Source organism: Eptesicus fuscus, chromosome 21 (genome assembly GCF_027574615.1).
Source record: "Eptesicus fuscus isolate TK198812 chromosome 21, DD_ASM_mEF_20220401, whole genome shotgun sequence".
NCBI lineage: Eukaryota > Metazoa > Chordata > Mammalia > Chiroptera > Vespertilionidae > Eptesicus > Eptesicus fuscus.
In genome coordinates this window covers 38418247-38542315 of record NC_072493.1, presented here as the reverse complement: position 1 = coordinate 38542315, position 124069 = coordinate 38418247, and the positions used below count along the sequence as shown (strand labels likewise).

The window sequence follows — 124069 nt, the reverse complement described above, 5'->3', positions numbered from 1 at the left end:
AGGTGGCGGCGACTGCGGCGGGCGGTGCGGGGGAGGGGGCGGGAGCGCGATCGATGGAATATAATTTTCCTCAAACTCGGAAAATAAAGTTCAGAGCTGATCAAATTTGAAAACAGATGTCGAATCGCGACTCTAAATAAGGTTCGATCCCGGGACTGAGAGAGTGGGGGTGGGGGCGGGGTGGGTGGAGAGGTGGGGAGACCCCCTTGCCTCCCTGCAGCGCCCCTCCCTCCCTCCCGAAGAGGACGCCCTTGGACACACGAGACAGGCGTGAGGTGGAGGCCAGAACCCCTGCTGGACACACACACACACACACACACACACACACACACACGGCCTGGAGAGCGGGCACCTGGCCATAAGGACACACGGATACAGGAACACAGACAGTGCACTCCCTCACACAGGGCAGCTTAGTGGGCACATGGACACACTACCCTCAGGAGCACACACAGAGAAGCATGCACACGAAGGGATGGACACACAGCCAGCACACACGGACCTACCCTGACCCACCAACTGGACACATGGGCACACAAGATCCATGGTGACAGACAGGTGCGCTCTATCCCTGGACCCCAAAAACCCTCCCTGACACATGAGCCCTGGCAGGTAGACAGACACACGGACGCTCCCCTTCAAACGCCCAGGCAATCACAGGAGCACGCGTGCACACCCGCAGCGACAGGGAGGGCCCGCTGAAATGACAAGTAGACACCCCCAGGCCACAGGCCCTCGCCCTGGAGTTTAGCTCCACGCCTGGCTCCCTGGTCCCGGCTGACCACCACCCTCCTGTGCCCTGCCCAGCGCCTTCCCTTTCCCTCTTCTCTCTCTCCCCCTCACCCCTCCCCTCCCCCACTTACTTTCCCATCCCCAACAAGTCCCACAGCCACATTCTCAGGGCCACCACCCCTAATGTCACCCGCCTCAGGAGGGGGAAGAGGCTGGGGCAAGACAACAGTCCCCAAGTGGCTACGCCATGGTCAGGACTGCTCTGCCAGGCGCCGAGGGCGTGGAGGAGACTTCAAACAGGCTCCAGCCCGACCACCGCTCCCCACTCACTCAGGTAAGTGCCTAAGCATCCCCAGCCTTAGTTTCTGCATCTGTAAAATGGAGCAACAATGAGGACTACCTCCTAAAGTTGCTGGGATGGTTAAATAGCAGGAGAAGGGCGCGCACTTGGCCCCGTTCCAAGCATCAAATCAACACGCACTCGCTCTGAGCATTGCTGCCTCGGCTTAATCATATTAAAAATACCAAACATTCTGCTGGAAAAGGAGAATTCCCTCACTGTCTCCACATGGAACAACACTCTTCCAAGGAGCCAACAAGAAGTCCCTGCACTGGGTGTCTCTACCCTTCGTTAGGGGGTGCCTGAGTCCCCGCGGGACAGCCGGCATCCTCTGGCATCCGCAGTGGCCCTGACTGCACGCAGCATCCTTGAAGGTAGCTCACCAGCTGGACAGTCTCTGACGCTCATACCCCTTGGGTGTCCGTGACACCCACCAGGCTGTGAAGAGCACTGTTCTGGCACCTTCGCCGTAAGTGGCCCTGAATGCCGAGGAGGGGGCTCTGGGGCACCCTCTGTGGGGTAGGACTCCTCACCTGCCCCCCGCCGCCGCCCTTCGGGAGAGAGAAAACACCCTGCAGGTGGCTAGGACACCCATCCAGAGAGCTGGAACATCAACCCGAATGTATCTGGTGACCATTAAGTGAGCAAAAGGACACCTGGGAAGAGAGGGAGGACACCTGAGCAGAAAGAACCCCATGGACGGTATGTAACAGCCCTCACTAAGCACCCTCTCTGGGAAATACCACTTATCGCACTGAACACAACACCTTTCCGGAAGACAGAACATCCTTGGAATGTTGGTGACACCCAGCAGACAGCCCAGCCAGAAGGGCTCCCCCACGCTTTACCTCTGAGCCCCCCCCCCCCCCCTCCGGGAGAGATGAAGCCATCCCAGCGTGTCAGAAGCACTTGTTAGACTGTGGGCGGCACCTGGGAGAGGCTGGCAGGCTTCCGGTGCCCAGCGGGCTAGGCCAGCCTCCCAGGGAGGGCTCCCGTGCCTTCTGTGGTCAGGACCTGGAAGGCTAGAGGACAGGCCAGCGGACAGGTGAAAAACACCCCAAAGGACACCTTCCTGATTCCTGTCACACCTGTTGGGCTGTGCATTTTTTGGGCCGTCTCTGTTCCCTCTCTGAGCCCCAGGGCATTGGGGAGGGGGCTCGTGAGAAGGTGAACGGCAGAGCTTGCCATGCCCTGAACACACATAGAAGGTGCTCACTAAAAGGGGGAGTTTGTGTGTGCAGCATTTCCTGAGGAGGGGGTACACGGAGGCTGTACACTCACTCATTAGCGGTGTCGCCAACACCCACTTGACTGCAGGAAGCATCTCACAGGAGGGGGCCCATTAAGCTGTAGTTAATATCCCCAGGGAGGCTGCAATAGCTGGCGACTGTAGTTAAGACCCCCCTGGGAGAGAACGCCCTCAGGCCCTCAGGATGTTTAATGCCTCCTGGGAGAGAGAGAGAGAGAGAGAGAGAGAGAGAGAGAGAGAGAGAGAGAGACACACTCACCAGCCTTTAACACCCAAGGGACTAGATTTATTACCCACAAGCAGAGAGGACACCCCTGGGTTCTGTAACCTCCATTATGGCTCTTCATAAACCCCCAGCAGGGAGAGGGTCCCTCTGGGAGGGCTAACACCTCCCTTTAGATTGCTTTTAACGCCAGAGAGTGAAACCAGGATGGTGTGAGCTGACCCCCTAACCCACTCCCTAAATGCCCTCCCGGACCGCAGGACCGCCCGAGGTGGGAGCAGGTGGGTGGGGCCGAACAGCTTCCAGGCACAACTAGAATAACCGTGACAAGGAGCATTTCAATGGTATTTGCTTGGGACCAGACACTGGCCCAAACTCTATACACAGATTAAGTCGTGTCATTCTCCGGACCACAGCCCTGCGAGGTAGGTGCTATCAGTGTTATCCCCATTTTACCCACGAGTAAACTGAGGCACAGAAGCCACTCGTCCACTGTACACAGCTGGTAGTGTTGGAAGTGGGACCGGAGCCAAGGCAGCTGGTCCTAGGGGCGGGGCTCTGTTCCTACTGCCCTGCTCTGTGCGCCCCACACACCCCTCACATTAGACTCTGGCTGCCACCGGAACCCCCCACCAAGCAGAGTCCATCCTGCCCCCAGGCTCTCTGCACCCCCTCTGGCAAATCTGACATCCTATGGGGATGGGAGGGGCTGGGGGTGGTCCCTGGCTCATGGCTCCTTGAGGGCAGGGCCTGTGTCTGGCTGGTCGGGGTCTTCACTGAGGGCAGAACGGGCCCTCTGGGGCCTGGGGAGGGACAGGAAGGGAGAGAGGGAGCGGGAGGACGGCAAAGAGAGCAGGGAGGGTGGAGGGAAGGAGCAGTAGAGAGGGGTTCAGGGCCCCAGCTTCCCAGGGACGTGGCAGGAGCTGGGCCAGGCTACACCCAGGGTATCAGGGAGCACAGAGGGAATTGGGAGGGGGGGAGCAGACAGCATTCCCACCCCTCCCCCACCCCACCCTACCATCCCCCACCCCTGGGAGGGAGCGGAAGGGGGAAGAAGGGGGAAGGTTGGCCCCTAGCGGGGAGGACAAATCGACAGCCACACGGACAGACCAAAGCTCAGGGAAGCGACCTGCCGGGCATACCCATGTGTGGGGGGCGGGGAGACAGACAGAGGGACAAGGATGGGGGTGTTGAGTAGACTGCGGGGGGGGGGGGGCATGAAAAGGATGGACAGGCTCGGGGTTGGGGCAGAGAGGACAGACGGACTGCAGGGGAGCGTGGTTATGCATGAGGGAGAACAGACCGAGGACGGTCGGGGAATTGGCGGACAGACGGACGCCGGCCGGCGGTGCAGGCGGCCCGCGAGGCCGGGGCCAGGCCGAGGGCGCGCGGCGGCGGCCGGAGCGGGAGGCGGCGGCGCTGTTTGTGGAGCTGTCGGCTGCGGTGGAATTATGAAAAATAGCAGGCATCGGAGCCGGCCTTCAGCTTCGATTAGGGGAGATGGGACATGACAGGTGCGATCAATACGCAGCCGTTCTATAAAGTGTCAAGTAATGAATCAATTTCGACTAAATTTTCCATTTTTCAGAGGCCGTTCTCCGAGAGAAGAATATCCTCTTTTGTAAAGATATTATTATCGATTTCGGCGGCAATTTGACATCAGGGGTAGTTAATTCCACTCAGAATAAAATTGAAAACACTTGAGAGAGAAAAGAGAGAGGCGAAGAGTGAGACAGAGAGGGAGAGAGGGGGGGAGGGAGGGGCTGGGAGGAGAGAGAGATGGATGGACAGAGAGACAGAGAGAGGGACAGACCGCGAGAGGGAGGGGGGCCCGGAGAGATGGGGTCAGGGGAGACAGAGATATGCAGAGCGGGGGAGACCCAGAGAGAAACTTAGGATGCTAAAGCCCAGAATTACAGAGAGGGAGGGAGACCGAGACAGAGACATTCCGAGAGACACTCAGAGATAGAGAGACAAGATGGGGCTAAGAAATCGCGACCGAGAGACAAACTGAACGCATTTCACAGAGAAACCCAGAGGTTAGAGACCTGCCAGTGGGTGCAAAGAAATGGACAAGACAAATCCAGAGGAAGAGGAGGATGGAGAAAGGGGCAGGAGAAACTCTCAGATGGAAGAGGCACTGAAAGTGAGAGACAGAGAGGGCGTCCCCGAGGGGATGGATCTGAGCAAGAGAGAGGGAATGTGGGAAGGAGAGAAGAGGCAGGGGCAGAGGGGAGGGGGAAGGGGCAGTCAAGGGCCCAGGCTTGGGGGCCCTGGGCTGAGGGCACAGACAGAGGTGGGGGCTTGGAGAGAGCCCCCAGCCCTGCCCGTGTGTGCTACCCCCAAAGGCCCTCTGAATGGGGGGAAGTGTGTGTGTCCAGGTCTAAGCTGCAGGGCTGCTGGAGGCAGGGTGTGAGTGTGTTGTGTGTTTTTGAGCCTCTCAGGGGGCAGGGAGTCTGAGCCAGTGTGATGGGCTGTGTTCAGGGTAGGGGTGTGTGTGTGTGTGTGTGTGTGTGTGGTTGCTGTTGTCTGTGTGTGCTCTTGCAGGTTGAGTCCTTGAGTCCATCTGTGTGTCCCCGTTCCTGAGTCTGCACACACCGTGGGTCCCTGGCCTCGCAGCCCCATGGGCCTCAGCAGCAGGCAGTGGTGACAGCGCTTCTGGTTAGTGCCTGTCAGTTCCCCAGCTAAAATCTCTATTCGTCCCCCAGAGCAGGCCAGTCTGCCTGGAAGAGAGGACCCGGGGCTGGAGGACAGGACCCCTGGGTTCTAAGAGAGAAAGTGGCTGGGGACCCTGAGTCCTTGGTCTGAGGAAGGAGGAGGTTGGGGGGGCTGGACTCCTAGTCTGATGGAGGAGGGCGCTGGGAGGCCTGGATGCCTGGGTCTGAGGGAGGAGGGAGCTGGTTGGCAGGGACACTCTCGAACCGGACAGTCTGCAGGCAGGCAAGAGGGCCGGCAGGGCCGGGCAGGCGGGGAAGCTCCTCAGCCTCCCCACCTGAAAGGCCTGTACGTGCTGCCCCCTGGTGGACGCGGAGATTGGGCCAGCCAAGGGACCGGGTGCAGACAAGCCCAGCGACCCAGGGAAGGGAAGGCAGAGGGACAGACCCAAATGGGAGCAGAGACAGAGATATGGACAGAGAGACAGGTGCACACACACAGGGACAGAGATGAATAGGGGACAGAGAAGTAGGCGGACAGAGGACGGAGACCCTGGTTGAAAGAGAGTGGGAGAGGACTTGGAGACGACCAAATCAGAGAGGGAGAGGGAAAGATGGGGGCGCAGAGGGAAGTCCCTGCAGACAGAGGGCAGAGAATAGGGGTGGCAGGGAGACTGTGGTAGGAGAGAGAGGGCCTGGGCTGGTGAAAAGGTAGACTGAGAGCCAGGAACCCTGTGGACAGGACAGTGTGACAGAGGGATGGCAGGCAGATCTGAAGAAGGGAGAAGGGGGAGCTGGAACGCAGAGGAAACACAGGTGGAGAGGAGGCAGGTGGGCAGAGAAACCAGGGCCCCAGAAGGCAAGTGGAGTCCCCAGGACGGGGAGACTGTGGCCTGGCGGGTCGCAGGCTGAGGGTGTGCCAGAGGCGCAGCTTAGGAGTGAAGCTGGGACACAGGCTCCCCCGACTGGGTCTCTACCCGCCACCCCCGCCGCCTGTCCCCCCCACACGGCGGGCTGCCCGGCGGAGGCGACAGATTGAGCGATGAGACGCATTACGCACTTAATCCGCCTGATTGAATGTTTTGCTTTCGCCCAAATTGAAACATTAAACAACACGGGACGAGAAGAGGCGGCCGCAAATCACTCATGAAAGATTCATCTTCTCCCAGGCAGCCGCCACCGCCCGCCCGCCTCCGCCACCCACCCCAGCCTGGAAGCCATGGGGTGGGGGTGGGGTGGGGTGGGGCCCAGCCCTCCTGGCCCAAGGAAGTTCTTCCTGCTGTCTGGCCTCCATCCCACCTGTGGAGGTGGACTCGGAAACTGGGACCCCATATTCCTGGGCCAGCCTGGGCAGCATGCCTTGGCCCTGTCCCTGCCCCTCTGAGGTGGGGATCCCTTTTTTGCCCCCCGTTGGGGTCCACCTCTCCAGCTCCCTTCCTTGGAGCCCAAGACCTCGGGGCACGGAGGGGACTGCTCAGTGGATTTGGGGTGGGGAAAATGAGGTCTGAGAGCATCCCGCCTGTGCAGGGCGGCTCCTTGGTGTCTGGATCCAGCAGTGGGGGTGGTATTTGGGGGGCGAGCCAGCGGGAGGTGGCCCATTATGTCAGGATGAGTGGAAATGGGGGGGCAGGGGGCGTGTGTTCTCTGCCACTCCAGAGCTCAGTGTGTCTCTTGCATGGATAGCTGTACTCTCTGCCTCTCCCACTCGGCCTGCGTTGTAACTGGCTTTGTGACTGTGCCTCTCTAGCTGCACCTGTGTGACCTGTGTGTGGCTGTAACTCCGTGGGCCTGCGCCTATCTGTCTGCCTGCCGGTGTGTCTGAGTGTAACTTTATGTACATCTGTGTGTGGTATTGGTGTGTCTTTCAGGGTGTGACCGTGTGACTTCCTGTGTGTTCACCTGTGTGTGCCTGTGTGCTGTCGGCCTGGGTGGCGCCCGTGTGGCTTGCTCTGGGTCTGACAGGGGTGTGCGTGTCACTGTTCCATGCCTGGGTCTGTTTGGTGCAGCCCCGTGTCTCTGTGTCTGTGTCGATCTCTCTGTCTCTGGGTGTCTATTTCTCCGTCCCTGACTGAGAGGGCACCTGCAGGGGCCAGAGACAAGTCACAGGAGAAGTGAAAGAGAGAGAGACAGGACAGTCGTGATGCCTGAGAGCAGGGGAGCAGGGAGCGTGAGCAGGAGCTGGGGTGGGGGGGGGCAGTAGTGGGCGCCACGGCCAGAGCCGGAGCGGGTGATCAATATTCGATTTAGGTTTTAATTCCGGGGCTTTCGGAGCCTGTCAGCCCTGATGTATGAGCTCACACCGGGCGGCCCAGCCAGCCACCCCACAGATGCCCATGGCCTGGTGGCCTGTCCTGGCCCCAGCTCCCTTGCCCCACAGGCAGCCCGGGACCGAGGAAGAGGAGCAAGGGGGCGCTGAGCTGAGCTGAGCTGAGCGGGGCTGGGCTGGGCTGGGCTGGGGAGGAGGCCGGCACAGGCTCCTGCTCGTGTGCAGGAGTTCCCGAGTTCACAGGGGAAGTCACACTGGGTCACTCACTCACCTGGTGTGCCCGCCCCTGCCCGAGGGAGGTGGGAAGGGGACCCAGGCCTGTCCGAAGGGCCCCTCAGAGGTCCTCCCTGTCTCAGGGACACACTGCTAGAGTCCCACAGCCTGTCTGTTGGCACTGGTCACACATCCAGATACACACATGCAGAGCTGTGTGCACACAAACCCTGACACGTGTCCACAGACATGCCCCTGGATTCAAACACATATGTGAACACACAAACTCTGACACACACACGTGTCCACACACATAACCCCGGGGGCACACAGGCAGGGATAAAGGCTGCACATTAGGGGGGGAGGGAGCAACTTGGGGAAACAGTGTTCCCGGAAGAGATAGTAAGAGGGAGACAGAGACCCACGCAGTGACGGCGATGGGAGAAACACAGAAAAACTCAGAGGAGAGATGCAGAGAGAAGCCAGGGAGGTGGCAGGGCGTCGGCCCAGCGGTGGGCCGGGATCGGCGGGGGAGGGGGAGGGGAGCCCTCCCTTCTCCAGTTGCCGCCCCCCCCCCCAAACCCTGTCTCTCTCTCTCAGGAAGATGGATCCACCGCCCTCCCTGATGACAATGCTGTCTGCGCAAACTTTAATTAACACTTTGAGTTAATTAGTTCGAGATCATTTAGGAGTAAAATGTTTTTATTAGGGAGGCTGCGAGGCTGTTGATGGATGGGGCGCGATTCGCTCTTCCGCCCGCGGGGACAGCCGTAAACAGAAATCAATCAGGGGGCTCCCAACCCAGCCCCCCCATGCCAGGCTCCCAGCCCCCTCTGCCTCCCAGACCCCAGGGTCCTGGGCCCCGATCTTCTCCGCTCTCAGGACCCAGAGTTCGGGTCCCGAGTCCACTTCTCTCTCAGACCCTGGTCTGTGGACCCCGCAGGCCCTGGAAGGCCTGGCTCGACTCCAGCGGTGGCCGGAGCCCCAACTCCCACCCGCTTCCCGGGCTCCGGGGACCCATCCCCGTTGGGGGCTCCTGGGCCTCGGCCCCCCAAATCCCTCCCAGGTCTGACTCCACGTCCCGGGACGTTCCCTGGGGTGTCGCAGCGTCTCCGACCCGCGTCTAGTCGGGCTCTGCCGTCCCGGGTCGGGCTCCCGCCGCCCCTCCCGCCCTGCTGACGGCTTCATCAGGTGTCCGGGGGCGGGGGCGGGGCGGGGCGGGCGGGGGAGGGGGCGGCCCAGGGGCGGAGGGGCGGAGGGGGAGGAGGGGGCGGGAGTTCCGGGGCCGATAAATCTTCATCAGGAGGCGGCGGGGGGGCCATTAGGCGCTAATGGGAAGATGGAGGGGCCTGTCGGCCGCGCGGGCCGGGCCTCATTTGTCCTGCTTCCCGCTCCATTGGCCGCCACCCCCGCCCCGCCCCGCCCCCGCAGCGCCCCGTTTCCGCTTCAGACCTTTGAACGGGGTTTGGGGGGCGGGGGTGTTCGGGGGCACCCGAGGAGAAGGAGTTGGGATGCAGGGGCTGAGTTGGGAAGGGAGGGGCGGCCGCGGAGGGGAGGCCGAGTTTAGAACGTGGGCGACGCGAGTGGAAAGCGGGCGGCGGGGGAGGAGCGCGCTCGGGGAGGGCGCGAACGGGGGGCAGAACTCCCGGCGGGAGGCGGGGGGAGCGCGGGCGGGGGGACGGGAGGCGGGAGGGTGCGGGCGGGGACCCGCGAGGGCGGTGCAGATGGGAATTAGGGAGAAGGGCGGCCCGGCCGGGGGCGGGGGCCGGGGAGGCGCGCGGGCGGCGTCCCTCGAGGCAGAAGCGCGGCCCCCGCCCGCCGCCGCCGCCGCCCGCTCCCGGACTCGCGCCCCCCGCGCGTCCACTCTGATTTCTCGGCCCATTTTTCTTCCTCTCCTGTCACTCCGGCGCTCGCCCTCCCGCCGCCGGCGGCCCCGCCGCGCTCTGCTTCCCGCGGGAACCCCCGCCACCGCTGGCCCCGGGGGTGCGGCCGGCTCTGCGCCCGCTCTCACCCCGCCCTGGCCCCCTCAGTCCCCACCAGAACCGCGCGTTCCAGGCCTGTGATCCCCAAATCTGTCACCACGGAATGGACTGTCGGGGCAGAGGCCACGCCTTGGGGACAGCATTGGGGCCTGATTGAGCACTTCTGGGCCCAGTCTCAGATCCCCCTAAAGAAGGCATCTCGGTACCCACCAAACAAGCATGTGAACCCCCACTTTTCCTCAGAAACTCCCAAGCCCACAGGGGAACCTAGGATCTGACCTTTACCTTGAGCTGGGTCACCCCAGACCATCAGAGTATAACCCAGACTCAGAAACATCAGGGATGTATCTGCAACCCAGCCCAAGACACCCCAAAATGAGGACTCTAGGCCCTGCCACCATTTGCCTCAAACCTCCAGCCCAAGACACTGATAGGATAAGGGAGATGGGCTCAGTCACCCCAATATAAGTGCCAGTAATTCCACAAGTCACCCCCAAATAGGCACCCCAGACTTAGTTACCCCCAAATTAGGCACCCAAACTGGACCTTCCTCATTGAACCCTAAACAAACATCAGGACCCCAATATAAATCACCTGTGACCTAGTCAAATGGGCCCTCAGCTGCTGTAACCCCACTCAGCATGTGACCTCCATTCTCAATACAAACCAGGAAATGGAACTGAAACTCAGTCACCCCTAAACTAGGCAACCCCAATCTTGATCTCCAGACCCAATCAATCTAAACTTAGGATCTGGGCCCCACCAGCTTAAGACCCCCAAACTAGACATCTGGTTCCCCAGATTCAAGTTTCCACTAAACTAAGGTCAGAACCAACACCCCCACCCCCACCCCCACCCCCGGCCAGCAGTTACTCTGACATTAGTCAACCAAGTCTTTGCCATCACCCCCAAACCTTGCATCAGGAACCCCAGCATCAGCTGCCCGTAAAATACATATCTGAGCTCCCCCCGCTCAGTCATCCCGTCATAAGAGTCACAAACTCCCCAGTAAGTGACACTGAAGCTTAATGATACCCAAACTACACTTTTGGTCCCCAAGCTTTCGTTACCCACACACTAACCATTAGGACCTCATAGGCTGTTACCCCCCTCAGAGTGGGCAAATCAAGTGAAGAGCCCCCACATCAGGCATTAGGAGCTGACCCCCAGGGTCAGTCATCCTAAGCCAAACTCTCGGAACCCCACAATCAGAGAGACTCAATCTCAGAATTTAGGGTGCCTGCCTCAAACACCCCTGTAGTGTGTTGATGGCAACCCCTAAAGTCCATGTTCTAACCCGGGACTTTATTGGGAAGGGTCTTTGCAGATGTAATGACAGGAAGGGTCTCAAGATGAGCTCCCCCTGGATGAATTGGGGAGGCCCGGAATCCAATGAGTGTCTGCAAGAGACAGGAGAGGACAGACAGCGCAGCGGTGCCGCAGCCCCCAGACGAGGAAGGGGCGAGGAGGGAGCCCCGGGAGCCTTCAGAGGGAGCTCGGCCTTGCTGTCACCTTGATTTTGGACTCTGGCCTCCAGAACTCTGAGAGAATCCATTTCTGTTCTTTTAAGCAACCCAGTTGTTACCACCCACAGGAAGCTAACAGTCTCCCACACCAAGCCTCTGTATCCTTAGACTCAGTGACCCCCCAAAACTAGGGATGTGGACCCCCACAGTCAGCTGCCCCAAACTAGCCTCTAATCCCCAGACCAGGCTTCTGGGTCTCAGCCTAGTTCCCCCACCATCACAGCATCAGACCTACAATCACCCCTAAATATTTGTTAACTAGATCCTGAGGCTCAGGCAGCCCAAAGCGTGTACGTGAAGTCACAGCCGCCATCACCACTAAATGAGCCTTGGGGTCCCCCACAGGCAGTAACCTCTAACTTCTCCATGGTCACAGCCTCAATTGACAGTTGACCTTGAGACACCTCAAAATGAGGCACTTGGGCCCCTGGTCTCAGCACCCCTAAAATAAAATAAGCATCAGAGCCCCATTAGTTGGTAAACCCCAATCTCAGCATTTGGCCCCCAAGGTTAGTCCATCACAAACTAGGTATCAGACCCCCAAATTAAATTACCCCTAATTCAGTCACCTAGGCTCCCCAAGGTCTGAGCCTCCACGCCAGTCATCCCTAACTAGGTACCTGAGTAATTGACCTCAGACACCCCCATACTAGGCAGTAACACCCCAAACTATCACCCCACGCCAGGTACAAGGAACCCCAGTGATAGTCACCTCAAACCTTGGCAACTCGGCTTTGAGGCTCAGTGAGCTCCAAATTGCATGTAAGTATTAGGAACTCTTTAACGAGCAGCGAGTTCCCCTCTCAAATGACCCCAGAACCTGGCTTCTGATACACAAGAGTGACACCCCCCCCCCCCCGGGGGACATCTGGTAACACAGTTAACCACAGGTGACCCAGGAGGTCACTGCCACCTCACACTGGCATTTGGACTCCCAGTTAGTCATCCCAACCTCAACATCTGGGCAGCCCATAGGCAGCACCCCTAAACTAGGCATCTGAGTGGCTAGTTTCCTCAGCTCCCCCAAACTAGGGATCCGGTGTCTGTCCATCCAGACACCAGGGCAAATTGCCTCTAATTTGGCATTTAGGGCCCCAGCTTTAGTCCCCAAATTAGAATGCAGGCCAGTCTCACTCACTCCTAAATTAACCTTCAGGTCCCTACAGTCAGAAAAGCCATAGGGAGTCACTCTCCAAGTAGGCATCTGAACCCCACAGCTAGTCACCCACAGGCTGGGCATCTGGCCTTCCGGAGTCAGATACCCACCAAACCAAGGTGAGGGAGACCCAGGCTCAGTGACCCCCAAACTAGTCACTAGTAGGACTCCAAAATGACTATATGGGCTGTCAAACGTGGTGACCGCTGAACCCTAAACAGTCACTCTCAACTAGATAGCTGAATCTCCAGACTCACTCACCCCATCTTTTTTTTAAATATAATTTTATTGATTTCAGAGAAGAAGGGAGAGGGAGTGAGAGATGGAAACATCAATGATGTGAGAGAATCATCGATCGGCCGCCGCTTGCAAGCCCCCCACTGGGAACCAAGCCCACAACCCAGGCATGTGCTCCTGACCAGAATTGAACCCGGGACCCTTCAGTCTGCAGACCAATGCTCCATCCACTGAGCCAAAGCGGCCAGGGCTCACTCACCCAATCTTGACAGGTCCCTTCCACTCTAGGCATCAGTAGCTCCTTCAGCCCCACAGAAGTCTGCACCGTTACAGATCTAGAGCCTGGCTTTAGGCCCCCCAAATCAAGAACACGGACTCACAAATGCCCAGACTTTGGCAGGAGGGACTTCAGTCACCCCAAATTCATTATTTGAAATGCAGGTTGGCCAGTTGCTCAGTGGTTAGAGCACCAGCCTCGGACAGAAGGTTTGCAGGTTTGATCCCTGGTCCTGGTCAGGGCCCGGGCAGGAGAAAACTAGTCGATGTGTCTCTCTCACATCAATGTTTCTCTCTCCTCCCTCTCCATCCTCATTTCCACTCTCTTCAGTGGAACTCCTTCCACCAAGTGAGAACACAGTGAGAAGTCACAGCCATGAACCAGGATGTGGGTTCTAACCAGAACGTGAGCATGCAGGCACCTTGATCTTGGACCTCCCAGCCTCCAGAACTGAGAGAAATCGAGTCCAGGCCTGGGGTTATGTTTACATGAGAGAGGAAAGCGACCAAGCCGGGTTCTAAAAGCAGAAGGACTCAGGACGAGTAGGCATCGCAGGCTGGTGTTAATGAGTGCTGCTCAAAGAATTCCACCAACGGCTTTGGACTTTGACTCCATGTAAAGCAGGTTATGTTCTACAGAAATAACCAATTCTCAGTGACAACAGAAGCAATTGGGAGGAGATACATGATTATTTGGCATCTTGAGACGATAAGCAACTTGGACACACACCAGGTATTTAGATGTGACTTTTGTCTGAACATTAGTTTCCGTATCAGAAGAAGAAGCCTCCATTCTCATGACTAGGATGGGAGCCATGTAACGGCTCAACAAGACATGAAAACTGGAAAGAATACTTGACATCTTTAGCATATAAGCAAATGGTGTCATGTGTTGATTTATGCTTCTATGTCCTTGCCAGAATAGCTGAAAAGAAAGTTGTGCAAGCGTCTAATTAAAAACATAGGATCGTGATCAAATAATCATGTCTTCTATCAAAACTGTGGCCCTGGGTGAAGGTTAAAAGTAAACCAGCAATGCTGTCTTAGATAACACCTAACAATATTTAGTTCTCCTTGTTTAGCTCATTTCCAATAAAAAAAAAAAACTAAACAAGACAGAACTATACAGATTTAATGATCTGTGTAGGAAAAGTTTTTTTCTGATGAGTTTCTTCTATAGACTTTTCTTGGCACCATTTGAAAAATTTTAAAAGTACTGATCAAATTAGATGACAAACTCATAATATTTTTCTATTTGAGCCACAAAAAAAATAAAATAAAGTTCAATGGAAAAAAATATCCTTAGGTAAGGATTAAAAATAAATAAATAAATAAATAAATAAATAAACAAACAGACAGACAGATAGATAGATAAATGAAATGAAATGCAGCCCATCTCCCCACAGTAGGCATCTGGGTTCCCAGTTTTATCATCTGCAACAGCGCATCTCCATCACCATAACCATTTGCCCCTGAAATAGACTGACTCTTGTAATCCTATTGTGTCCGATAAAGGCATCTGAGCCCCCCAACCCCTGCAGGGCCAGAAGGCCCCCCAGCTCATTTGTTGTGCCCCAGCCTCAATCCTCCCCACCTCTGGTATCTCTACCCCAGCCTCTGTCACCTCCACACTCACAGACGGAAATGCCCAGCCTCGAGAGCCATTGGTCTTCGTGTCACAGGCATCCCCAAGCTCCGCAAGTGGGTCCTGGGCCCTGGGGTCCTGTCCTGACTCCCTGCTTCGGTAACCCCCACCCCAGGCCACAATTGCTCAGAAGTCCACATTCATTCAGGTCCCCCATAGCGGGGTGTGGGAACCCCCTGACTCAGTCACGTGACAGCTGTCTCAGACTCAGCTGCATTTGGAAGGCACTGAGTCCCTGGGCTCTGCACCCCAAACTAGGGGACTGGAATGACAGCTCTGACCTCCTCAAACTAAAAAAGGCGCTCCTCAGTCACATGGCCTCCAGCTGCATAGCCACACCCCAGGCTCTGTGCCCTGAATTAGACAACTGGCCGCCATGTTGCCACACACTACAGATTCCTGGTTTAATGCCCCAAACTAAACCCTGTACCCTAATCGCTGTCATATGAAGCTAGGCTCCCACAGCCCCAGTCACATTATCCCAGACAGAGCACTGGACCCTCAGTATGAAAACATAAGCAGTCTCCACAATGTCATGTGTCATCTCACATTGAGCCACCGGACCCCCCGTTTGTGCCTCCCCAAACTAGACAACTGAGCTAGGCTGTCACCCCAAAACAGACTACCAGGACCCCAGTCTCTGAGAACCCTCCAAGGTACCCACACAGGAGACAGACCAGTCCCCATCTCATTTCCTTCAAACCCACCAGAGTCCCCAATCTTTGTTACCTCATCACCCCCAAATAGATAGAGACCCCAATTCTGTCATCCCACGCTACATGACTTGCCCCATAGTTTCTGAACTTAAACTGAATTATTGTTCAAATAAATTGGCCCTAGACCCAGAGACAAGCAGTCAGTGCCATCTGAAACTGAAAGACAGTATCCCCCACTCTGTCACCCCCAAGGCAGGGCCTTTGACATCTGATCCCAGTCTCTGTCTCCTCAAATAGGACAAAAGGGCCCAGTCATGTCACCAAAACTAGAAACAAGACCAACAGTTTCTGTCACACCATCTAGACAACTAGACTACAGCTGCCACCGCAAACATGACAATGGATGACTAAACTCTGCCACATCAAACTAGACAACCAGAACTCAAATGGTCTCCACAAGTTAGAAAGCTGAGCACCCATCCCCCACCCAGACTCTACAACCAAACCTCCAGTCTCAACCATTCTGCCCCCCCCCCCAAAAAAAAAACGTCCTGGGGCCCCAGCCTCTGTCCCACAAAACTAGACAACCAGACCCCAGTCTGTCACCTCAAATACAGCCTGGGACCCCAGTCTCTGTCCTATAAAACTAGGTAGCTAAATCTCCAATCTCTTTGCCCAAGCGCTCCTTGATACCCATAGCTTGTTACTCAACACTTAACAACCAGGCGTCAGTCTGTCACCCCCAATATGCCCAGCACCCAGTCTCTGTCCCATAATACTAGACAACCCAACCCCCAGACTCTGCTACCCAGACAAGACAATGGTACCTCTAGGCTCTGTCACTCCACATTGAGCAACAGATGCATAACGTGTCACCTCAAACTAGAGACCTGGACCCACAGCCCCATTAACCTTTATCTTCTGGTCCCATTCATGCCAAAGGAGGCAAGCAAACTCCCATTCTAAGTCGCCCAAAACTAGACCCTGGAACTCCAGTCATTTCTTCCCAAACTGGACAACCGATCCCTCATCTCTGTCATCACAAATTAGACAACTATCTCCTGGCCTCTGTCACCCCCAAACTCAACTTCCTAGTCTTTGTCATCCCAAGCCAGGTCCTGGGACCCAAGAACCCCTAGTCTCTGCCACCCCAATCTAGACAAATAAACCCCACTTTGTAAAAAATCTTCACCTGAGGAGAATATTTTTCCATTGATTTTTAGGGAGTGGAAGGGAAGGAGAGAGACACAGAGAGAGAAACATCAATGTGAGAGACACATCGATTGGTTGCCTACTGCACAAGCCCTGACTGGGGTTGGGGATTGATCCTTCAACCAAGGTATGTGCCCTTGACTGGAATCGAACCTGGGACCCTTCAGTCTGCGGGCTGACGCCCTAATCATTGAGCAAAATGGGCTAGGGCAACTCCCCACTTCTGACGTCCCAAATTAGCCATCTGGACACCCAGCTTCTGGGACTCCACACTAAACAAAGGAACCCATCATCCTCTGAGATCTCGACCACAACCACATCGGTAATCTCTGCTCCCACGCCCAACAGCAGGACTCAGTAGGTCTGTCACCTCAACTAGGAAACAGACCTGGCGTGTCAGTCACCTCAACATAACCCGGTGATCACCCACTGTCTCTCATCCCAAACCAAAGCTCTGAAACCCACTGTCATTCATCACCCCAAGCTAGATTACCAGTCCCTTGATCTCTGTAACCCCAACCAAGACAATTGGCCTTGTGTCTCTGACATCCAAAATGAGACTACAAGTCTTAGACACCCCCATAGAGCACACCAGACCCCCAATTTCTGTCACTACAAACTAATAATTGAATGCTCAGTCTGGCATCTCAACCTTAAAATGTTGGTGTCTCATCCAGCAACTAGACTACCATTCTGTCACCCCAAAAGAGACTAGGCCCCAATTCTGATATCCCTAAAGAAGCTCCAGTTTTGGTTACCCCAAACTAGATAATCAGACCCTCAGTCTGTCACCCCAAACTAAACCTTAGAATTCCATCCCCCGTCACCCCAACCTTGACAAGAACTGTAGTCTCTGACACCTCTAACAACTCCGTCGCTGTCATTCCCAACCAGAAAGAGTCCCTAATCTGTCACTTAAACTGAGAACTAGACCCACTGTGTTTTTCAGACCAAACTAGACAAGCAGATATTCCCCAAACTGAACAACACAATCCTCCCAGTCACTGTCACTTCACACTAGGCAATGAGACCCCCAATATCTGTTGTCCCAAATTATACAACAGGACCCCTGGGCTTTGTCGCCACCAACCAGACAGTGTTGGTGCCTCAAGGAAGCAACCAGATCCCACTCAGGTTGCCTCCAGCCAAGGGGACACCCTACCATGTCACCCCAAACACGGGCCTGGACTCCCGGCGTCATCACTCCCAATTTACCACCTAGACACCCAGGACTCAAGAGCCCCCTTCTCTGTCACCCCAAGCTAGATAAATGACCACCAGTCTGTCATCTCAAAGCTGGCAATAGATTCCCTATTTCTATTACCCCGAACCAGAAACTGGATTCTCAGCCCAAACAAGATGCCAGAAGGAGGTGCAGGCACTCCCTGGCTCTGACCCGCCATACCGGACAACTGGATCCCTTGTCCCTGTCACACCAAACCGGGGCCCACAGGCTCTTTAATCACGAAGTTGACAGCCAGACCCCTAATCCGTCACTCCCAATAGCCTCCATCACCAAAACTGACAGCCAGACTTCTGGTCTCAGTCTCCTTGATGAGACGCCAGGCCCCCAAAACAAACCTCTCAACCCCGACGTCATTCAGGCAGGGATGGATGGGAAATGGTCCCTAAGCCTTGACAACTCTGTATGGGATCTTCTGGTCTCAGCATCTTAATAACTCAACATCAGAATTAGGGTCCCCAGATTAACTTCTGGACTGAGTCTCAGCCTCTCACTGGCCCCTGGCCCCAGGCTGCTGACCACTTGCCTCAGTGACCTCAGCTCCAGGGCCCTGGGCCCCCAGTCACCTCCAACCAGGCACTTGACCAAACTCACTCCAGGCCCAGCAGCCTAAACTAGATGCAGTGACCTCCCACCCCCCGGGTGTGAAGACCTGATCTTCCCCAGGAACACTGGTATGTGAATCAACAGACAAAACGCTCCCTGTTACCCCCAAATGGGGTTGGGGATGCTGGTCTCGGAGTAACCCAGGTGCCTGACTCTGGCCTCAGGCACCGGGTCTCCTCTGGCAGGACGGTCCATTTCTGGCTCCCTCCTTGGAGGTCTGGACTCTGGAGGAAGCACGTTCCGCCCTCTGGTGGCTGCCACTGGAAGCGCGTCCCTGGTAGGACCAGTATGAACCCAGACACCAGGCCTCCTGGTGTTGGCATCTGGCTAGAAGCCTGAAATGTGGGGTCATCCTTGCCTGCTCCCTTCCACTCAGCTCCCAGGCAGGTCAGTCTCCAAGTCCTCACCCTGTTCTTCCTGAACCCGCCTTCCCTGACTCTCCTCTGCATCCCACGTCCCTGCCTCATCTTCCCCAGCTTGGCTCATCCTCCCTGGTCTCACTCTCTCCAGCCCATCACCCCGAAGGGGTATTTCTAATGCTCACACTTGACCCTGTCCCTTCCCTGCTCCTCAAAGCCCTTCCATGGCTTGCAAGTCCTGCGTGATCTGGCCCCAACATCGTCTCCTAAGGCTGTGTCCTCACTCCTGAGCACGGCCGACCTCAGGGCCTTTGCACTTGCTGGTCCTTCTGGCTGGAATACTCTTCCCCCAGACCCCCAAGAGGCAATCTCCTTTTCACTGCCCAGCAAGGCCCTGCCCTTGCCCTCTCGTCTCACCCAATCCCGTTTTATTGGCTTCAGACTGTGTACGAGTGAGACTTCCCTGTTGCTGGTTGTTTGGCCCGTGTGTTGCACCTTCCCACTGCCTGTGGGCTCTGGGCGAGCAGGGCCTTGTCCATCTGCCACCCTGACGGTTCCCCAGCATCTTAGCCAGCGAGTCCAATAGGAACAGAATCCGAGCCTCAAATATAGCTCTTCATATGCTACTTAATCAATTATGAAAAGTTAATGTAAAAGGAGAAAACAATTTAAATCAGTATATCTAACGTATTATTCTTCCAACACATAGCCAATATAAAAAATTGAGACATTTTACACGCTTGTCCTACTAAGTCCTTGAAATCTCTTGTTTTACCCTCACAACATGTCTCAGTTTGGACCAGCCATGTTTCAGGTGCTCAATAGCCACATGTGGCTGGTGGCTCTCATGACTGACAGGATTCCAAAATGATGCTGGGTCCTCAATGGGCACTTGATAACATTTGCTGAATCAGTGATGAACCATGAGCTTTGGTGATGAGGTACGATGTTGGAGAGGCCATGCCTCTGCTTAGGACCCTCCCCTCAGCCCTTCCTGTGGCTAGCTCGTGTCCCTCAGGGCTCACCGAAATGTCACCTCCTGAGGGCCCTCCGGGATCAGCCCCATCGGAGAGCTTTTCAGGCCCTCTCTGTCACCTCACAGTGTTGTCCTATCTGTCTAATGCTTGCCCCTTTTGTCAGTACTTCCACACGACAGTCTTCACATTACAGTGAGAAGCAATTCCTGTCCCTTTCGTCTCACGCAGAGTAAAACCAGAGCCTGCACTGAAGCCTGCAGGGCTCCCAATTTCTTTGTTTTTATATTTTTAAAATTGATTTTAGAGAGAAGGGAGAGAGAGAAACATCAATGATGAGAATCATTGATCGGCTGCCGCCTACACGCCCCCTACTGGGGGATCGAGCTGCAACCCGGCACGTGCCCTTGACCGGAATCGAACCCGGGACCCTTCAGTCGCAGGCCGACGCTGAGCCAAGCCGTCCAGGGCAAGGCTCCCAATTTCCCCAGCTCAGCTGCTCCAGCCACCGGCCTCCTCCCCATTCCTGACCTCCAGAAACACCGGCACCTCCGGGCCTCTGCACCAGCCCCCTGCTTCCTCTGCCCAGAACATCCTTCCTCCCGAGGATCTGCAGCTGCTCCCTCACTATTTGGGTCTTCACTCCAGAACGTTCTCTATGCCGTTAACACAGCAGGCCCGCGACGGCTGTCCTTAGAGCGGCCTGCCTGTGAAGCTGGCCCTTGGCTGGCATCCGGGAACTTGGTTTCAGGACAGTTCCCACCATTCCCTGATGAGGGGCTCACGTGGCTAAACTGTTTGTACAAATGCTGTTGTTTATGCGGACACCCCTTTCCTTCTGGGCGTCTGGAACGTGGGTCCATGTCAGACAGAGGCTTCTGTGACCAGCCCCAGGGGAAAGCCTGGCACTGACCCTCCCCACGTGCTGCCACAGGTCGCCGCTGGAGGACGGAGCACGCCCTGTGCCTCCGCTGGGACACTTGTGCCTGGTTTCCTCTCCACTTCGCCCCGTGTGCCTTTATCCGTTGCCCATTTTGCTTTGTATCTTTTCACAATAAATCACAGCTGTGCACCCAGTCTTCCCAATTCTTTCCTCCTCCTTCCACCTGCCACCACGGGCCATGCTCGCATATTTTACTTATTTATCTTGCCTGTTGTCTTCCCCGCGCGGCAGGCCCCCTCTGCCTCGGTCTCCGAGGTTTCCCAGCATCACCCCACACAGACCCACAAAATATCCAGGGAGAGTATGGTATGTGCTGAATGACAACTACCACAGCTTTATTTCCAAAGCTGGTCCCCTGGGCTTATGATGGGAAGGAGCTGCCGGCTGGAGGGGCAGAGCTGTGCGGGCAGGGACAGGGATGGGCAGCTGGCTCTGGAGGCTGGCAGACCCCTCACACTGGCTCCATCTGCAGCTCTTCCCCGTCCACGGCCTCGATCTGGTGGAAGGCGGCGTGGGAGCCAATGACCACAAGGGTGGCTCCTGCAGAAAAATGGACAGTTCAGGGCCTTGCTCCCTCTCCTGGTCCCCACTCCCACCCCCACTCCCCAGACCCTGTACTTACCCAGAACCCAGAAGACGGCTGAACCTGCGCCAGCCAGCCAGAAGAAGGGGAAGGAGACGGCTCCCGCCATAGCATACTGATGGGCGGGGCTCACCTCTCGGCCTGGGGGACAGACAGCATTGGGGAGCTGTTCTCTCCCAGAGTAACCCCCCAACAGTCCAGTGGGAGCCTCAGGATCACCCACACTCCTCATGCCAAGGCCCTCCAAGTCCAGGCCCGACCGCGTCTCCAGTGTCTTCGCTGTCTGCCAGAACACAGCACACCTTCCTCAGCCCCTCCCCCTGCCTCCAACCCACTTCCTCTGGGAAGCTCCCGGCTCCCACTCCCCCCAGACTAGGGCTCTCCTGCTCCAACCTGCTCTCACGCAGACCAGGAGTCTCAAACTGGTGGCCCAAGGGCCAAGTCTGACCTGTAAACGCACAACGTTCCCCAAGAATTTGACCTGAGGCTGACAGAGAAACCAAACTACTTCACGGAACAGCACAGATTTCTGGTTTATCGGCAGACTAGAACAGATGTGAAGGCCCCGGGGCGGCGGCAGCTGACACCAGGTCGAGACTGTGCTCCAGCCGCTCCCTCCATGCCCTGTGCTTGCCCACCATCCTCTCCACTGGCACCTTTGTCACGCACATAACTTGCAGACCCCTGTAGGACTACCTGCCTATCGGATCCCAGCTGCTCCCTATCCCCACTCCAAACCTTGAGCACCCCACCCAGGGACTCAGGCCCCTTTCTTCCCAATAGTGCTTGGTGCCGGTCTGGGACCACATGAGCCACAGGCCTCAGCTTCCCTCTCTGAGAAGTCTCAAGATTTTTCTGATCCCCACCCCACGAGGCAGGACCAGGATGGGGGCAGATCTAGGCAGCGCAACGTCGCCACCTGGTGTCCAGTGTGGGTATCTACAGCTGATGCTTTCCTCACAGAGGTTTAAGGGACAGCAGCTAGGTGGAGAGTGGGTTCCGGGTATCTTACCCTAGGTTTGGGGAATAAAAATGTGGGTGGCTGAGACTGAGTGGAGCATCTGGTGCGTCTGAGATTTTAGGGTTTGGGGGATCTGGTGTCGATCTAGGCGTGGGCAGACTTGGGTTTGGGTTCTAAGGCTTTTGTTCCAAGAGACCTGGATTTGAGGGTCTAGGGACCCATTTGCAGGGGATTTCTCACCGAAAAGTACAAGCTTGGACTGCAGTGTGCGCAGATAGAGGATGTAACAGGCACCAAAGAAGACGGCCAGGGCCACCAGCAGCATGGGAGATGTAACCCTGCAGGGGGGCAGGGAGGCATCGGTCAGGCAGTTGGGGCTGGCCCACCCAGGGGGGACCCGGACCTTCTACACCGGCGGATGGCGGCTATGTCCCAGAGGTCTGGCAAGTTCAGGCCACATTTGGTCAAACTGGACAGGCTGATTGGGAAGTCGGGACCAGATCTTTGGTGAAAGAGCGGCAGAGCTATCCCCTGGGGGCAGGGCCTGGCCACTGAGAAGATGGGATGGCTGGTGGGGGCGGGGCCTGGCCGGTGGGAGCGGGGCCTGGCCGGTGGGGGCGGGGCCTGGCCGGTGCGGGCGGGGCCTGGCCGGTGGGAGCGGGGCCTGGCCGGTGCGGGCGGGGCCTGGCCGGTGGGGGCGGGGCCTGGCCGGTGCGGGCGGGGCCTGGCCGGTGCGGGCGGGCCTGGCGGAGGGCACTCACACGCAGTACACGATGAGGCCCAGGAACACGAACACGTAGTTGCTCTGGTAGTACTCCACGTTTCGTACGAGGCGCTGGCACAGCTCGCCCAGGTTGCGGGGCCGCGAGAAGCACCGCTGGTCCACGAAGGCACCCCAGGGCCGGATGGCGGCGCGGTGCCGCTCCAGCCACTCACGGCCCACGCCGGAGGGGATCAGTTTCGGCAGCAGAGTCCTGGTGGGCAGGGCCAGGTCAGTGGGAGCCGGGCTGGAGGCCGGACCCCCAGCCCAAGAAGGCTGCGGAGGCCCGGACTCCGGGGTCCTGGGGGGTAAGGGTGCAAGACTCCTGGACGCTAGGGGAAGGGGGCTGAGGGCCCAGACTCCTCAGCCCTCGAAGAGGAGACCAGAGGCCCAGACTCTAGTGTCCGGGGGCCTGGATTCCTGGGACCCGAGGGAGGAGGGAGACGGAAGGCCCGGGAGGGTCTCGATCAGGGGGGCTACACCCGGCCTGCTCACGTGGCGCTCAGCCCTTCTGCCTCGGCATCCTTCTGCTGGTCCTTCTCGGCTGCCATGTCTGCGTCGTGAAGGGTAGAACCGCTGTAACGAGCCCTGGGTCCTGCGGACCCCGCCGGCCCCTCGGGATCCGGGCCCCACCCAGCAGAGCCTACGTGGCGCCGTTCGGGACTGAAGTTCTGTCGCTGAGCATTGTGGGAGTTGTAGTTCTGTTGATGTTGGGGAGGGTGGACTCCATGATGGTGGTCTGGCTCGCAAAACATCCTGGGAAATGTAGTCGCGCAAAGTGACGACGAGCGCCTCTGGGCATTGTGGGAGTTGTAGTTCCAGAAGTCGGGGGTGTGGCGTCGGGAAGATTGTCACTAGTGGCCATTAAGGGAGCTCTAAAGGCAGAAGCAGGTGTTATGTATAATGGGGACCGTGTAGCGCTGTCGTTCTGACTCTAGAGGGCATACGAAACACTTGGAGACTTCACAAAAACACTGATTCAGCAGATCTGGGGTGAGGCCCATTTATCTGATTTTTAAAAGTTCTTAGGTGATGCTGCTGTTACTGATGCATGGACCACGTTTTGAACAGTGAGACTGTAGAGAATTCATAGGAATCTTGTTACTTCCTTCCTCAAGAGGCAGAGACTAGTGAGAGGGCCATGGTTGCTGGAAGGAGTATCTGAGGTGGGGAGCAAAACTTCCCCCACAACCCTTGGGCTCCCAGAGATGAATGGTTTAGGACTAGGAATCTAGAGACACCCCTCCCCCCTCCACCACCACCACCCTCCGTGAGTAGGAAAGGGAAGTTGGGAAAGGGAAAAGGTTGAAATTTTTAAAAAGGGAGTTGTGATAACCAAAAGAGCTGAGTGAACCTCAGTGGATTCCCCTGAACAACGAGGACCCTGACAGTACCCACACTCAACGGGGTTATGATAATTCAGCTACGTGGTCCATGTGAAGTGTTTGAGTCTTGACCCTTAGTTCAATAAATGATAGTGGATGTTATTGCTACTATAGTATCATGCATGTTATGGTTATTTCCAGAGTTCAGCCTTCTCAAATTTAACAGTAAGATATTAAGGGCTGCGGGCCTCTTGGATATCCCAAAATCTGAGACTTGGGCCTTTCTTTTCCCTAGTTCCCACATCCGTGTTTCTCTCAGTCTTTGCCCCTACCCTGCCTCTGAGTGAGTTGTGGCAAAATGACTGGCATTCTAACGGGTGCACAAAACAGCCTCGAGAATGTGTGTGAAGTGTCAGAAAGCCGAGACTGAGGGCCTAATTTTTCAAGGCTGGATTCCCACGTGGGATAGCCAGGCGACTCTTAACCCCAATTCTTGTTTTCCAAGGTCCACATCCCTTTTGGGTTTGGGCTTTGAGGTGGCAAAGAGCCAGTCAGCCGGGGAATTAGACACAAACTTCACGTGATCAACTTGGCATGGTACAGGGTGATCTGGGGAGGCAAGGAAGCAACTGCCCCTAAGGGGCCTCTACCCCTGCTCTTACCCAGGAGGAGCTGGGAGAAGGGTGTTGGAGGGCACTCCCAGGAGGTGGGGGACATCCTTCTGCCAAAGGGACTAGTGGAGCAATAGGAGGGGGCCCCTGAGGAGGGTCCTAAACTGAAGCTGAAGGGGCCACACTGTGAGGACCTGATTGGCTGTTACTGTTTATCAGCCCCAGCTTTTGGTCCAGTCTCCTTCCGTTTCCCACTTGGCTTGAAGAAAGCAAAGGAAGACAGTGAGTGCACAGGTAGCCCAGGGTGTTAATGGGGCAGCACCGAGTTCAAAGTGGTGGGAGCAGCAGGGGTCACAGTGAAAGAGCCCCCTAGAGGAAGATAAATATTGGGGAGCAGAGTTGGAGGCAGAGGTCCAGAGTAGCTGCCTCCTCACATGGCCTACCTTGGGAAATTTGGATTTGACTTTTGTTATGAGAGCTGCTGGATTGCCTTCTAGGAACTCGATGAAGGTGATTTTACTCCATAGCCCACCAGTACTTGCTCTGAGCAGAGGACATAATGGGCCGAGGCCTGCAGGTGTTGAACAGCATGGGCCATGGACGGTGGTGGGTCCAGGGGCCAGGACGTTGTTGGCAAGGCCTCTAAGAAGGCATGGGAGGAACTTTGAATCAAGGGTTTGGGGAGAGGGGGCCTTGTCCCAGAGGCAGTGTGGAAGAGGAGACCCTCGAAACAGATATTGTGGGAGACGGGGCCGCAAGGCAGAGAGAGATATTGTGATATTCTCCCATCGGAGAATCCCTGAGACAAGGCGATAGTGTGAGATCGGGTCCTTGAGAGAGGGGACCTATGGCAGGGGGCCCCGATTTAGGGGGATGGTGGGAGATGAGCAGGTCGCCTGAGAAGAGTGGGAGGTGGGCCGTGGCCCCATATGCCTCTAGCCTGAGGTCTCCTTCCTGCCTCTTGGATCCTCAGAGGAAGAAGAGCTGGGAGGGTGAGAAGACCTCAGTACAGGTCATCAGCAACCTGGGTTATCTCCCTGCTGTGTGACCTCAAGGAAGTCCCTCCCCTCTCTGGGCCTATGACTGCCCTCGTCTCTGGGAGCATCTCTTACCTGGTACCTGATGGATGAAGTCGTTTCTGCAGTCTCCCTAGGAAAGGTCCGGGCTCATGCAACCCCACCCCTCAGACTCAGGCTCTCCTTCAGCATTGTTTTGTGCAGTGCACATACCCACTCACCCTTGTGAGCTCTTAGCATCCTGGCCCCAGCCCCTCCGCTGACTCACATCTCTGGGCTGTGTTGGAAAGGCTGCCTCAAGGGAAGTGGTACACCTGCCCAACCAGAATGGCTAGCCGAAACCGGTTTGGCTCAGTGGATAGAGCATCGGCCTGCGGACTGAAAGGTCCCAGGTTCGATTCCGGTCAAGGGCATGTACCTTGGTTGCGGGCACATCCCCAGTAGGAGGTGTGCAGGAGGCAGCTGATCAATGTTTCTCTCTCATCGGTGTTTCTAACTCTATCCCTCTTCCTTCCTCTCTGTAAAAAATCAATAAAATATATTTAAAAAAAAAAACAGAATGGCTAAAATTCAAAAGACTGACTATATCAAGTGTTGACAAGGATGTGGAGCAAAGGGAACTTCCAGGCACTATTGGAATGCAAAATGGCACAAGAGCTTTGGGAAAGGCCTAGCTGTTTCCATGAAAGCTCAACAGAGTCCACCCCATGACCAGTAGTCTCCCTGCTATGCAGGTACCCAATGTGTCAGTACTGGAATGTCCCTGTTCCTAGCAGCACCAATGACGATAGCCCTCAAAGTGGAAACAGCCCAAGTGTCTGTCAACAGGAGGACAGACGGACACGTTTTGTTATAGTCACGCAGCGGAATGCCACGCAGCAACGAAGAAGAGCGGGCTACCGGTGACACGCGACAATGTGGCGTAAGGGACGATGCTCCAGCCAACGGCGCCACGCCGGCCCGTTGTACAGCGTGGATGTGATTTTTTCCATTGTGGAGCTGTGCCTTTAAGATTTGTGCACTTCACTGTATGAAAGTTTACCTCAATAAAAAGAGAGAGAGCCCTGGTCAGTGTGGCGTAGTTGGTTGGAGTGTCATCCCATACACCAACAGGTGGCAGGTTCGATTCCCGATCAGGGCACATACCCAAGTTTGGGGTCCGATCTCTGGTTGGGGCACTTACGGAAAGCAACCCATTGGTGCTTCTCTCTCACATCGATTTTTTTTTTTTTTCGTTCTCTCTCTCTCTCAAATCAATTTAAAAAGAGAGAAAAAAAAATTAAAAAATAGCACAGTGACTTGGAGCTTGGATAGCCTCTACAAATCCCAGGTTTGTCTCCTCTTGGCTGTGTGACCTCGAGCAAGTCACTTTCCCTCTCTGTGCCTCATCCCTGTGAGGATTCAAAGTGTCTATATACATAGAGTGCTTAGAAGAGGGTAGAGCACAGAGTGGATGCTCAATGAGTCGCCAGCATCACGTCATCACGGTCGTCACTGTCATCACCTCCCTGGGGCCCTCTTCCAATACGCGAGGATCCAGAGTGTGACGCGCATCCTCTCCCCTGTTCTGATCCCATCATCCCATCGCCTATCGCCCGTCGCCGGTCGAAGTCAGGCTGCTTGCTTTCACTCGAACCCTGAGATTCTGTGACTCCCAAGCTGGTGCCAGTCCATATTCCTGGCATTGTGTGAGTCCCCCAGCCACGTGTGCCAGCACAGGGCACACCTTCCCGCACCCCCTTCCAGTCCGGAAAGCAAGCACAGCACACACCGTTTCTCTCTCCCCACTGATATATTTGATAATTGTCCAGAACCAGAGACGGCATCAGCCAGGGTGGGGGACGCTGAGGGGGAGTAAAAAAGAGCCCAGGGAGGGGGCTGGGAAGTAGAGGGAGCAGAGGGAGAGGAACAGAGACACAGAAAAGAGAGGAGAGAGGCGGGGACGGGGTTGGGGGGGTTTGGGGGGGGGGAGAGAAGCCAGCAGGGTGTGGGGACAGAGGGAGGGGGCCGGAGATACTTTGAGGGGGTGGGGCCAAGGTGGGGACCAAGGGGAGAGAGGGCCCCTCCCCAGAGAATACAAAATTGGGGGGACTGGAGGGGGCTCTCCTGGGCTTCGGGGGCAGGGAAGAGATGGGTGAGGTGGTGGGGTTGAGGTCAGTAGTAGGTTTCCTTCTCCACCCAACCTGGAGAGGAAAGAAACAGACACGGAGAGAGACAGGCATGGGGAGAAGCACCAAGACAGAGAAAAAGGGAGAGACACACACACAGGAAGAGACCAGGAAGGAGAGGACGACACACGTGGACGGACAGAGAGGAGGCCCAGAGAGGCAGGGAGAGGAACGAGTTGGAAAGGGAAGGGAGAGGAGGACATAGAAGGGAGGTGGGGAGACAGAGAGCGAGGTTAGCGTCAGACCGGCCGCCGGGGTGCCGCCCCGCCCCGCCCCCGCGGCGCCTGCCTGGTCCCTCAGCCACTCCTCTGCCCCGCCCTTGTGCCCCTGTAGCCCCTCACCCCCGGGGTTCCTGCGCAGGATGAGTTTGCGAATTTCGTCATAGACGAAGATGAGGAAGCTGTAGGGGAAGGCACAGAACCACCAGCTGGGCCTGCGGAGAGGGGACAACAGGAGGCGAGGCGTCAGTGTGGGGCCGAGATGGGGCAGCGGGCAGAGTCCCAGAGGACGGGAGGGGCCGCCTGAGGGGGGTTCTCCCTTGGTCCCTCCTGCCCACAAGAAGGGGTGCCTTGGCCATGGCTGCGGGCCGGGCTCTTCCGAGCACCCACTGTGAGGACACCCCACAGTGGAGGGGGCGGCTTGGTGGCATCAGAACAGGGGCTGCAGTGGGGACCCCGGGAAGGGCGTTCCGAGAGACACCAAGCGAGGGGCCTGTGAGAGAGCCCCCTGGGGAGACTCCGTAGGGCGCTCAGGCGGCAGGCAGTCCTGGGAGCTGTGCGGGCACTCACTTGAGAGGGTACATGCGAAGGGCCACGTCCATGCCGGGGCAGTAGGACAGGAAGGCAGCGAGGGCCGTCTCCTCGAACAAGCCGAAGATCAGGATCTTGTTCCTGGAGGCACAGGCAGGGCTGGACCCAGCAGCCCTAACCACCCACAGACAGAGGCACACCCAGGGCAGGCAGAGAGGCCGGCGCAGAGACACGGGGAGACGGAGAGGCAGAGGGGGATCCAGGCAGATGGCCACAGTGGAAGACAAAGACAGGAGGGCAGAAACCGCGAAGACACGCAGGCAGGCAGGGGCGTGAAAAGGTAAAGCAGATCTGGAGAGGGACCCAGGGGACCCCCCCCCCCCCCACACACACCAGAGATACAGAGATGGAAAGAGAGAGAGAGAGAGAGAGAGAGAGAGAGAGAGAGAGAGAGAGAGGGAATCCAAGACAGATGGGTCATTGGAGACAAAATCAGGAAACAGCCGGCGGGGCGGGGAGGGGAGGCAGCCGGCGCGCCCTCACTTCATGCCCTGCTGGAAGACCGAGTTCCTGCGGGTCTTGCAGATGATCAGGTCGGCCCACTGGACCACCACGATGCTCACAAAGAAGGCCGTGTGGCACGTGAACTCCACCACTTTCCTCTGCTCGTACGTCTGCAAGAGCCACGACCCGCGAGCAGGCCGGCCGTCAGTGTGGCTGCGGCCCGGCCCCCAGGCTCCCTGTCTGCACCCGGGCAACGCGGGGACTCTCCCGATGGGGTCCCCCAGGGCCTCAGAAATGTCTCCCCTCTCAGGCTCAGACCCCGTGGGACGTCAGGGATGTACTAGGAAGGAGAGGTTAACGGTGACCTCAGTCGTCCGTTGGGGACCGGGGACCATCCCTGGCATTGAGGGGAGTGGGAGGAGGGCGAGGACCCCATGGGCCTCCTGAGGGGACGGACACCACTGAACTTTTCAGGGACAGACGGCGATGGGAAGAAGGCGACGAAGGTGTCCCGCCCGGCAGGGCAGAGAGTGTGTGGCCCGCAGACGCCAGGCCCTGACAGGCTGGGCCTCGAGCACCGGAGGCCCTGCGTGTCCAACAAGGGTCTTGATCTGGACCCTGGGGCAGGAGGGCCATCGTGGGGAGCAGGACAGGGTGGGGGGACGCTGGCCGGGAGCCCCGGCCATGCTGCGGGGCCAGCCCCACTCACCCACTGCTGCCCGTAGCTGTCCTCAAGGTCATTGACGGTGCGGTCGTCCCAGTTCAACCGGATGCCCACCAGGTTGCCAGGCAAGAAGCCATTTTCTGCCAGGATCACAAAGTAGGAGAAGAAGCCTCCGAGAGCTTGGATCATTCCTGAGAGGAGGAGAGAGGGGAGATGTGGAGAGGCTCGGGTGGGGCTGACGGCCCGCCCACGGCACCTCTGGGCTTCTTGAGACCCCCGCCTGGCGGAGGGTGGGCCCCCTCAGTCCTCTTGCTGAACAGCATCCGGGGCTGGGCCCTCAGAGGCCCGTCTGGTGGCGAGCGCCTGAGATGGGTCACCTGGGACAGAAGCCTCGGGGAGAGGGCTCCCCAGACGGATAACCTGGTGGCCCGCTCCCACCTTGCGAGGCCACCTGAACACCAGGACATCCCCGAGGACCCTTGGGCTTGTGTCTTCACCATGTGCAGGAATGACCTCCCCGGCTTCTGGTCACCACCGGGAAGCCTCTGCTTCCTGGGACATCCCAGTGACGGGGAGCTCAGCGCCTCTAAGCCTCAGCACACATCACCTCTAGCAGCAGGCGGCGGAGGAGGCAGAGAGAAATGCGAAGACATTCACTCCCGCCCTCGTAGAGCTCACAGGCTGGTCTCATCCTTCCCATCACGGAGGTGGAGCAGCCGGGGGCCAATCCCGTTCTGCTACTCAGCGTCCCTTGTGCCCCCCGGGTGCGCCCCCTCCAGGCCTGTCCCCCACCGTGGTGACCACCACCCATCCGAGAGCCCCCTCTTCCAGACCTGTAGCTCCAAGTCCCACTTGTTCTCCACTCATCAGCACAAGGACCTGGGTGCCCACAGTGGCCAGGCACTGCTCTAGGTCCCGGGCCAACGGCCGAGGTCGAGGCGGGGTCCCCAGATCCTCACCAATCTGCCCGTAGGCCATGCTGATGAGCCGTTCGTTGACCAGCTTGTCCGTGCGGGGGTTCCTGGGCTGTCTCTTCATGATGTCGCTCTCTGCAGCCTCGTAGGCCAAGGAGATGGCAGGCACCTGGGCAGGAGAGGCCAGGTGAGCCGGGGAGTGAGGGACCCCGCGGCCCCCCCGGGCCCTGGGCGTGGCTGTGGGCTCACCATGTCAGTGCCCAGGTCGATGCAGAGGATGGTAATGGTGCCCAGAGGCAGTGGGATGTTGGCCATGATGAACAGTAGGAAGGGTGTGATCTCGGGGATGTTGCTGGTCAGGGTGTAGGCGATGGACTTCTTCAGGTTGTCAAAGATCAGGCGGCCTGTGGCAGGGACAGGTTCAGACCTCAGGTGCTCACGCCCTCGCACCCTATTCCCTCTGCCCCTTCCCCGCCCAATGCACGGGTCCTTTCTAACCCATCTCCTCACCTGCCCACTGTCCACACAAACGTCCAACCATGTCACCCCTGGCCAAACCGTTTTTTTTTTTTTAAAATATTTTAAATAAATATTTTATTGATTTTTTACAGAGAGGAAGAGAGAGGGATAGAGAGTTAGAAACATCGATGAGAGAGAAACATCGATCAGCTGCCTCCTGCACACCCCCTACTGGGGATGTGCCCGCAACCAAGGTACATGCCCTTGACCGGAATCGAACCTGGAACCCTTGAGTCCGCAGGCCGACGCTCTATCCACTGAGCCAAACCGGTTTCGGCCAAACCGTTCTTGAAATACAATCGCTCTGGAAGACCATATGGCAGTCTCTATTCAAGTTAAATCTTCCCCTTCCCTATGGACCCAGGAAACCTGCTTCTAGGTTTTTACCCAAGGGGAATCGGTGCTTATGTCCACCAAAAAGCAAGTGTGAATGCTCATCATAGTGTTAGTCACAATAGCAAAAACCAGAACCGACCCCCGTGTCCATTGACAGGGGAGTGGATAAATAAACTGGCCCATCCATACCGTGGAATACTACCACTCAGCAGGAAAAGGATCAAGCTGTGTCACACCCAACTCCATGGATGAGTCTCACAGAGGCTCCACTGAGTGAAAAAAGCCACACACAAAAGCTTTCATATTGCAGGATTCCATTTAGATGAGATCTGAAAGTGACTTCTAGTGCCAGAAGTCAAGCTAGTGGTTATTTCTGGGAGCAGGGATAAAGACTGGAGGGGACCTGGTGAAGCGCAGGGGCTGGTGGTTGCACGATGTGCACATGGGTAAAAGTCACTGAGCTGCCCACCTTACTGTACATGTCATAATCCAACAGCCCTGGATGGTTTGGCTCCGTGGACAGAGCATCGGCCTGTGGACTGAAGGGTCCCAGGTTCGATTCCCGTCAAAGTCACATGCGGGCTCGATCCCCAGTGTGAGGTGTGCAGGAGGCAGCCGATCAGTGATTCTCTCTCATCATTGATATTTTTATCTCTCTCCCTCTCCCTTCCTCTCTGAAATCAATGAAAATATATTTTTAAAAAATTCAATCAGTACAGTGTGTAGAAAGGACAAAGAAACTAAAGATAACTCCAGCCAGCCCCTTGCTCCACCATCTCTCATGTGCTGAGAGACAAGAGCAACAAGGCATGTTGTGAAGAAGGAACAGGAGCCCTAGCTGGTTTGGCTCAGTGGATAGAGCGTCGGCCTGCGGACCAAAGGGTCCCAGATTCGATTCCGGTCAAGGGCACGATGTGTTTCTCTCACATCGATGTTTCTGTGTTCCCTTATCTCATCCAGTCTCCCTAGAAATGAATGGAAAAATATCCTCGGGTGAGGATTAAGGAAAAAAAAAAAGAAAAAAGGAGGAGGAGGAGGAGGAGGAGGAAGAGGAGAGGAAGAAGAGGAGGAGGAAGAAAGGGACAGGAAAGCAGGCTGCAGGCAGGTATGGATGGTTTGATCACCTTCGTGTAAAAATAAGACGATTAGGTGTTCACACCTGCTATTCCCTTCCCCTCTAATGCATGCACTGCTCTCCACAAACTAGTGGTATCTCATCCTAAGACATTTATGGATGAAACAATTACTTAAATGTGCTTGAACGGGATCCAGAGTGTGCAGTGGGGGAGGGGAAATGAAACAAGATCTGCATGAGCTGTAACTGTCCGAGCTGGGTGACGGTGACAGCGGGGTTCACTGTGCCGATCACCCTGCTTTGGAGATACCAGGGACTTCCCCTTCTGGAAACTAAACTCTGTTTTTGTCACTCCAGAGAGGCCTTGTCCACCCTCTCTAAGGAGGAAGGAGCCCCATTATTATCTGTCATAGCACCCCACTTTCTTTCTCAGCACTTGTCGCAATTCGCAGTTATGCATTTATTTGTTTGTGGACTTAAAGCTGTCTCTCCCACCGAGGGACCATGTCTGCTGTGCTCACAGCGGCATCTCCAGCACCCTGCGTGATGCATAAAGTAGGATCCTAGTAAATGTCTGGAAGGCGTGAGCACACGTGTCCATGCGTGTGTGCATTGCATGCGCACAGATGCACAGGGTTAGCCATGGTGTCCTCTGGGAGGCAGGAGACAAGGGAGAGGGCGTTTAGTTGGTCACTTTAGGCTCAGCTTTCCTGTTTGAATTCTCTCGTGCATGTAATTTTTTACACGGGGGGGGCCTTTCAGGTGGGGAGGGAGAAGCTGGGAGAAAGGACACGGCAGCACGAACAGCGATCACTTCTGGGGCAGTGGTCGGCAAACGGCGGCTCGCGAGCCACATGCGGCTCTTTGGCCCCTTGAGTTTTTAGCAAAGGCCAGCTTAGGAGTACCCTATAATTAAGTTAATAACAACGTACCTACCTATATAGTTTAAGTTTAAAAAATGTGGCTCTCAAAAGAAATTTCGATCGTTGTACTGTTGATACTTGGCTCTGTTGACTAATGAGTTTGCCGACCACTGTTCTGGGGGGTGAGGCTTCGGGTAATTCCAACTTCCTTCCTCACGCTTCTCTGCATGTTACATAATCACCACGAGCTACTCTGATGATCAGAATAAAATTTAACGCGAACAAGCCCAGCCTGGCCTGTGCGGCTGTTGGCTGAGCGTCCTCCAGGCACCGCAAGGCTGCTCTTGACCCCAGGAGGGGGTGTGCCGGAGGCAGCCCATCGATGTTGCTCTCACACTGATGTTTCTCCCTCTCTCTCTCTCCCTTCCTCTCCTTATAAAAATCAATAAAAATCCTTTTTTAAAAATGAGCACAAGCCCATCGGGGAGGGGGGCCCGGGCTGTGTGGCCTGGGCTCGCAGGGCCTCACACACTCAGCTTCCTCTGCCCGCAGCTCCCTCCCTGGCACCGCCAACGAGAAAGTGCCCACATCCTGGTCCTGGGAGGCTGCCTGGACCCTGGCCCCCGGCTGGGGGAGGGCTCCTGCGGGACCCTCTGCTCCCGGGGTTGCACTTACAAGGGTTTTAAAAATGCTTCTGAGTCTCCTCACCAGCCTGGGCCTGCGCTGGGCAACGCTGGGCCCCGGAAGGAAGCCCCACCCCCGGGGGAGGAGGACTGAAAGGAGCAGCTCGGGCTCCTCGGGCACAGTGGGGTCCCGGGGTCTCTTTGCCGTGCACCCCACTGCAGCACTGGCCTAGGCCCCTCCCCCTTCCCCAGCCTCATGCAGGGACCCGTGTCCAGGGCCACCGGCCACTCACCCTCCTCCACACCCGTGACGATGGAGGCAAAGTTGTCGTCCAGCAGAATCATGTCCGCCGCCTGCTTGGACACGTCAGAGCCAGCGATGCCCATGGCCACCCCGATGTCGGCCTTCTTCAGCGCCGGGGAGTCGTTCACGCCGTCCCCGGTCACAGCCACGATTGCGCCCTGCAGGGAGAGAGGGTGAGGAGGGTGAGGGGCCGCCCCGCGTCCGGGCCTGCCCCCCCACCTCCCCAGGAGCCGGGCGCCGCCCACCTGTCTCTGACAGCCCTCCACGATGATGAGCTTCTGCTGGGGGGACGTGCGGGCGAAGACGATCTCCGTGTGGTTCTGCAGGATCTCGTCGATCTGCTCGGAGGTGAAGTCCTTGAGGTCGGTGCCGTGGATCACACAGGCCTTGGCGTCCCTGGGAAGAGCCGGGAGAGGTCAGGACGTGGGGGAGCGACCGACGGGCAGGGAGCCGGGCAGGCCCGGCCCCCGGACAGGAGAGGCAGAGGACCAGGCTCGGAGGCCGAAGGTCAGGGAGGCTGAACGACCTGGTCAGGGCCACATGGCCCGTGCGTGCGAAGCTGGGAGGCGAGACTGCTCCAGCCTGTGGGTCCTCACGCGTGGAGGAGGAACAGGACGGGGCGCCGAGGCCACAGAGGAGGCCCGGCAGGAAGGGGGACGGCGGCCCCCTGGGGAGACGGTGCTCACCGGGGGTTGACCTGGCTGACGGGAATGTTGAGCCGGGCGGCAATGTCCTCCACCGTCTCGTTGCCCTCGGAGATGATGCCCACACCCTTGGCGATGGCCTTTGCCGTGATGGGGTGATCGCCCGTGACCATGATGACCTGTGGGCAGTGTTTGGGGATGGTCCAGCCTCCGCGCTGGCCCCCGGGGCGCCGGCCCTGTCCCCCCCCCCAGCGGCCCCCGGCCACACCTTGATGCCTGCACTGCGGCACTTGCCCACTGCGTCCGGGACGGCCGCCCGGGGCGGGTCGATCATGGACATGAGGCCCACGAAGCAGAGGTTGTCTGTGGTGAAGTTCACGTCATCGCAGTCGAAGGCAAAGCCCTTGGGGAACTGCTCCTCGGGCAGGTAGTAATGGCAGAAACCTGGTGCAGAGACGGGGCGGGGCGTGAGGGCTCCACCCCGGGCCTCCGGCCTCTTGCCCCTCAGCTCCTGGCCTCCAGCCCCAGTGGAGTGGCCTCCAGTCCCCCAGGGGGCCAGACAGTCAGCCAACAGTCATTTCCTCAGCCGTCATCCCCTCTCATTCATTCATTCATTCATTCATGGTGCATTCTGGGAGGCCCTATTCTGAGCCAGCTCCGGGCAGGGTCACCCCGTCCTTACCCCCGGAGAAGACCCCGCCCCCGCTCCCGCCCCACTCAGCCCCACCCGTGGTGCGCACCCAGCACGCGCTCGCCCAGGCCCCCAAGCTCCAGGTAGGCGTTCTGGAAGGCTTCTTTCATCTCCTCATCCAGGGGCTGCTCCTTGCCCTGAAGCAAGATGGTGGCGCAGCGGTCCAGGATGCGCTCGGGGGCGCCCTTCATCACCAGCAGGTACCGGTTGTCGTTGGGGTCCTCGGTCTCGTGGATGGAGAGCTGGGGACAGAGGAGAGGCTGGGTGTGCCTGAGCCTCACAGGGACCTGGCGCTGCCCAAACCCGCAGGGAGAGGACCCCAGCCCCACCAGAGCCAGGGGTGCCGGGACGGGCAGCTCCCCCAGAGCCGCTATCTACACCGCCAGCTGCCATCATCTGTTTCTCAGGCCCTTGCTGAGCTCTGCTCTCCCCGCCAGCTCCTGTCTCTGCACCGCGGGTGTTTCTGCCCCTCTGAGTTCCTCACAGCAACACCCGCTGTCCACAGGTCACGTGCCTCTCCCCCTGCCCTTGGCCTCCCCCGACTCCTCCTTATCCCACATCTGAGCCTCCCCACATCTGGTTGGCTCGCCTGTGAAATACACCCAGATTCTGACCTCCAGGCCACCCCCACCTCTCCCATGGACCATCGCAGCAGCCTGCACACTGAACCCCCACGCAGCCTTCCCGGCCCCAGACCGTTGCTCCCCACAGCAGACAAGTCCTTTAACCATGTGAGTTCATGGCAAGTGGTGCAGCCACTTTGGAAAACAGTCTGGCAGCACCCCAAAATGAAGGGTTCCCACGTGACCCGGCCACCCCTTAGGTATACCCCAAAGAGACACGCCAACGGCTCCCCTCCAAAAACTTGTCCCGTGAATGTTCGCAGCAGCGTTATTCACAGTAGCCGAGAGGAACAAACCAGGTGTGGCCTGTCCATACAATGGAAGACTCTCCGGCCGCGAACAGGAATGAACCACTGGTCCATGCTCCACCATGGACAAACCTTGCAAACATTATGCTGAGTGAAAGAAGCCAGATACAGCCGAAACCGGTTTGGCTCAGTGGATAGAGCGTCGGCCTGCGGACTCAAGGGTCCCGGGTTCGATTCCGGTCAAGGCCATGTACCTTGGTTGCAGGCACATCCCCAGTAGGGGGTGTGCAAGAGGCAGCTGATCGATGTTCCTCTCCCATCGATGTTTCTAACTCTCTATCCCTCTCTCTTCCTCTCTGTAAAAAATCAATAAAATATATTTAAAAAAAAAAAAAAGAAGCCAGATACAAACGGCCATGTATTGTAGGATCCCATTTATGTGAAAAGTCCAGAACAGGCAAATCCATAGAGACAGGAAGTAGATTAGTGGTTGGCCTGGGGCTTGGGGAGAGGGGGGAGGTTGAGGGCAACAGGTATGGAAAGTGGGGTTTCTTTCCGAGGTGATAAAATGTGCTGAAATGGACTGTGTAGGTGACAGCGCATACCCGTGAAAATACTAGAACTATTGAGTTGCACACTTTAAATGGGTGAGCTATGGCATGTGAATTATCTCTCTCTGAAGCTGTTTAAAAATGTGAGTCAAGCCCCGGCTGGCATGGCTCAGTGGTTCAAGCATCGGACTGTGCACCAAGAGGCCGAGGGTTTGATTTCCGGTCAAGGGCAGGTACCTGGGTTGCAGGTTCTATCCCTGCCCCGGTTGGGGCTCGTGTGAGAGGCAACCAGTTGATGTGGCTCTCTCGCATCAATGTTTCTCTCTCTCTCTCTCTCTTCCCCTCTCTCTCTTCTGTTCTCTTTAAAAATCAACGGGAGCTCTAACTGGTTTGGCTCAGTGGATAGAGCGTCGGCCTGCGGACTCAAGGGTCCCAGGTTCGATTCCGGTCAAGGACATGTACCTTGGTTGTGGGCACATCCCCAGTAGGGGGTGTGCAGAAGGCAGCTGATCGATGTTTCTAACTCTCTATCCCTCTCCCTTCCTCTCTGTAAAAAGTCAATAAAATATATCTTAAAAAAAAAAAAAAGAGTTCCTTCTCTTAAAAAATAAAATAAAAATAAAAATCAACGGGAAAAAGGAAAACAATATCCTACGGTGAGGATTAACAAACAAAAAAAAAATTAAATTAAAGGACATAAGTCAGGCCCCATCTCTCCCCGGCTCAGGGCCCTTCTGTGGCTCATGTCCCCAACAGAGTCACAGCCAAGTCCTCTCCACGGCCCAGAAGGCCTGACAGGACCTGGCCCAGCATCCACTGCCCTCAGCTCCCACCACACTCCCCGGCTTACTGCTCTGCCACACTGGCTGCCGGGCTGTCGTTGAAACACGTCAACATGCTCCTGCCTCAGGGCCTTTGCACATGCTGTGCCCACTGCCTGGGACACTCCCCCCCGGCTCCCACCCTCAGCACGACGACCGGCAGAAATATTCCCTACTTCCTTGTGCCTTTGTCATTGTCTGTTTTCTAGCACTAGGGAGTACGTTCCACCCGGGGGACTCACTGCGGTACGTACCCCCAGGACCTAAACCAAGTGTGTGACACTCGGTGGCTGCTCAAAAAAAATTGGAATGAATGGAAGAGATCCCCAAAACGTAGCGTTCCCTCGCTCTGCTGCGGGCAGATCTTTACTCCTCCGCTTCCTGCTCCGGCAGAGGCCTCGCCCTCACTCAGCTCTGCTCCTCTCCCCGCCAGGCGGGTACTATCGTTCCCATTTTACAGATGGGGACACCAAGGCTCTGCGAAGACTAGTAACCTGCCCAAAGCAGGAGGGCAGCAGGGCTGAGCGCTGAGGCATCAGAGAGAAGGGGAGGCCCAGGCCGGTACCTGGTATTTGTTGGTGGAGTTAAAGGGGATCTCGGCCACTTTCTTGTTCCGTTCCCGCATCAGCTTCACGGAGCCGGAGGACAGCTCGATGCACTTGAGCAGGGCCGACTCAGAGGCATCGCCGGCCACATCCCTCTGGGGAGAGAGGGCCGTCAGGGCAGAGCAGCGGGGCTGGGCGCGGGCAGGGCCAAAGCCAGGCGGGCAGCCGGACCCACCTTGAGCACCGGGATGTTGTCCTGCCCGCCCTTGAAGACGGCCCTGTTGCAGAGTCCGGCGATGTGGGACAGGGCCACCCAGGTGTGCGAGCTCTTGTCGAACGAGGTCCCTGGAGGAGGCACGTGTCAGCCAGCGCTGGGGACACTCGGGGCCCGGCCCCCTCGGCCCCCGCCTGGGCCCCACCCTCACCTGACTGGTCCTCGGTGGTGTCGGCCTCGTGGATCTGGTTGTCAAACCACATGTGGGCCACGGTCATGCGGTTCTGGGTGAGGGTCCCTGTCTTGTCCGAGCAGATGGTGGAGGTGGAGCCCAGGGTCTCCACAGCCTCCAGGTTTTTCACGAGGCAGTTCTTCCGCGCCATGCGCTTGGCCGTCAGCGTCAGGCACACCTGCGGGCGCACAGGGACAGGCAAGGTACAGGCAGAGGCCGGCGCAGGGTGGGACCAGCCACGTGAGTGCCAGCCACCCAACGGCCTCGCCCAGGGAGAAAGGTGTCACCCAGCAATTCCACCCCAAGGCACAAACCCACAGAAAAAGGTGTCTCAAAAGACACGTACTGGGACGTTCACAGCAGCAGCCCTTACCATAGGTTCCAAGTGAAAACAACCCCAATGCCCAGCAACAGCAGGAGGGACAAGGAAATTGTGGAATAAAGGTGGAATACTATACAGCAGCGAAAAAGAGCAAGCTACTGTTGCAGGCAACTGCATGGATAAAGTTAAAAACTATGATGTTCGCCAAAACCGGTTTGGCTCAGTGGGTAGAGCGTCGGCCTGCAGACTGAAAGGTCCCAGGTTTGATTCCGGTCAAGGCCATGTACCTTGGTTGCGGGCACATCCCCAGTAGGGGGTGTGCAGGAGGCAGCTGGTCAATGTTTCTCTCTCATCAATGTTTCTAACTCTCTACCCTCTCCCTTCCTCTCTGTAAAAAATCAATAAAATATATTAAAAAAAACAAACAAACTATGATGTTCAGCCCTCGCCTTTTTGCTCAGTGTATAGAGCGTCGGCCTGCAGACTGAAGGGTCCTGGGTTCGATTCTGGTCAAGGGCATATGCCCAGGTTGCAGGCTCGATCCCCAGTAGGGGGTGTGCAGGAGGCAGCCGATTCATGATCCTCTCTCATTACTGTCTCTATCTCTCTCTCCCTCTCTGAAATCACTAAAAATATATATTTTTAAAAAACAGGATGTTCAGAAAAAAAGAAAAAAAAAAGAATGAGAAACAAGAATTGACACTGAGCCAAAACCGGTTTGGCTCAAGTGGATAGAGCGTCGGCCTGAGGACTGAAGGGTCTCAGGTTCGATTCCGGTCAAGGGCATGTACCTTGGTTGCGGGCACATCCCCAGTAGGGGGTGTGCAGGAGGCAGCTGGTCGATGTTTCTCTCTCATCGATGTTTCTAGCTCTCTATCCCTCTCCCTTCCTCTCTGTAAAAAAATCAATAAAATATATTAAAAAAAAAAAAAAGAATTGACACTGAATTATTCCAATTGATCTGAAGCAGGAAAGCTATGCTTCAGCGGGGCCGGTGTAGGGGTTACCCTGGGGGTGGGCGCAGGGGCTGGATGAGGTCTCCAGGGGATTCTGGGGAACTTGAGCTGGTGCAGCTGACATGAGTGTTTCATTTGCCCAGACGCTCAGGCTGTGCATTCTCACGTGCAACCCTGGGTGTGTACATCAGGTGTCTATGAAAAGCCTTTGACCAGGTAGCTTCAAATATGGTAAAGTGGAAAACTCTGCCTGCTCATACATTGACTAAAAGGATCAAGGGGCAGACTAGTCTTCCTAGGACCGTCCCGTCCACGTGCGTGAAAACTCCTAACACGCTGCAACGTGCGCACGCCTGCGGGAGGAGCGGAGCGCGGACTTCCGTAATGGGGCTGGCGGCTGGGCAGAGGAAAGGGGACTGTTACCTTATTTTTAAACTACTTTAAGGTCTTTTTTATTTTTTAAATATATTTTGTATTGATTTCAGAGAGGAAGAGGGAGAGAAACAGAATCATCAATGATGAGAGAGAGGATCATTGATCGGCTGCCTCCTGCACACCCCCTACTGGGGATCGAGCCTGAAACCTTGGGCATGTGCCCTTGACTGGAATCGAACCCGGGACCCTTCAGTCCGCAGACCGACACTCTATCCACTGAGCCAAACCAGCTAGGGCTTTAATGTCTTTTTTAGATTTCTAGCACTATCACTACGGTGTACTTCTTAAATTTGTGAGTTAACTTCAAAAAGGTAGAACTGTCAGCCCTTTCTTTATGCCTTGTAGTGTTTCTCAAGATGGTTGTTTGTTTGTTTGTTTTGTTAATGAGGATCTCTGAGTCCCAGGACCCTCCTCATTCAAGATCTAGGAGGCTCAGCCCGAAAGACTCAGATTGCCCTTATCAAGAACATTGAAATCCACACCCCAGCCCCTCCTCCCGCAGACCTGGGGTCTGACTCTCAGCCCCCTCTCCCCCAGGACTCAGGGGTTTGGGTCCCCAGCGCCCTCCTCCCTCAGACCCAGTAGTATGGGGTCCTCCTCCCTCAGACCCAGGGGTCTGGACCCCCAGCCCTCCCTCCCCCAAGCCCACTGTTAAGTCCAGGCCTTACAGTGACCGTGGCCAGCAGGCCCTCTGGGACATTGGCCACGATGATGCCGATGAGGAAGATGACGGCCTCAAGCCAGCTATATCCAAGAATGAGGGAGAGGACGAAGAAGGAGACGCCCAGGAAGACGGCCACGCCAGTGATGAGCTGGATGAAGTGCTCAATCTCGATGGCGATGGGCGTCTTGCCCACCTCCAGCCCTGAAGCCAGGGTGGCGATGCGGCCCATGACAGTGCGGTCCCCTGTGGCCACCACCACGCCCCGAGCCGTGCCTGCGGGGCCAGAGGGGGTTAGGCTGAGGGGTGGGGAGGAGCTCCGTGAGGTTCAGAGGGACCTGAGCCCGTCTGGACCAGCCCTGCCCCGACCTGGTGCCCCCACCGCGCCCCCGCGCACCTTCCACACAGTTGGTGGAGAAGAAGGTGATGTTCCGAGTCTCCAAGGGGTTGTCGTGTGTGCAGTCCGGAGAGCGGGTCTGGGGTTCTGATTCGCCGGTCAGGGAGGAGTTGTCCACCTGGGGGTGGGGGCGGAGCAGAGAGGGCTTAGCCAGGGGCCTGGGATCAGGGGCTATTTGTCCACAGGAGACTGGGGGGAGGAGGGGATGTGGGCCTGGACTCCTGGGTCTGAGGGAGGAAGGGCTGGGGGCCTGGACTCCTGGGTGTGAGGGAGGAGGGGCTGGGGCCTGGACTCCTGGGTCTGAGGGAGGAGGGGCTGGGGGCCTGGACTCCTGGGTGTGAGGGAGGAGGGTTTGGGGCCTGGACTCCTGGGTGTGAGGGAGGAGGGGCTGGGGGCCTGGACTCCTGGGTGTGAGGGAGGAGGGGCTGGGGGCCTGGACTCCTGGATCTGAGGGAGGAGGGGCTGGGGCCTGGACTCCTGGATCTGAGGGAGGAGGGGCTGGGGGCCTGGACTCCTGGGTGTGAGGGAGGAAGGGCTGGGGGCCTGGACTCCTGGGTGTGAGGGAGGAGGGGCTGGGGGCCTGGACTCCTGGGTGTGAGGGAGGAGGGGCTGGGGGCCTGGACTCCTGATCTGAGGGAGGAGGGGCTGGGGGCCTGGCCTCCTGGCCACTCCAGGAAGAGCAGAGCAGGGCCCCAGGCCCACCTTGCAGCCGTGGGCTGAGATAATCCGCAGGTCTGCTGGGACTCGGTCTCCACCCTTGATCTCCACCAGGTCCCCGACCACCACCTCCTCAGCATTCACCTGCATCTTCTCACCTTCCCGGATCACGAGGGCTTGCTGGGGTGGGATGGAAAGGAGTCACCTCCCGAACTCTCTCCCCGTGTGGTCACTTGGCACGGCGCCCACCCCTGTCCCCCCCCCTTTGGCCTTTTCCGGGCACCCGCACCTGGGGAACCATGTTCTTGAAGGACTCCATGATCTTGGAGCTCTTGGCCTCCTGGTAGTAGGAGAAGCAGCCGGTGATGATGACCACGGCCGCCAGCACGATGCCCAGGTACAGCTGCGGGGAGACGCAGGGTCACGCTGGCTGAGCCCTCCCCGGCCCCACCCGAGTGTGTGGAATCTGGGAAGGGAGCTGAGTGTCAGTGGGGGTTTGCCATTGTGTGTCTGACCCCAGGGCTGTGTCCATGGGAAGGTCTGTGTGTCTGAGTCTCTCTTGTCTGTGAGTCTGTCTGCCTATCATGTGTGAGTCTCTCTCTCTCTCTCTCTTTTTTTTTTTAATATATTTTATTGATGTTTTACAGAGAGAAAGGGAGAGGGATAGAGAGTTAGAAACACTGATGAGAGAGAAACATCAGCTGCCTCCTGCACACCTCCCACTGGGGATGTGCCCACAACCAAGGTACATGCCCTTGACCGGAATCGAACCCGGGACCTTTCCAGTCCGCAGGCCGACGCTCTATCCACTGAGCCAAACCGGTTAGGGCGAGTCCCTCTTTCTGAGCATGAGTGTGTTTGTGTGTCTGGGTCTGTCCCTCTCTCTGGTTTGTACATCTATCTGTCTGCCTTCTGTCTGTGTTAGAGAATCTGGGGGTGTGCTATTGTCTGTCTGTTTAGGTCAGTGTGTATGTCTGACTGTCTGCATGTCTGCCTTTAAATTCATGGGACTGTTTGTGTTTGAGTCTCTGTGTGTGAGTCTCTGTCTCTGTCTCTCTTCCTGTTTGGGTTTTAATTTCTGAGGACACTGTGTGTTTGTGCTTGATCCTCACGTCTGTCTGCTTGCCTCTCTGTGCGTTCGAGTTCCTGTGTCTGTCTTTCCATCAGCCTGTCTATACCGGTGTGCCTGAACTAGGTGGCTGCGTGACTGTACCCAAGTGTGACTGCATTGACTCTGCACATGTGCATATGTGCGTGTGTGTGCAGGCAAGAATCCCTATGTAATCAGTGTGTGGGCCTGTGTTCATGGGCATGTCGCATGTCCCCGTGTGTCCCCTGTGTTGGTAGCTGGGCCCTGACAGCCCGTAGTTGGGTTGGGTTTGCCTGGGTCTCCACATGAGCACCCTCTCTCTGTGGGCTCCTTCAGGCTACGGCCACCTGGGGTGTCTGCCCCGCAGGCCACTGAGGTCACCGTCTTGGGATGGAGCCGGCTTCCACGGCCTGCTGTGTGATCTGGGGTCAGTGACTTGGCCTGTCTGAGCCTCGGCTTCCCTGCACCTTCCCCAGGTCTTTCGGGGACGGTTGTGAAGGGCAGAGGAGGACATGGCGGGCGTGGGCTTGGAGGCGTCCGCAGGGACAGGGGGACGCGCCGGGCGGAGGGCGCTCACATTGTCCCCAGAGGGGTCGTCCTCGGTGCCCGCCTGGATGCCGTAGGCCAGGAAGCAGAGGATGGCCCCGATCCACAGCAGGATGGAGAAGCCCCCGAAGAGCTGGCGGCAGAACTTGACCCACTCGGGGGTGGTGGGTGGCGGCGTGAGCGCATTAGGCCCGTCCCGGGCCAGGATCTCCTGGGCTTTGCTGTGGGTCAGACCCTGCGGGGGGGGGGGGGGTGGTGTGCACAGGACTCACACAGAACCTTCCCCGAGCAGCCCTGGCACCCCAGCACCCCACGAGCATCCCCCGGCCCCAGCCCGGCCCCGCCCACGCGCCAGGCCCGCGCACCTGCACGCAGTCCGTGTTGTACTTCCGGCAGACCTCCTCCACTGACATCTTGTGCTCGGTCTGAGGAGTAGGGGTTGGACGGGAGGCCGGTGAGTGGCGAGGCCCGGGGTTGGGGGGGCCTGCCTGGGACCCAGGGCGGCGCCAGGGGCAGGGCTTACCATGGCCACCTCCTTCTTGAGGTCCTCCAGGTCGCGGCGCTCCTTGGCGGCCTTGCTCTTCTTAGGCGAACCCTTGTCATCTTTCTTGTCCTGCGAGGTGGCGACACGATAGCTGTCAGAGCCACCAGACTGCGGGCGAGAAGGGGTTGCGGGGACACCGGCCCTCCGAGCCGCCCTCCCCCGCCCCGTGTCGCTCAGTCCTTGTCGCTGGGTGGGCTTCCCTCTGGCCCTGGGTGTCTCTCAAACTTGGGAGTCTCGTCTCTGCCAAGTGGCCCCACCGTCTCTGGCCCCACGTGCTGCTGGGGGTCTGTCCCTGAGGGTCTCCATCGGGGCGGCCTGCGCCCCTCTCTGCTTCTGCGCCCATGTCTGCGGGTCACTCCCTTCTGCCTCTATGTGTCTTTCCTTCTGTGTGTCTCCTCTGTCTCTTTCTCCCCCTCCCCGGGCCTGCCCAACCTTCTGAGTGTCTGTCTCTTGTGTCTGTCTGTCTCTCTTGATTTGTCTGGGTCTCTGTGTATGCCTCTCTATCCTGTTCTGTTCTGCCTCCCTCTGTCTCCTTCTGTCTCTGCATCGCTGCGGCTATGTCTATCCCTGATCTCTCGCCCTCGTCCCTCAATGCTGTCTGTCTGTCTGTCTGTCTGTCTGTCTCCGAGTCTCTCTGCATGTGTCTCTCTATGGCTTTTTTGTTTCCCTCTGCTCTCCAGCTCTTGATGTCTCTGTCTCTCACACAATGTCTGTCTCCCTCTCTTGAACCATCTCTGTCTGCTGAGTCCAGCTGAGTCTGTCCCTCTGGGTTCCTTCTCCAGACCCAGGAGTCCAGGCCCCCAGCCTGGGATCTCCGCCTCTCTAAGTGTCAGTATTTTCTGTCTCCGCATCTTTCTGCATCCTTATCTCTGCCTCTCTCTGTCTTCATCTCTCAGTCCGCCTCCTCTCTGCGATGCTCGGTGTGTTTCTTCCTAACTGTCTCTCACTGTCTCACTCTGCCATCTTTCTCTCTGCGTCTGCCTGTCTCTGCACCCATCTTGGCTTCCCTGTCCCTCCAGTCCAGCTCTCAGGTATGTTGCTCTCCCTGTCTTCTCCTCCTGTCTCTGATCCTGGGCCTCACTCCCCAGCCCCATGGATGTTTCAGTCTCTGTCTCTCAGAGGACCCAGCAAATCTTGGGAGACAGCCAGCCTGAGAGCTTTGATTGACAAGCTGTGGGTCCCAGCCTCTCTCCTGTGAACAGGCTGGACAGGGGGTGGACACAGTCAGGTCTCTGGAGGACAGAGTGGGAGCTGGCTGGGATCTGGGGTACGCAAGAGCAAGAGGCAAGAAGCCCCCGTCCTGGCTTGACTGGATGCGGTGAGGGGGACTGACCGAAGTTCCAGGCTGGCAGCCTGGGCAGATGGGGAAGGCAGTGTCCTGGGAGGGGTGGGGAGAGGCCGGTGCTGGTGGAGGGCTGCTGACAGGTCCTATGGGCCCATCGCCAGGCCAGGATCCCAGGCTCAGCGAGGCTCAGCGATAATCTCCTCGTGACCTTGCAGAGGGCTGAGCTGCCTGCTGTCTGCCCCCAGACCCGAGGCTGAGCTTGGGGGGCTCCTGGGAGGGGCTGCAGCCTAGAGCTTCTAGGACAGAACAGGGGGCGGGAGGGAGGGTTGGCCCTGGGCCAGCCCTGCAGCAGCACTGCGCCTGACAGGACGCACAGAGGCTTGGGGACAGTGAGGACACTCCTTCAGCCCCTGTCCCAGGAGGGGTCTCAGCCTCTGCAGAGAAGGAGACCCATGGAGGGAGATGTGGAGATAGAAGCTCCTAGGGTCAGGGTAGAGATACGAGGGGGAGGCAGGAGAGGAGAGATGGGGCCTGGCTGGAGTCAGGAAGAAAGCCAGCTGTGCACCCCTGAAGCCTTAGGGGAGGCTGGGAGCTGATGCTTGGGTCCCTGTGAGGCCTAGGAGTGGGGCCTGGACCCTGGGTCTGAGGGAGGAGGCTGAAAGCCTGGACTCCTGGGTCAGAGGGAGGAGGGGCCGGGGGCCTGAACTCCTGGGTCTGAGGGAGAAGGGGCTAGGGGCCTGGACCCTGGTCTGAGGGAGGAGGGGCTGGGGGCCTGGACCCTGGTCTGAGGGAGGAGGGGCTGGGGGCCTGGATCCTGGTCTGAGGGAGGAGGGGCTGGGGGCCTGGACCCTGGTCTGAGGGAGGAAGGGGCTGGGGGCCTGGACCCTGGTCTGAGGAAGGAGGGGGCTGGGGGCTTGGATCCTGGTCTGAGGGAGGAGGGGCTGGGGGCCTGGACCCTGGTCTGAGGAAGGAGGGGCTGGGGGCCTGGATCCTGGTCTGAGGGAGGAAGGGGCTGGGGGCCTGGACCCTGGTCTGAGGGAGGAGGGGCTGGGGGCCTGGACCCTGGTCTGAGGGAGGAGGGGCTGGGGGCCTGGACCCTGGTCTGAGGGAGGAGGGGCTGGGGGCTTGGATCCTGGTCTGAGGGAGGAGGGGCTGGGGGCCTGGACCCTGGTCTGAGGGAGGAGGGGGCTGGGGGCCTGGACTCCTGGTCTGAGGGAGGAGGGGGCTGGGCGACCTTGGCTCTTGCTTGCCCTTGCTGTGACCAGACTCCCTTGGGGACAGGCTTCCATCTGCCGGAGGGGAGCTGAGACTTCCCCAGTGAAAGCAGGAGGCCCAGAGGGGTGCGCTGCAGGGCGGGAGCACCTTCAGGAGTGGGGGGCACGCCTGTCTCGCTGCGGTCTGCTCTGCGGCTCCCTGCCATTTTCTGTGCTGTCCGCCTCCCTGACGCCCTCCGCTCACACAGTCTAGGTACCTTGGCCAGCCTGTCCCTCCCCTCAGGGTGTCTGGGGCATCATCTGTGGGCATCTCTCCCCCGACCTCCCCTGTTGCCCTCTGTCTCCTCTTCCCATCACCGGGCTCACGCAGGTTGTGTCTGGATAGCACATGTGTGTCCTTGGGTCACCTCTCTCAGCCTCAGTTTCTCTCCGAGTCTCTCTGTGTCTTACTGTCTCTCTGCCCGTGTCTCTTTCTTTGTCTCTTTCTCCCTGTCTCTTTTGGAGTATCTCTTTGTCTCTGCATTTTTCTCCATCTTTCCATGTCTCTGTCTCTCTGTCTCTGCTTCCGTGTCTAAAGCACCTCACTCTTCTTGTCCCCACTTCTTTTCCTAAGTTCCCCCCAACCCTCCTGCCCCCCCTCCCGCCCCCCGCCCCCCACAGTTCCTTCCCTACGGCCTTCAGTCTCAGTCCTCTCTTCCATCTGCCAGGGCTTCCCCTCCCTCCATCCCACTTACCTGGAAGCATCCCTGACTCCCACCCACCTTCCTCTTCCTAGTCCTCTCCCCACCCATTTCTTCCCCCTGTCCCCCCTCACCCACCTCAATCCACAGATCTGAAACCCCATCCCCCACCTGCATCCCTGGGCCCATGAGCGTTCATCCGCCATCTTTCTCCCCATCCCTCATATTCTCTTTCCCTTAGCCTCTCCCACCCAGACCCTCCCTCTGCATCCCACTCAGCCCAGCCCTCCTGTCTCTCCCATCCCCCCGCCCCCCTCCCCAACCCTCCCCCCAACCCGCCCCCCCCCCCCCAGACACTCAGGGAGGAATCCAGGGCTGCTGGGGGTCAGGTGGTCAGCCAGGAAAAGGAGGCGGCATCTGTTGGAGAGACTCGCAGACAGACAAGGACACACGGACACTGAGGCAAGGGCATAGCCAGGCATGCAGGACACCCACCCCCACCGCCCCCACCGCCCCCCCCACCACGCATTTGCAAACGTTTGCCTTCAGCCAGGCACTTAGTCCCCAGCCAGGGTGCTCCTGCTCCTCCCAGCCCCCATGGTTGCTCCCCCAGATAAGGGCTGGACACAGCCGCAGCCCCAGGCCGCACTGCACCGCACTGCAGAGACCCCCTCCCCCCGTCAGGCCTGGAAGGAGAAAGAGAGGTCATCTGGTCCCCACCCGGCCAGGGAAGCAGAGGGGCTTCCGCACCCCCAGGCACAAACACCAGCTGGCAGACACACCCAGACACGGCTGCAGACAGGCAGACACGCCGGGCTACACAATCGCAGGCAGGCGGTGCTCCCGGGGCCCGGCAGAGCCCGGAGCTCACACGCGCGCACCAGCACACGCACGCACCCAGCCTGGGCATGCCACAGCATCGGGGCGGGCAGGGATGCGGGGGCCGGTCCGTGCCCCGCGGACCCGCACACAGAGACACGCCGACATGCGCCCCAGACCCCGACCCAGGCGCCCAAACACACTCCACCGGAGACACAGCGAGCGCGGGCCGGGCCAGCGCGCTCACGGGGCCCGCGGACACCCCATGTCACCGGACCCTCTCGGCTGCACGCACGCACCGCCCCGCCGGCCCGAGCACCTACCCCCATCTTGGCGGCTCCGGGGGTCACGGGCCCGCAGGCGGGGAGGAGGGCGGGGAAGGGGCCTCGGGGTGGGCTCAGGCGCGGGCTCGGGCTGGGGGCCTCTGCAGCGCCCGCGCCGTCCGCGGTCGTCGGCCGTCAGCCCTACCGCACAGGGTCTGCGGCGGCCGCCGCCTCCGCTGTCTCATATGCCCGCGCCCGCGGGGGGGACCGGCGCCGGCCAATCAGGGGCGCCGCCGCCCTGACGAACGGCCCGCGGCCCCGCCTCCGGTACTGCAGCTGTCCTGCCCGCCCCCAGCCTCCCCCAGGGAGAACGTTGCAGGAGGGGGATCCCGGAGATCCCCCGCAATGAAAAAACCTAGAGACCCTCTCAATGTGGGGGCGCCTCCGAGGAGGGGGCCCTGAGGGAGGGAGAGCCCCGGAATTCCCCTCATTGTGGGGTGTGCCCTGAGGGAGAGGGCTGTGCTGTGGGAGGTGGACACCCGGTGCGGGGAAAGCCCGGTAAACCACCGCAGCAAGGCAGGGGGCCCAGAGTACCTCTGTCTGCAGTGAGTGGGGGTGGGTGGGGGGGCGGCTGGAGACTGCGTGGGGTTCTGCTCAGGAGGGGGCCCTGCAGAGGGCACAGTGGGAAGGGAGACCCCACAATGAGGAGGGGGTGCTACAGAGGGTGGAGGAGACCTGAGACCCCTCAATGTGTGTATTCCTCCTACCCCCCCCCCCACCTTGGCAGAGCCATCCAGTAAGACACAGGAGACACATCACCACCAGAGGCCCGCACTCAGGTAGCCCAGATCCCGGGGACACACACATGCACCGCTCCATCACACCCCACCTCAGCTTGACCATCACAGCACCCTCACTCACACACACACTGCACTGCCCATCACAGATCTCTAAGTCTCACGAACACGCAGGAATGAAATGCACATAGCACATACCTCACACACCCCTCACACCACAACACAATCACAGTCATAACGTGCCGTGTACATTAACACACCCCTCAGAACACTACACCATATCTGGCCTCGTTCCATCTCACATAGAGACCCAAAACCATGCCACCCACAGACCCAACACACATCCACACACCCACAGGCCTCACACTGCCTCCAGACACCACAGGAGCCTTTGTGGACGCTGCTGCATGGTCACACAACACACACACACACACACGCACACACACACACACACACACACACACCATCACATATGCTTCTCCCCAGTATATCTGGGCATGAACAAAGGTCCACGGTGCAAAATTGACAAATTGTGGTTGCTAATTGTTAATGACGGATTCACACAGCACAATAATTCACAGAAACATCACTCGACACCATCCCACACACCTTCCATGCTATACACACCATCTATTGGGGTGCTATTGTGTACACCTTTGTGGCACCTCCAAATACACCCCAACGCCCCCACCCATACGCCGCACACATCCATCTTGGTATGCGTATGCACATACACACAGCCGGCACCCATACCCCAGGCCTGCCACATACACACAGCACCCCAGCAGTCACCCACTGGAACCCGAGGAGTCATGGCCTCCCACCCCACCCCTTTGCTCTATGAGGAAGGTTCCAGACTCTGCCTGAGGAGAGTAGAAGGAGCAGAGAACCTGTCCCTGTGGCTTTCTCAGAATGTGGGTCTCTCTCCGCTTATGGGAGTGTTCACAGGCAAGGAGCAGTGTGAGCCTGGGGGGGGGGGGGGGGGGCGGAGAGTAGGAGGCAGGGAGGCAGTTTCTTGGCTTCTCCCAGCACCCAGAGCCTCAGCCCTATGCCATAAGCTGACCTATCCCCTTCCCTCTCTGCTATCCCTTGTTGCTATGGTAACAGGGAGGCCGACTATGCAGCAAAGGAGGCTGGGCCAGCAGACCTGGCCTGTCTCCATGGAGACTGGGGAAAGGGGGGGGGCACATTTTTAAAGCCAGGTATTTGGACCCCAGGCTCCTCTCCCCAACTCTGTCTCCTTCCTGGGAGAGCAAGAGAGAACCTGTCGACATATCTCCTCCCTCTCCTGACACCTTGGCCTGCAGGAATGCGCCAGGACCACGGGGAAGGGGATGGAGAGACAGAGAAGCCTGGAGATGTCTGGGTCCCAGGAGATTCTAGGTTCTCTCCTCCTACTCTCCAGCTGGGTCGGGAAGCCCTTGATCCCCCACACCCCACGCCAGACACGCACTCCCTCCTCAGGCACCACCCCGGTGAGACTGATGACTGTGCATGGTGCTCTGCAGAAGTTGGGGGCGGGGGGGGGGGGGGAGAAGACTTAGGAAGGTCACGGGAATGGACAGCGACAGGGGAACTCAGCACTAGAGACAGAGACACATAGAGGAGAAATGGACACATAGTCCAGAACCAGAGAGAGGCAGATATGGATGGACAGAAGCAGAGACTGGCAAACACAGAGATGAGAAAATGGATGGAGGGAGGGAGAGCAACAGAAGTACTCAGTGAAGGTGACAGGGACACAGGGACACAGACGTTTAGAAAATTGGACTCTCCAAGATCAAGACTGGAGAGACTCAGAGCAGGAATGGGGGTGGGGGTGAGACTCGGAAATGGGGAGAGACCCCAGAGATGATCAGCAGTGTGGTATTGGGACCGAGACTGGGAGAGACTAGAAGTGTCTGCAAATGTGTTCTAGTCACTGGACGGACTCACAGTATGGCCCAAGGGCAGAGACGTCGATTAGAGTCTGAGAGACCTATGGAGACAACAGAACCGTTGAGACCCAAGCCCACTCTCACACTTGTCCCTGAGGGCAAGTGTCTGACACAGAAGAGGCTGAATGGAGATTGGGGGTGCTGTGTGCTATGTAGGTGTCTTGGGGTGTGACCTGCCCACGTTCTACAAAGGCAGGCCCCGCGGGGGAGACGGCAGTGCTGCAGCCGGCCCGGTGCTGAACGGACAGCTCCCTGCTCTGGGCCCCAGGGGCAGGGCCAGCCTCTCTCCCTCGCGCTGTCCCTGTTTGGCTGCGCTCACTGCTAGTCCCCTCGGGTCTCCCTCCAGTTTCCTATGGCTGCTTGTCTCTCACCTGTCTCTGCTCCACCTCAATCCCTGCTTCTCTCAGCCCCAATTCCCAGGTACCTTACCCTCCCTGCTTCATCTGTCTCCCCCTCCGCCCATCCTTCTCGTGTCCTCCATTCTCCTTTCACCTCATCTGCCCCTAACTCTCCTTCCCTATCCCTCTCTGCGCCCTCATTGTCTCTCCCTACCTCTCCCCCCGCCCCACCAATCTGGGTCTCTTCCCACTCCCCCCCCCCCCCCCCCCCCACTCCTACTCGGCCTTGTTTTGGCTCTCGCTGTGTGACCTTCACTCGTCCTTTCTCAGCTGCAGTTTCCACAGAAACCTCCAGCAGGGCGGGGGAGGGAGGGACAGAAAACAGACCCACCCTTCTCCCTCTCTGCGGGGATTTATCCTTCCCTCTCTGGGGGGCTGGGAGGTACATTTTCAGCACACACACAGGGTCAGCCACAGACGTTTGAAGATGGCCTCATGGATGTATGTACACGCACATATGCGCATGATTACGAAGTCGCCCACCATCCCTGCCTAGGCACACACCACCACCACACGGGCCCCCAGGCACCACCACTCTGAACAGTTCACGTGTCCTCCCCTCCCCCAGCCCCATCTGGTTTCTGTCTTTCTGTGTTTCCTGGTGTCTCCGCCTCTCCAGATCCCCGCATCTCTCTCCATCTGTCTCAGGGTCTTTGTCGCAGCCTCCTTGTCCTGAGAGGTCAGTGGAGACGGGCCAGCTGCCGGGACCTGGGCTGACCTGCTGGCTGTGGGCAGGGCCAAGGATGGAGAGTGCAAAAGTGACCATCCAGTCTGTGTTTTTGAGCAGACTCCCTGGGTGGTCCAAGCCTTTAATGCCCTCACGATCCCAGGAAATAAGCTCGGGGTATCCCCGGTTTGGGGGTTTTGTTCTTTTTTTATTCCAACGGGACTGGGGTGTGGCAGGGGGAGGGATGAGGGCCCAACTGACCCGCTCCCTGGGGGGTGTCTCATAGAAATTCCGAAGTTTCTCCCCCAAAAAAAGAGAGAAAAAAAGAGGCGAGGGGCGCCAGGGGACACCCATCTGCCCAGAGGCCCTCCTCCAGAAGTGGGAGCTGCGTCCAGTCTTGGGAGCCTGAGCAGTCCCAGGACAGGGTTTTCCTGGCAGACTGCTGCCCGCTTCCGGGGATAACCCCGCAGTCCCCGGCCCCTGGAGTTCTCAGTTCCTGCGCTCCTCGTGTCCGCAGTGGGGGGCAGAGTGCGGGATCCGCCGCACACTCTGGCCACTCCAGTAGGGGGCGCAGGCAGGCTCCGGAGCGGGCCTCGGACTTCACCCGGAACCCAAGGCAAAATCGTGGCGACCGGCCGCCAGGGCACAAGTCCGGTTCTTCGCTCGCAGGGGAGGCGGGGCGGCCAGAGCCTGGGGCGGGCCCGTCCCTGCACCTGCATGTCCCATGGTCACTCGTGCTCGGCGAGCTCGCGCGGGCCAGGTCGCGGCCGGGGCGGACTGGCGGCCTCGGCAGGGGCTCCCAGGCCACGCGGGGGCGCGCCGGTCCCGGACGTCCGCAGCGCCTGGATGCGCCGGCACTCCTGGCAGACGCGCACGTGGGTGCAGGGGGTGGAGGCGAGGGGCCGGGCCCCGCCAGGCGGCCCAGGGTCGTCCAGGAGGCGTTGAGGGCCCCCGTGCGCGCCGCCTGCGTCCCCGCCCGCGCCGGCCGAGTAGAGCTTGCCGTTGCTGAGGCGCATCTCGCGGACGGCGCGCAGCGAGAGCAGGGCCCGGGTCGGGGCCCCCGGGCGCCGGCGCCGGCGGGAACGAGACGTCTTGCGGCAGGACACGGCGTGCCGCAGCTCCTGCAGCATCTCCTGGCACACGGACACCTGCGGGCAGCGAGGGGGTCACCGGCCCTCGCTCTCCTCGTCACCGCCCATTCGCCAGGCTCTGCGTCGGTCTCTGCCCTCCCCGCCCCCCCCAGCTTCTCTCCACACCCCCCCCCCCCCCCCCCCGCCTTTCTTCTCCTTTCCCTTCACTCCTGGTTCCTTCCTCTCACCTATCCAGTCTCTCCACTTCTCTCCCCCCTCTCTGTTCTTATGCGGGCTTTTTCCGGAATCTGCCCTTCACTTCCTCTCGTCTTTCCACTTGAAATTTTCTGCCTCTAGTCTTTCCATCTCTTGCCTCTAACTCATGCTATCATTATTGCTAGGCATATTTGTTGAGCACCTACTGTGTGCCAGGCACTGTTCTGGGCCGTGGATACAGCAGAGAACCAGACAGCAGTGTCTGCCCTTGTGGAGGTTATATTCCAGTGTGCGAATGCAAAAAGAAAAGAAAAGAAAAATGCAAACGCAGGTGGTATGTGAGCCGATGATGAGTGCTTTGAAGAAAAATAAAGTCCGCAAAAGAGGTGGGGCGTGTGGGTGGGGAGTGCGGCTGAATTTCAACAAGGGGCAGTTAGGGAAAACTCATTGAGAAGAGGTGTGCCCTGGAGCCTGGCCCGAGAGCAGGCAGCCACTCAGCAGGACGAGGTGCGGAGGCGAGAGTGGCGCGAGGTTCAGGAACCACGAGAATGGGGTGTGCAAGGGGGAGAGAGGTAGATGAGGTCAGAGAAGCAATGGGGGCCAGCTCACGGGAGGCCAGAGGACACCAGGATTTGGCTTTTACTCTGAGTCGGGTGGGAGCCAGTGGAGAGCTTGGCGTAGGGGCTGTGCTCTCACAGGATCATGGGAAGTGCTGAGAATAGACTGTAGGGAGGCCAAGGGCAGGAGCAGGGAGGCACTGAGGGGCTGTGGAGGCGAGAAAGGGTTGGATTCTGGGTGTAGTATTTTGAAGGTGGAGCCAACAGGACTTGCCGAGGTCAGATAGAGGGTGGGAAAGAGGAAGGAGTTTGACCTGAGCAAACAGAATGACCGCGCTGCCTGCTGGGTGGGCAGCAGCTCCATGTTGGACGCCTGCGTTACGTGTCCGTTAGACATCCACGTGGAGATGTCGAGTACGAACCCTGGGTTCAGGGAGAGGTCCCTGTGAGATACACATTTGGAGGCTAAGGTAGGCAGCCCCCAAGATCCCATCCCCGGGTGTTCCCACCCTCGTGTAAGCCCCTCTGCCTTTGTGTCCGGGTTGCTGTATGACCAACAGAACACGCTAGGTCAGCTGACATGCTGGGCTTCCGCCCGGCTCTCGGCTCACTCACCCAGGAAAGTCAGCTGCCACGCCGTGGGCACTCACACAGCCCTGTGGCGGCCCCTGTGCGAGGAACTGAGGCCTCCTGCCAGCTGCCATGTGCATGTGTGTATTAGTCGTGCTCTTTATTTTCTGTATCTTAGATGTTTTGACATCTTTAAAATCTTGCTGATCGGGGAGAGACTGCCCTTCCCAGAGGGAGCCAATTCTTAGAGGTAGATAGCAAAGGGCTAAGGGCCCACCTTCCACATGGCAACCAGCCAATCCCAAGTCCACACCCCACCCACGCCCTTCATGTACCTCGCACACATCAAGCTGCCCTCACTCACCTGGGACCAGGCACCAGACAACTGGAGACCACTCCTCTAGCCGAGCCGGCTGCCATTATCCAAACCAGCCAGTTCTAAGCTGCTGCCCTGCCCTACCCTGCCTTGTCTTCCTTCGGAAACCCCAGTAAAGGCTCTGGCCTAGTCCCGTGACACCCCACCCCCGCCACCTCCTTCTGCTTCTGCACAAACCCTGTGCTCCCCCATGTGGTCCTGTGTGGCATGGTGGGGCCCCCTTCTCTTGGAAAATGTAACAAAAATATTCCTTCAATGGCATCGGATTCTCTGTGTCATCACTCAATCACCTCCATAAATTAAAATCCACAAGTACAGCCGTGCATGCCCGGCTGGTGTGACTCAGTGTTGAGCGTCGACCTATGAACCAGGTCATGGTTCGATTTCTGGTTAGAGCACATGCGCAGGGTTTCTGGCTCCATCCCCAGTAGGGGCGTGCAGGAGGCAGCCAATCAATGATTCTCTCTCATCATTGATGTTTCTATCTCTCTTTCCCTCTCTCTTCCTCTCTGAAATCAATAAAAAAATTTTTTCTTAAAATATATTTTATTGATTTTTTACAGAGAGGAAGGGAGAGGGATAGAGAGTTAGAAACATCGATCGATCAGCTGCCTCTTGCACACCCCCTACTGGGGATGTGCCCACAACCAAGGTACATGCCCTTGACTGGAATCGAACCTGGGACCCCTGAGTCCACAGGCCGATGCTCTATCCACTGAGCCAAACCGGTTTCGGCAATAAAAAATTTTTAAAGCCACAGGGACACTTTGAGACAGAGCCATCCCAGAAGTGGCTCCTCCCGCCCAGCAGAGCGTTCAGCCGACATCGTGTCTGTGACCTCAGCGGAGACCCTGGGCAGCAAGAACGGCCTAGCTGAGCTGCTCCCAGTCCCTGACCCACAGCAACGGAATTGATATGTTTGCTGTTTTAAGCTGCTGACTTTGGGGACAATTTGTCACATGGAAATAGATAACTAACACAGGAGTCCACAGCATGGAGGGTCTTGCCACGAGGCTGGATGGGATCACCAAGGAGAGAGGCAATTCCAGGCCCGCGCACGAGAATTCCCACAGAGCAGTGGCAGGGAGGGAGGAGGAAAGGGAGGCGGGCCGGGGAAGAGTGGGTTTTGAGGACAGAATGATGGGCTGGGCTGAAGCCTATCCTACCTCACGTGTGAGGAGGCCTGAGCTCCGAGCACTGGATTTCAGCTGTGGAGGCTGCTGGGGACAAGAGTGGCTTCAGCAGAGAGGTGGGGGCAGCAGCTGGATTGGAGTGTGTCCAAGAGTGAATGGGAGGAGAGGAAGTGGGAACAGCAGGGAGACACAAGCCTCAAGGCTGTCAGGGAAGGGCAGGCATGGCTGGGGGCTGGGAGGGGAAGTGGGCTGGAGAGGGTTTTTGAGGATGGGAGAAATGACAGCACATTGGTATGCTGCCGGCCGTGATCCAGTAAAGAGGGAGCTGATGATGCGGAGGCAAGGAGAGAAATGCTGGGGGGTGTCCCAGGAAGGCGAGAGGGGAGGAGATGGGGCCATCTGGGGCCTTAGCTAGGAGCCTGGACCTTCACCTCCGTGGAGTCACTCCCAGGCCATGGGGAAAGTAGGCGGCAGCTAGATGTGGAGGGAGGGGGTCTCTGCACTTGCTCAGGAGAGCAGAAGCAAAGTCACCAGCCAGCAGTGAGGACGGGAGGAGGGCTGGGCTGGCAGGGAGCGGGAAGGTCCGAACAGGCTAGGAGGGCAGGGGCAGGGGCAGGAACGGCCTGGCAATGGAGGAGTGGGGCTGGCAGCACCCGAGGCCGGACATAGCGGGAGACCCGTCAGCAACCCAGGCTCGTTCCGCTGCATCCTCCTCGCCCTCTCTCCCGTTTCTTCTTGCTTTACCACCTCTGCCTCTCCCCACATCCTCTTGCTGTGCCCCTTCCCACTCCTTTCCCCGCATCCTCATCGCTGCCTCTGCCCCCTCCTCCTCTGTCCTCCTCATGCCTGTGGACTCTCCCCCCAAACTGCTCTCTCCTCTTCTCGACCTCCTCTACCCCTGAACTCTCCCAGACCCCCTCACCTCTCTGGCTCCCTGGCCCCTCCTCGCGGCCTGTTTCCCCCCAGTGTGGCCCCTACTGCTCCAGTCTTCATGCCCTTCCACCCTGGGCGCCACTGCCGCCCCACACCCTTTGCCAACCTCCTCACCTCTTCGGACTCCGCCGACCTCCGCGTGGACCATATAAACTCCATGACGGCCACGAAGACAGCTATGATGAGGCCACAGATAAGCACGACAAAAATGCCGCCAATGTTCTCCATGCCCAGACCTGGGGGTCGGGGGAGAGCCGGAGGTTGAACTGTGCGGGCACGGGGCTGTGAAGGGTCTCCCAGGGGGCACACATGCAGGTGGCTGACCTTTAGCGCGACGGTCCTCCTCCTTGGGGCACCGGCTCCCCTCCCACCACTTGCGCTTCAGGATCTCCAGCCGGTTGTTCTCTTGGAGCTGCAGGATGGCCAGTGTGATCTCGTCCCGGAACGGCGAGCCTGGTCGGCACACGGGGCGAGCGGCCATGGGGCCCGAGCCCTGCCCACCAGACCCCCACTGCTCCCTGTCTCCACCATGTCCCCAGGGTCTGCCCTGAACACCTCTGAGTCTGACCACTGCTCCCCTGCAACCATGCCTAGCCACGCCCACTGCACCCCAGGTCAGATTGGCCGTGGTCCTCCCTGCAGCCGCCTCTCATCCCCACCCAGGCTCTTCTCCACAAGCAGCCAGAGGGACAGTTTCAGAAACAGTCAGCAATCACTCCTTTCTCATACTTACAACTCTCCAGTGGCTTCCTGATGCTGTGAGAACAAAGTCCTCTCCTGGCCTACACGGTCCTAGCCGCTGGCCCGGCCACTGGGGCTCCGCCCCCCCCCCATGCCCTCAGCTCCCGCCACACTGGCCTCCTGGCTGGTCCTCCAGGAGCCACCCCCCCCCCCCCGCACCCCCGAGCTTTCCCTCTGCCTGGATGTTCCTCCTCTCAGTTCACTGAGGGCTCTGCTCACGTGGTATCTCCTCTGGGGGTCTTCTCTAACGGACTTTATTTAACACGACACCAAGCGCTCGTCTCCCTGTCAGTCCTTCCCCTTAATTTACTTCAGAGCAGTTGTCACCACCTGACATCACATTATAAAGCTGTGTTCACTGTCCGTTTGCTGTCTGTGCCCCTAGCAGAGGACAGGAGGGCGGAGCTTGCCAGCTCCCCACTGTGTTGTCCCAGCATCCAGCATCCAGCATCTGCCTGCACACGGCCGGGCAAAAGACGCCCAGCCACACCTCTCCTCTGCACGGCCCAACCCTGGACCACCTGTCTCCTTAAACCACCCTTGGGTCCCAAACACCACACGCCTACCCTCTCCTGTGCTCATTTCTTCATTCACTGCAATACTTCTTAAGCATCGACCAGTGCCAGGAACTCGGGATATGGGCGAGTGGGCTGCTTAACCTTTTGCACTTGGATGTCGAGTGTGACTCAACACGGTTAGCATTAGAATAAAGGAATTGAGAAAAAAGCAAGCGAGTGCAAAGGGTTAATATTTATTGGGCACCTACTATGTGCCAGAACCTTGGTTTACAGAAATGTATTCACGCCTCACAGTGATCCTGTGAGGCAGGTATTACCAGCCCCAGGGCAGGTGACACTGAAGCTGAGTTGGGGGGGCAGTGGGAGCAGGTATTTGAATCCAGGTCAGTGACTCCAGAGCCTGTCCCCACAAAGCACCAGGCCACACTGCTTGCCTGGCACAGCACCGACGCTGCTGCGAAGCAGCTAAGATTTGGGGTGACGTGTCAAACAGTAATATGTGACTATCGCAGCAGTCAGCAGCATATGAAAAGGTTTAAAAGCTAAAATGCCCACATTTGGTGGCAATATTGGTGGTGAACTTCCAGCACTGAGCCCCGGAAAACCATGTCTAAGTCTTGCTGGCCGATCCACCCATTCTTCTATCCTCCCTCCGCCCCCTCCCCGCAGCCAGCAGTATCCACCAGCCATTTTCTGAGCACCTGTTCTGAGGCAGGCTGTGGGTTTGGTGCAGAGAATCTGAAGTAATGAAACCAGGTCCTCACCCTCGAGGGACCCTGGAGCCATGTGGGAAGGCGCCAACCTCCTGCCATGTGCTGACCCGCACAGTCTCCCGCACTCCCCGCAGCCCTGCGGGGCTGGAACGCTGGCTCCGAGGCCCGTTTTCGCAGGTTGAGGGCACAGAGGCTCAGGAAGGTGATGTTACCTGCCCAAGGCCCACAGCAGACCCAGCCTGTGCCCGGCCTGCTTGCCAAGTCCCAGCCGCCGCCACATACCCAGCGGCATGCCGATGCCGTAGCCCTTGGTGTCGAGGAGGCCCCCGATCTGGGTGAGGTTGCAGTTGAGGCGCCGGTGGTACTCGTTCATGGTGGACTCGAGCAGGAAGGCATAGCGAGAGTTGAGGACGCGGGCGATGCCCTCCTCCGTGCTCTTGACGAACACGCTGGGCTGCTTCGACTGCATGTAGTTCCACATGCGCTGGTACGTCTGGTACCGTGAGTTCTGGACAGAGTGGCACAGGGGGAGCGGTGAGGGGCTTTCCACCCGCTGCCCTTCCCCTGAACCATGTCCCCTGCCCTCCAGCAAGTCTCCCTCAACCCCAGAGAGAGCGAGGAGAGCACAGGAAGACAGAGGAGAAGCCAGAGGAGAAGCCAGATGGACAGACGGCTCAAGGCGCGGTCCAAGACACCCCACACCCCCAGCCCAGTGAGACCCCCAAGGACCAAAGACTTGGGAAGAAGGGGCCACGGTCTATTTTTCAATACCAGCCCTGGCTTCCCAGTGCTCCCAGGCCTTACTCAGAGGACCCGGGAGTAGATGCTCAACCCTCAAATCTACCCGGGGCCCAGTCTGGCTCAGGAAGACCTGGTCCATGCTGAACAGGACAGCTTACTTCCTATGGGCCCGGCGGGAACCTTTTGGGAATGACTACTCCTGCCCCGACCCCTGACGCCCGCCCTCCTGCACTCACCTCTCCCTCTTTGATCTGAGGCCCAGACTCTGCTCTTCCTGGGTACCCCACAGACCCTGCCCCCTGGCTCGGCCACCTCCCAACCCTATTCCAATGGCCTGCCACCTGAGAGCTGGTCCCGCCACCCTCCTGAGAAACCTGGGAGCTCACCCCCTCCTCCTCTCCTGCTTACCCCCTCAGCCAGCGGCCACTGCCCAATCCAGCCTTCTCTCCAGCCCACTTGTCTAGCCCCACCTGCCCCAGAGGGAACATCCAGCTTTTAAAGGGGTCACCCCTCAATCATTCCCACATCCCCGCTTACAGGGTCTAATCTCAGCCCTACCCTGGCATTCGAGGCCTCTGCAGTCTCTCACCCAAACCTCCTCGCCAGGCTTGCTTTCCTTTTGATTTCTTCCCACCACCCAAGACGCATTGGAAGGGCCTTCCCTCTTCTCTGCCAGCCCATTTTGCCAGGCAGGCCTGACCCTAGCAGCCTCCAGGACCCCATTGGCCTGTCCAACACTGATCTGACATCGGGTCCCACACCTGCTTCCTTTCCCCTATTCCTTGGGTGAAAGTCCAGTTTCCCCAGCCAGACAGCAGACTACTCAAGAGAGTATGAGTGTGTCCTCTGCTCCCTGGCCTCCCCGACCTTCAGGACAATCAGGTCCTCTGACCCAGGAGGCCCCGCCCAGCCCCACTCTGAGCTGCTATGCATGGTGGGGACCCCAACACCAAGCCCAGACAGCTTCGGGGGCCCACCTGGAAGAAGGTCATGGTGGAGCCAGCGTGGATGGTGCCATACTCAATGTTGGTCTGGTCTGCCAGGTCGTCAGCCGACTCCACAGGCACCTCCATGCGCTGCACGGTGAGGAAGGCGGCCAGGTTGGCCGTGTAGGAGGAGATGATGATCAAGGTGAAGGCCCACCTGAGGGGTGGGAGGGGTGAGCTACAAGCTGGAGCCACCCTGCCCATGGCCATGGGCCCCATTGGTGGTGCCCCTCAGGGACCTGGCAGCTAGAAGGCTCGGTGACGGCTGATTAGTGGGAGACTGGGGGCCTAGATTCTGGAGCCAGACTCTCCAGGTTTAAATATCGCTTCCAGAGACTTCCCCTTCCAGATACAGGAGAATAAGGTGGTCTGGGAGTATTCTCCCACCAAGAAAAACCAGAAAACTAGCCCTAGCCGGTTTGGCTCAGTGGATAGAGCGTCGGCCTGTGGACTCAAGGGTCCCAGGTTCGATTCCGGTCAAGGGCATGTACCTTGGTTGCGGGCACATCCCCAGTAGGAGGTGTGCAGGAGGCAGCTGCTCGATGTTTCTCTCTCATCGATGTTTCTAACTCTATCCCTCTCCCTTCCTCTCTGTGAAGAATCAATAAAAATATATTTTTTTTAAAAAAGAAAAACCAGAAAACTAGACAGAATATAGAAAACCATTTAAATACATAGGACAACAGGCACCACAGGACTGTGATCCCTGAGGGAAAATAAATAAATGAAGCGAGCCTTGTCATTGCCAAGGCTGCTAGGTGGATTTAATCACAGACTGCCGTGCCAGGAAGGAAGGAAAGCCCAGTCTGGCAGTCTCGCTGAATTGTGGAGATGGAGATCAGAAATCAAGACGGCTGGGATTTGCGGGATAGAGAGCCCAAGGGGAGAGCTGCACAGAGAGGGTTCCAGAAGTCTCACGGGGTCCCCGTGAGTCTTTGGCTGAATATCAGTCTGTACGCACAGGGTGAAATTCCAGCAGCCCGACAGAACAACTTTCAAAGAGAGAACAATTCCCAGGGCTGAAAATCTTTTGAGCTCCCTCCAGTCAGAGTCGAAAGATCTCACTGGATTAATGAGACATTCAGAAGAGACCCCAAAGAAATAAAGTCACCTTAGCCCTAGAATAAAGGCCACGTTAGACCTGCCCCAAAAGAACAGGCCTGGAAAGGATAAAAATAGTCTAAAAGTAACTTAACTGCCTGCCAGAAAAAGTCCAAGACCTGTTTGAAGTGTACTTTCAACAATGTAAACAGTGTAAAATTCACAACGTGTGTCACCCAATAAAAAAATTACCAAATAGCCCTGGCTGGGTGGCTCAGTTGGAGCGTCATCTCATGCACCAAAAGGTTTCAGGTTTGCTCCCTGGTCGGGGTGTGTATGGGGGCAACTGATTGATGTTTCTCTCTCATATCAATGTTTCTCTCTTTCTCTCTCTCTCTCTCTCTCTCTCTCTCTCTCTCTCCTCTCTCTCTCTCTCTCCTCCCCATTCCTTTATCTCTCTCTAAAATCAATAAACATATCCTCGGGTGAGGCTTTAAAAAAATTACCAGATATACAAAAGCAAAGGAAACTGTAACCAAGAGTAAAATCACTCAATTGAAAAAGAGCCAGAATTGACAGAGATGACAAGGACATTAAACAGCTTTTATAAAAATGTTCAGAATGCTCAAGGATATAAATACAAACATGAATATAATGCAGAGAAAGGTGGGAGATATAAAACAGAAGTGAGTGGGACGTCTAGAAATGAAATATACGACACCTAAGAGGAAAATTTCAGTGGAAGGGATTACACAGATTAGATGCTGCAGCAGAAAGGAACAGGGAATTGGAAGAATGTGAAAGAATCTATCCAAAACGAAGCACAGAAAGGAAAAAATGACTGGCAATGAGCACGGAGCCTGAGGAATAATATCAAGTGACCTTACATATGTGGCTGGAGTCCCAGAAAGAGGAGAGACAAGGAATAACAGAAAAATACATATTTGAAGAAGTAATGGCCAAAATGTTTTTTCAAATTTGATGAAAACAAAGGTGCAGATTCAAGAAGCTCAATAAACCCTAGTAGAATAAAGAGACATACACACAAAACACATCAAGGCACATTATAAGCAACTAGAGGCCCAGTGCACGAAATTCATGCACGGGGGTGTGTGTCCCTCAGCCCAGCCTGCACCCTCTCCAATCTGGGATCGCTCTCACAATCTAGGACTGCTGGCTCCCAACTGCTCGCCTGCCTGCCTTTCTGATTGCCCCTAACCACTTCTTCCTGCCAGCCTGATCACCCCCTAACCACTCCCCTACCAGCCTGATTAATGCCTAACTGCTCCCCTGCTAGCCTGATTGCCCCTAACTGCCCACCCCTGCAGGCCTGGTCACCCCTAACTGCCCTCCCCTGCAGGCCTGGTGCCCCATAACTGCTCTCCCCTGCAGGCCTGGTCCCCCCAACTGCTCTCCCCTGCAGGCCTGGGTCCCCCCTCAACTGCCCTTCCCTGCAGGTCTGGTCGTCCCCAAATTCCCTCCTCTGCCAGCCTGGTCACCCCTAACTGCCCTCCCCTGCAGGCTTGATCGCCCACAACTGTCCTCCCTTGCAGGCCTGGTCCCTCCTAACTGCCTTCCCCTGCTGGCCATCTTGTGTCCACATGGGGGCAGCCATCTTTGATGATATGGGGGTAGCCATCTTGTGTGTTGGAGTGATGGTCAATTTGCATATTACTATTTTATTATATAGGATTGCTGAAAACCAGTGATAAAGAGAACATCTAAAGAGCAGCCATGAGTGGGGAAATATATTACACACAGAGAATCAAAGATAAGCGTGACAGGCTTCTTGTCAGGAAGTGTGCAAGCCAGAAGGCAATGCCACAACACGCTGAAAGGAAAACAACCTGCCAACCTAGAATTCCATGTTCAGAAAAAAGACCCTTCAAAGAATAAAACACACTAGTGAATTTTTCATGCAAACAAAAGCTTGGAGAACTAACTGCTAGCAGACCTGCACTTTAAGAAATGTTAAAGAAGTTCTTTAGGTAAAAGGAAAACTCTAGATGGAAATTTGGAAGTATATAAAGGCATGAAGAGCATCAGAAATGGTAGATGTGTGGGTAAATATAAAAGACATATTCCTCATTTTAAAAATTTCTCTAAAAGACATTAACGGTTGAAGTAAACACACACACACACACACACACACACACACACACACACACACAGCTAATGTACTGGGGGTTCGCAAAGTAAGTAGAAGTAAAAACATGACAGCGGTAGCTCAGAGGATGGGAGGGAGTTACGAAAGGAAGTACATTGTTGTAAGGGTCTGACATCTGTGAAGTGGGATAATGTTACCTGAGAGTAGTTTGTAATAATAAAAGATGCATATAGTAAACCCAGAGCAACTACTAAGAAAAATAAAACAAATAAGTATAATAAGTCAAAAGCAGGCATAAAGCAGAATTTTTTAAATCTCAATAAATCCAAAAGCAGGGAGGAAAAAGAGAAATGGGAACAAAGAACAGATGGGACAAATAGAAGAAAAACAGTAAGCTGGCAGATTTAAACCTGACCATACCAACAATTACAAGAAAGGTCTCAATCAGGGGTTGGCAAGCTATGGCCCACAGGCCAAATCTGGCTGGCCATCTGTTTTGGTACACAGGATAGGAATAGTTTTCACATTTTAAAATAATTTAAAAGACAGCAAAAGAAGTGTCATATATCATGACACATGACATATAAAATCCAAATTGTAGTGTCAGTGTCCATAAATAAAGATTTATTGGAACACAGCCACACTCACTCATTTGTGTATTGTCTAAGGCTGCTTTCACACTGCAATCAGAGTTGAATAGTTACGACAGAGACTGCATGGCCAGCAAAGCCTAAAATATTTACAATCTGGCCTGATAAAGAAAAAGTTTGCCAATCCCTGCTCCAGGGCCTAAATATAATACATAGTGAGGTTGGAAGTGACAGGATGGGGAAAAGATATACTATGCAAACACTAAGCATAAGAAAGCATAGCTATATCAATATTAAAGGTAACTTCAGAACAAGGACTGTTACCAGGAATAAACAGGGACATTATAATGAGAAAGAGATCAATTCATCATTGTTATGTCTAACAATCCTAAACACTTACACATCTACTTATAGAGCTTCAAAATTCATGGAGCAAAAACTGATACAACTAAAAAGAAAAATAGATACAATTTCTCCACAATTATAGGTGGAGATTTCAACACGCCTCTCTCAATAATTGCCAGAACAAGTAGACAGAAAATCAGCAAGGACGCAGACGACTTGAATAACGCTATCAGCCTACTGGCCCTGACTGCCATTTACAGAACACTGCCCTGCCCACAGCACCTTCTATGCAAGTGCACACAGAATAGCTACCAGGAAAGACGGTACGTGGAGCCACAAAACAAGTCTCAATAAATTTCAAAGGAGTAAAATCCTACAGAGAATGTTCTCTGACCACAATGGAACTAAACTAGAAATCAATAACAGAGCTCTGGAAAATCCCCAAATCTGGCTCCATGCCCGCCAAGCTGCGTGACCTGGGACTCACCAGTGAGGTAAGTACAACTGTGGGCCCCTCCTCACAGGGCTGTTGAGTTACATCTGTGCAACTGTGTGCTCTCACTGTCCTGGTGACTCAGAACTGACTCGGGGAAAGAGGTGCCCACTGGCCTGCCTACGGGACCAAAGGGCAGTCAGTCCTTCTGATCTGGCCCTCTCTGTCCTACTACCTGGGAGAGAGGCCAGGCGTCCTGCAGATGGTACAGCTCTGTGGGGCCTGAGAGGGCCTCCCAGGCCACACCTCCTCCAGCAGATAATATTGAAAACAGCCCTGGCCCAGTTGGTCGGGCCTAGGTTGCTGGTTTGATTCCAGGTCAGGGCACATGCCCTGGTTGCGGGCTCGACGCCCCCACCCCTGTAGAAGGCAGCAAATCGATGCTGCGCTCTCACATCAGTGTTTCTCCCTCTCCCTTCCTCTCTCTAAAAATCAATAAACTATTCTTAAAAATAAAAATAATAATAATAATAATAATGAAAACAGCAGCTGCTCTTTGCTGAGCACACTTTCACAGCACTGTGTAAGGCACTGGAGAGGAGGATAAGAGAAGAATAATACAGCCTCCTGCAAACCAAAACCAAAACCCAACACGCACAGACCCAGTCTGATACCTCCTCTCCGAAACCAACTCTCTCCAAACCCACCCCACGGGGCAATGTTGTTATTCATGTAAGACAAAGTTATTTAGTGCCCGGCAGACACCAGGACCACCTAGACCCTGAAAATACAGCGTGGCTGACTGGGGGTGGGATCGGGGTGGGTGAGAAGAAGGGACCACTCACCGAGACAGAGCAGGGGAGCCGATGGGCAGTTTGATTTTGGAGTAAGGATGTGAGCTCTGTTTTGGACAAGTTGAGTTTTGAGGAGGCCATCGGGCACCCCAGCGGGGGTGGTAATACGGCCCCGGAAGCTCAGGGCAGTGGTCCCCCCGCAGAAGGTGCTTGTTTAGGTGTGGAGCACTCTGGTGGTCGAAATGACGGAGGGGCCCCTGGTGTCAGCGGCCAAGATCAGGTGTCTGACAATGCAGCCCAGTCTCCACAACAGGGAAAATCCGCCCGTGATTATCTGAACCCATCTCCTCGGTACATAAAAACCAAAGTACTTTTACATGGTTACAATAGAAACTGGGATTTCTAAATTTTTAAAAAATCCTCACTCGAGGATATTTTCCCATTGATTTTTTTTTGAAAGAGTAAAGGGAAGGGGAGAGACACAGAGAGAGAAACATCGACTGGTTGCCTCCCACATGAGCCCCAACCGAGGCACGTGCCCTTGACCAGAATCGAACCCGGGACCTTACAGTTCATAGGCTACGCTCTATCCACTGAGGGTAAAACTGAAATTTCTAAAAATGCACCTATTACTTAAATTGAGGAAGAACTTGGTGCTGCTTTGTTTGAAACTTTGCCAAGAACTGCTCACCATTTGGGGAAATTGCATCTCTGACAGCACAGCCCTGCTCGTGGTACCTGAGTCACCAAGTCAAGACACTGGGACCAGCTGCATCCATAAACCGCCACCTTCACGTTTGTATCTGTACAAATGCACTCATTCACCGACTATTTCACAGTGTCGTCTCAGGGGTTGACATAATTCTATTAAATGGCCTCACTTCTGTGACTACACATGCGCATTACACATAGGCACCTGACTGCTGCAGCCAGTCTTCTCACATCGTCCGACCCAGGCGATTAGGCATCGATAGCCGGCTGCTTTATCATAAATCACTTCCCCTTTTCTCCTTCTGTATTACAATTAGGGTGTTTTATTGATTTGGTAAATCACATATATAGGTAGATAGATTATCCTTGACATTCATTGGGGTGGGAAAGGGGATGTTACAGAACATTTGTTGTAAACAGGGCGTCACTGATGAGGAGGGAGGGAATCCGTGAGATGCAAAGGGTGAAATGAAACAGGATCCAAAGACGCAGGTGGAAACTGGAAGGAATCAGCAAAGGGTTCCTAGGAGGAAGATGGCGAAGAGGGGGTATTGGGCATATCAATAAAGGGGTCCCGTGTGACCCCGGTGGAAATCCAGATACGGCTAGACCTGAAGTTTGGGGGCTTCTTGCCAAGAGGGCATGAGGAAAGGGCAACTGGACCTGAGGAGGAGCTGAGGACAATGGCACAGGAGCAGCCAAAGGCACGCCTGGGAGCCCACCTAGGTGGACTGATGAGAAAGTAGGAAAGAGGAAAATCCAAGGACTCATGTCCTGGGAGTGACCGCGGGAGAGCCTGACCGCTGAGTCAGCTCAGAAACTGACTTCCGCGGCGGAGCTGTGCTGAATGCTGACCAGCCCTTGGGTGTGGCCATAGGTGGCTGTGGCCCCACCGGACACTAGTGTCGAGGAGCTCCGGCAGCGGGTTCTGGACCAGTTGCTGCTGTTGAGGTGGCAGCCAAGTCTGACAGGGTACTGGCACCTGCGCCGACCACCCCGCCACTGGCCCTGCCTGCCCAACCATCGGGCCAGGGTCACTTTTGAAGATTAATAACTACCTGTTGAAACATCTTTTGAACGAGCCAATGTGTGGGAGGACTCGGGGTGAAATGAGAGTGAGCCAGGTCAAAGGCCCCAGGGAGGGAGGGTGTGACTGGGAGCCTCCTGGGGACAGCGATGGGCAGGGGCAGGGACTGCCCAGCTGGAGAAGCCAAAATGGCCAGCAAAGAGGAGGTCCCTGATTCCCCGCCAGACCTGGGACGAGGTCTCACGCCCTCTCAGCCACCTCCTCACACACGTGCCTCCCCAGGCCTGTGTGGAGTGCGCCTCCCTCTCCGTGGCATGGAAGCCTCTGTTTCAGCCTTTAAGACTCAGCCTGTCACCTCCTCAGACGGACCCTTCCCCCCCTCCCCCAGCACCCCGCTCTCTACTGCTCTCTCCCTGCATCAGGTTAGGTTCCTCACTACCACAGCGTACGTGCGTCTCATACGTCATTACACTGAAAGTGTTAATGAATTTCACTCGGGGTGCACTGTAGGCAGAAGGAAGCCCCCCTCGCAAGATGTCTACACCCCAATCCCTGGAGCTTGTATGTTCCCTCACAGTGTAAATGGGTCTTTGCAGATGTGATGAAGTTAAGGGTCTGGATATGGGGACATAACCCTGGATTGGCCAGGTGGGCGCAGTGAAATCTCAGCGGAAGGAGGAGGTCAGAGACAGAGAGAGAGACTTGAAGATGTTGGCTCTGGCTTTGAAGATGGAGGCAGGGGTCACGGGCCAAAGCATGCAGGTGGCTCCTAAACGCTAGAAAAGGCAAGGAGATGGGCTCTCCCCGGAGCCTCCAGAAGAACCGGCCTGCGTACACCTTGATTTTAGTCAGTGAGATCCATTTCAAACTGCTGACCTCCAGAACCTTATGTTGCTTTAAGCCATTAAATTTGTGATTTTTGCAGGAGCACTAGGAAACAAATACAGAGTAGAAGACTTGAAAAGAAGCAAATCCCAAAGGCTGGGAAAAAGCCATCAGTACTCAAAAGTTTCGAAGACAGTGGACCAAATGAATGGCAAACAAGGCCCTGTGGTAGTTAGTCCCTCTTAGTTGGGAGAGAGAAACACCTGCTACCATTACGGTTAGTCTTGAATTAAACAAGTTGGGAATTAGACAATATCTTTGGCACATACTCTTGGCATGAAATATGACGTCCCTGTGTTTATGTATCTGTTTACTTGTTTATTCTCAGCTCTTGTTTACTCTTCACCCGAGTGCCTGACCGAGTGCCTGTTTGTGCAGGAATTCTGACTGACAGGAGGTGAGGAAGAGGCGCTCCGTGAGAAGGCCTGATGCCTGGGACTGACCTGGAGGAGTCACCAGCAGGCTAGGGAGCAGGGCTGGGCTCAGGCAGCCCAAGGGCTGGCTGGTGTGAGTGGCACCAGGGCCGGCTTGGCCCTGCCCAGCCCTGCCTCTAGCCGAATGCATGCTCTGTAGTAAATCACTCCTTCTCTCTGGGTCTGCCTTCTAACAAGCCAGGAGAACACTCTCTTTCCTAAGCATTCTCCTCGGTTTTCTGTGGGTCTAATGAGGGGAAGGAGGTGAGAAGAGTTATATGATCTGCAACGAAGTCCAGGTGCTACTTGGAAGACGGGCCGCAAACTCGAGTGCTTATGGAGGCCAGGCCAGACGTGACCGGAGGGGGCGAGGGGACGAGGCCGAAGGAACAGACAGCAACGCCAGGTGGAAATGCCAGCTGAGCGCCACCAGAGCTGAATTTTCTAGAAGAAAAATCTGGATTTGTGAGTGAGTTTGCCCAATGTTTAAATGGTGCCAACTAATTTTTAAAAAATTTAAACTGTGAGCCAGACACCATAAGTTGATGTCTGCTCTCTGACCTGTAGCTTCTCAGAACTTGTCCAAGCTACCGGCTCCCCATAGGACTTGAGGGACCAGGTGTCCCTGTCTGGGCCTTGGCCTCAGGACAGTGAAGGATGTCCTGGCTCAAGGATTCTGTCTCTGTGATCGCCAGAGCAACATCTGAGACAGCGACAGCACTGGTACCACTCTGATCGTGACCCCTCATGTCAGCAGAAGCACTTTTCTGTAATAGCCTCACTGAATCCTTACACCCTGAGCCATGGGCGTTCTGATCCCCATTTTCCAGATGAGGAGACTGAGGCATGCAGAGGAAATATGGCCTATCCAAGGTCACACAGTTAGTGAGTGGCAGAACTGGGGCTCAGCTCTCCCCACCCCATTCCCTGGCACACAGCTGGCAGTGGGGACCAAGGATCCAACCAGGCCTCAGAGTGACCCCTCCCAGTCCCAGGCGGCAGACAGAAAGCCTCTCACCAGACTCCGCTGACGCAGCGAGTGGACAGCGCCCGGGGCATGATCTCCGAGCCCTGCTGCATGAAGCCCCCGACGGGGAACCAGAGGCTGTTGCCCAGCGTGTACTGGTTCTCTAGGATGTGGGAGCGCGCCCGCAGGCATGGGTGTGGGTTGTACCACTCGTAGGGGCTCAGCCTGCAGAGAGACGTGGTGGGGGAGGATGAAGGCGGCCGAAGGTGGGGGGAGAAAAAAGAGAGAAACAGGAACGAGACAGAGCAACGTGATCAGGAGAGATGGGGGACAGACAGGAAACGGAGGGAAAAGAGACCAAGATACGAACAGAGAGACACACACACGAGAAGAGGTGGGAAGAGAAACACATTGAGGGGGGGGGGGGCAGAGAGACACACACCGAGATGGAGAGACGCAGAGAAGAGGCAGAAAGAGACACAGAGAGAGAGACGCAGGGTAACAGAAAGACAGAAAGAATGGGAAGGGGAGCGGCCCAAAGAGAGGGCCACAGAGCAAGTCAGAGCCACAGGGTGAAATGCAGAATCAGGGCCAGGACGGGAGAAGGGAGGGTGCGGGGAATCCCAGGCCCCCGGTGGAGGCCAAGGATGGTGCAGACAGAGGACAGAATGTGCAGGTCAATTCGTGGGCCCCGGCTCAGGCCTCCTCCCTGCCCCCTCTTCCCAGGCAGCAGGCAGTGGGCTCACCTGGCAGCCAGGAACAGGATGCAGCTGACGGCCAGGTAGGCAAGAAGCATGAAGAGCCACACAGCAGGGGAGAAGGGGTCCAGGAAGGAGAAGTAGCCAGGCTTGCGCCCCTGTGGGGAGAGGGAGTGAGACCCCGAGCCACCCTGACCTGAGCTGAATGCCAACCCCTGCTCCCCACCGCCAGCAGCCCATGAGCCCAACTGGCCCTGCCCAGGTCCAGCCCCTGCCTCCAGCCTCCGTGTCTCCACGGGAACCGTACCATGTGCACTCGGTAGAGGATGCTGATCCCCAGGGTCATGAAGGGTTTGGAGAAGTCGATGACCTTTTCCCGCTCGGCTGTGATGGTGAATGCAGCCACAGCCAGGTCTGCCTTCTGCTGAGGGGAAGCAGGGCGGGGCAGAGGGTGGGTAGGGAGACGGATGGGCAGTCAGGGAGAAATGCACAGAGAGCAACTAAGAGAGAATATCAGAAGCCGAATGAGGCCAGGAGACGAGGACAGGACGGGGCAGGAGCCTGGACCCTCGTCACCCCACGTCTGCTGGAAGAAGCTCCTGTGGCCTGTTTCCTGCCCGGCTGCCCTGCCCCATTCAGTCCTTCCCACCCCTGTCAAGTTCATCACTAACGTGCTGCTTAATAAAACCTGCCGCTGACCCTCACCCCCCACTCCGGGGTCCTGGAGAGAACCGGGGATTGAAGTTGAGATGCCTGCACGCCGACCCACTCAGGACCCTCTGGGGGCCTTGGCTTCTTCTGTCTTAGTTCAACAGGCAACATCTGTCACATGCTTCCTCTGCCAGGCTCCATGCCAGACAGCACTGCATAGAGACCACCCCATGTACTTCTCCCACCGGCTCCCTCAGGGCCACTACTAGCTCTGTTCTGTGGATGGGGAAACTGAGTCTCAGAGGGGCAAAGGCACTAGCGAGTAAAGACAAGGGCTATCACCTCTACTCTCCTGCCCCTGGGGGGCACTAGCAGCAGGTCCAGTGCCCAGCTCAACTGAGATCCTGACTTCGGGAGAGTGGAGCCTGGGGTCCAGGTCTGACATGGGGAATGGTGGGGGTGCGGCCGGGTGAGACAGAGAGAAGGTTGGGCTGGCATACCTGGAATCTCTGCTCCAAAAGGGCTATCTCGCTCTGGCCCAAGTGGACATTAGCTGGCCTTTGGCTGTGAGCAGACACAGGCTGGGGAAAAAAACCTGGCACTTCTCATACCCTCCCCTCACCCCCCAGAGACACGCACACACACACACCCTGCACATGTGAGCACTGTGCATGGTCATGTCTGCACCACCACCACTGTGAGCTCACCATGCCATACCCACACAGGCTGACCAGTGACGCACCGCCCACACAGACGCAGGCAGACAGATGCACGCCCTGTACACAAGTGTGGGGAGGAGTGGAGACACACGGGAGAGCAGGCATTGCCAGAGGCATCGCGCCCATTACTCGCACACGTGGCCCTCACATGCGTACATACATGACAGCCCAAGCAGGGCAGGGGGCTGGGAAGGACCAGGTGCGGAGCAGGGATCCCCAGCTTTGCCCTGAGCTCTGGGTGACTTCAGGAAGGGGCTTCTACATCTATGGGCCTCTGTAAAATGGAGGTGAGGCCTGGGACCCAGCTCCCAGGATGTCCCTTCCAGGCATAATGACTCCAAGCAGAGACCTCCCTCTGGGGCTGAACTAAGAGTCAAGGTCCTGGACCACTGGCCCCAGGGCGATATGCACTCAGCCCACAGGAGCTGAGACTGAGAGCACATGAGGTAATACAGGCCCCGGCAGAACCCAGGTGGGGAGGGAGGCACAGGTCCAAAAGATAACCACGGACAGAGAGAGGTGGCACAGGCTGGGAACAAAACCAAGGTCAAGGAGAGAGCTCGTGGGCCCAGAATGAAATGCAGGGTCAGGCCTCCAAGACAATGTGATGACAGAGCCAAAAGCTAAACCAAGAGGAGAGAGAGACGCACAGGCCAACAACTCACCCAGGGCGAGGGGAGGTGGCACCGCCGCAGTATGACTTGGAAGCGGAGTGGCCCAGCCCCAAGCCGAATTCAGAGGCAGTGGCGTGTGGCAAGGCCCAGAACACGGCTGGATTCAGAGAATACCCTTGGGAATCCCTAGTTGTTGAGAGTAAGGAGCGTTCCCCCTTTCTTGTGCCGCTTTTATGACTAACATGTGAATTGTCGAGAATAATCACAGCTAATACAGGAAGCCAATTATTTTTATGCACCCAGGGAAGCTGTGTCCTGGCAAGACCCTCCTGGGCCCGAGTCCCCATTTCAGAAAGCAGGAGGCAGTGGCATTTCAGAGAAGGGGTCCAAAGGACCCGGGGGTCTCCAGGCCAGGCGCTCAGGAGCCCACTTGCCAAGGCCTGCAGGGCTCTGGCTCCTTTCTGTTCCATCCCTGGCTCGCTCACCAGCCTCCTCACCCACTCCTGAGACCTGGCCTCAGGCCAAACCCTGCCTGGGCCGCCTGCTTCTCTTTCCCGCATGCTCCACGTCTCCTCCCGTGGCAAGGGCAGCAGCTCTGCTTCCACGACACTCCTTCGATCTGCCCGCTTCTCTCCACCTCCACCCCCAGGCCCAGACCACCGGTCTTTCTCCTGACAACAGCATCAGCCTCGCTGGCTTCCCTGTTGCCACTCATAACCCCCAATCCAAAGGGGGAGGCCCTGCTTAAAATCCATTGGTGGCTTCCCACTGCACCTAGGACCAAACCCTTCCACGGCCAAGAGACTCTACATGATCTGAAACCCATCTGCCCACTGGCCTCCCCTCATGGCCTTTCCCCTCACCTACTCATCTCCAGTCCACAGCGGCGGCTTTTTGCTCTTCAACACAGCAGGCTCAGGCCTCTGCACCTGCTCCTCCCCTGCTCTTCCTCACCATTCGAGGCTTCCCTCATATCTCACCCCTGTGGCCCTCCCCACAACGCCCTCCAGGCCATACTCGCCCCACCCCATGGTCCTCTCTCTCATTGCCCATTACCCTGTTTTACATCCTTCTTAGCACTACTGGAGGAGACCCTGTTTGCTTATTAATGGACTGTCTTCCCTAAATTACAAGCTCCTTGCCTATCTGGTTAGAGGTGCAGCCCAGAGCCTACACAGAGTAGGTTCCCGACATACTGTTTGCTTCTGACCAAGTCCAGCCTCTCTGAACAAACCAAGGCTGCTCTGGCTCCCAAATTCCTGTGCCTCTGGCTGCCCCCACCCCACCCCCACTCCGCCCTCCCGTGCCAGCTACTTTCTGGCCTCTGCACCTGTGAGCATGCCACTCCCCAACCCCACTCAGCCCTGCAGAACTGGCCCCACCCACCCCTCCAGGGCTCCCTCTAGCCTGCCTTCCTCTGTTGTGCCTTCCATGCCTCCCCCACAGACACCCCTTGATCTCAGCACTTAGCTCAGTTGGGAAAATATCTGTTAGTGTCTCTGCCTCTGCTACTGAACCTTCAAAGGCAGGGCCAGCTGGACTCCTGTCTCCTCTGCTGAAAGCCCAGGAATGTCACACTTCATGAGGGAGCGGCCTCCCAGAGGCTCTCAGACAGAAACCTCTCCTTCCTGGGCCTGAGGAACCTCACACAGGTCCAGAGGCTCACACTGATAGCATCTACCCCAGGCCCAGAGAATCAGGGATTTCCCTCCCTGGAGTGTCTTCTTTAGTCCCAGAGCAACCTTTATGCACAGGGACAGGCATGGATGCCATTTTACAGATGAAGAAACCGAGGCCCGGCTGGTGTGACTCAGTGATTGAGTGTTGACCTATGAATCGGGAGGTCCCGGTTCAATTCCCGGTCAGGGCACATGCCCGGGGTTTTGGGCTTGACCCCCCATGTGGGGCGTGCAGGAGGCAGCTGATCAATGATTCTCTCTCATCATTGATGTTTCTATCTCTCTCTCCCTCTCTCTTCCTCTCAGAAATCAATAAAAAAATATATATATATATTTTTTTAAAAGAAACCAAGGCACGATGAAGGTAAGGACCCTGCTCTAGTTGACCCCAGAATTCAGAACCACTCATGCTCTGAGGCGGCTCCACCTGTCGGCTGCTCCCCCCACTCCTTCCACCCTCAGGGCATCTGAGGTCAGGGTGCAGGTGTGCGAGTCCTCCCTGCTCCCAGGGAGCCCAGAAATGTGAGCCAAGTGATGAGAGGAGGGAGCGATCCTGCCTCCACCCTCTCCCTCATGACGTCCCAGGCAGGGGCCTGGGGCATCCTTGACACACACCCCCTTTCTCTCTGCATCTATCCTCAAGCTCTCATGATTCCACATCCCAAACACCTTTGGAATCAAGTTGCTTCCCTCTGCCTCCACTGCCCCTGTCCAAATCACGTCTCTCTGCTTCCTCAGACACCCAACAGGTAGTCCGAGGAACCCCAGAAACTACCACCCAGCCACACAGCCCCTGCTCACACGTTGTAGTAACCTTCATTCTTCTTACAGTCTCAGCCAAGGTGCTCCTCAGCCGGCCCCCTGAGGCCCAGCACCCTCCAGCCCCTACCTCAGCAGCCTTATCCCCCACCTCTGTAGATAAAATGTTTGTGTCCCCCCAAAACTCATGTTGAAATCTTAATGTGATGGTATTTGGGAGGGGGCCTTTGGGAGGTGATTAGGGCATGGAGTGGAGCCCTCATGAGTGGGATTAGTGTCCTTACAAAAGAGGCTCCAGAGGGCTCCCTTACCCCTTCTGCCATGTGAGCACACAGCCGCCTATGAGCCCTCTCCAGATACCAAATCTGCCAGCACCTTGATCTTGCACTTCCCAGCCTCTAGAACTGTGACAAGTAAAAGTCCACAAGCCACCTAGTTTATGGTTGGTATTTTGCTACAGCAGCCTGAATGGACTGAGATACTCGCCATCTCACCCCACCTTCCCATGTTCATTCATTCATCCAGTTACCTGCTCGACACGTACTTGCAGAACACCCACCACTGGCTACTCACAGTTCTAGCTTTGGGAATACAGTGATGAATCTATATATATAAAAGCCTAAGATGCAAAGTGTCCCCTTGGGAGTTCCACCTACCTGGAGTTCGATCACTCGCTATGATGTACACTGACCACCAGGGGGCAGCACAGAACGAAGGAAGGCCCCACCGGCACCTGGCACCAGGGGAAGGGAGGCCCCGGACAGGACTGTAGCTGGCAGCCGCTAGGGACCCTACCTGTGCACAAATTTCGTGCTCTGGGCCTCTAGTATTAACATATAACGTCAAGTAGCAACAAATAGTATGAAGAAAAATAAAGCAGGGCAGCACAATCCAGACTGCCATCCACCCTACCACAGGGAGGTCTTGGTACCAACAGGAAGGAAGTGCGGGAGCCAGGCATGAGAAGACCTGGGGAGAAAGTTCTGGGCTGTGGAGCAGCAGGCACAGACCCTAAGGTGGGAAGCGACTTGCAGTGCTGGGTGGCTGGGACAGAATGGGAGGCATGAAACATGCAACACAGCAGGACCAGGGCCAGGCAGGGTCTTGCAGGCCACGGTAAAGGGACTGGATTCTACTTCAAGGGTAACAGGACATTTCATCAGAGCATGACGTGATCTGGCCAGATCTGGCCCCGTGAGAATAGACAGGGGCAAGAATGGAAGTCGGGGGAGGGGTCGGCAGGGAGTGAATTACAATGGACATGGAGATGCTGGGGGTGGGGCTAAGTGGTGGCAGGGAGAGGTGGTCAGATATAGATTTCATTCTGAAGTGGGGAGAGATTATTTTTAAAAGTATTTTTAATTTATTTTAGAGAGGGAGGGGGAGAGAGAGCCGGGGGGTGGGGCGAAGAGAGAGAGAAATGTAACATTGATTGGCCACCTCCTACAAGCCCCTACAAGGGATCGAGCCCAATACCTGGGTATGTGCCCTGACCGGGAATCAAACTGGAGACCTCTTGGTGCATGGGACCATGTTCAACCAACTGAGCCACACCGACCAGGGCCAGACAGATGCTTAAATGCTCCAAGTTCCTTCCAGGCTCCTCTCGCCTTTAGAACCCTCTTTCCACCTCCTCCTCTTACCCCCTCATTTCCCAGCAGACACCTATTTCTTAGAGGAGACTTCCTCCCCAAGGGGACCCCCCGACAGTAGATTAATCCTTATAATGAAATCAGGAAGAATTCAAATGATGAGCCACCCGTAGAATCACAGGGTTGCTGTCTAAATGCCTAAAAGCCAACCACACCACTTGTGACTGCCCCCCAACCCCCACCCCAAACCCACCCTCTACACCAGCTCTGGGCAAACCGTGCTTCTGCTTTGCTGGGGCTCCCTGCCAGCCTCTGCCAAGAGGGGGCACTCGAGGGAGGCTGCAGGCTGGAGGAGGGAGAAGAAATCTGCTCCTTCCTGCCTGCTTTCGGGTCCCCATCATCCTTTCTGCACCAGCAGCAGCGGTTCTTCCCAGGCAGCAGAGGAATCCAGTTTGCAGCTTCCTAGCACTTGCAGAACCAGCCTGAGCTGGGGATGCCAGAGCTGGTTGTCAAGTGCAACACCCCCCACCTCCATTTCTAGTAATTTCTTCGTTCCTTCAGAACTAGGGATGCAGCCACTCCCTGCCTTGCCTCCTCTATGACACTCGAGAGCAAGGGTGAGGCCAAGTCCAGCCCACCTGCCTGGTTTTGTAAATAAAATTGTATTGGAACACAGCCATGCCCATTTGTTTACATATTGCCTATGACTGCTTTCCCTACAACAGAATAGTTGAGTAGTTGTGACAATATGGCCCAAAAGCCAAAAATATTTACTATCTGGCCCTTTAGAGAAGAAGTTTGCTGCCCCCAAGGCCCCCTTTTCTCTGGGTCCCCAGTAAGCTGACAGCAGCCCGCCTAGGCTCTCTCTTGCTTTTCTATCCTGGCTCTTCCTGGTTTCACTGTCCCAGCTTTAATAAAGGCAGTACTCTCAAAAGAAAGAAAAAGGTTGCTGATCCCTGCCTTGGAGTTCAACTTTATCCTCCCAGCTACTTAGTGAATGACTTGATTCTTAGTAATTCTCTTCACTCAAATATCTGGCATGGCTTATCCCCTGGCAGGATCCTGACTGATGCAAAAATGACAACACCCAGGTCCCATGAGTGCTCAGGCCACATGGCCACTCACTGCCCATGGGCAGCTGTTTGGTCTCTAGGAGGGTCCAGTAAGGAGAAGAGAGCATGATTTGTCCCAAACCCTAGAGGTCTAAGCTGTGAGTCACCTCTTGGTGGCTGCATTCCTGCCAGCCACCAGCTCTCTTCACATCCCTGGATCTGCTAGGTCAGCAGCCCTCGTGGCAGACCGGCTTGCACAGAGCCAGCTCCTGGCCCCCCTCACAATGAAAAGCCGAATGGGTTGTTTAGTTGATGGACTGAAGTAGCACACTCAACTCAGACTGCCCAAATCGAAAACGCACACCAAACGCCGCCAGTACCAGCCTCCGAGCTCTGCATTTCAGCTGGGTTTGGGCCCCTTGTCTGAGTTTCTAAGTTTTAATCTTTCCAACTTCTTTTTTTAAAAATATGTTTTTATTGATTTCAGAGAGGAAGGGAGAGAGAGATAGAAACATCAATGATGAGAGAGAATCATTGATCAGCTGCCTCCTGCACACCCCGCATGGGGGATTGAGCCCACAACCCGGGCATGTGCTCTGACCGGGAATTGAACTGGAACCCTTCAGTCTGCAGGCTAACGCTCTATCCACTGAGCAAAACCAGCTAGGGCTCTTTCCAACATCTTCCCCTGTGCCCTCAGCCCTCAGCTTTCTTATAGTTGCTATTTCCACCATTCCTTTGTATTTTTCCCTTTTACTCTTCAGCCAGCTGGTTAACAGCTTTCCACCTGTTAACAATTCTTACATAGAATCCTCTCCGTTAAAGTAGCTGGTGCTTTTCTGGAGCCTGACCGAGGGCTGTCAGAAGCAGGTTAGGTTTACTCCACCCCCTTCCTAAGTGCTAATGCCTGCTCAATGGAGTGGGCCAGCCGACACTGAGGACTGTTGAGATCAAGTTCTGGGTGGCCTATGTGAAGACAGGAAGCAGGAGAGCTGAAGTTGCCATGAGGCAAGACTGAAGGCATGGGTGTGCACCTGCTTCCGGTGGTCCTGGGAAAGCCGTGCAGTCAGTAGCTCATACCAGCTGCCAAGGGCTGTGTTGACAGGCTACAGCAAAGACACTTCACTTAGGGCAACAACTGCAACTGGAGTCACCACCTGATCACATTTATACTAACCCACAGTCATTCTTTAAGAGCCGCTGCCTTCTGCACAGACCACACAGACCAGATGAACAGGGATGAGATCACTACCCCGCTTCTTTCCAGCCATTAATGAGATGGCGGCACTAATCACTGCAATTCCCCCCAAAGGATGTAGAATTGCTCTTGGATTACTATCCTGGGAAAGATGGGGAGTCCTAGGGGCTTCCACTTGGCTCTTGCTACCATAATGGCCCTGACTCCACAGGTCAGCTCTGCCAGCAACCACATGCATCTATTCCAATTATATGACCAAGACCTGGAAAAGACAGGGTGGGTCCACGGGCCTGGCAGGCCCATTCTGAGTTGAACTTGAGCTCACACCCCATTTATCACCTGACCACATAAGCCTTGCTGTGGTCCCCCAGTCAAAGCAGGAAAAGTCAGAATGATTTGCCATCTATAAAAATGGCAGGGGGTGTCTAAATATCTAAAAGCCAATCAAAACCCTCAGTGCTGAGAAGGAGCCTGTTTAGAAACCAGTGTGGTCTTTCCAGGGAGCAGTTCAACAATATATAACCAAAGCCATACAAAGAGTCTTCCTTCCACTTTCGTGCACTCATTCTAGTCAGAGAATCAAACAAAGCTGTTGTGCATAAAGATGTTTGTTTATAGTTGCTTATAACAGGAAAACAACAACAACAACAAAATACCTGGAAACAACTAAATGTAAAAAAAAAAAAAATGTTTCACTAATTACAGTATATCCACATAGGAATTAATAGGCAGCCATGTAACATCCTGTTTAGGTGAAAACAATAAGATACCATTTTTAGCCTTTCAGATTGGCAAAGGCTTTTTAAAAAGATTGATAATATCCATTGTTGGCAAGGGTGCAGGAATTTTGACATTCTTGTGCACTTTTGGTGGAAATATAAATTGGTGGAACCTTTTCGAACAGCCATTTGGCAGTATAAACTTAAAAAACATTCATAGCCTTTGACCCAGTGCTTCCACTGCTTGGAATTCTTCCCGTAGGAACACACCCACAAATCCACAGGCCCAGCTAATGGTGGCATTGCCTATACTAGCGAAAACTGGAAGCCACCCAAGTAGCCATCAACAGGGGATGAGTTAAATAATGCACGCTCAGCGCACAATGAAATCCGTATTTCTCCACTTGAATTTCAAATAGGCATCTCAAAGAATCCATGTCCAGAGATAACTTATTTCACCAACCCCACCAAACTGCTCCTCTCACACCCTCCAGGGTGGAAACCAGCCTCGCCATCCACGCAGCTGCTTCGGCCAAACCCTGCGGTCAGCCTCCATTCCTCTCTCCCCCCTGCGCACACCTGACACAGCTACCACTTCAGCACGCGCCAGCATCTTCACTCTTCCAAACCCTCCAATGGCCTTCTAAATGGACCATCCTGTTTCTACTCTCGCCCCATTATAGTTATTTCTCAAGAGAGTAGCGAGAGTGATGATTTTTAAATGATTTATCAATTAAATCAAGGTTGCACATCCATACAATGGAAGATTATTCAGCCCTAAAAAGGAATGCAGCACAGATAGATGCTTCAATGTGAATGAACCTCGAATACATTACGCTGAAAGAAGCCAGATACAAAAGGCTACGTATTGGATGATTCCATTGATATGAAAGATATGAAATAAGTAAATCCAGGGAGACAGAGCAGATTGGTGGTTGCCAGGAGCTTGGGAAAGGGGAAATGGGTTCCACTTAATAGGCATAGGGTTTTCCTTTGGGAGTGGAGAAAACGTTTTGGAACTAGACAGAGGTGATGGTTGTACAACACTGAATGTACTAAGTGCCACTGAACTGTATACTTTAAGATGGTTAATTTTGTTACATGAATTTCACCCAATAGGAAAAAGAAAAAATTTAAAAATTAGATCACAGCACATTCTTTGCTTAAAACCTCCCAGTTGCTTCCCAACACAATAAATAACGTCCAAACTCCTTTACCCCCAGGCCCTCTGATCCGGGCTCTGCTCTGGGACCTTGCATTCTCCCTCACCCACTCCCCACCAAACTCTGTGAGGGAGGTAATATCACCCCCTGTTTTAGAGGGGAGATTGAGCTCAGAGAGATGAACTGGTTTGCCAGGGATCACGTGCAACCTGAGGCTGGCTCTGCCTGGCTCTTAACCAGCTCACAGCTGTTGGCCATGTGCCGTGTGGCCACCCAGACCCTCCTTCAGGATGGAGCACTCGTTGACCAGCCACAGAGTGCTGGTGGCCAACCACTCTCAGCTCTGGAGTGAAAGAACCCTCTCACCCAAGGTCCTGACCCTCCCTGATGACAGTATCCTGCAATGATGTATAGGTGGGAGTATAAAGGCTTTCTCCCTTACCTCAGGGGGATGCTTTCGTTGGCCATCCCAGCTCCAGAGCGGTCCGAGGGACAACTGAAGCCCGTTCATAACTGCATCATAGCTCAGTTCCTTCCTATGCTCAAGCCTGCTCCTTCACTCCCTCACAGGGCTGGTTTCCCAGGGCACCCCAATATACCTCCTGCCTACTAGGCTCCACCTCAAAGTCTCTTCCTGGGACCCCAGCCCAAGACATCTGCTCTGCCTCGAGGGCCCGGCTGGAGGGCCCAGACTTTTATCCTGCAGGCCCTGGGGTGCTACAGCTAAATCATGCAAGTGACAGGTCAGATTTGCATTGTAGAAAGATTCCACTGGAGGGCAAACTGGAATAGAGGGGGTAGGGGTTGGGGGGGCCTGTAGGCCAGTGAGGAGATGTGAGAGGGACTGGGCCTGAATGCACACCATAGCAGTGATGGCAGGGAGGCCGATTCCGGCAGTAGCCACTGGGTGGAATAAATGGACCGTAATTCTAGACTGGCTGGTGAGTCCTGCGCCTGGCCGGGGGTGAGTCAGGGGATGCCGGTACACCGGGCTGTCTTCCATCTGGAAGTCACTCATCAGCTCTGGGCCAGCCTGTTGGGGTGCCAGCCCTGGCTCTGCCTGACACTAACCGTGTGGCCTGGACATGGTACCTTGGTGTCTCACTCTGTCCATTAGAGAAAACTGGGCTAATACCAGGCCCTCCTTATGGAGTGGCCATGAAGAGTCAAAGAGTTAACACATGTTCAAAAAGCTTGGCCAAGGGCCTGACTGGTGTGCTCACTGCAGGCTTCCCAAGTACCTGCTGGGTGTCTGGAAAGGGCACATGCCTTGGGTCAGAACCACCTGGGTGCTCTGTGTGTGTGTGTGGGGGGGGGGGGGGGAGTAATTCCCTTCACTGCTGTGCCCCAGATCTCACACTGGTAGGAGGGTAGTGATCCTCTGGGCCATGAGGGATTGTTAGGAGAAGGAGGTAACACTTTAAAAGTTCCTGGCAAGTGGTATGAAGTCAACAAATGCAGCTGCTGCTGCTGTGAGGCTGGTGGGAGCATCTGCGCAAAGCTCAGCGCACTCGGCCATCCCACGGCAGACAGCTGAGCCTGGGCAAGGCCAAACCCCGCCTGTCTTTTGCGCTGCCAGCCTGTTCCTCCTCCAGTGTTCTCTCCCTAAATGTCATTGCCATCGCCCAGCTGCCCGAGCCAGAAACAGGAGGAACGCCCACGTCTTCTCGCCTATATCCCCCACCCCGCACTCCAGCCTCCCCTGGTCTCCATATCTGCGGTCCCTTACCTCCCTGCTGGTCATCCTGGCCCCCCCCCCACTGCTACCCCCACCCCACTGATTCTCTTTTCTCACTTAAGCCAGTTCAAACCCTGGGGGGCACATCCTGTGGAGCCAAACTCTTTTACCCACTCAGTAAAGCCAGGTCAGGCCAGGCCTGGCCACTATATCCCCAGGGTATAGTTCAAGGCCTGGTATACAGTAGACACTTAATAAATGCTAGCTGGCTGGAGAATGGACAAATGCATGAATATATGTATGTGCTGGCTGGCAAGCTTATATAAACACTGAATGTTAAGTAGAAATAACATTAACAATTATATGAATAGGGCATCTGCACACAGCACCCACCACCTGCCAGCCCCGTTCTAAGGCCCTACCTGGATTAACTCGTTTCATGTGAATGACAGCCTGCATGCTAACACCTGTTGTTTTCCCAATTTTAGTTGAAGGAATGATGTTACAGGAAGGTTAAGGAACTTGCCCAAGGTCACACAGCTAGTGTGCAGCAAAGCCAAAATTCAAATGGGACTAAAGACCACAACTGCAGCAATCTGTGCTATGCTCTCCCAGGTACCATCGCACCAAATTCTCCCACAATCCTGTGGGGCAGGCCGATGCACAGCTGGTTAAGACTCTGCCCAAGGTCATGCAGCTGTCAACAGGATTATCCCACTACTTCTTTGTTGATGAATAAACTGGTGTCCAGTTTAGTAACTTCAGTTGGGGGGCAACTGCCCTGGAGTCTACTTACTTCTGGGGGCCTTGACTGAGCTGTGGAAATGAAGGTCACGTGGAAACTGGACAGTGGGGTGGGTGCTAGGCACCAGCTCTCACACTCCTCGCCTCCTATTTCCTCAGGTTCTGGCTGCAGGGCCTTTAAACCACCTGGGGCAGAAGCTTTCAACCTGGCAGCCTGCGGAACTGTGCCTCGGGCCTGCCTGTGGGGTGGGGTTGGAGAGACCCAGGACCCCGGAGACACCCCACCTCCCCCTCCACCAGAGCAGCTCTGCTTTATCCAGGGTTCTTAGGGCTCTTTCAATTGGAAAAAAAAGGTTCTGCAGTCAAAACAACTTTTGAAAATCTGTGCCCTATGGGATAAATGTCCTTGTCAAGCAAAGTGGCCTTCTCGAGTCTACCCTGGTGACATTCAGGGGCTTGGATGCAGTGAATTCTGGGATGGAAAAGGCAGGAGAGTGAGAATCTCCAGTGTCCTTAGCCCAAGTCCAATGTCAAGGCTGCCCTGACCATTCATGGCCATAGGTCCTTGCTCTGCACACCTGCCTGGGGGTGCCCCAAGCTGGGTCCTGTTTGTCTCCCATGGCACAGTCCTACCTCTGGGCATTTGCCCACAGCTTCTAGTGCCTGGAATAAAAAGAGGAACTATGTACGGGCACCCCTCTCTGACAAGCAATGTGTGCGGTGCTATCCATTTCCTGTAGCCCTCACTGCAGACCTGTCAGATATCATTATCCCCATCCCGGGGAGGAAAAATTGAGGTTCAGCGAAGAGAAATGACACACTGAACACTCAAACTCAGGTTGGTCTAACTCCCAAATATTCTTTCCAGTGCACCCTCACCTGTGACCTCTAGGGCTCTGCCTCTCCCTCCTCACCTTCATCCAAATCCTGCCCACACTCAGGGCTCGCTGGCAGTTCCAGTGTGCCCCACTCTCTCTTATGCCCCACCTTTGCAAATGCCATTTCCTCGGCTCCGAAAACAATGCCCTCCTCCCTTACCCCCTTCATCTTTCTGACTCCACACCCTTTGAGTATCCACTTGGGTGTCACCTCTTCCAGGAAGCCTTCCCTGGATGCCTGGCTAGGTAAGAAGCCTCCTCTAGGACTGAACTTCCTCCACCATAGCCCCAAGGGCTCTGTCTTGCGATCATTTGCTTTTCTGCATTCTAAGGAGACACTAAACTCTTGGTGGCAGGGTCAAGGCCCACTGTGCTCACCTGTGCTGCCAGCACGGTACAAAGACATAGTAGGTGCTCAACAAACACTGAAGGAGCGGACTTGATGTCTGCAATGTGCCAGACCTCCTGGCAGGTGCTGGGCATAGCATACAAATGAGGCACAGTCCCTGCTCTACTGGCCCAAGCCCTGCCTTTCTCTCAACCTACTTGTGCTCTGCCTGCTTCCCACTCCACATCCCTTTCATTCACTCAAACCTTTGAGCACCAGCTAAGCCCTGGTGGCACAGGGGAGCATTTGGCAAGTGTCTGGGACATAGGAGGTGACACACCAGCCAGGCACAGGAGCACGGTACACCATGGGTGTAAGGAGCCCCCAGGGACTCATTCCTCTTCTGTTATGTGCCAGGCTGGTTCTGAGACTCCCCTCGCTGCCCCCTGCCACCCCCCCTTGCCCCACAGGCTGTGACCCCTTCCCCAGCCCTAGCCCAGCGCAGCCGTACCCGGTTGATGAGCTCGCCGACCATGCCCGTCCAGGAGCCGTTGGGCTCGGGTGCCCCGTACAGCCCGTCCTCCACCAGCCGCAGACGATAGCGGAAGCGCAGCAGCTCAGCCAGCTCCCGCAGCATGTCCACGCAGAAGCCCTCAAAGCGCTCATTTCCCGACAGGGCCTGGAAGTTAGGCCGGCGCATGACGTATGGGTTTTCCTGGAGAGGCAGGGGAGAAGGGGGAGGTCAGAGTCTGGTGTCTGGGTCAGGATCCGGGAGCCCAGGCTGGGCAGCTAGATCCAGAATCTGCTGAGTGGGAAAGGAAACAGGCCTGAAAACCAGGGGCAAAAACACATGGACTCTACCAGCCTCCAGATCACAGGTGCCATTTTAATCTCCACCAGACAACCTGGCATTCATTTGTCTCAATCTCAAATGCCTCTGAGGGAGGCAGGCAACCAAAGAGTGAATCAGACTGGATGGAGGGCATGCCGAGCTGGAACAGGGTCTTTCAAATTTCTGACTACGACCCACAGTGAGATTCCTTTTACTCTGCAACCCAAACCACACACGTATGTGCGCATGTACTCACATGCCGTAACGAGACTTGGTTCCACAAAACAGGCTTGTGCGGATGGCAATGTACCCTGGTCTGTTCTGTTCTGCTCCACATTCCCCCACAACCTGCAGTGAGCCACTGAACTGACTTCATGAGCCAGCAAGGGACCGAGGGGGGTCCCCACCAGGATTCAGCTCCGGTCCAATGCCACCAGGAGGGAGATGGGCCTGAGATGTCAGATGGCCCATGTTGAGAGAATTTGGAAACCCAAGTGGTTCTGTAAGATCTCCTAATTGTAAAGGTTAGTCACAATTCAAATTCTATTAACATTTTGAAATGTTGTGCAGGCTGAACAAACACCTGACAGTTTGCAATCTCTGGCCTAGAGCTGGTTCTTATGATGATGCTTACTTGTGAGGGATTCGAGCAAATTTTACTGACTCCCATCATGCCAAGTAAGTGCAAAAGCTGAGAGAATACGCCAAGTGCTGGTGGGATGAGGCCTCCGAAGATGCCCGTAACAAAAGGGACAGTTACCTTGACATAGTCATTTTCTAAGTGGCTGTTTGTGTGGTATCACTGTAGCCTTAGGAACAAAAGGAGTCGGGACTTAGGAAAGAGCCAGGAGAGCTCTGGAAATAACAGCCACGACAGTGAGCATGTGCTGAGAGCCTGCTGAGTCCAGCCCCTGTGCTGCATGTGTTCTCGGGATTCTTTCCCTTTGATTCCTCAGTGACCTTTCGTGGGAGGGGTTATTACACTTATTTTACTCACGGGGAAACTGAGGCTCACAGAGGTAAAGTGACCTGTCACCTCTGTTACTCAACACATCATTACTGAGCTCGAAGGCAGACGTGGCTGCAATATTTTGCAGTTCCTCCCAGAGGTGGAGCCGATTTCCCCACCCCTTGGCTCTGAGCTGGCCTCAAGATTAGCTTTGGCCAACAAAATGCGGTGCAAGTGATGCTGTGTGAATTCCAGAGCCGGGGCCTTCAGAGCAGCCTCCTGGGACCGCTGTGTAAGGAAGCCCAGGCCCGTCTGCTGGAGGATGAGTGAACCAAGGCGCTGGCCAGCAGCCAGCACCCACAGCCACTCCGGACCTCCCAGCCCAGCCTAACCACTGTGGGCACAGCAGGCAAGGGAGGGCTGCAGAACTGCTCCGTCAACCACAGACTTGTGAGAAATAATAATTATTATAGTTGTGAGCCTCCAGGTTTTGAGGTGGTTACACAGGTAAGTACAGTGAGGCCAGGTCCTGTTATGAGCTCTGGATTCCAGGACCCCACAAAGCCCCTCAGTTGAGGGGTGACGAAATGCAGAGAAGTTAGTGCTTTTTTCCTCTCGACCAAGCTGCCTTTTCAAATCCAAAACTGTGGAACTGGGGGTAGGAATGTGAGATGCTACTAATAATAGCGGCGCAGCTAGTGTTTCCTGTGGGCTCGCTGTGACAGCTATTCTGTCAGCGTGGGAGGTCGGTATTATTACCTCTGCTTTAGAGATGAGGACACTGAGGTCCCGAGAAGTGAAGTAGTACACGGCTGAGATGGACAGTCAGACTGACTCCGAAGCTCTGCCCTGTGCTAGACTGAACTCAAGTGGACAGAACCCGAGAACAACGTGGGAGACCCCAGACCTAGAGCTGGGGACCCAGGTCAGATCAAAGCTGGAGAATCAAAAATCAAGAGTTATCTAGATAAGCACCCACTGTTAGCTGGAAGGCTCTACTACAGGCCTCTTGACATGCAAAGGAGGAAACAAGCTCAGGGAGGTCAAGTGTCCTGCCCAAGGCCACACAGCAGAAGCAGGACAGTGGGAAGGGGAGACTGGGAAGATGTGGGATTCAAAACCCAGTTGCTGTGGAGTCCTATCTCCTTGGTCCTTCCAGCAGGTCAAGCTGATCTCCAGATTCAAGATTGAGGCACTTGGGCTATGGATTTGAGGCCTCAGGACCAGGGTCTGGGGTTATAGGGCCAGAAAGAGGGCCTGTGCCTGTGAACAGAGCTCAGGATCAGAAAGCAATGCTGTAGGACTCAACCTAGAGCCCCAGACCGGCAGAACCGGGGCTCTTAAAGGAGCCTCTAATCCAAGGTTTTCAGGCTTCTCAGGGACCTTCTGTGGAAGCACTGCAGACAGTGGGCTGTTGCTAAGTCTGGGTTAAGAATTCATCCTACAAATGTCTGTGCACCTGTACACAAAAATGCAGGTCCCAGAGTCATGGCAGCATTGCTTGTAGTGGGAACAAAGACTGGAGCAACCTAATTTGGGACAGGTTTAAAAGACTATTGACGTCATCAAAGTATCCCAGGCAACTACGAAAATAACAAGTTCTCTCAGATCTATTAAGAGGAAAAAAACAAGCTACAGAATGTGTACAATATGCTACTCTTGGTGAAGGAAAGAGTGGGAACGTGCTTGTATATGCAGACCCTTTTGGGAGGATGTGGCCTATGGGGAACTGGAGAGAAAAGGAGACTGATTTTTCACTCCTTATCCCCTCTTTGAATTCCATTTAATTTAGGTTTATATTACTGTCTGTTCCTCCCCTGGTTTAAAAAGTAACTAGTAAAATATTTAAATTTTTTGAAGTATGACATTTAAATACAGATGGAAATCAAAGGGTCAAGAACCAAAGCAATTCTAAAGAACATGAAAACCGGAGGATTTATCCATCAGATATTAATACTTAACTTAAAGATATGGTATGTAAGACAATGTGGCATGACAGCAAAGCTGGACAAATGGACAGAGAACGGAATGTGGGAAACCCACACATGAGCGGGTACTCAGTTATGACAAAGGTAAGACTGTGGTGAAGGGGTAAAGAATTACCATTTTGTCCCAGCTGGTTTGGCTCAGTGGATAGAGCATCGGCCTGCAGACTGAAGGGTCCCAGGTTTGATTCCAATCAAGGACACATGCCTGGTTGGGGGCTCGATCCCCAGTAGGGGGCATGCAGGAGGTAGCCATCAATGATTCTCTATCATCATTGATGTTTCTATCTCACTCTCCCTTCCTCTCTAAAATCAATAAAAATATATTTTTTAAAAAAAGAATGACCATTTGAATAAATGGTGCTGTTCAACCAAGTATATTCATACGGGGAAAAAAATGTATTCTGATCTCCTACCTACCATGATACATAAAAATCAATTTCAGGTGGATTGTAGATCTAAATATAAAAGGAAAATTTGTTAATTTTAGAAAACAAATAGACTTTATGACCTTGGTCCAGAGAATTATTAAATTCTAAAAGAATTAACCATAAAGAAAAAAGAAAACGGATAAAGTGAACTTTAGTAAAATTAAAAATATTTTCATTGCCCTGGCCAGTGTGGCTCAGTGGGTTGGGCATCGACCCATGCACCAGGAGGTTGCCAATTCGATTCCTGGTCAGGGCACATGCCTGGGTTGTGGCTCAATTCTGGGTGGGGAGCACATAGGAGGCAGTCGATCGATGTTGTTTCATCAAAATATATTTGATGAAATATAATTTCATCAAAATATATCATTGGGGGGCCTGGCCGGTGTGGCTCAGGTTATGGTGTTGTCCCATACATACACTGAAAGGTTGTGGGTTCGATCCTTGATCAGTGCGTACATGGGAGGCAACCGATCAAGGTCTCTCTCTCAGATGGAGGTTTCTCTCTCCCCCCCCCTCTCCTTTCCTCTCTCTCTAAAATCAACTTAAAAAACATATTCTCAGGTGAGGATTGAAAAATGTATCATTGGGGGGGAAAACATACAAGTGAGAGAGCAAAACAAGTCACAAAGTGAGAGAAGACATCTGTAATACGTATTTCTACAAGGGATAGTACCCTTTACAGAAAGAATCCTATATAATAAAGAACTAAAATGCTAATTAGACCGAACAGCAGAACAACCGTCTAGACGACCTTCTGGATGAAGCCAGGGCTGCGAGGGCCAGCCAAGGCTGCAGGGGGCTGCGAAGGCCGAGCCCCTTGCACAAATTTTGTGCATAGGGCCTCTAGTATATAAATAACTCACAAATCAATAAGAAGGTCATAAATCCCAATTTAAAAAAAATAATAAAAGACTTGAGCAGAGACTTCCCAAAAGAAGATTTCCAAATAGCTAATAAACAGAAAAAGGCGGTCAGCCTCCATGATCATTCGGGAAATGTAGGTGAAAACCATAGTGTAATTAGGTCCTATATATACTCACCACTGGGAAAAATGAGGAGTAACTGAAATGCTCATTCTCACACTACTGGAGGGAGTGCAAAGTGGCACTGCCACTGTGGACAACACTCCGGCAGTATCTCCTAAAGCTGAGAAGACCCAGCAATTCCACTCCTGGGCGAACACTGGACGGAAGCGCTGTGCTCACCAGAAGGCATGTAGTAGGTGTTCATGGCAGGACTTTTCATAATAGAAAAACACTAGAAACAACTCCTAAGTGCATCTACAACCAGAGGCTGAGTAAACTGTTACGTTCACAGAACAGAACATGTAACGATGAAACTAAACTACTCCCAACATGAATGACTCTCACAAACACACCAACAGAGGAAGCCAGACAAAAGAGGGAACATAGGGTAGGATGCTATTTTCATGAAGTCAAAGGCAGAAAAGCTAATCTGTGGTGATGGAAATTGAGATGGTAGTTACTTTGGGGGCTCAGAGACCAGAAGGGACATGAGGAGGGCTCGGGTGGGAAGGCTGGTTCCACGGGTGTATTCAGTTTTTGGAAATTCAGCGAGGAGTACATTTAGGATTTGTGCAAGTTTCTGTATGCATGTTACACTTCCATAAAAATCCCTTAAAACTAAGAACAAGCAAAACAATTAAGTAGGGTGGGTTCTAGAACATTCCTCGAAAGCTGCATGCCTTCTGTGAACCCAGGACCCAAATCCATATCCAGGACTTCCTGGAGTGCTGTTTAAACAACCCTGATCTAGTCCAGCCCCTTCACTCTATGAACATTTCAATTCCCCCACTTTAAAGGAGGGAACTGAGGATGGAGAGAAGACACCCACCAGGTTATGTAGCATGCGAATGGCAGAGCCAGGCCTAGAACGCAGTCCTCAGGGCTCAGAAAAGAGCAAAAATTGAGGCAAATCAAGGCAGTGTAGTGCAATGGACAGGTATGTGGGCTCTGCCAGCTGGGTGACTGGAGCAGTCACTCAACCCTCATCTGAAAATCAGGGGCCATAACAGTACCCAACTCAGGGCTGCCATGAAGATTAAGTGCTCAAAGACATCAGCCAAGATGATTGATGTTTTTATCAAGGATGCCAGATCACAAGAGAGAAAAGAAAAGGACTAGTGCGTGCTTAGCACGATCATGCTGGGCGCCACCAAGGGTGCCTTCTGATCTCATGCAATCCTCCCACAACCCTTCAAAAGGAGATTAATAGACCCATTTTACAAATGAAAGTATGGAAAACCTGGGTGGTAGGCAGTGAAGCCAGGAATGCCTGACCCAGAGGCACCAAAGAGTAGGATGCGACATTACAGCTGCTTGATGAAAGGAATCGTGGGGACCAAATGAGGGCTCTCCAGGAGCAGGGCTTGAGGAAAGGCCCCTGCACAGCCTCACCTCCTGGGACTCCTCTTACAGCCCCACCTTCCTGTGGGCCTCTCTCAACTTGGCACCAGCCAGCCCTCTCTCAGCTCCAGACCTGTGAGCCCCACCCCAGGGACACCCCCACCCTATTGAGAAACTTCTCCTGCTCCCTCCCTCGGCCCAGCCCTTGGGCCTCACAGGCACCACACCCTATCTTCACTGCTTCTCAACATCCCACATCAGATCCCCCTCCCTGCCCACAGCCCAGCCCAGCTCAGGCCTTGTACTCTCCCACCCCGGGCACCTCCCTCTCCTTCAGCCTCCCTTATGCACCCAGGAGCAATTCTGACACTCCAATCTGGCCCCGCCCCTTCCTCTCAACACCTTCAAGGTACAGGGTAAGCATAAATGAGTCCTTCAGAGACCCTCCCACCTCTGTTGCAGCACTCACCACCCCTCCGTGCTTACTAGGTGCCAGGCACCACTCTAGGCCCTGGGGACAGAGCAGGGAGTAAGACAAGTCCTGACTGCCTCTTGCCCAGGCGCCCACGCTGACTCAAGTCTGAATCCCCAAGTATCTGACATAGGCCCTGTCCAGAAACACAAGTCAGAAAATGTTAGTGAAGCAGCAGGCACATCTGACTGTGCACACGGAGCCAGCTCCCTCCACATCCAATCTGACAAATGCTTCCTGAGGCCCCTGCTTCTGTGGCTTCCTGGCCAGATGCCCACCCCTGCCTCCTTTGTGCACCCAACTCCTACTCAGCGTCTAAAGCCCAGTCTAATGCCACCTCCTCTGTGAAGCCTTCCTCGGGCCTTCCACAGCCGAGTCAGTCCCTCCTTGCCGTGTGAGAATGACTGTGTCCATGCCTGTCTCCTCCATTGAACTGGGATCCCCTCCCCTCAAAAGTAAGGAAACCATGAGGCCACATGTGACTCATTCCTGTACCTCCAGAACTTGTGGAAAGCCTGGCACACAGCAGCTTCAGAAAATATTTGTGGAATGAATGAATCCATCAAGAGAATGAATATCAGGAAGAGAACACTAGCTCATGGGCCTTGGGAAGAAGAGATAAGTGCGAGAAGAAGCTCGAAGTCCCTAGGATCATGGCTCTGCTCTCTTGACACCCCCTCCCTGACCTTTGCCCCTGCTCCCCACCAAGGACCCTATCTCTTCAGGCCCCAGGAAGGCCCTGGAACTGGCAACACTCCCACAAGCACAGAGGTCCGACTTCTGCCAGCCAGCCTGCCTGGCCCACAGGGCTCTCAGTGAGGCTGTTACGAAGTGTCTGGTTTCCCGTCTGCAGGCCATCTGTCCCTCCCCAGCAGGATCACTGGCCCTTTTCCAGAGGGACTCGAAGTCTACTTTTAGATTAGGAGTTCCCTAGGGACTGAGGGAATGGTCCCTCGACACTGCTTTAGGGGGCCTCTGACATCCTGTAGAACCTGTGGTAATGCTTTCAACCTCAGCACCCATAGCACTAGCCAGATCAGCTCACAGAGGCATTGCCAGCGGGCCAGGGACTTGGCTGCTACAAAGAGCCTGGCTACCTGGCATGCCCAGTCTCTAAGCCCAGCTTCTCCAGACAGCTTCCTGCTCACCAGATCCTGTGTGTCACCCCTCCCTGACCTCCTAGAGGCCACTGTGCACAGCTGGTGGCAGGGTTGCAGGGGAGAGGGCATGGCCTCAAAGACTGACACTCAGCTCCAGCAGGGACTTGCTGTGGGACCTGTTTCCTTACCTTCAAAAGAAGGAAAATAAGACAGACCTTATGGAGTAGCTGAGAGGTTTAAAAAGTGACACCTGGAAAGGGCCTAGCACAGTGCCTGTGCAGAACAGTGCTCAGTAAATATTCGCTGGCCCACAAGGCCTGGCTCTGGTCTGGCAAATGCAGGAGCAGCACCAGCGGGCTGCAGGACAGTGAGGGGCCGAGAGGACTGGAGATTCAGAGCACAGGCTCTGGGGCCGCAGAGACTCACTTCCATCCTGACTACGCCATTTACTTGCTGTGAGACCCTGGGCAAGTCGCTTCACTGTTCTGAGCCTTGGTTTCCACATCTTCAAAATGGACATTAAATAAGTTAACATGTGTGTCAACACACTTGGCAAGCGTGACAAAATGACCACTCCTGACCGTGACTGACGGGGCCTTCCATGGGCCAGACACTGTGCGGGGCCCTGCCTGCGCGGCCACGTGGAATGCTCACGGCGCTCCTGTGAGCCAGGCCTTCCTCTCCGCTGTGCAACGAACGGCAGGCTGGCGGAGCCCGGGCTGGGCCGGCTGTGAGGGCAGGGTCTGTGCCTCCCCCGCCCTGGCAGCGATTAGGATGGTAACACCAGGGCCCAGTCCGGGGTTGTTGGGTGCAGGAGTCACATCCCCACTGTGCTGTGCGCTTTGCCAGCTGAGGCATCCCTCCTCCTGACCAGGACTGGGCTGGGCACCGCTCAGGAAAGGCCCCTTCATTTACTGCCGCCCCACAGGGGCCACTCACCAAAATGGTCGTGACCACCAGCGTCTTGTTGGCCAGCGTCTGCGACAGGTTGATGTCCAGGGTGGTGGCGTTCATGGCCAGGGTCCGGTTAGAGTACCACACCCCAATCTGGGGACGAGAGGGGTGTGGTGCTCTAACCGGTGGGGTCCCACCCAGCCCTCCCTCCCTTCCACCTCCACCCCACCCCACCCAGTCAGGGCTCTGGCTTCACCCTGGGCCTACTCACCTCACGGTGGCCCTGCGGGGACTTCTCTAGGATACGCAGGGTGTAGTTGGTCCTTTGCCCTTTGCTGTTGAATTCGACCCGCCCGGTCAGCCCGTCATACTCTACCTAGCAGGGTGGGAGGTGGCCAGAGGGAGGGGTGGCAGGGGCCCAGAGAGATGGGTGGGAGAGGCCCAGAGGGAAAGAGACAGAGGTGGAGGGGACAAAAGAGAGGGAGAGGGACCAGGAAGGACCACAATTAAACAAGCAAGACCCCATACCAGCAAACGTGGGGTGGTGGAACACAGACCCAGGAGGCAGCAGTGCAGGCGGGCAGAGGAAAGCCAGGAAAGAGAGACAGAGGGAAGAGCAAGGAAGAGGCACAGAGGAAGCAAGAGGCGTTGGTGGGGTTGGAGGTGAGGGAGAGGGCAAAGGGCCAAAAGGTGGACACAGTGAGTCCCCCACTGTGGCAGGCTGATCGCCCTCAGCCCTCCCGCTCCCAGCTCACCATGCGCAGGTAGTTCATGAGGCTGGTCCCGTGGGGCCAAATGTTGGCCGACGTACAGGCCAGGGGCTTCACACCGATCTCCTGGCTGCGGTTCAGCTCCCGGACGGCGCTCACCACCACATGCACAGCGTCAAACATCAGGGCAGCCGACAGCTGAGAGGGGCAGAGGTGGGGTGGGACAGGGAAGAGGCATCTTAGCCAGGGGAGTCTCCGAGCCCCATGGTGCTACTCCCAGCCCTCAGACAACTCCCTGGTGTCTTCCTCGGGGAATGCATGTGACAGGGAAAGGTGTGCATGCTGCCAAGCCTCTACGGAAGCATCTCTTCCTGAATGCGTGTGACCATGTGTCTGTTCAGGGGAGGGCACATCTGAGAGAGTATGCCTGGACAGCCAGTTGTGTCACCCCCAAAGTGGGTATTCATGGGCCTGAGGGTGAGGGTGTGCCTGGGAATCTGCATGTCTGTGTGGCTGATGCAGGCAGTAGACAATGGCCACAGCCCCTCTCTCAGTGTGCCTAGGGACGTTTATGTGGGTGGGGCTGGGCAAATGTTCCTATTTGTTTATACACAGGGCGGGGCGGGGTGTCTAGGAGGCAGGAGCACATAATGGCTGTGAGCCCGGGCCTGGGAGACAGGCAGGTCTGAGCTGAAGACCCAGTTATACTATTCCCTGTAGTGCGCCAAGTCCCCTCTCCCCTCTGAACCTCAGTTTCCTCCCCTGTATAGTGGGGATAATCAACATCTCTGCCTCTGAGCACTAGGGTGGGGATCAAGCAAGATAATGCAGTAAAGAACTCAAAACAGCACCTGGCACACAGTGAGGGCTCTAGACAAGCTGCCACTGAGCTGTGATTGACGACACAGGGCGTCTGTGAGTGTGTCTGCGAGAGTGCGCCTTCGCTGGGTGGATGTGCAGGTGTGAATCTCGTGCTATGCAGGTAGGAGCAGGGGTGCGAATGAATGTGCCTCTGTCTGTGTCCGTGTGTGCACACCCGACTGCATGGCCCGGTATCCGTGAGTTTCTGCGCACGTAGGACTGTCTCAGTATCTTGGTATATGACTAGATGCATCTTTTGTATGTTTGCATTCATTCAAAATATATTCTCAGAAACCTACTCTGAGCCAGGCTGTCTTAGGTGCTGGTATATAATGGTGAACAGGGAGAAAGCCCTGCCCTCAGGGAACTTACAATCATGTATGTGTATCTATATCTAAGCAAAATATAGAGCAAGCCACATGGAGATTAGATAAGCAAAGACAGGTGCTATGGAGGAAAAGACAGCAGGGGAGGGCCCTATATCGTGGGGCGTTTCCCATATTTTAAATGGGACCAGGGAAGGTCTCACAACTAAGGGGTCATTCGAGCAATGACTTGGTGATGAGGAAGCGAGTCGCCAGTTCTCTGGGGAAGTGAGCTCGAAGCAGCGGGGAGAGCAAGCGCACAGGCCCTGAGGTGCGCGTGTGCTGGGGCGGCAGAGGCACCTGGAGGCCAGTGTGGCTGCTGCGCCCTGGGAGGTGGAGAGGAGGACAGGTCAGACTTATCTCAGAATGAGGCTGCGTGGCACGTACTTGGGAAGTGAGTGGGAGCACCAGAGGCTCTGAGCACCAACTGGCAGAGATTTGAAGGGGCCCAGAGTATCGGTGTGCAGAGTGTCTGTGTGCGGGGGGCAAGGGGGTGTGCTCACCGCAGGGCCCGGGTAGGTGCTGGCTTCGCAGTTCTCTCTCCAGGACATGTTGAGGCTGCGCACAAACTCGGGGTAGAAGGGGTGCGAGGTGTTGAACATGGAGAAGCCCAGGATGTTGGAGGAGTCCTCCACGATCCCGTCCAGGTGCAGGATGGGGAAGTCCTGGGACGAGAAGCAGGGTGAGGCCGGGCCAGGCACCACTGGTGCAGATACCATGGGAGGGAATGGGTCAGAGGGGCTGCTGGGGGTACGCACCATGGTGGTGAGGATGTACTTGTAAAACGCTGAGATCATGCCTAGCTCTGAGGCCTGGAGAACACCGGCAGGAAAAGAGGCGACCCGAGAGGCAGAAATGGGGAGAAACCGAGAGGGGAAGAGATAGTTAGAGACAAGCCTGGCAAGAAGGCACCGCGTGGGAAATACAGTAAGAAACACCCAGAGATAGAGAGACAGGAAGAAGAAGACACATGTGGGCAGAGGGAGACCTTGATCCCTCACATCCAGCCCTGCTGACTGGTAGCCCAGGTGGGATGTAGGCGCCTTGAATGCCTGCCCCTCTTTAGGTTACTTAAAAGACTGCCCTCTGGAGACAGGCACAGGGACACCTCAGAAACAGGGCAGGTAGGGAGGATAACCTTAACCTTAATGCCCATGCTGCCCACGCCAGGTTTCGCCTGCTGATGTGTAAGGCTCAGCCTGGTCCCAGGTCAGATAAATCACCCCTGCCATCTTTAAAAGCACTTTGCAGCAAAAGGCAGCCAATATGGCTCTTTAAGACTCATGTTTTGAGCCCCCTTTCTCACAGCCCCTGAGGAGAACAAAGCTAGAAGACCAGGCCAGGAATGCCCAATCCTCCCCTACAGTGGACATTAGACCTTTAACCAGCACCAGCCTGCATTGCCTGAGTGTCAGGAGCTGTGATCACGTGGGTTACAGCCCATTCCACGACAGGGATGGACAGGCCCGAGAGGAAAGTGACCACGGGTCCCCTGGCTCACACAGGAGGGCCAGGTCTCCGGCCGAGGCCTGCCGCCTGAGCAGAATCTTTTCTACAAGCCATCTGCCTCCAGAGCCTATGGGTGCTGTCCACACATCTTCCTATAAGCTATGATCAGCAGTGACATATGGTTTTAATTTTTTAAAAACTGGGAAAAGCCCTAGCAGATTTGGCTCAGTGGATAGAGCGTCGACCTGCAGACTGAAGGGTCCCAGGTTTGATTCCGGTCAAGGGCACATGCCCGGGTTTCGGGCTCAATCCTCAGTGGGGGGGCATACAGGAGGCAGCTGATCAATGGTTCTCTCTCATCATTGATGTTTCTAACTTCCTCCCTCTTCTTTCCTCTCTGAAATCAATAAAAATATATTTAAAAAAATAAAAACTAGAGAAGAATAAGTAATACAGGTTAGATTATGAGGAAATATTAAGAGCAGGGAAGCAACGAATGATGAATGAATGTGGGTCACCGGTGGACAGCATGTGGCGGGCCAGCATCTGACGCTGGCCCCTCCTGGGTGGCCTTGATCCTGACCGTTCCCCGCAGGAACCCCAGCTTCGTCATCCACAAATGATCATCACACGTGCCCACAGGGTGGGTGAGAGCCAAACTAAAGAATACGTGCAAAGTGCCTCAATATACAGCAGAACACGCACTTCATAAGGATACTAGGAAGCTCCCCCTAGTCTGGGCCAGGCAGGGTCCCAATCGGTTTCCCTACCACTCACTCATTAACCCTCACCGCAACCCACTGAGGCAGCAGCTGTTCACAAGGAGGGGAGGCAACTGTCCAGGGTCCAACGAGGGCTGCAACTGGGGAACAGCTGAGCCGAGGGACAATCTTCCTGATTATCTCTGCATGTAGGAAGCAGGTCTCCATACCCCATGTGACCACTGAGGCCTATGGGCACTAGGCCATGTGCTCTGTCCCCCATGTTTCTGCCCCTGGCCCCGTAGGGAAGCAGAGACAGGGGACCCACCTTACGGAGGATGAGGTGGGAGATGGAGGCATTGGCGTCGATGATAATGGTGGACACCTTGTCATCACGGATCTCCTTGAGCAGTGGTGTGGGGTCCCGGCTGTCATCCAGCATCCTCACTGACAGCGTCTCCTTGGAGATGAGGAAGCCTCGAACCAGCTCCTCCAACCGCAACAGGCCTGGGGGTGGGGTCGGTCCTGGATTAGAGCCCCTCCATGTGCCTGATATGGGGCGAACACTCCCTCCTCCTCACCACCATGGGGGAACTGGGGAGAGGACGAGGGTGCGCTCAGGAGATGGGCATCTGTCTGTCCAGAGTGCAGCTGGCTGTCTTGGGGTACTGGACCCAGGGGCCTGATGCCTAGGTCCTCCCAAATTAAAGCCCCAACCTGCACTTCCTCCTGCCCTCCAGAGGCCTTCCTCCTGCCACCTTCTGCCCCCACTGATATGTGTGACTGGCATCTCGCCCTTCACACGTGCAAAGCCACATTCTGCTCTTCTTGCCCAGACCAGCATGTCTCCCAAGTTGGTGAACAACTCCAGCCTGCCAGTCTCTCAGGCCAAAACCCTAGCAGCAGCCTGGCCTCCCCTCTCTCTCACGCCCACACCCAATCCGCCCAAGCTCTATCTTCAAAACACATTAGACCCATCGACTGCACACCCCACTATCACTGCCCTGACCCAAGCCAGTGTCATCTCTTGCCTGTTACAACAGCCAAACTTGCCCCCAGAGTCTGTTCCCTACTCTGCAGCCAGACCATGGAAAGCAGATGTGTCCCTTCTCTGCTCCAAATCTTCTAACAGCTTCTCGTTCATTCAGAGCGAAGGTCAACGTCTGCAAGGCCCGCCTCCATCTGCTCACCCTCATTCTCTCCTGACCTCCTCTCCCCATCACTCCCTCTTCCCAGCCACACAGGTGTCCTCCATGTCTCACACTATCCTGTGGCCTTTGCACTTGCTGTTCCCTCTGCCTGGAACACTATTCTCCCAGATCCCCGCACAGCTCCCACCCTACCACCTTCAGATCCTCACTAAATATCAAGCCCTCGATGACTCCCACACCCACCATTCCATTTCAAATTGCCCCCTCATTCCAGCATGCCCAGTCCCTCCACTGTTTGTTCACAGGACTTTTCCCTTCTGACTAAACAACGTCCTCATTTATGTTCGTTGCCTAGCTCCTCCCTTTAGAATGTAAGTTTGATAAGGGCAGAGATTCCAGCCTGGCTTGCACACTGCCATATCTTTAATATCAAGCAAAACGCCTGGCACATAGCAGGTGTTCAATAAACACCCTTTGAGACAGTTCTTCCTGGAATTTTCTGAGCATACCCTCTCTCTCCAGCTGCACACCCACAGACCCACAGCTTCTCCAACATCTCCATCTAAATGTCTCACAGACCTCCCCACAACTGTGCCCCAAGAATGACTCTCCTCCTCCTTGACAGACCTGGTCACAGTTCATGACCCTGTCCTCTCTCCTCCCTCACAACTCCTCAAATTCGTCGTCTGTCCATCCCACGGCCCCACCTGGGCCCTAACCAGCACCATGTCCTCTGCCTCTCGCTGGTCTCCCTGCCACCTCCCATGTCACCCTCTAGTCCACTCCCTGCACTGTAGCCAAAGACTGCTTCCTGCACAAGTGGGGCCCTGTCCCTCACCCCACCCTATGTGAGAACCTTCACCGTCTTCAGGATAATACAGACACAAGGTCCTGCCTCATGCTCCTATACTCCTGCCGCAGGGAGCGACTTTGAGCCTCTCAAAGGGGCCACACTCCCTCGGTCGCAACTTTGCCTGCCATGCCCTCAGAACATGCTCCCCCTACCCGCACCCTCAGGTCCAGCTGTGATGTCCCTTTCTCAGGGAGTCAGGCCCCAAACCTCCCAGACTTTATGCTTCGACAGCCCCTGCTCAACTCCTAACAGATCACGTGTCACTCCCTATCACAGCTGCTCAACAACTGTGTCCTCCACTGGCTCGGAGCTCCCTGAAGTCAGGGGCCATGCTGAGCCGGGGCCTAGCACCTGGCAGGTGCTTCGCACTATCTGTGGGCTAAATGGTCCCTTCGGGAAGTGGGGGGAGGGCTCAGTGGAACCAGAGCTCTGGGTTCCCGAAGGGGAAGGAATCATGGGGACCAAGAGATCGTTCCAACCAGGGGGCACTGATGACTGTGGGAGACTAGATCACTTGGGAAGGGAGTTTGGGGAACAGAAAATGAAACGTCCAGTTTCCTCCCTCACACTCGGCCTTGGCGCAGATGAGGCTGGCCGAGGGGTAGTTGAAGGACTTGAGGATTCGGGAGACCGCCAGGCTGACATCCTCGTTACTGGGGTACAGGCTGACAGATGCAAAACGAAGGTACTGGAGGCGAGGCGTCTCCTCGGGACCCACCTTGATGTGGGGGATCTGGACAGAGAAGGAGCTTTTGCTTCTATCCTGCTCCCTCCTCCCCATCCTCACCTCCCCGGGACCCGCACCCCGCCTCACCTCCTTCTCCCCACAGATATGGCTCACGGTGGAAGCAGATGCAGGGCTGGAGGAAGGCCCCAGGACAGACACGACCCCCTTAGGCAGGATCTGACACACTGCGAGGGGTAGGAAGAGACCACAGAGTCAAGGACCCTTTCCCTCCTCTCCGTCCCCACCTCCAGGCAACCCTCCCAGCCTGGAACTGACACTCCTCCACCATGGGGACCCAGGAGCCCAATCCCTGCCACCCTATGGAGGGGGCACAGACAGAGAGAGACAGGGAGAAATGGCAACAGAAGGACAGGTCAAACCAGAGAAAAACAAAGGACGGGATGAAGAGGAAACACCAGGGGCCTCCTCTGGCTGCAGATCCAGTGCCAGGTTACTCAGCCTGCATTGTCCTCAGCCTTTCTAACCACACTACAACCTTAGGTGCATCCAGCACCCCTCCACCCCGAACCCGTGGCCAAGGTCCCCTCTACCCTCTGCACCCCAAACACCATGCTTCCGTTGCATTTGCTTGCTCTACTTTCTTCCACATTCTTTCCCCTTAAACACGTGTGCGTCTCAAGCCTCGAAGGTAGAAGCTGTTGCTTTGGCTGCCCAATGCCCATTCTCAAGGCAGAACCCTGACTTTTCCTCAGGGAAGCCCCGTGGTTCCCAGGATCGATTGTCACCTGACCCCGGATTACAGAACCATATTGTCCTGGCCACTGTGATTGGTTCAGAGACTGAAACGGGCTCACACCAGGCCTTGGGGAGCCTTCCCCAGGTCTTCTGCTACAATTATTACTTTGGTAATAATGGGTTTGCTAAATTGGTGATATAAGTTCTGAGCTGGTGGGAACACATTGCCACCAGTTGGGAAGGGCATTCCTGAAAATTAAGCTAACTTAGAGGAAAGCAGGACTGAGATGAAGACAGAGAGATCCCTGCCACATTCAAATAAAAGCATCAAAACTAAATGCCTTATCTTCCTCCAAACTTGCTCCTTCTGTAGTTTCCACACTGGTGAGGGCCTACCATTCAAATACCTGGAAATGTGACCCTTGCTTTCAATCTGTCTCCCAATAGCCAATTAGACACCAAATTTTCTTTTTTGTCCTCAAATCTTCTCACATCTATCCTCTTCTCTTCGACTCCTCCTCCCCTGTTCTACTTCAGGGCTCTCAACTCAGCCTCCTCACTGATCACCTGAATCTAGCCTCTGGATTCACTTTCACCAGCTCCCTGGTCTAAACCCACCGACAAGTCCCCACTGCCTACTGGTGAAGGCAACATCTTCAAGCGACTACTGCGGGCTTCCTGGAGCTGGCCTGCCAGTCTGCCCAACTTCGCCTCCCACTGCCCGGTCACACTCTAGTCCAGATGTCATCTCTTATGATCCCCCTAAACATGTCCTGAGTCCAGGTGGTCAGGATGGGTGTAACCCCACACCCTGTTCCTTGGCTCTGAATATCCCCCCACCCTCCACCCCAGCTCCAGACTACAAGCACATGCCTGGAACACCATCTGTCTCCTCACCCTCTATCCCAGCTTCTCCCAATTGATATTCTGTGCTGCCAAAGTCAAAAAGTCCAGGAAACATTACTCCTCATTCTCCCTCTCAGTGATTTGAAATATACATGAACATATTAAATGCTCTGATAAGGCCTGCAGGAAAGAAATCTGTGTAAAACACATTTGAAGGCAGCATCTCCTAATAGTCTCTAACTCCAGCATGTTAACGAACATTCATTCAATCCACACTGTTCAACGAATACTTACGCACCCCTACTATGTGGCGTACTTTGAGCAACACCACTCTTTGTATATATCTTGTTCATTTTTCAGAGCTCAACTTCAGTTTAGCCTTCTCCAGAATGCCTTCGCTAATCCTGCCCCTGAGGCCCCTGCCTTATTGCCTGGGGCCCTCATTACTCAGCTCTGGGGGCTAAGTGTCCTTGGTCAACTATGAAGCTTATTTTTCTTTCAAATATGTTTTTTTTATTGATTTTTCAAGGGAGAGAGGAAGGGAAAGAAAAACATCAATTTGAGAGAGAAACATTGATCGGTTGCCTCCTGCACACACCCCTACTGGAGACTGAGCCCACAATCTTGACATGTGCCCTGACCGGGAATCAAACTGGCGACCTTTTGGTGCACAGGAGGACGCTCAACCACTGAGCAACACCAGCCAGGGAAAAGCTTATTTTTCAAATGAGGCCCTCAGGGCAGGACTGGGCCTGATGCCCTCCCCATCCCCATCCCCAGCAGCACCATCTCTGGGAGACAGGCAGAGCTGACATGAAGGAAGGGGCAAATGGAGCTAGAAGAGGACAAGGAGAGCTAAGGAGGTGGGGGGCCCGAGGGACCCACTGAGGGCTACTAGCCTGCCCAGCCTCACCCCACACCCCCGTGGCCCTGCTCACTGGTGTCCGTGGTCTCGTACTGGCTGTCCCGCTGCAGCTCAAAGATGTCTACTTCCACTCGGGCCTTGGCTGGGACCTCGATGATCCCGTTGATCTGCTCCCGGGCCAGGGCCAGGGCCAGACGCTCGCCACGGCCACACACCGTCTGATCATCCAGGATTGCAGCTGAGAGGACACAGGGGTTGGGGACCAGACTCCGAGATCCTGGGGTGGGAGTGGGGATGGGAACTGGGGTCTGGACTCCTGGATCTGAGGCTGAAGAGAACTGGGTCCAGGGAAGAAGTAGCTAGGGACTGCGGCTCCTCAATGCTGAGGAAAGCTGAGAGCGGAGGCCCGGATCCCTGGGTCCTGAGGAAACGGCCTGCCTGGGTTCCCAAAGAGGAGCCCGGTGTCCGACGGGAGGGTCTCTGAGGAGGCAGGGGCAGGGCTGCAGGGCCTCACCCATGCGCAGTGATGAGAGCACCTGGCAGCTGGGGCTGGCAAAGGCGACAATCAGCAGCAGCAGCAGCTCAGCCGGCATCTTCCTCCCCTCCTCATGGGGACGCAGCTGCCGCGGCCCCCACTTGCCACCTGCAGGGATCACCATGGGGAGACTGAGCCCCTTTGGAGGACTGCTGGACCGGGTGGTGACCACAGACCTGGGACATTGTGAGTGAGCTCTGAAGGGCCCTGCCCTCATTAGTGCCGAGGGCATTGCTAGGAAGGAAGCTCAGGCTCCAGGAGCAATACCAGGGAGGCGCTCACAGCACTCAGGCTCTGAGTGGGGGAGCCACTGCTAGGGAATATTCACAGCTACCGAAATGGGAGGGAGGCATGATATGGACCTTAGGTAAGGGCGAATACCAGGGACCATCCCCACCCCAACAGGAAACCAAGAAGTGCCACCCCCAACCCATTCCACCCTTGGGCCCTTGTCTCTGGGCAGGCAGCTGTTACTAGGCAACAGAAACCGGCTGGAGAGGATGCAGTGGTTGCTAAGCAACCCCTCCCAGGCCTCACTTGCCACCTTCCTGACGTCCCTGGTTCCCACAATTCCACAGGGAGAGAGGCCTGGACATCCGGGGTCTGGAGGGTAGAGTATCCGGGAGTTAGGAAACTTGGAGAGAGAGGAAAAGATGGAGAGAGATACACATAGAGACACATAGATAGACCTAAAGCAGCTAAGGGGCTAAAAGTGTAAAGACAGAAAAGGGGGGAAAGAGAGAGACAGAAAGGCTAAGAGGGAGGAAATATGAAAAGACTCAGGAATGGAGAAAGGGAAACACAGGCAGAAATACAAGGGACCGGAAAGATGATAAGGAGACAGGGAAATGGGGCTGGACATGGTGAGGACAGAGAAGGAGAGTTACAGGGAGATAAGGAGAGAACTAGGTGAGAGAAGGAGGGAAGGAGCTGGAAGGTAGGGAGACATGGAGACGGAGAGAGAAGGGGCAGGATAGGCAGAAGAGAGAGAAGTCAAGATACAAGAGAGACAGAATAGAGCAGGAAGACAGAGAATGGAGACACAAATCCACCCAAGATGCCACCAAAGAGAGCCCAAGGGAAAAGCAAGGCAGGGAGTGCACTGTCTGCCGAAGAAAGTGCCAAACTGGCCCCCACCTAGCTAAAGATTGGGGGGAGACAGTGCATCTTTGCTTCCTACAATAGCTCCCCACCTCTAGCGAGTTAGAGATTCCTGTGGGTACCCCAGCCCTCTGCACGATGACCACTGTGCACGGACAACTTGAGCCAGATGTGTGACTTCCCCTGGACAAGGGCCATGCCCCATGGGTTGCTCTGGGAGAGGGTTACTGTGAGCCCAGAGTGCTGGGAGGTAAGCCTTGAGGTCACCCTGTACTCCACCCAATCCCCAAGGAAGGAGGGCTTGAGCTGGTGAGATGACGGAATGAAACCTGCCTAGGGAGGGCAGAGACACAATGAAACACTTCAGACTGTCCCTTCTGGCCAGGAAAACCTAGGCCAGGGCAGCAAGAGACCCCATCAGTCCCCGCTCTACCCCCGACTCCCATGTGACCTTCAGCAAGTCGGTCTGTCTGTCTCTCTGTGGGGGCTTCTGGGAAGGTAGGCTGGGGGAGTGTAAAAGGGCATGCTGGACAGGCTGGGGACTGCAGACTGCAATTTGGATCTAAGGTGAAGGCCTGTCAAGAGTGGAGGAGCAAGGAAAACTGGGAGAGCCAGAAGGAGAACTCACAGGGGAGGGAAGTGGAGGCTGGGGCTGGGAGAGAGGCAGGAATGAGGCTGTCATCCTGAGACACCAGGGGCTTGGGGGCAAATCAGGGAGCAGAGACTAGAAGATGAAAGACTGAAGAAGACACAGGGGCCAAAAGGGCAGGGGCCCAAGGGTGGCAGACACAGGTGGGAGCAGAAAGACAGAGCACAGGGCCAGGGATGGAGGTCGCAAGATGGACACAGGTGCATAGGAAGTCACAGACAGAAAGACAGACAGACCTAAAGTAGCTGGACTAAATAAGAGAGAAGGACACACAGACATCACCTAGGAGACACCAAAGGAGACAGAGACCAGAGAGAGGGTGTGAGAGAGGAAGAGAAGGCAAGCCTAATTCCCAGGCTCAGGGACTTAGGTTGAAATACAGCAGCAAACTGAGCATCAGGGACTGAATTAGGGGGGTCCTGCCAGGGGAGGGAGACAGACAAGTGGGCATGTGAGATGTTGATATCAAAGGTGAGAAGGCAAATGGGGTGAGAGAGAGGGCAAAAGAAATGACAACAGGCACAAGAAGTGTGGGGAGGAAAGAAATTGCAAAGCTCTGAAAAGAAAAGGGAGGTCCTTGGAAAGAGAGAAAAAAAGTGTGTGAGAGCCACACAGCAGATCTATAGAAGAAGGGGTGTGCAAGATTGAGAGAGACAGACAGAGACAGACTCACAAACTAGCAGAGAGGGAGTGAGAGTCAGGGAGGAAAACTGAGGTGGAAGACAGAGACCCGGAGGGGCACGGGCAGGGACAGGGACAGGCATAGCACTCACAGGAGGGGAGCCAGTCTGCATAGAGGTGCACCCACTCAGAGTGCCTGCAGGCACGTCGGGGGACCTGGGGCATTGAGGGGGGGTGGTGAGGGGAGAAGTGGGAAGAGGATTGGGGGGATTGTGGGCAAGGCCACCAAGGAAAAGAAAAAAAAAAGTCACAAAATGGACCATGGAGCTGGGCAGCGGCTAAGGAGTGAGCAATGGAGCAGGGGGTTACACCCAGAGTGAATCTGGGGAGGAAAGCAGAAAAGGGAGAGAAGGCTGCTGGCCTCCAAGCCCAGGGTCAAAGAGGGAGGAGGCGAGGTGGGCAGAGGCCCAGGCAGAGCACCGAGTAGACAGAGAGAAGTGGCAAGAGGGCTAGATTTGGCATGGCAGCCTCCAGAAGAGACAAGAGACGGGAGTTTGGCGAGAGAGAGATCAACAGAGAAACACCAAGAAATAGTCAGGCTACCGGCAAAGAAGAGAGAAGTTGGACAGAGTCAGAAGCCAGACAGCCACATGAAATGGAGATTCAAAAACAGAAAGACTTTTCCAGGAGACAGAGACCAGATGGCCTGGGGATGGGTCCATGGCAGGCGGAGAGGACGAGGCTCAGAGGAAAGAAGAGGGAGACGGAGGAAACAGTGGGAGCGAGCAGAGCCGGTCACCGTGGAGCCAGGCTGGAGAGAGCAGGGGCGGAGACGTGCCAGGAGTCCGGAGGAGTGAGACCACAAGTCAGCCCCTCAGGACCCCAGAAGCTGAGGGGCAAGGGTGAGCTGTGTACCCAGAAGAAGGGGTGAGAAAGGGCCAAGGGGAATGGAGGTTGGGGACAAGGCAGACCCCTGGTGGGGGAGGGTATTTGCCGGTCCCAGGAGCAGGGAAATGCCCCCCCCCCCCCGCCCCCTTCGCCAGGCGGCAGTAAGTACAGCCTTCCAGGACTCAGGCCGGCCCCAGCCCAACCCCTGCCCTGCGGACACTTACGGATCCTGGTGGGACGGAGGGCAGGGCTCCCTCGAGGCCCGAGAAATGACAGCAGGGAGATGCTCTGGCACTGGGCGGTGGTGTGGCTGGGGCAGGGAGGGGGGGAGAGGGCAGTCCACAGGGCCCCCTCCCCCACCTCCGGTGGTGGCCCCAACTAATCCAAAACGGGAGGCTCCCCAGGAGCAGGGAGAAAGGACAGGTGGAAGAGGAGAGGGTGGACCGAGGAGGGGAGGAAGGAGAAAGGAGAAAATGGAGGAAAGAAGGGGAGAGAGGAGAGGGCGAAGGAGCAAATGGAGGGGAAGGAGGGAGGAAAGGAGGGAGGAAGGTGAAAATGGGAAGGAGGGGGCACAGGCAAAAGCCGGGGGAGGGGGAAGCCGGCCCAGGAAAGGGCCCCTGCCCCCTCCCCTAGCCGGGCAGGCCTGGGGGGGCCACTGGGGGCGAGGACTGGGTGGAGACAAGGAAGCCAGCCATCAGGAGAAGTGGGGGAGGGAAAGGCTTAATGGGGGGGAGGGGGCCACCCCTTCCCCCCTCCCCCCAGCCTTGTCCCAGCCCTGGATGAGACTAGGGTCTGGAGTCCTCAAGCCCTCAGCCCCCGAGGGAAAAGCATGCTGAGGGTGGGGAGAGGCTGAGGAGTGGAGAGGCTGGGGAGGATGTGATGCTGAGAGCCAAGAAGGGAACAGGCAAGGTGGAGAGATGGGAGGGAGGGAGGGAGAGGACAAGGGAGGGGAGGAAGGAGAGGAGCAGGTGGAAGAGGAAGGCAGAGGAGGGTGGGGGTGTCCCGGGGGGTGCCCAGCGCAGGGCCTGGGTGAGAGGGCCTGGCCACCGACTCCTGGTCTCCTGTGAGGATCAGCCTCCGGCTCTTGGTCCCCAGCTGCGCCTGCCTCTCTGCTGCTGGCCGTCACCACTGCCCACTGCCGCCTCCACCACTGCCACCTCTCCTTCTCCCCTCCGAGGCTGAGGCCGCTGCCGGCCCGCCTGCCCGCCGGCTGCCTGCCTGCCACCCGCGCTGGGTCCTGGAGCCAGGGGGGGGCGGAGAGATGAGGGAGGCAGGGAGGAGGGCGGGCTGGAGGAAGGGAGGGAGGCAGGCAGAAAGAGAGGAGGGAGGGGAGTCAGAGGAGGGGGAGCCGGTCGTATTGGTCGGGGTTGGGGGGCCCCCTCGAGGAGAATGCTGATGAGGAGAAGGCCCTGCCTTGGATGGAGGGCCCACCCCCTCCACCACACCATGCCACCGCCCTGCCCAGGCAGCCCTTGGGCACGGGAGCCGATGAGAGGTGGGGAGACCTAATGAGAAGGCCGCGCTGCTGGGGGAGAGAGCTGACAGGGATGAAGAAATATGAAAAGAAACAGAAAAAGAGCCATCAAGACCCACGGAGCTGGGCCAGGGTCCACAAACCCCACAAGGACAAGGATAGGGGAAAGCCCAGAGAAAAGAGAAAAAGGCCCACGGAGACAAGGAAGCAAACCACAGAGACAAGCAAAGGACTTCAGAGACAGGGCAGCTGTGGAGCAGAGAGCCCCTGGGAAGATGGAGAAAGGCCTATGGGAGCAGAAAGCCCTCCTCGGGGATGGGGAGCGGTCCATGGTGATGAGAGCAGGCAATGGACAAGAGATGCCCACAGAAATGGGAGCAAGAAGGCACAACACAGAGAAGGGAGGCAGGCCGAGGAGAGGGAGAGAAGGTCACAGAAATGGGCAGGAGGCCCACAGACACCAGGGATCCTATAAAGATAAGGATGCAGACACGAGAGGCCCACTGAGGCAGGAGCAGCCAGCCCATAGAGAAAAGGGAGAAGCCCCCAGAAATAGAAATAGCCCCCACAGAGGTGAAGGGTGGTGAGTATGGGAATTCTCCATAACGCATAGAGAAATCCTTGGGACCTATGGAGATGAGTGGGTGGGGAGGAGAGGCCCTAAATTCTCTAGTCACCTGAAGAGAGGCAGTGGGAAAGGGCAGGGAGGTGGAGGGCAAAGCCAACTGAAATGGGAGCCTTCCTCCCCCTCAGGGGGGAGCTGAGCAGGGCAGGGAGATGGAAGAGAAAAGCAGCAACACAGATCTTGGCGTCGGGGTGGGTGGTGCACGCCTGGGTGGGGGGGAAGGTGAAATTTTGGGGAAAGAAACATGACAGTTGGTGCTGAAGGCTGAGTCCATGACTCACCACCAGCCCCAACTGCTCGTGATGGGGAGGAGACACTGACACACTCACGTGCAGCACCCCGGCACACATCACTGCATGCCTCGAGCACACACGTGGCACGTGGCAACTCACACTGGCCTGGTGTGGGAAGCCCTCTGCAGCTGGCATGTGGGGCAACATACATCTGACCCATACATCTGCCCCAACATACATCTGACCCATACATCTAACCCTGAAGGACCACCAACTTTGCACACACCTCCTTTGCTTATGCAGGGACTCCAGCTTAGAATGCTTGTCCTCTCTAAACTGAACCCGTCCCAGAAGTCTTAATCCTGTGCCACCATTTCTGGGAAGACTGACCCAGGCCTCAGTTTACTCCTGCAACATCTGAAGAGAAGGGACTTAGCCAACCCAGATAAACTGGGAGGTCCCAGCAGGTCAGAGCAGAAAGGGGTCTGACAAGCCAAGCTGGCTGGCATTTTCTTTTTTTTTTTTTCCAATTAAATATTTTTATTGATTTTTAGAGAAGAAAGGAGGTGAGAGCAGAGTATCCATTGGCTGCCTCCTGCATGCCCCCTACCAGGGAGCAAGCCCCCAACCCTGGGCATGTGCCCTGACAGGGAATTGAACCGGCAGGATGACCAACCCAGTGAGCCACACCGGCTAGTTGGCATTTTTAAGTGGGAAGAGGAGGCCTCAGCAGGAGTGAGAACCTGCCCAGGAACACAGAACTTGTCAAGGGCTGAACCTAGCTTCCAGGTTCTCATGCTCCTGCCCCAGGTGATTCCACCCTGAGGGAAAACCCAGATTACCAGCTTTAGAGCTCACTGATTCCCACCAACTTCTTTCCTCTACGTCTTGCACTTATCCATTCAACCTGCCACTGGGTCCCACCCGCCAGGCAGTAGAGCCTGGGGGTCATGAGTGTAAACCTTGGAGTTAACTCCTGGGTGGGAATCCTGGCTCTGGCTCTTCCTAATTATAGATAAGTTACTTAACTTCTCTGGGCTTCAGTGTTTTTTTCCGTGTGTGTGTTTTATTTTTGGTTTTTGTAAAGTGAGAATAATAGTTCCTCCCTCTAGGGTTGTTGAGAGGATGAAACTGAATAATACACAGAAAGCACTGGGCATAATACTGAACACTTAATACACTCAGGACATGTTCCAAGCTATTAATACTTGAGGTCCTAATAAAAATAACTCTTACATAGCTTTTACTCTGTGCCTCACAACAATCATATGGGACAGGGGCCATTATCCCCATTTCACAGATAGGAAAACTGAGGTACAAGGGAGATGACTTGCCCAAAGAAACCATCAGCTAGGAAGTGGCAGGGCCAAGATTCCAAGCCAGTCCAATCCAATCCAACCAGCCTGTTTTAATAATATGGGCCTAGTGTTAGGGAGTTTAATCTAGCGGGAAATTAGGACGCCTGGGTGGAAACCAATTGTTATAACATAGCAAAATTATAACAGAAACGTCACTCCTAGGTCTTACTCTGTGTTTGAAGCCCCCTGGTAGCTTTTTAGCCTCAGGAAGGTGCATGGCCAATTCCTCTGAGACTCAGTTGCTCATCAGAGAAATGGGGGTGGGGTGTGTGTGTGTGTGATCCAAGTCAGTCTCCTGCAGCTCCCCTGTCCTTGGGTTTGGGGAGTAGCTCTAGAAACATTTGTAAAACAGCTCTGGTTGGGGCAACTCACTCCCAAACTCGGGGACCTGTAGGTTCTATACCTCCCTCCCCACTCACACACCCCGTTCCTTCCAATAAACTGCCTCTCTCTGCTTTTCCTTTTTTTCTTCAGGTTTTCCTCATTCCCTCAGATTCCCTCTCTTCTTGCCTTTCCTCTGACATTTTTCCTACCCCCTCCCTCAAGAGTCCCTCCGTTTTCCTCCTCCTCCTTTATTCCTCTCTTCCATACAAAGTGAATCCGGAGCCTTAATTTCCTCTTTTCTTCCCTCCCTGTGATTGGTTTCCTCTCCCCTTTGAGCTGACTCGTGCTTCTTCACTCTCTCCCTTCGCTCTTCGGAGTTCCTGCTCCTCAACTCCCCCGCCCTATCCCTCGGGGTATCGAGTGCCTCAATTTCTCGACTTTCCCCCTCGACCCCCAAGCGACTACCCGCCGTATCCCCAAGATGGCGCCCGCAGCCTCACGCCGCTGCCTGACGTCATCACGCTGCCCCCTCCTTCTGAGTCGTCCAGTGCCGTCGACTTGGAGATGGAGGAGGAGCATCCTCCAGGCGTAAGGGGGCGGGCACTGTCAACCCGGGACCAGCCGGAGAGCAAAGGTCGCTAGAGGATTGGTTGGGCGCTGAAGGGATCCAGACGCTCGCTACTATTGGCCCCAGGCTCGGAGACGTAAGTGCGTATTGGCCAAACGGCAGGGGCTAGGCGGGCGGTGATTGGGTGCGTTTGGACGTCCGCACGGCGGCCTGGGAGGTAAGTGGGAGGAGCGTTGCTGAGGGCGTTTAGGGGCGAGAGCGAGGCTGCGGAGCAGGCGAGAGGTGACGGCGGGAGCTAGAGAGAGCGCAGCGGTAGGGTGGCCGCGCAAGGGGAGCGGAGGCCCGGGCCCGGGCCCGAGGCGTGCGAGACGGCGGAGGCGGGTGAGTGCCGGCGGGCGGGCGGGCGCGCGAAGGGCCGGCCCAGCCGCTCACCCCCGCTGCGGCCTGCGCTCGGCACCCCGCCTGCGCGCTGTGGGCCGGAGGTGGGGCGCGCGCCGGCGGTGAGTGCGGAGCGGCGCCAACCGCCGGCGGGGCCTGTGGGCAGTCGGGCGGGGGCCGGGCGGGGCGGGGGGTGGGATGGGGGTCTGGAGTCGAGTAATGGGGCTGAATGAGGAGGGTCCGGGCTCGGGTGGAGGCCTGGGAGGCTCCTGTGTGGGGAGGGAGGCGTTAGAGCTGTCTTCAGGAGGGGCGTATCGGAGCAAGGGGCTTGGCGTGGGACAGTCCAACACCGAAAGGGGGTGGGCGGTTAGAAGTCACTTGGGTGCCCGGGGAGGTTTAGGACGTGAAGAAAAGAGATAACTAACTTAATGTAAAGAGGAGATTTAGTTATACTTGAAAAATGAGGCCAGTGAGAAGGGTCTTGACGTGAAAAGATAGTAGGAAACGGACATCCCCAGAGGGCAGATTAAGAGCTGAGGGAGAGGTCCTGGTGTGAAGAATGGCGTTATATTAATGTGAAGAGGAGTTAAACCAAAGTGAAGGGGGGTTGGATACCCTTGGAATGGGTTGAGAGGGGTCTCTGTGCAAAAAAAGGGTTGTTATGTGAAAAGGATGTCTGGATGCCCCTAGAATAGGTTGGATGGAGGTAGTCCCTTGGAAAAGTGTAGGGAATTAGGTCAAGGTGAAGAGTGGAAATTGGAGGGGTTTAAGGTGTTGAGAGGGATCTGTTCTGGGGACGTGGAGGGTATCTGGGTATCACTGGAATGAGAATGACCTGTTACGTTAGGTTGATGAGAAGTTGGGGGTCTGGGTATCCCCAGAGTATTTAATACTGGCTGGTGAGAGAATCTGGATGTGAGGAAGGGGGATCTGGATCTTCTCTGTCATTGTTAAAGTGGGGGTCAAGGGGAGTTCTGCACAAGAAGAGAGGTTCTGTGTATCCCTAAAGGGGACCTGGGCAGTGGAAGGGTCTGTGTGTGAAAGGGGGTCAAGCTATTAGATATCCCTGAATTGGGTTAGTGTGTGTTCGGGATCTTTCTGCAAATAAGGGGAATTAAGTTGATATGAAGAGGGGGCCTGAGCATCCCTGGAATGAGTTAAGGAGGGAGGGGGGTCTTTTTGCAAAAAATAGGTAAAGTTAATAATGTGAAAGGGGGTCTGGGAACCCCTGAATGGGTTAGGGTGGTTTGTAAATGAAGACAAGGGGTTTAAATCAATGTGAAGAGGGGATTTGGGTATCTCAGAGGGAAATTAGAATTGCAGATGAGGTCTCAGTGCAAAGAAAAGGTGATTGATGTGAAGAGTGGGTACCCTGGGGATACAAGTTAGGGTGGTAGAAAGGGTCTAGGTATGAAAAATGGGTTAGGTATTTGTGAAGATGGGTCTGGGTATTTTGGATAAGGGGTCAGGGTTGTGGGAGAGGGCCTTTATTTAAAGAGGAGGATGGGTTGCACAGTGTGAGAGTGCTTAAAGGTGTGGGGCATGGGGAAGTTTGAGTGATCTAGGTGTAAAAGTCTCTCGGGGAGGGAGCAAAGGAAGAGCAAGACTGGAAAAAGTGGGTGGTTAGACCCTTTGTGGACTCCCCTGGGAGTGGGAGTGGGAATGGGTAGTGAGTTGGTAGGGAGAGGAGTCAGTGGAAGGAGGTCTGAGTGGAGAGGACGAGGGTTCCTATGTGATGGGTGGGGCCTTGGGCCCGCTGTGAGGCATGGGAGAATGAGGGATTGGACAGGTTACAGGGATCGGGTGGGTGGAGTTTGATTCCAGTTGATTCAGTAGATTGACCAGGAATGGGACTGCTGGGAAGATTTTTGTGCTTGGTGCCCTTGTGTGTTTGGGAGAGGCAAGATTGTTAGAAAGAGAGGTGGGAGTGGGAAAATGGAAGCAAGAAATTAGAAGGGAATATAGATCTAGGTGGGATAGTAAAGGGAAAGAATCATTTCTGAGAAAGATTGAAGAAGCGGTGGCTTGGTTGTGATTTGCCCCCAAATCTCCCCTTTCCCAGCCCAGGGCCTTGCTGCCGCCATGACTGAAGAGTCAGAGGAGACGGTCCTGTACATTGAGCATCGCTTTGTCTGCTCTGAATGCAACCAGCTCTATGGATCCCTGGAGGAGGTGCTCATGCACCAGAATTCCCACGTGCCCCAGCAGCACTTTGAGCTGGTGGGCGTGGCTGACCCTGGAGTCGCAGTGGCCACAGAGGCAGCTTCTGGCGCAGGCCTCTATCAGACTGTCGTGCAAGAGAGCCAGTACCAGTGCCTGGAATGTGGGCAGCTGCTGATGTCCCCAAGCCAGCTCCTGGAGCACCAGGAGTTGCACCTAAAAATGATGGCGCCTCAGGAGGTAGTGCCAACTGAGTCGCCACCCAAGATGCCCCCCCTGAGCTCGAGTACCATCCACTATGAGTGTGTTGATTGCAAGGCTCTCTTTGCCAGCCAGGAGCTCTGGCTGAACCACCGGCAGACACACCTCCGGGCCACTCCCACCAAGCCTCCAGCCCCAGTTGTCCTAGGATCCCCCATGGGCCAGGCCCGTGTGGCCGTGGAGCACTCATATCGCAAAGCTGAAGAGGGTGGGGAAGGGGCAGCTGTCCCTTCCGCTGCTGCCACCACTACTGAGGTGGTGACTGAGGTGGAACTGCTTCTCTACAAGTGCTCTGAGTGCTCCCAGCTCTTCCAGTCGCCAGCTGACTTTCTGGAGCACCAAGCCACCCACTTCCCTGTTCCTGCCCCAGAGTCTGAGGAGCCTGCCTTGCAGCAGGAGACCCTGACCCCATCACTTGCAGAGGTGCCTGTGACTCAGCCTGATCCCCTGCCATCCTCTGACCACAGTTACGAACTGCGCAATGGTGAAGCCATTGGGCGTGATCGGCGGGGGCGCAAGGCCCGGAGGAACAACAGTGGAGAGCCAGGTGGGACAGCCACCCAGGAGCTCTTTTGCTCAGCCTGTGATCAGCTCTTTCTTTCACCTCACCAGCTACAGCAGCACCTGCGGAGTCACCGGGAGGGTGTCTTTAAGTGCCCCCTGTGTAGTCGTGTCTTTCCCAGCCCTTCCAGTCTAGACCAGCACCTTGGAGATCACAGCAGCGAGTCTCACTTCCTGTGTGTAGACTGTGGCCTGGCCTTTGGCACAGAGGCTCTCCTCCTGGCCCACCGGCGAGCTCACACCCCGAATCCTCTGCATTCATGTCCATGTGGAAAGAACTTTGTCAACCTCACCAAGTTCCTTTATCACCGGCGTACCCATGGGGTGGGAGGTGTTCCTCTACCCACAACACCAGTCCTACCAGAGGAGCCTGTCATTGGTTTCCCTGAGCCAGCTCCAGCAGAGATTGGAGAGCCAGAGGCTCCGGAGCCCCCAGTGTCTGAGGAGAGCTCAGCAGAACCCGCTGCCCCAGGTACCTACCGCTGCCTCCTGTGCAGCCGTGAATTTGGCAAGGCATTACAGCTCACCCGGCACCAACGTTTTGTGCACCGGCTAGAACGGCGCCACAAGTGTGGCATTTGCGGCAAGATGTTCAAGAAGAAGTCTCATGTGCGCAACCACCTGCGCACACACACGGGCGAACGGCCCTTCCCCTGCCCAGACTGCTCTAAACCTTTCAACTCGCCTGCCAACCTGGCCCGCCACCGGCTCACGCACACAGGAGAGCGGCCCTACCGGTGTGGGGACTGTGGCAAAGCTTTCACCCAAAGCTCTACACTGAGGCAGCACCGCCTGGTGCATGCCCAACACTTCCCCTACCGCTGCCAGGAGTGCGGAGTGCGTTTTCACCGCCCCTACCGTTTGCTCATGCACCGCTACCACCACACTGGCGAATACCCCTACAAGTGTCGCGAGTGCCCCCGCTCCTTCCTGCTGCGCCGGCTGCTGGAGGTGCACCAGCTTGTGGCCCATGCTGGGCGCCAGCCCCACCGCTGCCCATCCTGTGGGGCTGCCTTCCCTTCCTCGCTGCGGCTCCGTGAGCACCGCTGTGCAGCTGCTGCTGCCCAGGGCCCACGGCGCTTTGAGTGTGGCACCTGTGGCAAGAAAGTGGGCTCAGCTGCTCGGCTACAAGCACATGAGGCGGCCCACGCAGCTGCTGGGCCTGGAGAGGTCCTGGCTAAGGAGCCCCCAGCCCCCAGGGCCCCGCGGGCCACTCGCACACCAGTTGCCCCCCCAACGACCCTTGCAGGCACTGCTGCCTCGGCCCCTGCGGCCCCTGCCCGACGCCGGGGCTTGGAATGCAGCGAATGCAAGAAGCTTTTTAGCACAGAGACGTCACTGCAGGTGCACCGGCGCATCCACACAGGTGAGCGTCCATACCCATGTCCAGACTGTGGCAAGGCCTTCCGTCAGAGTACCCACCTGAAGGACCACCGGCGCCTGCACACAGGTGAGCGGCCCTTTGCCTGTGAAGTGTGTGGCAAGGCCTTTGCCATCTCCATGCGCCTGGCAGAACATCGCCGTATTCACACGGGTGAAAGGCCCTATTCCTGCCCCGACTGTGGCAAGAGCTACCGCTCCTTCTCCAACCTATGGAAACACCGCAAGACCCACCAGCAACAGCATCAGGCAGCTGTGCGGCAACAGCTAGCAGAGGCAGAGGCTGCTGTTGGCCTGGCAGTGATGGAGACTGCAGTGGAGGCGCTGCCTTTGGTGGAAGCCATTGAGATCTACCCTCTGGCTGAGGCTGAGGGAGTCCAGATCAGTGGCTGACCCTGCCAGCTTCCCTCTTCAGGAACACCATGCCCTGTTGCTGAAGAACCCCCTCCAACATCCCCTTAAATTTCTGTACATACAGTGCCTCTTCCTCCACCCTTCCCAACTGCTGTGTAAATTCTGTAACTGGATTTATTCTCTTAGGAGTGTTCTGGGGTCCCTAATATGCATAAAAGTGCCCCTCACCTTTCCACTTGTTAGCACTGTGGCCCCAAAGTGAAATAATAAAAACTGATTTGGACATTTATGTGCTTTTGGCTGTGCGGGGTGGAGTTTGGGAGCCATGAGCTCAGATACTTTTCATGGCTGTGTTCCCAGCATCTAGAATGGCCTGGCAAGTAGTAGAAGCTCGGTAAATATTTGCTAAATTGAAGAGGACCTGAATTCCAAGGTTATGGTATGGCATCTGGGGAGTACGGACTTCACTCTGGTTCTAGATGGAGGCAGCATGGTGCTCTTGCCACTAGAGGTCCCCACAGTTTCATAGAAAAGCCTGAAGCTGTTTTTACTGGTGGTAGGAATATTTGGGGGAATCAGATTCTCACCACTGCTGTTCCCCACTTCCTGGCCTGATGGCTTCCCCGGGGCCATCTGATTTTCTCACTGGATCCCTATGGGCATATGCAAGTCTGGAAAAGGCATGATCTTCCCAGAAATAGGGGAGGATGGCTCCTGTGACCAGACCCAGCTGTGGACTTGAAGATTCTAAGGGTTAGCTGGGGGAGGAAGCTTCAGAAGAGGAGGTGACTTGATACCCACCTGAAGTTGGAGTCTGACTCAGCTAACAGGTGTTTGTTGGAAGAGGGATGGTTGGTGTGACTGACTGATGTTTGAATATCTAGTTTGTCTCAAGTACTACCCTACATTTTTTTGGAATAATTTTTTTTAATCCCCACCCAAGGATATATTTTTATTGATTTCAAGAGAGAGAAACATCGGTTGCCTCCCGTATGCACCCCACCAGGGATCAAATCCACAACCTTTTGGTGTACGGGACGACGCTCCAACCAGCTGAGCTACACCAGCCAGGGTCGTTTGGAATAATTTTCAGATTGATCATGTGAGGAGAACGATATGCAAGGAAGGAATCCAAGGTCAAAAGCAGTAAGGTGACTTGCCCAAGATGATTTAACCCAGATAGGGCAGAACTTGAATTTAGCTTTAATTTCATTTGGTTGAATCACCATATGCTTTATACTCTGCTACCTTCTATATACTTGGAGGGTGGGGGAGGGCAAAGGAGATGGTGAGTGTGACCAGTGGGAATGCTCACTTACAGTGCAGTCTTATTTCTAAGAGGCACATCCCAAGGAAAATGTGTTCTCCACCCCCCTTCAAAAATTACTCATCTTTTTTTTTAGAATTCTTATTTGGAACACTAATAAATGAGAAGTAAAAGGAAAGCTGTTTGTACTGAAACCAGGGAAAAGGGAGGTCCAAGAGCTGCCCACTCAGTCTCTGATGCCCACTTGGCTTCCACATTACTCTGGACTCCCTTCAGCAGCCCTGTTCCCCTCTAGGCACTGGGGCTTTAAGACGGACTGGGTTAGCCTGTGGCTCTGGTAAGAAAATGAGGGCTCATGGATGGAAGAGACCAAGGCCACACAAGTGGTAGGACCAGGCTAGAAACCAGGTCTAGCACCATTTATAGATTTTGCTACATTATGCTTATTTTAATCATTTTAAAAAAGAAAAAGCACCCATTTGGTATCTTGACAGCTCCTAATGAAGAGCAAGTGATCTGTTAAGCAGTTTTCGCAGAGTGTTAATCCTAGGCACCTTCTTTCAGTAACCTTATACCCTGCAGAAAGGATTCCAGCCAAGTCAGCCTAGCATGCCCCCCTTCCTTAATCACCAGGTAAAATTTGTCCTTAAACTGCCTCTTCTCACAAAAACCTGTAACATCATATCCTGACAGTCATATCTAATCAGTACTGAGAACAATCAGAATTTATGCTTGCAAAACCAGCTAAACATCCGGCTGAAAAACTCAAGGTGCTGGTTGACCCCAAGATAAAGATTCTTTCAGCAGAGAAAAAAGGTTCTGTGACAGTGGGGTGACCACTCTGCCTCTACTGTGGTTCCTTTTTAGAGCCTTTTAAGGAAATTTTGGACTCCCACCCTGAGAAAAAGTTGTGTGTGCAAACAGGTTTATGAACAAGACCCATCATTTACCATCACCCTGCTGAAATTTCCACAGTCCTCAACCACTGTTAAAAAAGGTGGCACTAATCAAACCCTTGTTGGATGCTGGGGATTGAGTTGGACAGGCAAAGGTTCTCAAACTGTGTGTTAGGCAGTTCCCCCAGAGCTTTGTATCCAGTGAGCATGTATGTGTGTGACCTTGGAATCCATGTTCTGAGCACACCAGTTCTGATGCAGGTGACTTGCAGACCCCTCTAAGAGCTTTGTATTGCCAGTTTATAGTGGGATATGGAAGCTGCATAAGAACTGTTCAGGGGACAGAACAGTGGTCCTCTAGTGCCCAATGTGTTCTCGACAAGAGGAGGCCCAAGTATGACTGTACAGGAGAGGGCATGTGGAGTGATTACGCACATTCACAGGGCTACAGGTAGATGCTAGTTCAGCTCCAGAGTGCTCTTAGGTGTGGTGTCTGCTTGTCACAGGATTGATGACCTGAGTGACAAGGAACTTTTGATCTGTATGGTTCTGACCATACCACCCTGCAGGCAGGGGGTGGACCAAATGACTCCTCAGAGTATTCTGAATCTCCATTCCAACATCCCATTCCCCTATCCCTACTGACTTGTCTCTCAATCTTGCCAAAACAATGCAGTGCTGATACTTTTTAAATCTATCTGAATGATCGAAACCCTCCCACTCTTCCTTTCTCCTCTTCCCCATCCCTCACTATTGAATTTGCAGAATCCCAACACCTGAGTGCCATACATCAGAGGATGGAACAGTGACAAGGAGACCTGATGGCAGTGAGAAAACCCAGTTGTGATACCATTCCTAGTTTTCAGTGGTGAAGTCTTGATGATCAGCCCCTGGCCTACCCTGAAAGTTGTTCTTCCTTTCAAATGATTTAGTATGGGCACAAAAATTTGAGTGTATGTTGCGCTGAAAAAATAAATATTTTGTTTCATCAGACAACTTCAAGTCAACTAATTTTTTGTTTTAAATACATATTTTTAATATTATTGATTTCAGAGAGGAAGAGAGAGGGAAATAGAAACATCAATGATGAGAGAGAATCATTGTGGCTGCCTCCTGCATGCCCCACATGTGATGGAGCACGCAACCCGGGCATGTACCCTGACTGGGAATTGAACCTCGACCTCCTGGTTCATACGTCAGTGCTCAACCACTGAGCCACACCAGCTGGGCCAACTCAGTTTTGTTTTTGTTTGTTAATCCTCACCTGAGGTTATTTTTCCATTGATTTTTAGAGAGAGTAGAAGGGAGAGGAAGAGAGAGAGGAACATCGATGTGAGAGAGACACATCGATTGGTTGCCTCCTGCATGCACCCTGACCAGGGCCGGGGAACCTGCAACCAAGGTACATGCCCTTGATTGGAATCGAACCTGGGACCCTTCAGTCTGCAGGCTAATGTTCTATCCACTGAGCAAAACTAGCTAGGGCCCAACTCAGTTTTTAAAGGATTTTGTTAGTCCTCTGGGGATGGAAGTGGGGAAATACTGGTTTCCTGTTTTGTTGTGGTTCTCATTTATTAGACAGTATGCCTGAAATCTGCATTATTTCATTCTTACCAACCCCAGAATAGGTACTGTCCCTGTTACAGATGAGGTCATTGAAGCTTACATATCAAAGATCACATATCTATAAAATGGCAGAACTGAGATTTGAATTCAAGAATTTGAATTCATCCTAAGTTTCAAACCTTGGTTTTCTGATTGGCCAAAAAAACACCTTGCTTGGGCCTTACTTCGTTTTTTTAAATTCTCACCCGAGGATATGCTTTTCATTGATATTTAGAAGGGAGAGAGAGGAAAGAAAATTGATGTCATCGACAGGTTGCCTCCAGGAAGGGCCCTGACGGGATTGAACCCACCACCTGGGTATGTGCCCTGACCTTGACTGGGAATTTAACCAATCACTTTTCCACCTTTTGCAGGACAGCGATCCAACCAACAGCCACACCAGGCCTTCCGAGTGAATGTTTGCTTAACAGAAGTAAAGCCCTCCCCTCCCCAGCACACACATACCCACCCCAGACCCTGATTTCTCCCCACGACCCTTCCCAGGACAGAGAGAAGACCAAGGGAGAGCCAGCAGCATTTCTCTCTGTACAGTTTTTAATTTTTTATTTTTTGATGTTGTTCAGATGAATGACACACTCAAGTTACAAAAATGGGGCCTTAAAAGAAGCACATTGTACAATGAACAAGCAGATTGGAGTTAAGAACACTGAAACGCTAACCCGCTACCACGAGAAGAGACAGGAAGGGGGTGCAGGATGGGAAGGGAAGGGCTACCAACACAGGGGTCAGACAGAACTGAAAGGGGGGGCTAACTTGGTGAGAATGGAGAAGGTCTCCAGGGCCTAGTCAATTTCCAGGAGCCACTTCTTGGTCTCCTATGCCCACTTGTTGCCACCTCCTCCCATCCCCATTCCACCCAGTCATTCAAATGAGTAGGTGAAAGACACCCACCCAGCAAGGGCTGAGCCAATCAGATCTTTACATGGTGGGGGATCACCTTGCCCTAGTGCAGCCCTGGATTTGGGAGGTAGTGGTGGCAGCAGTGGGATAAGAAGCCTGGAAGGAGCCAGCAGAGAGGAGTTGATCAAGGATCAGGCCCCTGCTTTTCCCCAAAGACTCCTTGCCCATTCCCTACCCACCATGATCCAAAGGCCTTCTCTACAGTTGTTGAGAGAGGCCCCCAGTCACCCTGCAATTATATAAATAAATAAATACTGAGCCCCTGGGCTTGGAGGACAGGCTAGGGAAGGGGCAGCAGGGATAGAGGAAAGAGGAGTGGGGAGAAAGGGGGAGGCAGAGAGGAGGGGTCACAGACATAGTAAATAGTTGTCTCCGTCCCAGCAACACGTCTGTCTGGATTTTTCTCTCCTTTTTGTGTTTAAACAAGGAGCTAACATCTCAAGGACAAATACTTAAAAATATACGTTATTTTTTCTTTTTTTGTTTCGCCTTTGTCATCGTCATCTTGCTTTGGAGACTGCTGAGGTCAAAGTTCAAACCGCACGAAGGAACTGCGGCTTGTTTTGTGTATTTTTTTTAATTTTAACTTTTTTCACTTTTTTTCCAACGTATAAAAAGGTAGCGGAGTTGTCTGTGGTTTTTTTGTGTTTTTTTTTTAATGGTTAAATCTTTGGTTTGTTTCTTTTTTCTCTTGGAGGCCTTTATTTCTCGCACTTGCCTTTCCCACTCAGAGGCCAGTGGGGGCCCGCGTGTCTCAATCTTGCTCAGTCTGTCTCACTCTCTCTCTCACTCAGTTCCCCCTACCCTGGGCTAAATGGGAGAGAGGCACCTGGGATCTGGGTGGTTGAGGAAATCTAGTCATGTCAGGAGGTCACCCCCTACATGGCTTGGATGTGGAGACCCTCTCTCTTGGTCCTCCCCAGAGAGATGTGTGGGAAACATATCCTTCCCCTTCCTCCTGATCTTAGTCCCAACTCATACAAGAGCCAGAGTTCCCAATCTCCACCCATCCCCACTTACACCCCGCCCCTCCCTCCCAGGAGACAACAGAGACAGGTGTTTTAGTTACTGGCATTTTTTTTCTTTTTTGGCACAATTAAAAGGTCCACCATTAGGGTAGACCCAGTCTCTGTCCCTTCTTCAAGCAGGAGGTCATGGTTGGGGAGAAGAGAAATTCAGAGGGTGCCCCCTGCCCCACTTCTCCAATCCATTCATCTTCCTCTCTTTATAGCCCAGGCCCCTGGCCCCTCACCTTAGTCATGGCACCTAGCCCAGAGCCTGGTCTGGGGTCTCCCTCCCCAACCCCCATATAATGTTCCCCAACCCCCCAAATCTCTCGCTCACACAGACACACGGACACAGGCTCTGTACAGACCACAAAATAAAAACGATGAGATAGTTTTGTTTCCCGGAGTTCAGCCGGGGGACTGGAGTGGAAGGGGCAAGAGGGGAGTGGGGGGCACAAATTCCCCCATCACCTTCCCAACCCTGGCTCCCTTCCGCCCCCCAGCCCCTTGCCCTGGCCGGCCCCCAGCCAACGATATTTGGTTTCCTTTTTTTAACATTAAAGTTCTATGAGGTATTTGGTGCCTTATCTCGAGTCCTCAGGGGAGGGGGCCCAGGGGGGAGACCTGGGGCACACTTGCCCCTCCCTCCCTCCCACCCCCTTCCCAATATTTGGTTTCACAGCTGTAGTTAAAGCTTGGGATTTGGTTATTTTCCCCCCTCCCAGGAATTTTCTTTTATTCTTGTTTTTCTTTTCCCAGTTATAGGGGTTGTATGGGGAGGGTCCCCACCACCCCCCGCTGCATGGGGGGGTCCCTCCACCAGTGTCAGGGCATCATTGGCCCTATCCCTGCTCCCTACTTCCTCCTCTGCTGTCTGCCCCACTCCCCCAACACTGGGGTTGGGGAGAGGTCCCAGGTGGCAGGACTTGATGGGGAGGAAGCAGGATGAAGTGGGTGGTGGTGAGTCCTGGATTTTTTTCTTTTTTTTCCCCATTTTATTCTTTTTTTTTTCTTTTATTTCTTTTTTTTTTTTTTTTTTTGGTCTGAAATCATAGTTTTTGTTTGAGTCATCTCCACCATGCCTTCCATGCTGCCTGTCTTCTCGGAGGGGTTTTTGGTTGTAATTCCTTTAACTTTGCTCTGCTCAAATGTCCTTATTGTCTGCCCAGGCCCTCTCAATAGTCTCTTCTCTTCAGGAAATAAAAATGGACAAACTCAGAGGTAGGGTGAGGGCAGGGAGTCGGTTCAGCAGAGATTCTTACATTCCGGCGAGGCTGGCTGATGGCATGCCAGGCCCCATCATGGGTGCCAGGGTCCTAGGGGCGGCCACTCCACTGCTACCAGACAGGGCACCCCAGACCCCCGAAACAGCCGAGTCTCTGCTGCCTCTGTGGCCCAGCCCAACAGTTTCATTTCCCGGGTGGGAGAAGGGAGACGAGAAAAAGAACGCAGAGGCCTCAGGGCCCAGAGTGGCATCCGAGGCTCTGTCTGCCTCTCCTCAGTGTCCAGCCGCACTGTCTCGGGGTTCCCCTCCCTCTGCTCTGCTCTGCCCAGCGAGGGGCGGGCCACTCTGATTTCCATGGCTCTCGTCCTTCACAGCAACACTT

The 124069-nt window shown here is 55.4% G+C and overlaps 3 protein-coding genes across 6 annotated transcripts; 1 reads left to right on the top strand and 2 right to left on the bottom strand.

Annotated features, from left to right (window-relative positions):
- Positions 1 to 20799: 20799 nt before the first annotated feature.
- Positions 20800 to 23472, bottom strand: RABAC1 (Rab acceptor 1). Its single transcript, XM_008160233.3, has 5 exons — positions 23292 to 23472; positions 22798 to 23010; positions 22277 to 22374; positions 21115 to 21216; positions 20800 to 21032 (listed from the first exon to the last, which is right to left on the bottom strand). Exons 1-5 carry the CDS (start codon positions 23345 to 23347, stop codon positions 20944 to 20946), a joined length of 558 nt encoding a protein of 185 aa, XP_008158455.1. The 5' UTR covers positions 23348 to 23472; the 3' UTR covers positions 20800 to 20943.
- Positions 23473 to 27828: 4356 nt separating this feature from the next.
- LOC103303226 (glutamate receptor ionotropic, kainate 5) lies at positions 27829 to 107460 on the bottom strand. 2 transcript variants are annotated; one of them, XM_054710748.1, is made up of 41 exons: positions 107315 to 107460; positions 103811 to 103939; positions 103370 to 103534; positions 100977 to 101074; positions 100730 to 100895; positions 98487 to 98665; positions 96767 to 96820; positions 96512 to 96673; positions 94828 to 94980; positions 94344 to 94448; positions 94118 to 94225; positions 85555 to 85758; positions 71577 to 71690; positions 71318 to 71427; positions 70623 to 70796; positions 61250 to 61415; positions 59814 to 60039; positions 57884 to 58012; positions 57674 to 57795; positions 44624 to 44713; positions 44466 to 44525; positions 44132 to 44335; positions 42754 to 42867; positions 42510 to 42644; positions 41808 to 41925; positions 41418 to 41686; positions 39016 to 39214; positions 38826 to 38935; positions 38611 to 38745; positions 35852 to 36044; positions 35380 to 35555; positions 35154 to 35290; positions 34713 to 34863; positions 34457 to 34625; positions 30997 to 31151; positions 30793 to 30916; positions 29879 to 30024; positions 29209 to 29339; positions 28705 to 28806; positions 28258 to 28349; positions 27829 to 27931 (listed from the first exon to the last, which is right to left on the bottom strand). In XM_054710748.1, exons 2-41 carry the CDS (start codon positions 103887 to 103889, stop codon positions 27903 to 27905), a joined length of 5553 nt encoding a protein of 1850 aa, XP_054566723.1. In that variant the 5' UTR covers positions 103890 to 103939; positions 107315 to 107460; the 3' UTR covers positions 27829 to 27902. The 2 variants fall into 2 exon arrangements, with proteins under 2 accessions (XP_054566723.1, XP_008158454.1); XM_008160232.3 differs by lacking the exons at positions 27829 to 27931; positions 28258 to 28349; positions 28705 to 28806; ... (17 more) ...; positions 44466 to 44525; positions 44624 to 44713 and adding an exon at positions 52888 to 53852 and having other exon boundaries at positions 107315 to 107359.
- Positions 107461 to 111933: 4473 nt separating this feature from the next.
- Positions 111934 to 117055, top strand: ZNF574 (zinc finger protein 574). 3 transcript variants are annotated; one of them, XM_008160231.3, is made up of 2 exons: positions 111934 to 112053; positions 114113 to 117055. In XM_008160231.3, exon 2 carries the CDS (start codon positions 114133 to 114135, stop codon positions 116803 to 116805), a length of 2673 nt encoding a protein of 890 aa, XP_008158453.1. In that variant the 5' UTR covers positions 111934 to 112053; positions 114113 to 114132; the 3' UTR covers positions 116806 to 117055. The 3 variants fall into 3 exon arrangements, with proteins under 3 accessions (XP_008158453.1, XP_054566827.1, XP_054566826.1); XM_054710852.1 differs by lacking the exon at positions 111934 to 112053 and adding an exon at positions 112156 to 112172; XM_054710851.1 differs by lacking the exon at positions 111934 to 112053 and adding an exon at positions 112350 to 113397.
- Positions 117056 to 124069: the final 7014 nt, after the last annotated feature.

What these genes read in the sequence shown, in the direction of transcription:
- LOC103303226 (XM_054710748.1), bottom strand. Translation starts at nt 103,889, where the DNA reads ATGCCGGCTGAGCTGCTGCTGCTGCTGATTGTCGCCTTTGCCAGCCCC. An exon ending in CGCTGCGTCAGCGGAGTCTG is followed by an intron (nt 61,416 to 70,622) that starts GTGAGAGGCTTT and finishes CCCACCCCTCAG; the next exon opens with GTGGGCCTTCACCTTGATCA. An exon ending in ACAACACGGACTGCGTGCAG is followed by an intron (nt 44,336 to 44,465) that starts GTGCGCGGGCCT and finishes CCCCCCCCGCAG; the next exon opens with GGTCTGACCCACAGCAAAGC.
- RABAC1 (XM_008160233.3), bottom strand. Translation starts at nt 23,347, where the DNA reads ATGGCAGCCGAGAAGGACCAGCAGAAGGATGCCGAGGCAGAAGGGCTG. An exon ending in GCAGAAGGGCTGAGCGCCAC is followed by an intron (nt 23,011 to 23,291) that starts GTGAGCAGGCCG and finishes CCTGCCCACCAG; the next exon opens with GACTCTGCTGCCGAAACTGA. An exon ending in AGCCGTCTTCTGGGTTCTGG is followed by an intron (nt 21,033 to 21,114) that starts GTAAGTACAGGG and finishes ATTTTTCTGCAG; the next exon opens with GAGCCACCCTTGTGGTCATT.
- ZNF574 (XM_054710851.1), top strand. Translation starts at nt 113,304, where the DNA reads ATGAAGACAAGGGGTTTAAATCAATGTGAAGAGGGGATTTGGGTATCT. An exon ending in GGTCTCAGTGCAAAGAAAAG is followed by an intron (nt 113,398 to 114,112) that starts GTGATTGATGTG and finishes CCCCTTTCCCAG; the next exon opens with CCCAGGGCCTTGCTGCCGCC.